The following is a 144179-nucleotide window of genomic DNA, read 5'->3' on the forward strand; positions in this document are numbered from 1 at the left end:
CTGTGCTCCGTCTCTTAAAGCTGTTGTCCCTGATGAAATATTGCCATCTGAGGACCAACTATTTAACACATGAGCTTGCTGTGGTACCCGAGCCTGCGGGTGTGTGTGTGTGTGTGTGTGTGTGTGTGTGTGTGTGTGTGTGTGTGTGTCAGGGGGAGCAGCAGGGGAAAGGGGGATGGGAGGGGACGACATTCCCATTGAAACCATAACTGGAAGTTAATTTCTTGACCTCTCCTGCCTGTATTTTTTGCATTGCTCCCTCTTTTGCTCTAACTCTTGGGGGCTGTTTTTAAGTTAAAGAAGTAGTTTTTTAGATTTATTTTATCTTAATGTGTAGAGCATTTTCCAGCACGTATGTATGTGCACCACATGCATGCAGTGCCCATAGACACCAGGAGAGGGCGTCAGAACACCTGGACATAGATTTATAGGTGGCAGCAAGCCACCATGTGCATGCTGGGAACCCAACTCAGGTCCTCTGCGAGAACAGTAAGTGCTTTTAACTCCTGAGCCATCTCCCCACTCCTATTTTAAAAGAATGTCTCCCATTATTCTTCATAGGACACGCATATTCATACACACTTAGTGAAACTTGCCTGTAAAATGCATCCCATGAGGCCAGGAATATCATCTAAATCATCTACCACACAGTCTGTCTCTTATTCCCTCAGCAGTTCTTGCAATATTCCAATGTTTGATGCACAAATGAATAAATAAGCAATAGCTAAGCTTTTTTGAACTTCCTTGTGCTAGAAACTATAAATACACATCTCTCAGACATCCTTTTTTTCACAGGAAGGGGTAAGTAACTCACTCAGTTTCATGCGTAGTAAATGACAAAGTGAAGATTCTAATCCAGGGCTAATGTCCATTTGCTAATTCCAAGCATCATTAGATACACATATCTCCATTGCTCTCTCTTTTTTCTTTTTAAGACTGGGTGTTAGCTATGTAGGCCTGGCTGGCTTGGTATCCACTATGTAGCCCAAGGTAGCCTCAAACTGGCTGCAATCTTCCTGCCTTCTTGTTCTGAGTGCTTAGATTACAGGGATGAGTCACTATGCCTAGCTCCATCCTAACACCACGTGATGATTGTGCCGTTTCCTCTTTTAATAAGTGTGTGATAAAATCCCTGCTGTGTATCATGAGCCAGGGCGCAATGGTGCGGTGGAAGCTGGTGATGGGGCTTCATGGGGCTTGTGTTATTAGCAGTGGGGAAGAAACATTAGCTAACTGTGAGTGTTTTGTCATGAGGCTTGTAGCATCAGAAGGGATGACTTTAGCTAGTTATTGCACTACATAACAAGAGAAGCTGATCTACTTCAGGGACTCACAGACTTTAGGAAATGACATCTTAGTTGAAATCTGAGTCATGAATAAGAATCACTTAACTGAAGACAGGAGCAGAGAGAAGGAAGGGGTTATGGGCATTCCAGACACAGAGTGAGAAAAGAAGAAACAGTGTTGCATTTTGAGTCAGGGTCTTGTGTAGCCCAGACAGGGTTGAAACTCCCTGGGTAGTTAAGAATGACTTCAATTCCGTTATAATCCTGCCTCCACCTCCCAAGTGCTGGGATTACAGACACATGCCATAGTTCCTGACTGGAAGAACTTTTTACCCCTGAAAAGAGCAAAACTCAGAATCTGAAGTATGGTGTCCACTGAATGCGTATAGATTTCTTACTATCACAAAACTGAAGTCTTATGTATTGGGTTTCCAGCATTGGAAAATCTCCAAGGTTTTTTCCATTGCTGTTAATATTATTATGAATTCTGCATTTTTATAAATTTTATGTTTTTCAATTCATTGCAATTATTGACCTTATTTTTATTTCTCCATATATGCACACACACACACACACACACACACAAATAATTTTTCACAATGTAGCCCAGACTGTCCTGGAATTTATGATCCTCCTGCCTCAGCCTCAGAGTACAGCGACTACAGGCGATTACAGGCATGTGCCACTATATCTAACTAGTCATTGCTCATCATCATCCTTCTTCTTCTCCTTCCCCTTCTCCTTCTTCCCCGTCTTCCTCCTCCTCCACCTCCTCTTTCTTCTTGTAGTTTTCTGAGTCAGGGCTTCTCTGTGTAATAGCCCTGGCTGTCCTGGAACTCTGTAGACCAGGCTGACCTCTGCCTCTGCCTCTGAGTGCTGGGGTTAAAGGTGTGTACCGCCACCACCTGGCCATCACTGGTCCTCTTGAGGTTCAGATTACTGCAGTTTTGAACAGAGAGAGCCTGGACTCCCAATATCCTTTGTCATGACCCTGAAGTCTTTGATGAGCCTTCTGGTCCACTTCTATGACCAGCCCCTTCTTTAAGGATGTCTTGTGGTGGTATTGTGTTCCCCAAAATATCGTGTACCTTAATAAACTTATCTGGGGTCAGAGAACAGAAAAGCCACTAGTTAGGCAGTGAGTGATAGCACACACCTTTAATCCTAGCACTCCAGAGATAGAAATCCCTCTGGATCTCTGTGAGTTCAAGGCCACATTGGAAAAAGCCAAGCATGGTGACACACGCCTTTAATCCCAGAGAGTGGTGGTAGAAAGCAGAAAGATATATAAGGCGTGAGGACCAGAAACTAGAAGCATTTGGCTGGTTAAGCATTTGGCTGGTTAAGCATGTGGCTGGTTAAGCTTCAGGCTTTCCAGCAGCAGTTCAGCTGAGAGCCATTGGGATGAGGACACAGAAGCTTCCAGTCGGAGGAAACAAGACCAGCTGAGGATCCGGCGAGGTGAGATAGCTGTGGCTTGTTCTGTCTCTCTGATCTACCAGCATTGACCCCCCCCCCCCAAAAAAAAAGTCTGCTACAATGTCTGGGTTTGTTGGTTGTTGTAGAGAACTAGAAGAATTTATTAGCCCTGTTTTGTCGATGTTTATTCAATATATTGATGATAATTTTATGAATACAGTTAGGACCCACCCCCTTCCCACATGCTAGCTAGGCTGGCCTTTAGTGCCCAAGCTTTAATGTCTCAGCCTCCCCACTGGTGAGATTTGGGTCATACATCACCACCCAAAAATTATTTTTCAAAGTTGAAATAAAGTTGGGTGTAGTGGTTCATGTCTCTAATTTTCATACACAGAAGGCTGGAGCAGGAGACTCTCTGAGAGTGCAAGGCTAGCCTGATCTACAAAGTGAGTTCCAGACCAGCCAGAGAGACTGTCTCAAACAAATGAACTGGAAATAAGCCAGACTTGAGGGACAGGAGAACTAGGACCTGAAAGTCATCCGAACTACACAGTGAGTCCAGACCACTTGGGCTACACGAGGCCTCTGTTAAAACACCAAACATCCAAAACCAAAATAGAGAAAGTAATTATAGAGTTATGCTATTCATGGTTTTAATTTTGGTTCATACATTTTAAAGATTTAATTTTTTTTTTTTTTTTTTGGTTTTTCGAGACAGGGTTTCTCTGTGTAGCTTTGCGCCTTTTCCTGGAACTCACTTGGTAGCCCAGGCTGGCCTCGAACTCACAGAGATCCGCCTGGCTCTGCCTCCCGAGTGCTGGGATTAAAGGCGTGCGCCACCACCGCCCGGCTAAGATTTAATTTTTTATTTGTAATTATGTGTATATGTGTTTAGTCTGTGTGACTTATGAACATGTGTCCAGTGCTTGTGGAGACCAGAAGAGAGTGTCAGACCTCTAGAGCTGGAGCCCCAGGCAGCTCTAAGAGCTGACAAAATGGGTGTTGGGGGCCACACTTGGGTCCTCTGAAAGAACAGTGAGAGCGCTGAACCTCTGAGCCATCTCTCCAGCCCCTGACAGCTTAAATTGCAAGTCACAATAACTGTATTGTAGGTTCCTAACATGTATCTTATTATTATTATTTTTTTTACTCTGAAAATCTTGCTTCTTGATGAACTTGAAGGAAAAGTGGCAGTGGTCTCCTTCTCAGTTACCTTTCTATTGTGAAGAGACACTAGGACCGACCCAGGCATCTTCTTTGTTTGTTTTTTTGAGACAGAATTTCTGTGTAGCCCTGACTGCCCTGGAATTCATTTTGTAGACCAGGCTGGCCTTGAACTCACAGAGATCTGCCACCCTCTATCTCTGCAGTGCTGGGATTAAAGGCTGTGAGTCCATGCTTAGCTAGAGCGCTCACACCTAGATCCACAGGCAGGAGGGAGGGAGGGAGGAAGAAGGGGAGGGAGGGAGGGAGGAGGGAGGGAGGGAGGGAGGGAGGGAGGGAGCGTGAGCTGAAACCTTTGAAACCTCAAAGCCCACCCTCAGTGGCACACCTCCTCCAACAAGGCCACACTCCCTAAGCCTTCCCAAACAGTAGGGACCAAGTAGTCAAGTCTATGAGCCTATGGGAGACATCCTCATTCAAACCACCACAGTCTCTCTAAGTGTGTACACGCACACACATTTATATGTATGTATATATATATATATATGCATTAATACACATATAATTCCAGACATTATATGTACATCAATATCATTACTAGCCACATTGTTATAAAAATAGTTTAAGATTTCTTGGCAGTTACTTTTGTTCTTAGGATATTTTCAGATGGAGACACATAAGTTCTAATGCTATTGAGGAACTTAATTCTTTTCTGTGATTACTTTTCAATCTTTTTACAAATTAGGTTTATTTATTTCACATTGCTTTCAAGTGATATTTTTATGTTAATTTATAATTATCCAAGTCACATGGTTTCAAAGTTGATGCTATAACATATATTCAGATGGGACTGATGCAGAGGACCTGGGTTTGGTTCCCAGCACCCATGTCTGGCGAGTCACACTGCCAGCTCCAGGGGATCTGACACCCTCATTTGGTCTCCACATGTGCCTGCACCCATGTGCACATATCTCCTGCCCCCGACACATGCACAAAATTCAAAAGGAAAATCTTAAGAAATGTTCAGAAATGTTTCCTTTCACTCCTAACTTATCACTCCTAACAGTATCCTAACAGTGATACTGCCCATTTTATTTCTCTAATATGTAAATGTTTTTTATTAGTTTTGCATAGCCCTCAGTTAAAATAATATATCTGTGCATACTTTTAAAAAATGTTGCTTCCATTTCTTAGAAGAAGGTCATGTGGAGCTGGAGGATTGGCTCAAGGGTGAGGAGTGAGGATTGCTTTTGTAAGGTAACATGTGGAGCTTCTCCCCTTAGGGGGAAGCCTCACATCCTCCAGGGAGTTTAGAAAACCACCTGCAGGGCCGGGCGGTGGTGGCGCACGCCTTTAATCCCAGCACTCGGGAGGCAGAGCCAGGCGGATCTCTGTGAGTTCGAGGCCAGCCTGGACTACCAAGTGAGTCCCAGGAAAGGCACAAAGCTACACAGAGAAACCCTGTCTCAAAAAGTCAAAAAAAAAAAAAAAAAGAAAGAAAACCACCTGCAGCTGTCTAGAGTGGGCTGACTGGGCCCATCTCCTGTGAGCCGGATAGGGATAACTGATGATGGAACAAACTCACTTTTATTCTTCTATTTTGCAGTAATTTGTACTTGGTGCACCGTCTGTGGTCTTCCATTAACTAGTGCTAGTTCACAGTGAGCTCTGTGCTCATTATAAACTTATCAGATATATATATTATCTACAGCTTTTCTATTCAAGGTCCATTTGATACATTATTAGAGTGTTCCTCTAACAATAAAGAAAGGTAGGAAGTTAGCAAGTGAGTTGGGAAGTAATATGTCATTTTAATTAATCTAATTAATGGCAGTGACCTCTGAAAAGATAATGACCAAAGAGTCTATAAAAAATGTAATTGTTTTATAAAAAATGTGACAGTTGATTGGCAAAGAAAAAAAGACGAGCACAAAAAGGAAATACAGTGCTGGGCTAAAATCTCAAGATGTAAGAGCAACTATAACTTGAGTTTGATGAACTGAGGTCACTTGGGCCCAGTTTAGTTTCTAGAAAATGTTAAGATGAAATGAAACAGTGGGCAGCGAATCAGTGACCCACCGAGAAGCCAACGAGTTTGACTTCAGACAAATCCAAAGAATGAAAAGTGAAAAGAATCTGCTTTTAACTGCTATTTTCCCCCTGAAGTTCTAAACATTTTTTTCCCCAAATTTCTTGTAAAGAAATGGTCACAAAAGAAAAGACAACATTTTCTGATTTTGTAGGGTGGTGGAGTTGAATATTTCTTTTCTTTTAGTTTTTTCTTTTTTGAGAAAAATGTCTCACATATCCCAGGCTGATTTCCAATTCCTTGTGTAAAGAAGATCTTCAACTTTTGATCTTCCTGCCTCTACCTCAAGCATGCTGGGATTACAGGTGTGTGCTAGTGTGCCTGTTTTATGAAGTGCTGGAAGATGGAACCCAGGGTTTCCTGAATGCTGGGCAAGCGCTCTACCACCTGAGCCGCACCGCCTCAGGCATGATGTTTGTTTATTTACTGTGGCTGACCACTGTGGCCGAGGTACCGACAAAACTGTCGGAATTGCCCTGGTGTCATTATCGAACATCAGCAGTGTGCTCCCGGGTGTATTGGTGCGGTGCGTACCTGTAATCTTAGCAGTGAGAGGCTGGGCATCGAGGAAGCAAGCTGAGAGCAGCTTGGGCTAGTCTGGTGAGCTCAGGGTCAGCCAGAGTTACAAAGTCTGGCCCTCTCCAAGATAAAAAGTATGTTTTAAAACAGCAAATTTCTGTCTGTCTGTCTGTCTGTCTCTCTGCAAGGGAGCTGGGAAAGCAACCCATAGTGGTGTGCTTGCACTAGCACTGCATAGGCTGGACGTGGTGGCACACCCCTGTAATCCCCAAACTCTCAAGATAGAGGCAGGAAAAGCAGAAGTTGGAAGTCATCCTTGGCTACATAGGCAATTCAAGAGCATTCTGGGATACATGGGACCTAAAAACAAATCTCTAAGCCAGGCGTTGTAGGGCATGCATATTATCAGGGTACTCTGGAGGCTGGGGTAAGAGGTTTTGAGTTTGAACACAGCCTGAGCTACACAAAGAAACTTTATCTCAACAAATAAATTACTTGGGCTGTTTGCCATGAATGGATTGGAGGACAGAGAAGAGTAGTGGTTGATGTGACAGTTAATGTAGTTGGGCTTTTCTTTGGGCCACCAGCTCAGCTCACAAAAAGGACATGGAGACTTATGCTAATTATGAAAGCTCAGCCTTAGCTTAGGCTTGTTTCTAACTATCTCTTATAACTTAAATTGACCCATTTCTATTAATTTGCTTTTTGCCTCCTGGCTTTATTATCTCATCTCTGTACTGCCCATCCTGCTTGCTCTGTCTCCTGGTGTCTTCTTCCCAGTGTTCTCTCTGCCCAGAAACCCTGCCTAGCTATTGGCTATTCAGTTTTTTATTAAATCAATCAGAGTGACACACATCTTCAGTGTACCAAAAATTTATTCCACAAGTTAATGATAGAAGACACATGTGAGAGGTCTTTAGGAATCACACACAACAGGACTGCCTCCCTCTCTATTGGCTCTGAGACCCTGGATAACCACTGTCACTTTGCAAAACTAGTACTAGCCTGACATTGTGGAACACACCTGTTACCTCAGTATTGGGAGCTGAAGTGGAAGGACTGCTGTGCATTTTAAGTCTGCCTGTGTCAAATAGTAACTTCTAGGCCAGCTTGGACTAGTGTGAAACTCTATCTCAAAAAACATAACAAAAACTGTTTATTTATCCATAACATGCTGGCTCTCGGTTGGCAAGATGGTCCAGTTGGTTGGTAAAAGTGCGTGTGGTCAAGCCTAACGACCCAAATTCTCTCCTGGATCCATATGGTGGCAGAAAAGAATTGACTACCAAAAGTTGGTTTCTGGCCTCCACATGTGGGCTGTGGCATGCACATGTCCACACATATACCTACATAGACACACAAATAAACATAAGAGTAATATTTTTTTTTAATGAAGACTCCATTCCCAACACTACAGAAGAACAAAGTCTGACAATTCTTACAGGATTTTAGTGAAATTAAAAGCTGTCAAGTTCTGAATTTGGTGTCTAACTCACAGGAAACACTCAATACACACTAGACTGTATTTAAAAACTAATCTGCAAGAAGGAGGACAGCTTATGAAGCTGAAGATGCTAATCAGAGGTCATCTCATGATTTATTTGTCAGGAAAGTGAGCACCACTCCCAGCATTAATTAAAACAAACGAGCACAATTACTAGGAACCAGTTAAGCTGAATCCCGGCTTAACTCCTCTTAAAAAACCATCTCCAGGAAGCGTCTTAATTATAATCTCCCGTTGATGGCGCCTCGGGCAGCAGGTACTCACAAGTACTTTATGGTCCACTAATTAGGAAGCTGAGCTGGTAACCTCTAATTGTGCAATTTGCAAATATTTTCTACATCACAACATCTTGGATTCTCCGAATTATGTCCCATTAAAAATTATCACTAAACTTCAGTTTTCTTGGATTTTCCTGTATATCTTTTTGATTTGTTGTTGTTTGTGGTTCTGTGGCTTGAACTCAAAGCCCCTGTGTACTAGGCAAATGCTTGCTCATTGAGCTACATCCCAGTGAGTTGTTTTCTTCTCTTTCTTAGTCTCACTCTGTAGCCCAGGTTGGCCCTGGATACTCAGCAATCCTCCTTTGCTTTTGCATTTTAAAAAAGGAACTGCTAATAAGGCTATATCTTTTCATTAGAAAAGCCATCTCAATCACACCATCCAAACAATAAAAACGCTCTTGTCTTCAGCTACTGTTGCTGGTGGGCAACTGTCAAACTGAAGGACCTTTGTGAATTTTTTCTTGTGGTGAGGGGCTGGAGTGGGGACAGTCTCTCACTGTGTAGTTCTGGCTGGCCTGGGACTCACTAAGAGGGCCAGGCTGGCTTTGAACTCACAGAGATCTGCTTTCCTCTGCCTCCCCAGTGCTGGAATTAAAGGTGTACACCACCACTCTCAGCTCTTCCTAAACGAGCAAGGTAAAAGGGATTTCAGTGTACCTACACCTTCCCCAAAGATCTGAGACAGAGGTTTGATCTCTGTGTGTCCAAAAAGAAAAGTTCAGGTTGCGCGAGGACACTAAAAGGTCAGCTATTTGGCGAAAGAGCCCAGGTTTGCAGGAAATGTCATCCACAATGAACAGGGACAGCAGAAAAGCCAATGGCACACATGTCCATATGGGCATTTACCCCATCAAGGTGTTTACCACCTGACTAAAAGCTGGACAGAGACTACCAAAAGGCTCTGGAGTACAAGGCCAAACCTCACCAAGCTAGAAGGGTAAGCGGCAAACGCGAGGAAGAGCCTGTAACAGAGAAGATTCAGTCAGAGCCATCTTACACGTACATTCAATTAAACACTGGCTAAATGAAGGAAGACAACAATATAAAGAACATCGGTTACGCATGCTGGACCTTTGAATCTGGCGAGGGCATTTTAAGGAAAGTCAGTGTTTAGGAAAAAAAGCCACCAGTGGTTCCCAGGCAATTATGTGAGATCGTGTTCCTTTTTGTTGTAGTCTAAATGGACAGACATTCTCTAGTCCAAAAACTCTGCAACAATTTATCTTTTAGTTTTTTTTTCTCTTTCTTTTGAGCAGGGCATTTTCTTTGGAAGAATTCAGCTTCTCACAGGGGCAAAATTCTTTCCTCAGGAGGGTTTTTTTTTGAAAAGGCATTTCTGGCTTGTTACTGGTTAGAGCAATTTTTTCTATCCTGTTTTAGTATTTTTGAAGCTAAAAAGATCATGCTGATATCTTCATTTAGGAATTTTCCATTCCTAATAAACTCAGTGCTATAATTTTTTTCACTGGCATTTTAAATGTTGATTTTGGTATTTGCTATGAGTATATTGGTGATTCTGGGTTTGCCACATGGTATGGAGTGATCTTGTTACACCCTGTGTGTGTTACTCAACCCCAGTGTTTTTCTGATAGTCTGAAGCTGTATACAAATACTCCACTGTGGCTGGGTCACACAGTACAGAGTGTGGGGTCAGTGCTGTTCGGGCTCATCTCTCACACTGACTACATTTACTGCTGCAGGTTCATTACTTGGAGACTTTTAGCCAGCACTGTAGGCCTTCCCTTTAGGCTTGTAAATGCCTAATAATTAGAGAGCTGGGTGTGCCCGTGCAAGCCCAACATCCCAACACCTGGGACAATGCCACAAGCTCAAAGCCAGCCTGGGCTGCATACCAAGGAAGAGGCCAGCCAGGGTTATACACTACAGGCAAGACCTTGTCTCAAGAAACAAAAGTTCGTACTAGGGAGAGTGTGAAGTGACCTCTGTGACCCAGGACAAAGTACAAATGTCTATGACTGAAACAAGTCTTTCAGAAAAATGCTTATTCACTATTTGAGATGTGTGTGCGTGTTTTTCCCCCCCTTCAAGACAGGGTTTTTCTGTGTAGCCTAGGCTGTCTTGGAGCTCGCTCTGTAGACCAAGCTGGCCTCGACGCCTACAGATCCGCCTGCCTCTGCCTCCTGAGCGCTGGGATTTAAAGGCGTGCCTTTTTTTTTTTTTTTTGGCCAGGGTTTTATAGTCTGTCGCCCAGGCTGGCTAAGAACTCGAGGTAATCCTCCTGTCTCAGCCTTCCAAGCTCTGAGTTGACAGGTGTGCGTCCCCACACCCGGCTCTGACCTGAAGACGCACCCGTACCCCTTCGTGGTGGCCGTCTTAGGAAACACTAACAGTAGATTCCTCTAGCAGGCAGCAGCAGTCTGTCCAGGAGCCTGCAGAGCGCGGCGTGGCTATCACCAACGTCGTGCCCGGAGGAGCGCCGGCACCTGCAAGCCACACTTGCACACGCACCCGAAAAGGCTGGCTGGGTGGATGATGCAGGGCTCGCCCGGCTTCCCTGCTCCCCAGCTCGGCCCCGCCCCTCTCTTCGGGCCCCGGCGAATTCAAATCGGCCCCGCCGAGGCGGCCGAGAGCCGAGTGATCGATCGCTCCCGCCCCACAGGCCGCCATTTTTGGAAGGGTGGGAGGAGAGAGGCGGGGCGGCGCGGCGCGGGCTCCGTGGGATGCTGACTGGACTCGGAGGCTAGAGGTAGTGCGCCGGGGCCAGGGCGGCACGGTGGCCCGGCGCCCCTCCTCCGAGTGCTCCTCCGGAATGAGGCTTCGGCGCCCGCGCGGGACGACCCGGTTCCTCCTCCGCGCGTGAGTGCGGCGAGCGCGCCCTCCGCTGTCAGTTGGCGCGCGCTCCCGCCGCCGTCGTCCCCCCCCCGCGCGGTCCCGCCGCCGCCGCGCGCTCCCGCGGCGCTCCCCCAGCCCCCCCCCCCCGACGCTGGCTCGGCGCAGACTCCGCTTGTTTGTTTCTGCAGGAATCCTAGGAGAGGCCGGAGCCGCCGCGATGCCGGGGAAGCTGAAGGTGAAAATCGTGGCCGGTCGCCATTTGCCGGTGATGGACCGCGCCAGCGACCTGACGGATGCCTTCGTGGAGGTTGGTGCCCGGTCCTGCCCCCTCAGAGCACGGGCCGCCCAGCCCTGCCCGGCCCGCTGCCCGCGGCGGCTCCGCGGAGCGATGCCCGCCGCCCCCAGCCCGGGGGACACGTCCCGCCGCCCGCCAGGTTCGCGGCGTCCCCGGGGTCAGGACGCCGCCCGGCCACCTGCCAGTCCGAGGCGTGGCCGCGGAGACCTGGCTCGCTGGCTCGCACGACCTCGGTTGTGATGAGGCGGCTAAGGGCCCTTGCTGCAGCGTGTCCACGCAGCCAGCTCTCGGGGGACAGCCGCGGTCCCACGGTGCGACGACATGCAGCCCTTTCCCCAACACGCCTGAATCCTCAGTGCAAGTCACACGCCACAGTGGCGCTTTACCCGCTCTTGTGTAGACTGGTAGGGAGATGAGCTGTCTTAGGGTAATTTATTGCCTTGAGGTAGGAAGTCAATTAAGTGCCATGGATCTCAATTGCAAAATTGCTTTTTAAATCTAATGATTACTTTAAAAGTCATGCAAATTAGCGCAGGCCTACAGCCCGGAAATTAATAACTCAGAACCTGAAAGAAGCCAAGGAGAAATTATAATAAAAGTTGACATGATGAGGCAGACCATTAGAGCAATAATCATTTGGGCTATTAATGCCTGGGGTTCAAAGATATATGATGGCATACTTCTGCTTAATATAAAATATTCTTCAGGGTTCTAGAACCGAATTAACTGCAGTTCACCCCATTTTATTTTTTATTTTTTATTTATTTCTTAATGAGAGTTGTTAAGCTTAACTTCATTTTCATTGAAAAAGTCTGTTTTCTCTTGGGTCAGATGTTAACAGAGCTCTACAGATAACTGGAGTTAGTATTAGGCAGAATGACCCATACAGCTTATACTAATAACTGATAGCTAATGTGTATTGAGCTTCATTATTGCCATATTTGTGCCATATACTTTTAAGTTCTTAGTCCTTACCACAGCCCTACTAGGAGTATTATCCCATATTATAGGGTTAGGCAGTGGAGGCCTAGGGGTGGTAATAATGTGCCTAAAATTACTTGGTAAATCTCCACAGCCTGGGGGCAGTCTGCTCTAGTATACTCTTCCTGCCTCAGCAGGCAAGATGATGGGGGTTATATGTGACTGAGGGAACTTAATTCTGTATCATAGTTTAAGAAGACTTCCTAAGGAGCTGACAGTTGAGCTGAGCCTTGAGGAATGCTCAGGATTTTTTTTTTTTCAGGCAAAAGAAAGAGCAAACACACAGAATGTGGTACATGAAATGTCCAGGAAGCCATTTTAGTGTAAGATGCACTTGGAATAAAATGTGGGTCTTGAGGTTTGTGGAGAAGAAGCGGGAAAGATGGGTTGGAGTCAAGCCTCATTTTTTATTCTAGTCTCCTGTTGTAAGCGAGAGTAAACCAGGAGAGGGTTTTCAGCAGAAATGAGATTTTTTTAAAAATTAGGTTATCCATAGGATGGCCTGAATGGGTTTAATATTTATTTAGAGTTTCACTAAATTACCCAGGCTTACCTTGATATTAAAATCCTGTCTCAAGCCAGCCATGATATTGCACACTCCTGATTCTAGTGCTTGGGAGGCAGAGGCAGGTGGATTTCTAAGTTTGAGGTCAGTGTGGTCTACATGGTTCCGAGGCCAGCTAGGGATACATATTGAGACCCTATCTTAAAAATAGATAAAAGAAAAACCATAAAAATGAAATCTTCCTCCCTCAGCCCTCTGAGCAGCTGGGATCACAGACATGTCCCATTAAACCCAGCCCTTCCAGTAACTAGTCACTGATTGCTGTTTGCCAGGCCCTAGGCTGTTTTGGGTCTAGCTGATTATGTATGATTTATGAGAAGGAGTTGGTTTCTGATTTTAATGAACTTTTATCTTGGTGACTAAGACATTTAAAAAGTAAAGAACTTATTAAGTATTTAATTATATTGAAATTAAAATTAGGAAAAGATTGTTATGAGTGCCACAAGAGAATACAATAGAGAATGATAAGGAACATCAATTTTGAATAATCAGGATCGATCAAGCAGACACCTGTTGGAGGGAAGCATCGGCTACTGAGAGACGAGAGTTTGTGTAAAAGGACGAGGAGGCAGAGGAGAAGCTGGAGGAGACTGGTGTGTTATGGGGGGAAGGAGTCTGTAGTAGACGTCTTTTAGGAAAAGGAGGGAGTGTAGATGTAACCAACCATCTTATTAAATAAGAAACACAGAACCAATGTAAAAGAGAAAGCCGAGAGGTTAGAGCTCAGAGCTAAAATCTCACCCTTCCTCCTGCGGTGCTCCTAGCTCTCCCAAAAAAAAAAGCTACGTCCTGTGTGTCTGTCTTTAAATAGTCTTTCTGTTCTGCCTTCTCATTGGTTGTAAACCCAAACACGTGACTGCCTCATCACTGCTTGTATGTACAGCCCCCCCAGGTCTTAAAGGCGTATGTCTCCAATGCTGGCTGTATCCCTGAACACACAGAGATCTACCTAGCTCTTCTACCAAGTGCTGGGATTAAAGGCGTGTGCCACCACCGCCACACTCTTGCTATGGCTCTAATAGCTCTGACCCCCGGGCAACTTTATTAACATACAATCAAAATCACATTTCAGTACAATTAGAATACCACCACAAGGGAGAGCAGTGTGAGGCACAGTGGGGGAATGCTCAAGTGGCTGGTGCTGCAAGGCTGTGGTTAAGGTTTGAATTTTATACATTCAGTGGGGAACTTTTATTAAATGGCACTTGATTTGCAGCGTGTTGTATCCAGTGGAGAGTCTGTTGTAGTTCAGATAGGTCCACATGGTGGATTTGGTAATAGAAAGAAGTGGATAAATTCCAAATCTATTTTGAAAGTAGATGAGAGCATTTGTTGGTAGATTGGAGCCAGGGACCAAGCAAAGGAGAACTAAGGCAATACCTAGCTTTCTGGAGTAGACAAGTCATTTTCTGGAGCTTTGCAGGAGGATATGGATGGACTGAGGAGACAGTTTCCATCTGGGCATGTTAGACTTGAGATGTCTTTTAATAACATTTGTCACATCGGATTTGTGACTGTGATGTTCAAAAGAGCAGTTTGAATTAGAAGTGAGGCCAACATTGCTCAATTCTGTGAGACCAAGCACTTCTTTATTATTTTCTTGGTTGAGTTGTAGATTAAAAGTGCTTCAATTCATGTTATCCACATCCCCTTTAATAAAACATATTTTGCTTTTGTTTGTTTGTTTTTTGAGGATTTCTTTGTGTAGCCTGGTGTCATGGAACTCTGAGATTCACCTACCTCAGCCTCCCAAGTGCTGGGGTTAAAGGTCTTCACCACTACACTTGGGTTTTTAAAAATATTATGGTGTGTGTGTGTGTGTGTGTGTGTGTGTGTGTGTATGTATGAGTGTGCACATGCTACAGCTTGAGAATAGAGGTCAAAGGACAATTTTTGGGAGTTGATTTTCTCCTGTTGATTTCAGGGATCAAATTCAGGTTGTTAGGCTGTGTGGCAAGGTCTTTACCTGCAGAGCTATCTAGCTGGCCCTATATCACATATTTTGAAGTCTTTCTTGAGCCATACTCATAGAAAATATAATTTATCTGTGCTCATGATAAATGAGCACTGGGTTCAAATAGTATGACACAGTTTATGTGTGTGTGTGTGTCTGTGTGTTATTTTAGTATTGAAGTATTTATAAATGTAGTAGAAAATGGGAACTAATCAGATTGGGTCATTGGCTAGTTATTGAGCTCTGGTGTATATCAGACACTGTAGTGGATGCCAGGGATATAGTGATGAATGCAATAAGAATTTCTCCTTTTGGGAGGAGGAGGTAATTTATATGTAATATAATTAAATAGTGTTCTAGATGGTGAGAAAATTGGTCTGGGAATGTCTCTTGTGGATAAATTCATGTGAATAAGAATATCACGTAGAAAGACAGTTGTATGGGCTGGAGAGATAACTCAGTGGTTAAGAGCACCAAATCTTATCTTTCAGAGGATCCTGGTTCAATTAATTCCCAGCACCCATATGGCCATTCACCATGTCTGTAACTCCAGTTCCAGGGAATCTGACTCCCTCTCTGGCCTCCACGGACACTAGACATGCATGTGGTAAACAGACATCCATACAGACAAAGCATCCATACATGTAAATAAAAATTAAAAAAAAAAAAAACCCTTACGTAAAACTCTGATCTGTAAAACTAACTTAAGAGTCTAGGTAGATTTCCTTTGAGACAGTCTTACTATGTAGCCCAGGCTGGCTCTGAAGTCTTCAGATCTCCAAGTGCTAGGATTACAGACTTGTGCAGCCTTGCCTGGCTTTAGATTTTTAGTCATGTGACTGTCGGGCTGTTAAAAACCATGACACAGGAAATCACTGTTGGGAGTCTTGCATTGCAGTATACCCAGTGTTCCGATCTTATGTACTGTCTCACTTTCTCTAAAACAAGGCTAGAAATTTCTCAAACTTGAGGCTAGTGAGATGGTTTAGCAGGCAGTGGTGCTTGTAGCCAAGTCTGGCAACTGAGTTCAGTCTCCAAACCTGCATGTATGATGGAAGGAAAGGACTGACTTCCAGAAGTTGTCCTCTGACCTTCACAGACGCATGTGCACACAAACATACATATACACACAAAGAAATGTCAGTTAATTAGTGTAATAAAAGTTTCTAACACCCACTTAGGGGCTGGCCCTGTCCTCTAACGTGTTAGAGAAGTAGAATGTATCTGTCCTTGAAAAAACTGGACATTGAAGACAGGGTCATTTGAAGATGGGGTGTGGTGGTGCATGTCTTTTTCTCCAGAAGAAAAGTCGGGTGGATCTCTGAGTTTGTGGCCAGCCTGGTCTACATAGAAAGTTCTGTGCCAGCCAGAGCTATATAGTGAGACTGTCCCAAAAAGAACAAGTCATTTGAGTAGGAACATAAAGGGAAGGAAACTATTAATGGGTATGTGAAAAATAAGGAAAATAATGAGTGATGGTTTAGGTTGGAGAAGAAGTTTCTAGAAAGAGGAAGCCCTCAGTTTTAAAAAATGATTTATTTTATGTGTATGAATGTTTTGCCTTCATGTATATGTGTACACCACATGCTTGATTGATGTCCAAGGAGATCAGAAGAGAGCATCAGTCCTGTGGAACTGGAATCGAAGACAGCTGTGAGCTGCCATGTAGTTTTTGGGAATCAAACCCAGGTCCTCTGCAAGAGCACCTCTTAGCCACTGAACCATCTTTCCAGTCCCAACCCTCAAGTATTAAAACCTTGAAGCAATTAAGAAAACGTGGAATTGTCTAGATGGGTCAATATGGAAATTGTTACTAATCTTGTGAAGTCTAAAGACTTGCAGAGAACTGGGATGCTTGGAGTGAGAAAGCAGCATGAATTGGCAACTGTTGCAAGAAATAGGGCTTTGAAGAGAGGAGGGAAATCTGTGGTCCTTAACGTGTATATAGCTTTTAGTAATTAAAGAAATAAGCTTCTTGGGCATATTTGTCTAATAGGAATAATCCAGCAGGAAGGAGAAAATTAGAGCAGGAGGAGGATGATAATAAAGGATTACAGGATGTGGACTGTAAGTATTATAAGCTCCCAGGAGAGGGAGATAACGGAACCTAGGTGTCCAGCTCCTAATGAGAAACCCACCTCCCTCCTTCCTGCCTTGCCAGAGTCAGGCCATAGATGTGCACTGCCACACTTGGCAAGTTACGAGAACTTTTGATGCTGCATCTGGAGGATAGTTAAATGTCATAGGCACATAGAAAAGTGCTTTTTGAGTGACTAGGACAAACCCGGTGAAGGCGAAGCTAGGTATAAAACATGTCATTGGAAGGAGAGTTGGTGTTGAATAGATTGGGAAATAAGTCCCGTTTGGTAAAGGAGGTTCAGATTGCTAAGCAGTCTTGAAGTCAGGGCAAGAAGTCTGTTTAGCAGCCCTCTCAACTAGTTCCTACTGACCACTGTTGTCGCTGAGACTCTGCATGCTGCCATACTATAAACTGCTGTCCAGTGTGCCCGGAGTCTCCTCCCTTGTCTAATATACTGTAGGAGTACTTATGTTTATTCCCAGATAGGGTTTTGTCAACTACATTTATTATTGTAATTTATGTGTAAATTGATAAACTGAGTTTTAAAAGTTAATGCTATATAAAGATTCATAGTAATAGTCACTGATAATTGTCCTTGAATTAGGAGAAAAGATTGAAAATAGAATTCTTTGTTTACATTAAAATGTAAATTAGAATTAAAAATTTAAAAATATTACAACCAATTTTGAGTTGTGCCACCACATACATGTACACCAGATCACATACATGTACACCAGATCACAGGTCCCATCAGTGTAGTTTATGCAGAAACTACAGATGTTAAACTATAAATAATAGACCCATGTTTAAGAGCAGTGCCTTCAAAGACAAGCGCATGTTTTTATATTTCATTGTAAGTCATGCAACTTGTAATTAGAAAGAGAGTGTGTGTGTGTGTGTGTGTGTGTGTGTGTTGTACACATGTCATGGTGCACATGTGGCAGTCAGCGGGCTCTTTTTGCTAACCATGGGTTCTGGGAATGAAGCTCAGGTCGTCAGGCTTGCAATTCATTTTCCCACTGAACTTCAGTTTTTAGTGATTCTGTGATCTAACAAAATTTGCTAGACTAACAGATCAAGTATTGGTCTAAGTTGTGTTGGCTGAGGGAATTTCTCCTCAATGATGTGAGAAGACCAAACAGTGAAGATCGTTGTTCTTGAGCAGGGCATGATGTTTCTCAGTGGTGAAATGTGTAAGACCCTCCGTTTTATCGCCACCATGGACAAAACCCAAAAAGTTCTTTTCGCAGCAGTCCCTAAGATGAATAAGACAAGGTTTTTGTTTTTTGTTTTTTTACAAGGGAAGTTTTAATAAATAGGTATTCATATTAATGTTCATGCTACAAATTGGCTAAATCATGCTGTCATTTTGTGTTCATTCAAGAGTCTGAGAGGAAAATAAATATTTGATCAATATTTCCCATCATACTGGGTGTTTTCATGGATAATATGTAATCATGAAATGTCCCTGCAACTCACCTTTTTAGAGGAAAAAGCTGATTTGAAGAGATTAAATAATGTCAGTAGAAAATGCTCTACTTCACTATAGGACTCTCAGTTAAAATCCCTGCTGCTCTAAAGGAAGTTGTAATGTTCGTTTAGTTGCTGAGTAATAAAATCTCTTTTGAAGTAAACAGGATTGTAGGAACTGGTTCTTTGTGGAAGGGGGAATCACACAATGGCCACGTTTGGTCTAACTTTCCCCTTTTTTGTTTGTCTATTGAAGTGTGGGGATTGTAGATTTTTAAGTTATCTTGAGTGGACAGATGACAAAAAAAAAAAAGAAAAAAGAAAAAAAAAAGAATATTAGTACAGCTACTGTTGTGGAGAAAAGAGGGTTGGCAACTTAGAACTTAAAACATGTGTGCTCTCTTTGCCAGTGAGCCAGAACCCTTAAATATATTTGGCATTTGAGTGGATATATAATTCTAGCAAACCTTTTTCTTCAGTGTTTATAGCAGTTTTAGATAAACTAAACGATGTATCTAAAGTACTCAGAAGTCCAGCTCTTCCTTGAATGCGGTGGTGTTATGATTAGATCAGACCTCTGTAAACCGTGGACAGAAGACAAAAGCTCAAAGTGCATGTGAAGCTGGCAGGGGCTACCACCTCTGGGCTGCATGTTTTCACCTCCTGTTGTAAATGCCCTCCATTAGTGAGAAACATTTGAATGTTTTAACCAGTATTAGAGATTGTCAGATGAACTCTTTATGCTTTTAAAGTGTATTTTAGTACCTATAGTTAAGTAGAAGTTGCATTTTTATAGCTGTAAACAAGAATTAAAAAGTCTTTTAGCTTGGATATATTAATGTTCTTTTAAGCATTTCCTTAGGGATGTATTAAAATGACAGTTCTTAGAACTTGTGCTTTGTTAGGTATTATTAGTCAATCATTTTAGGATATGGTGTAGAAAATGTCAACTTTTAAAATTCGTGTTTGTTTGCTAGGCTTTTTCTTTTTAGAAATATGTTAATTTCATTTGATAGCTTGTTGCACTAACACCAGTTAACTGCCTTTGTGGAAGAAACTGTTTTTTTTTTTTTTTTTTTTTTTTGGTTTTTTTTGTTGTTTGTTTCTTGAGACAGGGTCTCTCTGTGTAGCCATGGCTGCCCTGGAACTCACTTTGTAGACCAGGCTGGCCTTGAACTCATGGAGATCTGCCTGCCTCTGCTTCCCAAGTGCTGGAACTAAAGGTGTGTGCCACCACTGCCCAGCTGAAATTTTAGGTTTTCATTTGGTGTTATGTAAGGTTGTAGGTTGAAAATGTTGCTCTTTGAAGAAATTTATTAGTAATATGTTTGATTTTGTTTAGAATTAATTTTTTTGAAAGTTGCTGATTCTTCACTTAAAGTAGCCTTATCATTGTGTTCTGTGCTGTTGGTAGATGAAAGGCAGACTGCATTCCTATAGGGGAAAAACTTAATACGTGTTGATCGTTACCTCAACAAATTTTATGCTAGGCTGTCATTTTTATTATTTTTATTAATTTACATATTTACATATTTTTATATGTAGAAGAAAATACTTTTTTTAAATGAAGGAAACTGAGGGACTTAGTTCTCTATGATATTCTTTAATTTTTTTTGTCATGGGTTTTTTGTGGACCTTGAATTTACTCTGTAGGGAAGGCTGGATTTATACTCTTGGCAATCCTGCTGCTCAGCCTTGTAAGTACTGTGATTATAGACATGTGCTATCCCTCCAGGCTGACTGGGACAAATTCGGGAACTTAGTTTTTTATGATATATTTGGCAAATGCCTTTTTCAGTTTCTTATTTGTCCTGACTGACTTTATGATATTGTAATAACGTAAAATTTTTTTGTGTTCTTAAATTTGTCTTCAAATTATTTTTTTTACTCTTTAATCAAACTGCCTAGGTACCAAGTACTTAAAACTGTAAAACTAAGTAGAACAATATGTAGAAGAGAAAAGTACAGTTTGTATAGTTTAAATTTCTTAGATTAAGCAATAAGATCAGTAAGTGTAATTCTTAGCTGATTGAATCAGCATTTGTAAGTATCTATATATACATAACTGTGCTATGTAAGTATTGTGATAAAATGGCAGTCTTTAATTTCTCTCAAGGTCAGTCAAAGACCTTGTTGGCAAAGGTGAGGGCCTAGAGGAAGGGCTTAAAGGGTAGCTAGGAGACAGCAAGGTGGCAGTGGGTAAAGGTGTCCTCTGCCAAGCCTGAGGACCTCAGTTTAATGCCTGGGACCTACACAGTAGAATACACATGGTTAAGATTTTTATTAAAAGAGCCTTTAAAAACAGATTGAATTTAGAATCATAGAGGCAGGTTAGGAAGCCGCTTTTGGTATGTTGCTCTCAGGCTTCTTGACCACTTCCAAATCCAGTCTGAGCTTTCACAGTTGCTTTTTTTGGGGGTGGAGGAGCAAATACCAGGGGCTTAACTTGCTCTCTTCCCTCTTTAGTTTTGGGCCTTTGTGATTTAGTGCATGCCAGGATTACTGTGAACTGAAATAGTCTCTCCATACAGCTCCATTGATTGTCCTTGAGGATGTGAACATGAAATACAGTAGTTTATCACTGACCACTGTGTGCACAAGTAAGGGATGTAAAAAATAATAAGTGTGTGGAAGTTAGAAAACAAGGAACTATTACTCCATCATTGTATTAATGGGTGTGTTTCTGGCTTCTCATGCTTAGATGCTAAGAGGATGTCTTCTTTACCTTCTGATTTTGTTGTAGCTATTCTCCCTCAAGTAGACATGCCAGTGCCTTCTTCAGGGCTGATGTCAGGATGCATGTTTTCTGTTTTCTGTGGAGCTGGTCAGGTAGTCCAGTAGGTGATCCTTTGTACCTTGTACCCTACTTGCTTATCTGGGCAGATCAACTTTCTTTTTTTTTTTAGGATGACTGTCTTTTCCCCGTCATTTTGCTAACCCTCACTTTGCGTAGCTGCTACTAACATTTGCTACCCCTCCCTGAAACACCCCCTTCCCAGTTTTGTAGATAACCTCTCTCTATGCAGATGAGACTGGATGTGAACTTAGAGATCAGACTCCTCTGCCTTCTGAGTGCTGGGATTAAAGGTGTGTGCCACCACTCCCAGCCTAGCATTTACTCCTTGTTTTGGTATTTGTATTTGAATAGTTTCTTCTTCTTCTTCTTTTTTTTTTTTTAGGTAAAATTTGGTAATACAACCTTTAAGACAGATGTGTACCTCAAGTCACTCAATCCTCAGTGGAACTCGGAGTGGTTTAAATTTGAGGTAAGCTGTTGAATATCTCTGTTGTTTGGGTGTACCCTTTTCTCCTGGGAATGATAAAGACTTTCTGCTTTAAGTATACTAGTTTTTATACCTGAGAAGTAGTTCCTTTTTTGTTTATTGGGAATATTCAACTTTTTTTTTTTGTTGTTTTGTTTTTTGAGACAGGGTTTCTCTGTGTATCCATCCTGGCTGTCCTGTAGAGCAGACTGGCTTGGAATTCACAGAAATCCATCTGTCTTTGCCTCCCAAGTGCTGGGCTTAAAGGTGTATTCCACCACCACCTGGTTGGAATATTGAGCTTTTGAAGCATTACATCATAGTTAAAATATATGCTAATGCAGGAGAAAAATCGGTTCCTCAGAGGCATTATGGGCTTGTAGTTTTCTTTGGGTCCTAGCATGTATCAAATCTGAAGAACAGTGTACACACTTAGAAACAAAGTCTTCTTCTAACTACTTTATATCTGTAAGTCACTAAGGTTGGCCTTGAACTCCTGATCCTCCTCCCAAGTACTAGGATTATAGGCATCTGACACCATGCCTGATTTTGACCAGTTTTGTATTTTTTGTTTTGAGGCCAAATCTTGCAATATTATCCATGCTGGCCTTGAACTGAGACCGCCTCCCACATAGCTGATGCATTTCACCCTGCTCAGCTTCATTTTCGGTACATCTCAATAGTACTAACTACATTTACAGTGTTTTGCAAACATTACTACTATTTCGTAAACATTTTTATTACCCTAAGCAGAAACTGTACTCTTTGAGCCATAATTTCCATTCCCTTTTTTCTAGACCCTGGTAACTTCTGATCTGCTTTCTGTTTCTTTGAATTTGCTTATGATGGAACTCATCATGTAGTTGAGGATGACCTTGAATTTCTGGTTCTTCTGCTTCTATCTCCAGAGTTCTAAAAAACAAACATTTGTTTTTAAACTTTATTTTATGTGTATAGTTGTTTTGCTTGTCTATATGTTTGAACACCGTGTATGTGCATGGTGCCCAAAGAAGCTTGGAGAGTTAAACTTAGGGCCTCTCGAAGAACAACCAGAGCTCTTAACCACTGAGCCATCTCTCCAGCCCCAAGGGCTTTTTCCCCCACCTCCTTGAGATAGGGTTTCTGTAGCTAGAGTTTTCCTGCCTTGCCCACAGTCAGGACAAATCTTTGTCACCCGCCAGTCCCACAGCTGCTCAAACCCAACCAAGTAAACACAGAGACTTATATTGCTTACAAACTGTATGGCCATGGCAGGCTTCTTGCTAACTGTTCTTATAGCTTAAATTAATCCATTTCTATAAATCTATACCTTGCCACGTGGCTGGTGGCTTACCCGCGTCTTTACATGTTGCTTGTCCTGGCGGTGGCTGCAGGGTCTCTCTGCCTCAGCCTTCTGCTTCCCAGAATTCTCCTTTCTCCTTGTCCCACCTACTTCCTGCCTGGTCACTGGCCAATCAGTGTTTTATTTATTGACCAATCAGAGCAACAGATTTGACATACAGACCATCCCACAGCAGGTTTCTCTGTGTAGCCTTAGCTTGAACTCACAGAGATCCACCTGCCTCTGCCTTCCAAGTACTAGGATTAAAGACGTGCACCACCACCCAGTTTTTTTTTTTTTATTATTGACTTTTTTATTATTGAATTGTAGAAGTTCTTTGTGTGTGTATGTGTGTGTGTATTCATATGTGTATTTGTACTAGGGATTGAGCTTTGGGGTTTTTATGTTTTATATATTTTTAATATCTGTTCCTATCATATACCACTTGTAGATGCTTCTTCTATTCAGTAGGTTTTACTTTTTTAATAATTTTTTTGATGTACAGATTCTTTTTATGCAGTTCAGTACATACAGATTCATATATATATATATAGGTCATTGGTTAATTTTCAGTTAACTTCTTTTCTTTTTTTTTTTTTTTTGGTTTTTCAAGACAGGGTTTCTCTGTGTAGCTTTGCGCCTTTCCTGGAACTCACTTGGTAGCCCAGGCTGGCCTCGAACTCACAGAGATCCGCCTGGCTCTGCCTCCCGAGTGCTGGGATTAAAGGCGTGCGCCACCACCGCCCGGCTTCAGTTAACTTCTTTAGTGGTATGAGGTAAGTGGCTAGCTAATTTCTTTTTTGTATGTATAGAAATTCAGATGTTTAATCCCCATATGTTAAGAGTCTTCTTTCTCCATTAAGAGCCTTAGTACTCTTCACAAGTCAGCCTGGGGCTGGAGAGATGGCTTAGTGGTTAAGAGCACTGGCTGCTTTTCCAGGTGACCTACCAGAGTTGGATACCTGGCATTCATGTGGCAGCTCACAATTGCCTAGAGAGCTCCTGAGGAACTAATGCTGTCTTCTGGCCTCATTGACCACTTGTACTCACATATGCACCTGTGACCTCTCTCTCTCTAAGAAGTCAGCACAGGGCTATATGTGAGCTATATACCAAGACTAGGGATTAATTCTCATTGGCTGTGATTGCTGTGAGTTATTGGAAGCAGTTGTGACTGTATGGGGTTTGTCAGCTCACAGAGGGTCAAGGATGATGAAGGTGGGGCAGAAGTTGAGGTTCTGGTACAGAAGAGCCTGGCTAAGTGGCAGGTTCTGAGATGGAAGGATTGGGTGGAGGGTTGGGGAGTGCTCATGTCCAAGCACACCTGCACCTGGAGATCTTTTCTGAGGTGGAGGTGCTTCCTATCTCCTCATCCAGGTCTGTGTTCTCCTCCTCCTTTCCCCCTGCACTTTGTCTCCTGTGCAGTAGTGATCCTTTCTTGGCGTCATGGGATGTTGATGACTTCTGGAGTATCTCTCCCTATCCTAATCCAGTCTCTCTTGTTCTGCCTAGGATGTGTTAGTCTTTCTAGCTCTGTAGCTTCTTTATGGTTGCTCTCTGAAAAAAAAATCATGTACCTGGCTATCTCCTGGTAGAATCTGCCTTTTCCCTTTGTGTACCTATTCATTTTTAAGTGGATTGTGTCATTTTCTGACATGTCCAACTCCACCGTTTTACATTTTGGGGACAAGGTAATGAAGCATTGAAGAAGCTTTCACTTAAAATATACTAGTGTGCTTTCACTCCTCGATGTCTCCATTATGGTCCTATGCAGTGCAGAGAATGATTCCTGTGTCTTCTTTTCTGAGCCTTGCTTTGCAGTCATTTGCAGTAAGCCTGGGTAAAATGTAGCCTCGTTCCCTTTAAGGAAAGTGAATGAGGGGCATCAGAGTGTTGACTGGTCTGAAGGTTGCTTTGGTTTTTCTACTAGCCTTCTAACCTACCAGAGAAGCAAGAAAATCACACTGCTTTGCTCCTGGTCAATGGCAGGATTGTGATCTCTCCTTTAGTGCCAGAAAGCTTAATCTATAAGAGTCGGGATGCTGGCTAGCTGCCTGTTGTGAAATACTGAGGTCCAAATGGAGAAAATAGAAGTCCTATTCTTGGTACTTGCTAATTTATACATGTCTGCACACATGCTGCCCATTTTGAGTTTCCATTTTCCTCAGTGTGTGTCCTTTCAGACGGTGGCTATAATAATGTGTTCATACAGGAAAGTTATGTGTATGTTAATATGAGCTGGCACCAGTGAAAGTGGATGACATTCTTAAATGAGTTAGGCATAAAGTTGTTTGAATATTGGCATTTTGAGACAGTTGCATCCTTTAAATAATATAGAGGTATAAGTGGTATAGGTATGCTATCTTAGTCACTGTTCTGTTGCTGTGAAGATACACCATGACCAAGGCAACACTTATAAGAGAAAGCATTTTGGGGGCTTGCTTACAGTTTCAGAGGTTTAGTCCATTATCCTCATAGTAGGAGCAGATGTGGTGCTAGAGGAGTAGCTGAAAGCTACATCCTGATCCACAGGCAGAGATAGACTGAACTTGGTGTGGGCTTTTGACACCTCAAAGCCCACCCTCAGTGATACACTTCCTTCAAGAAGGCCACACTTCCTAATCCTTTTAATCCTTTCAAATAGTACCCCTCCCTAGTGACTAAGCATTCAACTAGATAAGCCAGTGGGGGCCATTGTTATTCAAAACACCATATTCTGTTTCCTGGCCCCCATAGGCTTATAGCCATATCATAATGAAAAAAATGCATTCCAAAAGACCCCAGTCTATCAGTCTCAACAGTGTTTAAAAGTCCAAAATTTGAAGTCTCTTCTGAGACTCATGACAATCACTTAACTGTAATCTCTGGTAAAATCAAAATAAAAAAAGCAAATCACATACTTCCAACATATAATGGCACATAATACATATTACCAAGTGGGCTAAGGGAGCATAGTGGAGAAATACTAGACAAAAGCAACACCTAAAATTAACAGGGCAAACTTCAATCTATACATTTTCATGTCTGATATCAAAGCACTTTTCAGATCTCCAACTCCTTTCAGTTTTGTTGACTGCATCATACTTCTCTCTCTTGGGCTAGTTCCACACCTGGTCTGCAGCTCTCCTTGGCAGGTATCCAACAACTCTGGCATCTCCAACATCTTGGGGTCTCCAAGGCAATCCAGGCTTCACCCTCACAGCTTCACACAGTGACCTCTCTGGGCCTTCATGCAGAGACACCTCTGACTCATACTTGGTCTCAGCACTTTCCTTAGCCACGGAGGGAGATTTTACAACTCTTTTTTTGTATCCTTGGCTTATAAGCTAGAACTACATGGCCAAAGCTGCCAAGTTCTTCTACTAATTGGGGCTGGAGCATAGCCCCCTCATTCAAATACATTTTCGTCAGTTTTCTGTTTTTGATGGTTTCCTTCACTGCTTAAGTTTTTCTAAATTACTTTTCACAAGTTGGAAGCTGAACTGAGTGGGGTCTTGCCCTGAGGTCATTACTCCCTTTATTCCATTTAGCATCAGGCTTTTGTTTAAACTTTTTATCTCCTTGCACACTAGACTCAGCTCCATTACACTTCCCGGTGCTCCTTTTCTCCGCAAACTGTACATTTTGTATTTTTCCTTTCTTAGCTTGCTCCTTTTAATTACAGATCTGCATAAGAATGATCACTTAATAAGCACATGACAGAGTCAATACTAGGCTATCTTGAAGTCTCCTCTGCCAGTGCCATTAATCCCAAACTCTTCAATTTAGCAGATTTTTTCGGACAAGGGCAGAAAGCAGTCACATTCTTCTCCAAAATATCTCAAGGACAGTCTCTAGCCCATTTACTAATATCCTCCTTCTCTGACACTTCTCAAGCAAGGCCATCATAATCTGCATCATTCTCAGCACTGCTGTCTTCCATGCGTCTACTACTCTGTCCCATTAATTGCCACTTAAAACATTCAGTTGCTTTCCTAATCCAAAGTCTACATTCTGTCAACAAGCATCATGCTCAGGCCTGTCACAGCAATACCTGACTCCTGGTACTAACTTCTGACTTAGTCACTGTTCTATTGCTGTGAGAAGACACCATAATCAAGGCAACATTAATAAAAGAAAGTATCTAATTGGGGGCTTGCTTACAGTTTCAGAGCTTTAGCCCATTGTCATCATGGACTAAATGGGAGCAGGCATGGTTCTAGAGAAAGTAGCTGAGAGATACATCCTGATTTGCAGAGAAAGAGGGAAGGGGAGGGAGAGAAGAGACACACATAGACACAGACTGACTGAGACTGCACCTGGCATGGGCCTTTGAAACTTCAAAGCCCACCCCCAGTGACACATGTACTCCCAGAAGGCCACACCTCCTAATCCTTTTAATCCTTTTAAATAATGCCACTCTCTGGTGACTAAACATTCAAATATATGAGTCTATGGGGCCATTCTTATTCAAACTACCACATATGCTAAATAAACAAAACTGCAGGTTGAAAAGCTATTTATACTTTAGCTCATAGCCAATAAGATATTTGACTGGGATATTGTCATATTGGACCGTGGTCACCATTCCTAATGATCTCCTTGTGGGGTGTGCCTGTATTTCTCAAAAGAACCACTTCCAAGCAGCTTGGCTGTGTCTGAGCTTTCTACCAAGGGACTCATTTGCAGGAACTGTTCTTCCCTGAAGTAGCTTTTCTTTAAAGAGATGGATCCCTTTAAGAGGTTTCCCACCTTACCATGCTCTGGGTACTAGTTGTGCCTGTAACTTAACCATTTGCAAGACAGGCTGGGAAATGTAGTCTTTCAGTGGGCATATAAGGACAGCCAGAGCTACATAGAAAGACCCTGTCTCCAATGTGTGTGTGTGTATGTGTTTCTTTTTTTCCCCGAGGAAGTGTTTACTTTCTGTAGTTCTGGAATTGCATTCAAGGCCTTGTAGTATATATGCTAGGCAGATACTCTACCACTGGTTTATGGTGTTGGGCCTAGTTAGCACACTTGGGTATGCTAATCTCTTTACCTTTGCCTTACAGATAAATCCCTAACATGCCTTTATGGTTTGGTAGTGTATAGCTTTGTGTATTTCAAAGGTGTAAGATTTAATTTCAGGGTGTACTTTTAGGTGGATGATGAAGATTTACAAGATGAACCTCTGCAGATCACAGTTCTTGACCACGATACTTACAGTGCAAACGATGCTATTGGCAAGGTGTACATTGACATCGATCCTTTGCTCTATAGTGAAGCTGCGACCGTCATCTCAGGGTGGTTCCCAATTTATGACACCATCCATGGTAAGGAGTGGTTTGGGAGAAATGAAACACAGTCTTAATCTTCTCTGTCTACCTTTTCTACTACACTGTGGTTTTTAAAATATTCCTAAAGATACCTTGAGAAATAGACAAGTAGCCAAGTGTCGCTGAGAGAATCTACATTTCTCTGAACACAGTTAGCATGCCTGCTGACTCCGTGTGACAGAGAAAGTACATGTGTTATTTACAAGCTGTATTGAGGGTTGAGTTTGGCTCTGGTGAAGCATTTTCCTAGCCAGCATTATACTCCAGGATGGTGTCTATCAATGACAAAAAAACAAAACAAAACAAAACAAAACAGAATACCATTGTTATTCTATGTTTTTAGGACATGTTTTCAAACTGATTAATATTGATATTTGTCTTCTGAAAGATTCATAAAGCCTTTTGTTGTTTAAAGCTGGGTTCTTAGCCAGAAATGATGGTGCATGCCTTTAATCCCAATACTTGGTAGGCTGACTAGGAGTATTGTGAGGTTGAGGCTAGCCTGTTGGTCTAGGAGCACCTGAAGTCCCTGAAATGGTGCTGTGGGTTTAGTGGTCAGAGCTATTTTCAGCACAGTGATTGTGTCATTCATTGTCTTTATTCAGTCTCTCACAAATGTGCTGTTGTAGAGGAGTTAGGACACACTGTAGAGCAGAAGGAAGACTCATTACCACGACCTTGGAGAGATTTGTAAAGATGCCACAGTGCAGTGCACTCTAGTCACTAATTTTCTTCTGTTTAAGAAAATAACTCTTTGTAAAAGTTCATGCTCATTTATTGTAAGTAAAGATTACTTTTTTAAAATTGGTAGTCTTAATTTTTATTATGGTACATATTGATAGATGATAATCTTTATAAAAATTCCTTGAAATTCTCGCTAATTTTTAGATTGTAAAGGGGTCCTATGACCAAACACTCTGAGACCTGCTTTCTACCTGTATGGTTGCTTTTGAGGGCTGTGCTGCTCAGGGCTGACACAAATGGCCCCGCCTTGCTGCTGCTGCTGCATTACTTTTTCCTGAGCTGGCAATTCCACTGGTAGAGGGATAGCAATAAAGAAGTGAGATGTTTGTAATAAAGCAAGACATTCGTGTATAAATTCATTGTGACTTTATCTGTATCCTATTATTTATTAACATTCAAAATGATAAACAGGTTGAGAAGTGGGATTTTAAAATAGGTTAGATCCTATTATAAGCCCTGTTTTACAGTCAGAAGAAACTGAAGTTTTCAGAAAACAGTGAAACAGGTATACCAATGTGATGTACTATGAGTTGCAAAATGTACATTATAAAATATGCTGGTCCCAATTTTAATATGTAATAACGTTAGAAAATTTGGTAGAATGTATGATATAATGCTTATGCTTGCACAGTTCCACTTGTGAATTATAAATGTTTTCCTTTCTCTGCTCCCCTCACCCTTTGTTTTCTACAGTGTATTATATATTATCTTTATAGTCAGGAAGTAAATACAATCAAATGCTACTGCAGTTAAAAAGATATGCTCCAAAGTCTAGGGAGATGGCTTAGTTATCAAAGTGCTTGCTGTGCAAGAGTGAGGACTTGAGTTTGATCCTCAGAAGCTATGCAAAGCAGGGCATGCCAGTACTGGGAGGAGTGACAGAGGGGTCCTCTGGCTGGAGGTCACCTAGCCTAGGCAGTGAGTTCAGGGTTTAGAGAGAGAAGGGGGTGAGTGGGAGAGTGGCTCAACCATTAAAGTGACTGCTGCATAAGGGACAAGAGGCTGAGTGCAGATCCCCAGGACCCATGTGAAAACATGGCAGGCACCTTCTGTAATCCCAGAACTCGAGAGGCAGGATAGACAAATCCCTGGAGCTCACTGGTCAGTCAGTGATGCTAAAGAGCTAATTATGGGCCTGGATTAAAGCAGTACAAACCTATGTGCATGGAATAGTTTCCCAACGTAGAACATTAAAGATAGTTTCTGATTGGCTTAATATGGGCTCTGTGTTTGAAACATCTCTTCTTGTTTCAGTAAATTAGTAAAGACTTTTCTTAGAAGGCCTTCTTCCATCATCACTGAGTTGACAAGAGATCAAGACAGTCGAGTAAAGCTATTTAATAAATGTTTAGCAGTAAGGGCTAGGTCATTCCTTTTTATTGCAGCATGTTTTGAAAGCCCTAGTATAAAACTTCTCATGTTAAATCAGAGTTGGATTAGGAGTCTATCCTTGCTATTATAAAGAACTGACTTTTAATTCTTGCCCTTACCCTTGCCTTTGTTAGTTACCAACACTATGTGAATTGGTAAACTTTTAATTAAATACTAATTTCTTCTTTAAAATGGGAATGGTACTACTGTAGGAATGACCTCACTGGGTTGATGTGAGCACAGTGAATGTTTAGTGGGTTGTCTCCTAGGACTCAGCAAGTCTTTCCACCACTGCCATCATCATTTAAAATGGGGCTTCTTTCAGGCAGTCTTGGCTCAAGTGGGTGAACCGTTAGGTAGTAGTGGGCATGATGCTTCTCTCAGGCTGTTATACTTAGCTTCAGTGTACCCAGTGACCTACTGGGAGTGAGACTATCCCGGAAGTAAAGCTAACCTTACTGTTAATGACAATACATTACTTGAGGATCAGTAATTGCATCTATTTGCATTATGGGTTATTGTATATTGTTTTCTTAACTTAGAAACTTGATTTTCTTTTAAATCTGTAGGTATCCGTGGAGAAATCAATGTGGTTGTCAAAGTAGACCTCTTCAATGATTTAAACAGATTTAGACAGTCATCATGTGGAGTCAAATTCTTTTGCAGTAAGTAAATGCATTGTCTTGTTTAACAGGAACATTTTTTATTATGAAAAACTGATACTCAGATGGATTAATGGAAAAAGCATTAGGGTTTGTTTTTTTTTTTTTTTTTTTCTCGAGACAGGGTTTCTCTGTGTAGCTTTGCGCCTTTCCTGGAACTCACTTGGTAGCCCAGGCTGGCCTCGAACTCACAGAGATCCGCCTGGCTCTGCCTCCCGAGTGCTGGGATTAAAGGCGTGCGCCACCGCCGCCTGGCGGGTTTGGTTTTTATAACAGAGAAAAAATTGTTAAATTTCTAGAAACAGTCACTGTAACTCTGTGATTGTTTATTTGATTTTTAGAGTAAATAATGTCTAATTTTTACAAGTTCTTGGAAATTTTTGTTTAAAAATCCCAAGGCATTTTGCTGTGGTATAGAATGCTGAATGAGGGGAGAACTGTGGATGGTACTGTGGAGCAGTCTATAGCCTGGACCCATGAGGCCCCAGGACAGTGACCAGTGTGGATCTATTCTGGAAGCTCATGCCAATCTCTGTTAGTGGGTCAAGCATCCCCAAGTAGTCCTCCTCAGTGCATGAATACATTTTCTGAGAGACTAGTTTGATATGGGTGATCCCCCTTTTGAATCTGACTAGATTTTACTTAAACCCAATGATACATTTATTTAAATGAGTTTTATATTCAGTGGATCTATTAATTAGTCCGTGACTACTGCAACAGTTGGTTATATGGCATGGATTCTGTTAGGAACGAGGGACTGTGGGATTTCTCAACATGTTTGGAAAGGGGCTGTAGTGTGAGATGGAAAGAACATTCTGCCTATAATGTTAGCATCGGCTGGCCAACTTTCATTTTGTTTTTATAGACTTAAATTTATTTTTAACAGATTTATGTGGTACTCTGTGATATTTTGATTTTCTTAAACTTTGTATTGAACAGTGATTTAATGTCTATAGCCATACTCTGGATCATAAAAGTACAGTTTATATTTGCTATTCATTTCTTAAAAAATAAGTTATTTAATCTTATTTTATGTGCATTGGTGTGAGGGTGTCATACCCCTTGGAACTGGAGTTATAGCCAGTTGTGAGCTGCCATAGGGTGCTGGGAATTGAACCCCGGTCAGCCAGTGCTCTTAACTGCCGAACCATTTCTCCAGCCCCAATATATTTGCTATTCTTAGGTGAGAAAAGTGAGAGGCTTCATGACAGGAAATCATTTTTAGGATAAACCGACCTTAAAAGGTTGTTTGAGAGCTCTTACAGGTGCGTTGAGGTTAGGGAGTAGATACTCCTGCTTTATATATCTAAAACAAAAACTACACAGATGCCTTTAATTTTTATTTCTCCTTTTGTTTGGATCTCTATATTTTTTTAAATTTAAGTTTGGCTTTGTGGTTAATAGAAGGATAATAAGTGATTTGTTTTAACAGCAACATCTATTCCAAAGTGCTACAGAGCTGTGGTGATCCATGGATTTGTAGAAGAACTTGTGGTCAATGAAGACCCTGAATATCAATGGATTGATCGTATTCGCACACCAAGGGCATCAAATGAGGCCAGACAGAGACTTATTTCTTTAATGTCAGGTATTCTAGTAAAGCAGCTGTTGATTACTTAGTCTTAAAATTTCTGTTGATTAACTTAGTTTTAATGTTTTCACTTTCCTTTCGTATGGTACATGAAATTTCACAACCAAGACTGCATTATAAGTGTTGATTCCTTATCCCAGGTGCCATCCCATTAAACACTTTTAACTAGTGAACATCTGAATCAGATGTGTGAGTTCACTCTGTGTGTGTGTATGTGTATGTGTGGGTCAGAGGTTGACATCTGTTTTTTTTTTTTTCCTTGATCCCTTTCTACCTTGTGTTTTTGAGGCAGGATCTCTGACTGAACCTGGAGCTCACCAATTAGCAGAGTGGCTGGTCAGCAAGTCCCAGGGATTCTCCAGCCAGTAATTCCCCATTGCTGGGATTAGAGGGGCATGCTGTTATACTTGAGATTTTGTTTTTTTGTTTTTTTTCGAACCAGGGTTTCTTTGTGTAGCTTTGGAGCCTGTCCTGGAACTTGCTCTGTAGACCAGGCTGGCCTCAACCGCCTGGCTCTGCCTCCCAAGTGCTGGGATTAAAGGCGTGCACTACTACCGCCCAGCTCATATTTGAGATTTTAAAAAATATTTTCATGTATGTGTGTGTGTGTTTGTGTGTTTGCATGGATGCATGTGCCATAGTGTGAGTGTCAGAAGACAACTTTTAGGAGAGGCATTTCTGTCCTAGCGTATGGTGCTGCAGATCTGAACTCAGGTCCTCATGCACAGCAAATACTTGAGTCATTTAATTTTCTCTCCATCCCCTAGATTTGGAGTGTGTATCTTTCTTGCTCATCCAAATATTTAGCACCTTGGAGATGAGAAGAATGCCAACATACAATGCAGAACCCAAAGCTGTTTCTTCAGTAAGGCACACGAGTGAATGAGTGAACATTGACTTAACACGCCTCAGCTTGCAGCCAGTAGTGTCTTACCTCCTGAGAGTGGAGCGTCGGCCAGATAACTGAGTCCTCCTCAAATTCTAAGAACCTATGACTATTAGACATTTGTTTTGTTTTTGTATGTCTATTATATCTTTCTTTTAAAAGTATATTTTATAGAGATATGAAGTTAAAAATGAATTTATTTCTTTCTGTAGGTGAATTACAGAGAAAGATTGGCTTGAAAGTACTTGAGATGAGAGGAAATGCAGTTGTTGGGTACTTGCAGTGTTTTGATCTGGAAGGCGAGTCTGGATTAGTGGTACGAGCCATAGGAACAGCGTGTACTCTGGATAAATTAAGTAGCCCAGCAGCATTCCTTCCTGCATGTAATTCCCCATCCAAAGAAATGAAGGAGTAAGTATGAATCAATGAAACTGTTCTCATGGAGTTTTTTTATCTTTTACCTGGAAGTTTCATTTGTTCTCACATTTTGGTAGCAGTGTTAACGTACAGTTTTTACTTGTGTGATTTTTCTTAAACTATTCGAGATCCTTAGACATCATCTATCTAAAGCATAAAATGAATGTTCATGTCCTGTGTGGAATTTGCCTTCCTTTCTAGGAGATGCTTAAACGTGGCTCTACTGTTAGCGGTGTGTAAGGAAGACTGCAGATTGTCTTGACAGGGTTCTCAGCCTCCGGTGTCTGCCATGTGCCGACAGTCCATGAAAATAAACATTGGGGGTCATGAAACAGTAATACTGGGGTCTGTGTAAGGCAGGGTAGACACATCTCTCACGGCTCTCCTTCTTTCCTTCCTTCCTTCCCTCCTTCCTCTCACTTTCTCTCTCTCTCATCTTTTCTTTCCCCTTTTTGAGATCAGTTCTCACATTGTTGCCCAGGCTGACCCCAAATTCTTGGGTTCAAGCTATCTTTAGCTTTGTAAGAACTGAGATGGAGGTGCCCAGCACCATGCCTGTTTAAACAAACTTCTTTAAAAGGCCAGTTAGTAAATATTTTAGATATTAGCAATGTAGACTTGTCTTTATTTATAAAATATGACAAAAACAGAAAGTACCCTCCTGCCCAGACCTAGACAGAAAACAAAAACCAAAACCAAACAAAAAACCAACAACCAAAACCATAAAAAATTCCTGCAAAGGAGTTCAGTCTGTGATCTAAGGGTATTTAGACTTAAACATTGCTTGAAAGCTCTGTACCTGGTGCCTAGTCAGGGTAATTATGTCTGTGATGAAACTCCATGACTAAAGCAACGTGGGGAGGAAAGGGTTATTTGACTTACACTTCCACAGCACTGTGCCCCACTGAACAGCATCAAGACAGGAGCACAAACGGCAGGAACCTGGAGGCAGGAGCTGATCCAGAGGCCATGGAGGGTGCTGCTTACTGGCTCACTCCTCATGGCTTTAGCCTGCTTTCGTATAGAACCCAGGACTACCAACCCGGGGTGACCCCCCCCCACAATGGGCTGGGCCCTCCCCCCATCAATCACTAATTAAGAACACGATCTACTGGCTTGCCTACAGCTGGATCTTAGGGAGGCATTTTCTCAGTTGAGGTTCTCTTCTCTCAGATGACCATATCTTGTGTCGACATAAAACTAGCCAGCACACCTTGCAAAGCTCCCATCTGTGATTGACTTGGCTTGTGTGTTTTCACTTGTATCAAAGGAAGATTTTGAGCAAGGGTGGTGGGGGGATAGCTTAGGTATCCTGAATCTGAAAATATGAAATCTGGAATACTCTAATAAAATAGGAAACACTTTGGGTATCAGTCCTCAAGAGCTTTGGGTTTTAGAGCATTTCAATTTTGGGGCTTTTAGGTTAGAAGTGCTTCTGGTAAAGTCTCTTCAAATATTCTAAAGTCTGAGATGCTCATGTTCTCAAGTATTTCAAATACGTGCTATTCTGAATTGCCAGTGGAGAATGTTTGAATGATGATTTCTTTTTCTGTTGTAATGATTATGTTGAAAGTCTTGTTGGGGACCAGAGCTGCTGACCAGTTTATGTAATTGGAACAACTCCATGCAAGTGAAGTAACACGGTTTCCCTGCTGGAGCCTTTAGTAATTCCATAATGACCAGTGATCTAGAGATAGTTCTCAGTTAAGGTTGGGAAACTGTGTGCCCAGGTATGTTGCTGATACTACTGTGTAACTCTGCCATCGTAGCACCAGCAACATAAAAACTTTGAGTGCTACTGTGTGTTCCAGTAAGGCTTCCTTTACAAATCAGATGGCAGGTAGATCGGCTTCAGGTGTAGTCTGCTGACTTTCCTAGTTTAGATTATCAGGGGGTCAAAATTCTGTAGTTGGCTGAAGGCAAATGGAAATAATCTCAATTCTCAAAAAAGTTTTTTCCCCCTCGTGATCTTTGTGAAAAATGTAATTTTTTTTTTAATCTTGAGCATATACTTGTGTAGCCCCTTCCTTTGATGGTCTTTATAGTTATTTGGATTAAATTCTGATCACAAGATTTATCACAGTAGTACCAAATTTTATTTGGAAATGTATTTACAAATGAAATTATTTAAAAAGTTGTAACTTCTGTTTGCTTTAAAAATGTGTCTTAAGGCTGGGGATGTTGCTCAGTGGTATGTAGAGTGTTTGCCTAACAAGCATGAGGTCCTGGATGCGTTCATGATATTGTAGTAAAAAATGCATAAATAAAATGTGTCCTGCAAGAGTGTGGACTTTGAGCTGATACAGGTAGAGTTAGATGCACATAGATTCAGACCCTGTCCCCCTTTCCATACCAAATTTGAAGACTTGCATCTTGAAGCCTGTTACCATGGTATATCCCTGTAATCTCAATGTTTGAGAGGCTGAGGCAGGAGGCTCTCAGGTTGGAGGCCAGCCTGGGCTACTTGGTAAGATTCTGCCTCAAAATAAATAAATAAACGAATAAATGAACGAACACACACACACACACACACACACACACACACACACACACACACACACAAGACCTGAGTCTGTCTGTTGCCACCATGTGGTTTAAAACTCCACCTCATGAGCCCTGGCTTCCGCAGATGCATCTCTGAAGTAATCTGTACGCTCAGGTTTTGAGTGAAAAGTGTTTTTCTTGGTGGAACCTTAGAAGAAGAAACCACAGGGTTGTGTTTTATGTGCACTCATGAAGAGACCCTCAGTAAACCCTAGAGGAATTGTTTCTCCTTTTCTCTCACAGCCATATACTTTAACTTGTGAGACATAGAGTGAAGTGTTCTACCCTGCATTGTTAGGGTCTTTGGAAGGCTTCTTATAACGTAGGCCATGTTTAGAAAGCCCCCTGGGATGTAGGCTGCTGTGTCTCCATGGGCTATACTGTATTTGTCATAAGGAATTAGTTTGGGTGATACTTTAGCATTCGTTATGATTTATCTTATTATAACTAATCTAGTCTTTATTGTATAACACTGTTGGTTTTAAATTGGAATTTGGTAAAAAGAAACAGATTGGATTTAATACATTATCTAAATGAATGAAGGATTAGAATGGATGGAATGGACTTAACACTGGAAATGTGTTATTTTGAGGCAACCTTTCATACAAGGAGACAGATAGAACTCAGAATCTATCATGGTAGTGCTCTAAGATATTTGAACTTTGATTTGATATCATACTTGGAATTTTGCAGTGTTTGTAATATTTTACCTGCATTAATGGCATATATGCCCTCTGTAAAGTTTTGTTTCTCTTAGCTGTTGTATAGCAACACAGAGTCCCTTTGATTTCCCTCACTGAGCTCTCCTTGTGGTAGAGCTGCATTCAGTGTGACTGATCACTACTCTGCACACAGATACTTTCCAAGTGCCTTACATGTGATTTCTTGTGTGCACAGAACTGTGTTGTAGACCTTCCAAGTTGAAGAATTTGAAGGCCCTTTTTGGCTTTAGGGGAGAGAAGAACTCCACTCCCTCAGTTGTGCATATAAAAACAGACCACCTCTAAGAGGTTTAATGTGTCAGTCATACTAAATAGACTTAATGTTAGCCACAGCAAAGCATCAGTGAGTTTGAAAGCCGTGTTGTGTTCCCTTGCTGTCCAGTTGCTAGATTACCCTGTTCTTACTCAGTTTGTGTTGTACGTTAAAAGGATGAACTGTGCCTGTTTGTACCTGGTCACTTCCCTCATATTCTCTCCCTGCTGACAGTTCTTTAAGTACCTCTGTCTTAAAAACATAAATAATTCCTAAGCTTTTTTCATAGAAAGATATAATTAAATAAGCAATTCATGTCTTAGTTTAAAAGAACTGACAGCTCTGTATTTGACTTTCACTTTTTGAGTGCTTTCCTCCCTTAAACATAATAGCAAGTCCTTTTTTGATGAAAACAAAAACCAAGTATGTTAAAAAGAAACTTAAAATTCAAGTAGTCTTTCTTAGTTCCATCAACAATTATACTTGCTATTTTTCTTACAGTTCTTGATTAATCTGATCCTTTAAAATTATATCCTAACTAATTAATTATTGGCTGTTCTTTTTAATTTTAACTTTCTGCATGCTAGGGATTAAAAAAATAAGTTTTCTCCCTTAACAAAAGCGCCTTCAAAATAATTTTAACACAACTTTTGCAACCTGTTGTGTGTATTGTTTTCTTTTCTTCCACTTTGACCACAAACTCCCTCAGGTCTCCGCTGGTTCACCCTCCAAGCCATGGATGCCGCTCGACTCACAACAGCCCAGTTCACACTGCTACTGGCTCACGGCTTTCTCAGAACTTCTCTGTGTCTGTTCCCACTCTCATCTACACTGGTACGAGACTGCTCAGACTCCAGAGCGGGGAGAGGCAGGCCACGGGCAGAGTGGCTGCAGAGGCAGGCAGGCAGGTAGCATAGGCAGGTACCACAAATCTTTGCTTCTTCCCTTGCTTACTTCAAATCCAGCTTCAATAAAGGACTTCTGCTTAGCTGACACAAAGGCTCTGACTATGGAAGCGAAGGTGTTTTTCCGGCTTCCAAAGTCTCTTCCACAGATCCTCCCAGAGCCCTATGATTTTGTGGATTACATTCTGAGAACCCTCCAGTTGTGTTTATGTCACTATTTCTGTATTTGTTTAGAATTGAAATCGATAATGCTTCTAATGAAGCAGACACTGACACTTTGATTTGCTTATTTTCTTTATGTACAAAGTCTGTAGGGTTTTGAAACGATAGGGTCTGTTTCATTCTGTGGAAGAGAGCTATTGGAAAACAGGTAAGCAACGCAGTGTTTCTATGTAGCTCTACCTATTGTCCTCTCTGCTGTGTTTTTAGCTGTGGCACTCTGATGCTGTAGGATAAGGAAACAGTTTTTTCTTTTCGAGATACTTGTGTGTGTGTAAATATGAAGACAGTTACGGATATTTCCACACACCATTTGTGGCCATCATTTTCTTTTGTAACTTACAAAAACATTTATTTAAATAGTTTGTCATTTATTTATTCTTTTTATTTTTTCCTTTTAATATATGTATTTTTAATCCCCATTAGTCTACCATTTCATGCTTCTTTGCTTTTCCACTCGGCTTATTAACTGTTTCAATGCAGAGAATATTTATCTGGAGAATGATGAATGGTTAAACAGCAGTTCGTTGTCTTTGGCCTTATTCCCAGCTCCACACTTAAGAAATGACTGCCGGCCCCACCCCAGTTCTTTCCTGATGTTTGGATCATGTTGCCAACTGTCAAGCCCTTTGGCACATGATTGCTTAATATGTCTCCACCTTCTTCTGGCAGGATTCCCTTCAATGAAGATCCCAATCCCAATCCTCACTCATCAGGACCCTCAACCCCTCTGAAAAACCAAACTTATTCCTTTTCACCTTCCAAGTCCTACAGTCGACAGTCCTCTTCTTCTGACACAGACTTGAGTTTGACACCCAAGACTGGTAAGGCACTTCCACCCACCTTTCGTGTTCTTTTAAAAACTGTTTCTGTTTCTTAGGAGCTTCCCATCCAAGTCTTTCCTCCTATTTCTGCATTTAAGTTAAAAGTGAATGTGAATGCTGATCATTTCAGTTATTAATTTTTTTGTAGAGGCATTGTTTGGAGAGTGACATTTTAACTACTTTAATCATTGCTGATATCAAGTCCAAAGTCGAGACTTTTGGGTGCTGACAGTGTTCATTTCCTGTTCAGGCCCAGAGGAGTGCTGCCTCGAGGCACTTGAACAGCTGCCAGAGTGGGCTGCACTCAGATAACCCTTCTTATTTCAGAACTTAGTTCTGTGTGTTTATTATGGAAATATTGCAGAACTGGAATGGTTGTATAGCTGTACAGATGTCTGTCCATCTGCTTATTGGCTTAAGGTTAGATCAGTGTAAAGTATTGTCCTGAGTTTAACTGGAAAAACAGAAAAAAAGGAAAAGTCAAAAAGAGAAGAGGAAATGACATTGGTCACATCTATTTATTAACTTGTTAACTTAAAAGATAATATAGCCGGGCAGTGGTGGTGCACACCTTTAATCCCAGCACTCAGGAGGCAGTCAGGGGGATCTCTGAGTTCCAGGCCAGCCTGGTCTACAGAGCGAGTTCCAGGACAGCCAGGGCTACACAGAGAAACCCTGTCTCGAAAAACAAAATAACAAACAAAAAAGATAATGTAAACACTGATCATTTCAGTTATTAAAATTCATTTTTATAGGGAAATTATTTTGTTTGATGAGCGACATGTAACTAGTCATTGTTGATACTGACTCCATGGGATCAGGGTGCTTAGCTTTGCTAGGTTTGCTCTCCAAGTTGAAACTACATTTTAAATTTCCTTGGCTTTGAATATTTTTTAATTCATTAAATTTATAATTTTCCCTCTCCTGTTTGTATTATGAATGTTTTCTAGATTTTTGTTAATGTTTTTTGATAAAAAGTTGATAAAAGATTAAATTAGCTTCTTCCTAAAGAATTAAATTATTTAAATAATTTTTAAAGAAAGATTGAAAATTTATAGACTTACTATTTCTAGTATTTTAAGTACTATTTCTAGCAGTTTTCCTATCAGATTGATTAAAACAGTTTTTATTTATATTATTTTGAATTTATCATCTTTAATTACCTTAAATGTTTTATTTTAGTGTTAGGAGAGGAATATAAAATGGATTCATATCTTGTGAAAACAAAACAAAATCTTACTTCCAAAGCAGTGTTATTTATTATAAACTTAATTTCTTTCTTTCTTTTTTATAAATATGGTCACAGAATAGAAATACTATAAGCACCCATTTCTTTCTCTTTGTTTTTATTACCATCTCTGTCACACCTCTCCAACACAGTTACTTTATTTCTAAGTATATGCTTAGTCTTAGCATATTAAACCAAGTGCAGGACAAAAATCCTTGAAGATTGCATCTGTTTCCAGTACAGGTGACTTTTCCTTTTCATTATTGCCCAGACGATGCATCCTTAGAGCTTGTTCTCTAGCTTAGCATGTGCTTATCATAATCAATGTGAAGATGATTAACATAGGCAGGAGGAGGTGCACAGGTTATTTGTAGATAATACCCCACACTGGATAAGAAACTGCAGGAAGGTGGTGATGGTGGCTCCAGCACCAATCCCTACAGATGCTGAAGGCTGACTCTATAGTGTTAATTAGGAGTAACAGTTGAAAATACAGTAGCATTTTATATAGTATTTTATAGTGATGGATGCTTTGGAATGGGTCATTTTAGCTATCTTTGTGCCATAAAAATTGAACCATTCAAATTGTAATGAAATAAAAAAAAAAAGAGAGAGAGAGAGAGACTGGCCTTAATGTTCCTGATGGTCAGAACAAGATAGACTTAGGATAGTACTGTTGTCTCTGCTCTTCTTTTATTGGCACTGGAGATGAAACACATCACATCATGCATCCTGGGCCAGCATTCTACCTCTCAGCTTTACCCCTAGCTCCTGGATGCTTTTGGAGACCAGATCTTGTTAAGTTGCTGAGGCTGATCTCTGCCTTGTGAGCTGAAGCAGTCACCCATTAGCTGCTAGGTGTAGCTGGTACTCTGGGTTTGTGCCCTCATGAACAGTAAGATTTTCTAACAATAGTTTTAAGGCTTTGGCTACTCACTCTGTGTTCTAGGCTACTTTTCAGTACACTTACTGATTATTTTTGTTATACCATAGATAAAGTTTTGAAAGTGTTTTCTTGGCCTTTTGTTTTTTAATTTCCATAAAAGGCCAAACCTAAAGATTTTCAGATAAGTGACCAAACCAGGTCTCTCACGCTTTCTGACTGGCATCATCTGCACTAGCAATGGCCTTTGTAATTTTGGTTCTTAAAATCTCATTTATAGACCACGTGCTATTCTAACATTACTTATAAGCGGACTCTGAGTGCTTGATTCTGTTTACTCACCTCAGGAACTACTTAGTGTATGTTAGCATCCCCGGCTCTGGGCCTGGCTGCCAGTCCTTCATCACCTTTCAGTGGCCCAGAGGGCCTTCACTTATGTTAGGAATTGGCAGGATAATGTTCTCACATTCCTAAAGCTGTGATTCAGTGTGCAACTTTCTCTGCTTTCTAATTCCCTACATTCAAGACTCAGTCTTCCAAGAAATAGTGGAATAAACTGATTATTATTGATTTATTATTTATAAACTGAGAAGTCAAAAATAGAGCAGACATATTAAAGGTAGCCTGAGAAAATTATTTTTCTGTTTATAATTAATGCTGTTTTTCTTTTAGATTTCTTAAATTTTTTCTTATTTATTAGAATCCAATTTATGACATTTTAAAAAATGAGACTTTAAAAATATTTTCCCCAAGTTCTCAATTAATAAGAGTGAAATTTTTGAATGCTGGCGTATGACAAAGATTTACACACTTGATTTGGGGTTAATTTTACTTTCTTAGACAATCTGTTGTATATACTTTTTACTATCCACAGGGTTTTTAATCTTTAAATAAATCTCTGTAAATAGTACTATGGTCAGATTAAAGTATGAAAAATTTTAGAGAAAAGTAAAAGCATTAATTTATACTTCAAAATTGGAGAGAAAAAACGATTTTGAATTCATAAGGCAGTACTCTTTGATTATTTTTTAATGAGTAGTCCATTAACACCACAATATTCAGTATCTTAGCTAGTAACATTTGGAGGTACCAAACTTTACCACTTTAAGTAAGTGTTTATGACTGAAGCAACAGGTTTCTCATCATAATACTAAAGAGGGGTGTTTTTCAACCATACAAGTTTTGAGACACACAACCAACCAACTAACAAAAATTGGTGGGCAATTGAAGTGTTTGAAGAAGTCAGTTAAAAGTGATGTAAATGGCATAAAATCTTGCTAGTTATTTAAAGATTTTTAATGACTGCAGAGTTTGAGAGGGCTTTGTTAATTGAGAAGGTATCTTTGGTTTGCACTGTGTTGGCTAGCGGGTTCTGGCGGGTGGGTGTTCTTAGGCTCAGTGTTGATTTGTCTGCATTTGAAATCCATTTGACTGTTATGTTTTGCTTCATCATTGCTTTCCTTCTCCTGCATTTTCTGATCTTCTGAATCTGCATCTTTGCTACTTTCCTCCACAGCACCTTACCCACAGGGGCCTGGGATCTACCTGTGCCCCAGCTCCACCCCCCTCTCTTGTGGTTCCCTTCACCTTAAGTCCCGCCTCCTCTCGGAATCTAGCCTTACCCCTCATCACTCTAGCCTTGTCAGCCCCGTTCTGAGGAAAAGTGTTTCTTTCAGTGAAGAGCTGTTCCTGGCTGCTTCTGGTAGGATCACATTATGTCAGCTTTTTTAATCCCTTTATTTTAAATCATCTTTGAAACATATTATTTTATACCATAAAGAATGATTGTGTGCTTTATGTGTCTACTAGTTATTTTACTGACAGTTAATCAGAATTACAAAGATGTCATTGGAGGTTATTTGATGGATAATTATGAGTATATAGTAAACTTTATACCTAAAAAGATTATGTCTCAGGACATGGATGTGGATGTTTATTGTAACTATCACTACCTAGGTCCTTACTCAAGTGACTGTGGTAGGTGCCTTGCTCCCTTCTCTCCACACTTGCTCCATCCACATCAGACCTGTGCCATCCTGTTGCTAAACCATAAGGCTACATGAGAAAATTATTCTGTTTGAACCAGTTTAAGTCTCATTTTGGTGATATTCTTTTATTGTATCTTTTTTCTATCCACTACATTAATCAAGTTATTCTGCTATGTTTTCTGGTAATTTATTTATCACTGCAAACTTACCTTTATTTTGTGACTTTTAATACGCTTCATATAAAGATCTTAGTTTTATTTCCGGTTAGCATTGTATAGTCTCTTAAAAATGTTTAGATTACTATAAGAAAAATTTTATTTTTAAAAAACAGAATGGGACTACACACATGCTAACCTTTGTTTCCTTATCCAAGAACAGCTAAAAATGTAAATGTGAATTAGTTCCTTTTTAAGGCACTGCAGTAAATTGGACTGTGTGCATCTTGGTCTCAGGAGGGTGGGCTCACCCCAGTCTGCAGCACTAGCTTCTCACCCATCCCATGTCCATACAAGTCTTGGGTCACATTTGTTCTTGTAGGAGTATCAAAACAAGAGGAACAACAAATGGCAGAGAAAGAAATGTGACATTAAAATACATCTAAGAGGGAGGAAATAGAATTCTTTCATCCCTGACTATGTACATGTGAGATTTATTTACCCATGTGTAATTTTTTTTTCTCCAAAAAATTGTGTTGATTTTTGTGAATGAGCACACTGTTGTAGTGTGACACCATTTTCAGAGGTGGGTGTCAGCAGAGAATAAACTTCATTCTGAATGCTGATTCCATACTCTTTAGCTGTGATATTTTAAATGAGCAGTTAGTATGTTTCTCCTTTATATTTAATTAGATATTTTGGTGTGCCTAAATTGTTAGCATAGTAATAGTCTTTTGATTATTTTTTATCAAAAGTCTCATTTTAAATATAGACTATTATCGAAGATTTGCTACCTTGTTATAATATTCTTATTAGAATAAATTGATTCTAAAACTAGCTTTGACCAGAACTTCGATGTCTTGCTTTAAAGAAAGTCTTAGTATAGTAGAGTAAAATGTATGTGTTAGTTGCCATCTCAAAATATGTGACATGTATGGATCATTTTCTTGTGTTTTGACTCACACTGGCTTGCTGTTTTATAGTTGTCTGGTTGTTATTTGTGTGCTGATGTCCTGTAGGAATGGGCAGTGGTAGTGCTGGAAAAGAAGGGGGGCCCTTTAAAGCGCTTCTGCGACAACAGACGCAGTCGGCGTTGGAACAGCGGGTAAGAGTCACCACTTTACTTTCTGTTCTTGCATTGGCGCCATGGCTTTGTGTTCCCAGGCTGCTGTGGGCTCAAAGACTTCTGAAAGGTATTCTTGATCATATCTGCAATGCTGTAGTTTTAATGATCAAACGTCTTTAAGATATCACAGTAATTTATTTACCAGTATTTACTTTCTGTTGGAAAAATTTTGTAAGTTTTTTGTTTTGTGTTCTAATCTTTAAATTAAAATATTTCTCCTGAAAATATCCACTGAATGATGAAGTCATTTCTTTTTTTCATTAAAATTACAATATAGAAAAGAAAATGGTTAATATTTTTCGGAAAACCATCTTAATAACATTACATTAAAATAATGCCCTAGTATATTAACATATTTATCTGCTGATATAATTTTTCTCACTGGCCTGTTTATTAGAAATAAGACACACTTTCTATATCTCCGTAGATTAAAATTAATAGAGTGGTTCTCTAGTATAATATTTTAATTATGCTTAATGTTTAGTTAATTTGTTGAGTGGGAAACTGAGTCTAGTTTTTGGATGATTTCTCTCTCTCTCTCTCTCTTTATAAACGTCATTGCTAAGGGAGGATCGCCTCATAGGTTCTGTAGAAGGCGGGTATGTTTCTGAACACGTATGAGAGCCTGTGCCTTGTGTTAGAAGCTTTCCTACTTTTCATCTTGTTCATCTAAGTTTTATTTAAGCTTTTAACAAATGTTGCTGGCTTTTTCTGAACTTAGTACTGTGAGGCTCCTGTTCTTTTCTGCTAATGCAGTGCATGGTTCCGTGTGTCCTGTCCTGTGCTTCAATTCAGACAGCGCTCCACAGCTTTCTTTCGGTCTGCTTCGGAAGCTATAAGCACTTATAGACTCTTATTTTGTTTGTTCATTTTATACCAGCACTTGGGAGAGAACAAAGGTGAGGTGGAGTGAACACCGTAAAAGGCACACCTTCTTTCTGCAGTCTGCCTCCGAGAACAGTTTGTTTCTGATTCTCTGACTGCAGACGATAAGTTTATTCTCTAGGCAGTTTTTTTCTTATGCTGCAAGTAGCTATTTACATCCTGTTTACCTTTTAGACAAGGGTGAAGTGAGCAGAGCTGAAGTGTGGTAATGAGTTGAGCTCTAGCCAGGTCTCTTGTTTTCGTGCAGTACTTGGGATTGAACCCCAGGGCCTTGTACATGCTGGGCAAGCACCTTCCCACTGAGCTGTGTCCTCAGCCTTCAGTCCTTTGTTTTGTGCCCCATTAAACTGCACTTGCTCTTCACCTACTCCTGTCTTGGCAGCACACCGACCACCACCACCACCACCACCACCACCACCACCACCACCACCACCACCACCACCACCACCACAGTCATGGCCAAAGATTAAAGTATGGAGAACAGGATCAGAGTGGAGGCGTGCGTGTCTGTTCATCATGTTTTAGGCCAGAATGGTTTTATCTTTGCCTTCTCCCATTCTTTTTTTAAATCTAATTGCTGTTTTAGAATTCACATAAAGAGAAAATCTTGGTTGATGAGATAGTGGACTGGAAATGTGGCTGTGTGACATGCTGGTTGGTGACTTTACTGTCTGTGCCACAGACCTTTACAACCATTTCATGGGAGACATTCAAATAATTTTGGATTTGGTTTAGATAAAATTTGTGGACTTTTTTGTTTTGTTTTTATTTTTTGAGGTGGTGTCTAATCTGTAGCCCAGGCTAACAGGGATCTCACTATGTAGCTCAGGCTAGCTCTGAACTCATAATCGTACTGCTTTAACCTTGCAAATGCTGGGATTACAATGCCTAAGTAAAAGTTGTGTGTGTTTCTTTAAAATATGTTTTAAATTGAAATAGAATTTCATCACTTTCCTCCCTCCCATTTCTCTGTCCAGCTCCTCCCATATCCACCCACTCTCAAGTTAATAGCCTATTTTTAAAAATTATTTTTGGTTGTGAGCCTAGCCGGGCGGTGGTGGCGCACGCCTTTAATCCCAGCACTCGGGAGGCAGATCCAAGCGGATCTCTGTGAGTTCGAGGTCAGCCTGGGCTACCAAGTGAGTTCCAGGAAAGGCGCAAAGCTACACAGAGAAACCCTGTCTCGAAAAACCAAAATAAATAAATAAATAAATAAAAATTATTATTACATACATACATACATATCTATTTATTTGCAAAAATATGTAAGTACAACCTGCTAAGTCTGTTTTTGTTTGTATGCATATGGTTTCAGCGCTGACCACTCTGCATTAGACAACCAATAAGTTGACTCATCCCCGAGAGAAGCTAATCCTTCTCTGAATAGTCATTAGTAGCTTGTAGTTCTTTGTCTAGGGGTGGCACTCCATGAGATTACCCCTTCTGCATTGGCATGTCCATTGATACTGCCATTGTTCTTTCTGGCTTGTTTATGTAGCCATTTCTAGGAGAGAATGTTTTACAGCAGACTTCTTGGGATTCTGGCTCTTACAGTCTTTCTGCTCCCTTTTCTGAGAGCTTCTCTGAGCCATAGATGCAGGAGCTGTGATGTAGATGTTTCTGTTGGGGCTGGGATCCTCAGATCCATTAATCCCTTCCTTGTGTCCACCTGTAGTTTTCTGTGATAGTTTTCATTTGCTGTAAAGAGAGGCTTCATTGCTGAAGAGTGGTGGTGTGTCCTTATACACTTACCTGTGTGTCTAAGAATAAGATTTATAATGTAGTGAGGAATTATGCTGGGTTAGTAATGTGGCAGAGTCTTTTCTAATGTCCATGACCTCACTAGCTAGGAAGCTATGAGTCAGCAATGATATCCCTCCTATTGAGTGGGCTTTAAGTCCACTCAGCAGCTGTGATCACCACCAACGTGTGAGTGTTCCTGTTGAACCTTTAGGATATCTTGCATGTTGTTCATCGTCATGTTCACAGGTGTTGCAGCTGGGTAGGGCTGTTCAATCCTATCTCTCTTTTGATAGCTTGCATACTATTCTCTGGTACCATGGAGGTTTGATTGCAGGAAAAAGAAACTTTCAGGTCAGGTGCAGCTTAAATTATAAGTAAATTATAGTTACTTATGAGTCTTGTGTCCTTAATCTGTGGTATCTTCAGCACTAGGGGCCCACCCTTGATCTCTGAAAGACAGCAAAAGTTTACATTTACAGTTTGTTGTTTTAGGAGTCCCTTGGACTACCTTGACCAACCATTTGAAAGGAGGTTTTTCATGTCTGGTACTGGGATTTTTGTTAGTCTATAGTTCTATAAGGGAGTGTTGTTAGCCCAAGTGGCTTAACTTCCTTTAAGCTAGTGTGTGTGTGTGTGTGTACCCATATATACACATATGTATTGCTTATAATTTTAAGTAACTATAAAATGATTCATTGAAGGTTTATCAAACAACCTTCAAGGAATCATAGCCCTGGTATTATTTGCCTCCCTTCTTCACCATATGTTTGAGCTCCATTCTTTTGTAGTTGGAGTCCACTCCCCATTTTTTAATGTTTCTTACTTTGTGTTACCTGCAAACTGCCCCTCGCTGTCCCACATCTATGGCCCCTTTACATTTTCTTGGTTTCTCTGGTTAGTCCAGGTTGTGTACGCCCATCAGAGCATCTGAGGGTTTGGAGATAGGAATGTCAGTTGAGTGAAAACATGTAGAGGATTTTGTTTCGTTTTTTTAAGACAGGGTCTCATGTAGTCTAGGTTGGCCTGAGCCAACTGTGTACCCAAGGATCACCTTTAACTCCTGCCTCTGCCTCTTTTTTGTTTTTGTTGCTATTTTACTTACTATTTATTTAGGTTTTTTGAGACCAGGTCTTTCCATAGAGTCCTGACTGTCCTGGGATTCACTCTGTAGACCAGGCTGACCTTGGACTCACAGACATCTGCCTGACTCTGCCTCCCAAGTGCTAGGATTAAAGGCATGCGCCACCATGCCTAGCCCATGCCTTTACCGATTAAATGCTGGTATTATTGATGTGTGCCACAGAATTTGGCCAGATTTATGTTCGTTCGTTCGTTCGTTCGTTCGTTCGTTCGTTCGTTCGTTCGTCCCTTCCTTCCTTCCTTCCTTCCTTCCTTCCTTCCTTTTTCTTCTTACTTATTTGCTTATTTATTTACTTATTTATTTGTTCGTTCATTCATTTATTCATTCGTTCGTTCGTTCATTCATTCATTCATTCATTCATTTATTTATTTATTTATTTATTTATTTATTTATTTATTGAGACAGAGTTTCTCTGTGTAGCCTTGGCTGTTCTGGAACTTGCTTTGTAGACCAGCCTGGCCTCGAACTCATAGAGATCATCTGCCTCCTGAGTGCTGGTTGTAAAGGTGTGTGCCTGGCTCAGATTTGTATTTTCTAATATGTTTTTTTTTTTTTTTGAGATACAGTGTCATGTAGCAGAGCATGGCTTCAAACGTACTATGTAGTTAAGAATGATGTCTACCTCTCAAACTGGGATTATAGGCATCACAAACACATTAGGCTTCTACTTGTACTTTTCAAACTGTATTTTATTACATTTTAAAATTTATTTTGTATGGGCGGAGGTAGGTTTGTGGGTGCATGAATGCTGTGGTGCACATATGGAGGCCCGAGAATAACTCATGGGAGTGGCTTCTCTACTTCCATGTGGTCAGTTGAACTCAGGTTGTCAGGCTTGGCAGCAAGTGTCTTTACCCACTAGGCCATCTTGATGGCCTCTGATGTGCTTTTAAAGAGTATAAAATCTTGGACACATCAGCACACTGGGCATATACTATAACTTTTTTTTTATTTTAAACAAAAAAAGGGGAAATGTGGTTGATATATTATGTGCCCCAATAAACTTATCTGGGGGTCAGAGAACAGAATAGCCACTATATTAAATGTAGAGGTTAGGGAGTGGTAGCACATGCCTTTAATCCTAGCCTTCTGGAGGCAGAGATCCATCTGGATCTCGGAGTTCAAAGCCACACTGGAAACCACCAGGCATAGTGACACACACCTTTAATCTCAGGAAGTGATGGCAGGAAGCAGAAAGGTATATAAGGCGTGAGGACCAGGAACTAAGTTTGTTAAGCTTTTAGGCTTTAGCAGCAGTTCAGCTGAGATCCATTCGGGTGAGGACACAGAGGCTTCCATTCTGAGGAAATAAGATCAGCTGAGGAATTGGCGAGGTGAGGTTGTCTGTGGCTTGTTCTGTTTCTCAGATCTTTCAGTGTTCACCCCAATACCTGGCTCCAGGTTTTATTTCATATAAGATTGTTTAGCAATTCGTCTTACAGGTATATGTTAGTAGACAGTCTTCATAGGATTAAAAGCAAAGGTATTAAGAACTACGGTTTTGTGTAAGACCTTGTAAAACCTGACATTGTTATGGTATTGCATCTGTACCATTCCCATATGCAGTAGTAGTCCCTTGCATTCCCCCAAGTTTAGAAGAAGCAGCAAAAGCAGCAGTGTCTTTGGCTTTTCCAGTCACCTCTGGCTGCTGTTGATGTCACTTTTGTTTGGGGAAAAGGCATGTAGCAGTACAGTAAGTTCTCTGCAGAAGTGTGCAGGTATGTATGAAAACATCTGTGCGAGGATATACTAAGAGCATTAAAAATAATTGGTTTTAAAAGTATTCACATAGGTTTTTAGTTGTGTATTTTTCCTCAGTAAAGAAAGCTGGAGCTGGATGCCGAGGCATATACCTACAGTCCTAGCACTTAGAATCTGGGGCTTGTGGGTTCTGAGTTCAAGACCAGCCTGGACTACATGGGGAAAAAGGAAAGGAAAGAAGCCTAGTTATTTACCTATTCCCAAGGAACATACTTTGGGGAAACATGGATAAAAAGTGGATTTATAGTGAATTAAGATCTCCTTATTAATAAGTAGGGTAAAATTGTATGATAAACCATTGCAGGGATCTAGCATGGTGCTGGGTTGTTTTTAAGATGTATTTCTATGTTTAATGATTTGCATGTGTCTGTATGTGTATGCTCAGGTGTGTTTGAATGCATGCAGAGGCCAGCAGAAGGCATGATCCCCTGGAGTTATAGGTGGTGTGAGCTAACAACTGACATGGGTGCTGGGAACCAAGTCTGGATCCTCTGGAGCAGTGGCTGCTCTTTACTCCTGAGCCATCTCTCCAGCTTTAGAAATTCACTCTGTGCTCTGGGGATGACAAAAGAGTTGATATAAAAATTGAGCCATTTATATATCGTAAAGAAAAACTCCATGTAAATCTATTGAAAATAATACTTCTGCTATGTTTTATTGATTTTTCAACTACCTTTCTTTAAAGACACACTATCAGATATTCTTATAATTCATGCTCTTAGCTTATATCAAAGGTCAACAAGTAAAATGTCTGGGGACAACAGGAAAGGATACTTTAAACATTAATGGACTTTCTAGAGAATGTGTCTTTTTTTAGTTTCTCAAACTGACATTCAGACATTGAAAGCATAGCATGCTTGGACTGATCTTGGGGAAGCTGCCTTTGTCAGAGGGGAGAAGAAAAGAGCAGCTCTATAAATTCAGCAGGTGTAATGCGTAGACTGTATAACTTAAACCAAGTTCTGAATGATATTTACTGAGAAATAAGAACTAATGTAGGTTTTAAGGTTTACTGCTAAGGAGGACAGGAATAGAGGGCCCTGCCATGCTCTGCTTTCTAAAATGTGGAGTTATAATAGCACCTCTCTTTTGGTTGGGGCATTTTTGAAAGTCATTTTCTGCACTTAACATAGGCCCTGGCATAGGTCAGCATGGGCCCGCAGTCTCGTGCGACGTGGAGATGGCCATGTTTTACTTGCTGTCAGTAATGGCAATAACTTCTTTAGTTGGAGGATACTTTGCAGAAGGACTTGGCCCGAATAATTCTGATAGTTTTTGCCTATTGTTGATTAAATCTTGTATTTTAAAGTGAATCAGTGTGCTGGCTGGATGGACTGGGGTTGTGTAAGAGAGACTCCATCAGCAGAGCAAGCTGGCCCCTCTTGAAGCACCATTGTGTTTTTCTGCTCTGACTGGTTTTAGTATGAAACTTCATAGCTCATCCTTTACAAGTCCCCTGATCTGCTTCCCCTCCTTCCCCCTCTTCCCTCCCTCCTACTTGTCTCTCCATCCCTTGTAGAGGTGATCACACCTTGGACCCTGCACACAGCCAGGCAGACTCTATATTGCGTTGCTGTCCCCAGGGCTGGAAGTCGTGTCTTCCATTTAGTTTACAAACCTTTTTTTTTTTTTTAACAGTGGTTCTTGTCTTAATATTTAAAAGATGGATGTATAACGAATAAGTATAAAGTACATTTTATTCTTTGAGACCATCATATAACTTAGATATTTTAAGAATTGTTCCTAAAATTGAAAAAAAAAAAAAAAGCCTGGAAAATTCTATGGACCTAATTTACTACATTTAAATAACATTAGCCACTTATACATGTCTGATTTAAAATTTAACGTATAAAAGTTCAGATGAAAATAATACATTTTTGACAAAAAGTATTATATACCTTTCGCCATATATTTTCTAATATTCACTTCCATGTTTCAGTCTAGGTCAAACATAAACAATTCTATGGATTTGGCTTTTTACCCTTCTTATACAGTGTAGCAGTTCTGGTCCTTGTTAAAGTAAAGATCACTTCTGAGTTTTGACTGGATTTTAATGTGTTTATGTATATGCACACCCATGTGCACTTTTTATGTTTATGCAGGTGTGCAGGACGGTTCCTTTGTGCTGAAAATTGCAAGTTGCTCTGCCGTATGCATTGTGCTTCAGCAGTCTTGTAATTCCATGCTTCAAGCAGCTTCAAGGTCGTCTTGCTGCTTTTATACGTGCCTGTTTTTAGTAGTTGCTCTTTTTTTTTATTTGTTGCATTTAGTCTGCTGTGGCCTAGAAAATTTGATAATGATGAATTTTAGACTGACAAGTATTTTTAGCATCTGTAACTACTTTCTACCAGTGTGAGCATCCCCTGCGGAGATGCCTTGGGAATGCAGTGCATGAACCTTAATACTTGCAGTCCTCTGAGGGTTTGTTGGGCTGTTTTCCAGCTCTTATTATGTTGAAAGTGGTCAGGGCTGTTGGTTAATGACTTCTGGTTAAGAGAGCTGCATTCATCTCACAGCCAGGCAGGTCAGGTAGCCATCACCTCTTCCTTGCATCCACTTTTTCCATGGCACATGGCCCGTGTTTGGGCACACACAGACATTCCCCTTTCCTGCTGGTGCTCGTTGAGTGAGTTCCCTATTGTTTCCTTTTTCTTTTGAGTTCTTCTTGTCATCCTTATGGCAGAAGGGGAGCCACAGCTTGGAGAGCCTGTAGGATTGTGTGTTCCCTGACTCTACTGTGTGCTTCTTTCCTCTGCTTAACATACAGTATGTGGCTCTTTTTGCTCCTGGTCACACAGAGATTGGCTCTCACTTCACCTAGCTGTTTACTTTCTCTTTCTCACTCTCTAGACTGCCTGTCTTTTCACTCCATGTCCTACACTTCCTTTATCTAGGCCTCTTGTTGCATGCAGGCCTTGGGAATAAATACTTTCCAATAGCCTGTGTACCTGCATGTCGAGACATCATTACTGAGAAAGGCATATGGGTTGCCAGGCTGTCCTGCCCTGTGCCATTGGGAAATGGTGTTGGAGTAGAGTTTGAGAAGAGAGAAGAGTATGTTTTGAGTAGCTCAGCTGGGGACTATTGAACATTTTCCCCAACTCAGAACTGATAAGGCTGCTGGATTCTGAATGCTACCTCGGATGTAGGGGAACAGATTTGGAGCTGTGAGCATCTGGGGAATTTAAGGAAAAAGCAGGTGTAGTGTATTTTTTTTCAGGCCATGCATTTCCTGGGTTAGGATCTGCATGAGCAGAGCCTTCTACTATCCATTTGGTCTCATCTGTTCTGCCCTTGTCTTCACCAGGAATTCCCCTTCCTCACCTTGACGGCCTTTCCTCCTGGACTCCTCGTGCATGTCGGTGGTGTGGTTAGTGCACGCTCTGTGAAGCTTTTAGATCGGATCCACAATCCTGGTATGTTTTCTGATAAGTTTGATTTTACTGCTTTTACTTGAGGTGTGGTTGTAAAAATTGATTTTGATGAATATTGAAAGCAAATTTAACCTGAAGAGAGATGAAAACAGATTATAAACTGGCACATGTTATTTTGAAATATTTTCAGTAATTGCACTTAAAGGTAAACTAAGAAGTATATATTAGTTATTTTTAATGAATAACAAATGAGTACATTTTGATTTACTTCTGGCTAGGTTATCATTTTGAGGGGCTCATTAATGAATGTTTGGGTTAGCTTTATATTTGCTTTAAGGAGTTAAAGGTTTTTACTGTTTGGCCTTCATGGCCATTACATGAAGTTGTTTATGTTTTTCACTTGCCCGTATGGCCAAACAAGGAGGAGCAGTAGCTCATGTCTTTAAAGAACAGCATGTGAATGACACAGAAGGCAGGCAAGCCTGGTCCTGGCACTTTAGGGCCTTGGGTTAGAACCCCCAGGTGAATTTTCTCACTCTACATCAAGCATCATCAATAATGGTAGCTCCCTAGGTAGTTGTATTTCATGCCCAGACATTTGCTCAAGCACCGTAAACCTGAAGTAATGTTGGCATCTGTACTTTTGCGTATTTTAGAAGCCATTAATTCCTCACTTACAGCAACTTCTTTGTGACATGTAGGAAAAGAAGAAAAGAATGCTCTGAAAACGATTGGGATGGAAAATATTATGGATAGTGCTTTTGAGTATAACAGAGCATTAACTATTCTTTACAATTAAATTTAAATGGTGCTCTGTGGTTTGATTTTACCTGAGAAGAATAGAATTCTTCTAACTTGCAAATGTGACTTCAGAAAGGCAGTGCTACTCATGTTTATTTAGCTCTAAAGTGAGCAAATACATCCTCTCTGCTCCAGTATTTTGTTTTGGTTTGGTTTATTTTCCCCCTTTCTTACTTTTATGGTCAGTGTAAGATCTCATTTTTCTTACTGTATTGTCCACCCTGTAGCACTTAGTGGGCAGTCAGACTGCTACCATGTAGCACATGATATTCTAACTTTCTGTAGCAAATTCAATTCCAGGAAGTGTAAGGAAAGACCAGGCTGTGAAACCTGACAGTCACTGTGCTTTCCATGGATGACTGATATTTTGATGGCACTCATTGACACGATACTGTCCAAAACAGTTTAGAAGTATATTCAATTGATTTCTTCTTTCATTTTGTTGCTTCCAAATAAGTTATTTAAATTAGCTTTAAATGGAGATAATTATCTCAAAATGTTACGTACATTTACAAAATCTTCTTGAGAGTTTATCATACCCACCAATTCCTTCCAGCCGTACTAGAAACCTGAGAACCCAGGAGAGAGAGAGTGTCTTTTTAGAATGAGTTTTGTATGCTGTAACTAGCTGCTCACCAGTTTTCTCCTCCTCTCTCTCAGAATAGCTGTCCATCATGCATGGGAAGCCTCAGTTATTATTAGTGGATTATTCTCAGAAGTTCAAGTGCATATATCTGTATGCAAATACTATGAAATAGTACAGAGTTACATTTTTAGTTTGCCTTGTTTTTAGTCTAATACTTACCAAGTGTAATTCTAATGGTCCCAATATCTTATTTTGATTTAAAATAAACTCTCTTTGGATTCTTTTATGTACATATTATGCACTAAGATGGAACATTTACCTAACAGCTTCTCTAAGGCCCTCAAGTAATTTTCTGTTACAATGATAGAGTTTGTTGAGAAGAGGTGATGGTGACACTCGGTGAAGCCCTGGATTAGACGTATCACCGCGGTGCTGTAGTGGAATGGGCACTGCTGCTGTGCTGGGAGAGATGCTTGTGCAGTGTGTTTCCTTGCAGTTAGTTTTTAACTAGTGACTATGAAACATTTTAATTTCATTTTTAGTGGAAAAGGGAAACAATCTTATTTTAAAACCATTGCCCCAGCCGGGTGGTGGTGGCACACGCCTTTAATTCCAGCACTCGGGAGGCAGAGACAGGCAGATCTCTGTGAGTTTGAGGCCAGCCTGGTCTGCAGAGTGAGTTCCAGGACAGCCAGAGCTGTTACACAGAGAAACTCTGCCTCGTAAAAAACAAAAACAAACAAAACAACAAACCAAACCAAACACATTGCCATTAGTTCTCTTGGTGATGACTTCTGAGTTCTTAGCGCTCCTTCCTTTGTTAAATACCAGGCAAGTAGAAGCATAAACAGAAAGACGGGTGGTTTCCGGCACCCAGGGGACCAAATGACAGTTAATTGTAGGTGACTGTAGCTTGCTTCTCCTGCCTTTCCTGTCTCTATTTCTTATTAACTCTGCTGTCTGTCTTCCAGTTCCTGTCAAGTGCTGTTGTCAATTGTGTTCTTGTTTGTAGTTTTTTTTTCCTTTTATTCCTACTATTCTGCACCTAAAACTGATCAACTAATTTGCTGTTTTGAACTCAGCCTTTGTCGGAATTATGGGTAACACAAGATCTTACAAACTGCTAGACTGGAATAGTTTCAATTCAGGTATTTTACTGGTCATTCAGTATTACATATGCTGACAGAAATTATGGCAGCTCAGTGAGGTTTTAGAGATGTTCTAGATTAAATAGATCAATTCAGTTACATGGATGCATTCTGTAATAGTTATGTCACAACTTGTAATTTGCATAGAAATGCAAGTATAAAAATACATGAGCTAAAGCACATCAAAACCATACCATAAATTATGAATGACTTTGCTTATGAGACTAACTTTCGGAATATAATTAAATTCTATTTATGAATTTTGGTTAGTATTTTCATATCTGGTAAGTGATACAGGCATTAGCTTTACCATCAAGCAGCATTTGTTAAATACATTAAACAACCAGCCAGATAAACCTTAAAGCATGTTTAAACTGCATGATCAGATTTAATAGAGAATTTTTACTGTTTTATAAATTACCAGGAAATGTGACTCTTAGCATTTTCATATATAATGCTAGAAGTATTCTAAAATTTCATAGCAGGACAGATTTTCCAGGGAGATTAACATCTCTAAGCTTTCCTCCTTCCACATGACGTTCCAATTTCTCTTTATAAGTAATTGGTATATAGTCTGTAGCAATTAAAAAACAAGAAAACTTTACAGCTGATGATGTGTTTTAGTAATGCCAACTAGTTTCTTTTTGATAAAAACATATTTTCTTACTAATATAAATATCTAAAATTATTTTTGAGATTAAATTTGGAACTATTTTAATTAAACGCTAAAGCTGGTATTTAAAGAATGTTTTCAGTTCTTTGTGTCAGTGTATTTTATAGTGAAGCAAAAGTATCAAAGGGCTCAGCATTTCAGGTAACGCTTTCCTTTCAGTATTCTTTGTATGCAAGAGTCAAAGATGAAAACTCTGCTGTGTATTGTTTGACGAGGAGTGAGTCATGTTCGTGATCTGGCTTGTCAGCCTGTGCAAATGTAGAGGGATCCTAATTTCTGACTCTTTAAGGAAGTTACCTCTGTTTCTAGACAAGCTTTTCCATTGTGCTGACATTCACTAAAATGAAAATGGTAGTTTTGTTGATTGCTTTTTAGTGAGAAAATGAAATATACCATATTAGATTTGTTTTATAAAGTAAGAATATATTCCAATACACACTTAGCTTAGAACAATTAAAAAAATAGGTTGTATAAAAATGATATCGACTACTAACAACTTAAGGAAGTGAAGTCTTGTCAGATTAGCCACTTTTAGAGTGTGATAGTTGTTGGTCAGATGACAGAAGTTTTATAAAAGGAAAGGGCAGAAATTAAATCCTTGGGACACAAGGGTACTGTCTCAGGCAAGCAGAGCAACAGTTTGGCAAGGACAGACATGGTTGAGGAAGCAGTATATCTTGCCATCACTGAATGTAATGTCATATGGGAAGTGTGCAGAAGAGAAGTGGCTGTGGAGCCACATGGAGGGCTTGCAGGGGTGGAGGAGAGGGCCAGACTGGGCTGTGTAGGTAGTTCCAGGACCAGCCTAAGCTGTGATGTGAGACTGTTCTCAGAAGAATGAGCCAAACAAATAACAGAACAGCAAGAGTATAAAGATAATGCTTTTAGTTTAATATGTCCATAGTACCATCCTATGATCCAGGCCTTAGAATAGTTACATTTAGAAATAAGGCTGATTTTGATATTAATTTAGAAAAAACAATTTGATAATTCTGAATAAAATGTGTTATGTTTGGTAAATATATTCAAATAATTTTTATATATCCTCTGTAATTTGGATATATTTTGCTATTGCTATCCCATAATGTCAAAATGTCACAATTGACCACACTGTCTGTTCATCCACAGGACTCATGTTTAATTCCCAGCACTCACATGGCAGCTCACAGCTGTCTCTAACTCTAATTCCAGGGGAACCAGTACCCTCTTCTGGCCTCCATGGGGGGTACTTGCATGTACATGGTGCAACCATAAATGCAGGCAAACACCCATATATAAAAGTTCAAAAAACAACAAACATCAAAAAATCCAAACAAAGAATTGACTCCCATTAGTAGGAATAATAATTGTCAATACTGTTTTAATTTCAAAATTATTCATACTTTATTTCTTGAGTTCTTTGACACCGTAAACAATGTGAGGCCTCAGTCAGTTTGATAATAGTCATCGAAGAGCAAGAGAAAAGAGAATTCTGAATGAGAAACTAAACACTTGTTAGTTACTAGACTTTCTTAGTTCAGAAATCTTACAGGATGAAAAATACGCCACATAGCATTTACAGTGGGATGCTGCATAATGACTTTTTGGTCATGGATCATGCATCATGGTTCTCCCATAAGATCATATTGCCTTGGGATTGGCTGCCTTAGGTGTGCCATTGCATACCATGAAGTGGTGAATACTGGCCAGTGTGGCATTTCTCAGAACACGTGTCTTTATCATTGAGTGATACATGACTGAATTGGTATTTATTTTGTACTATATAGTTAGGCACTAGAGGACAAAGATTGCCAGTCACTCTATCTTTATGAAACTTATGTTCTTAGATGATAGAAAAGTATTAAGTGTGTTACTGTGTTGTGTGATATACAGAGTGGAAACAGGTATGGCTAACTGTGTTGGGGGCTGTGCTAATTCTTAAGCTCATGTTTGAAGGTTATATATCAGGTTTTCATAAGTTTCTGATTCTTTCAGTAAGATACTTAACCCCGTACAAATGCATATTCTGCTGTTCTAAATCTCCAGCATTTAAGTCAGTCTTAGCCAGTGCTCCTCTGATGGTCTGATAGTTGCTTCACAGAGTACAAAGGGTCTGCCTTAGCCTCCTGTCCTTTGCTTTTGTCTTAGCCATCTTGTCCACAGTGATGGGGCATTTTTATGCACTAGGAAGAAGTGAACCCTTCTCATGAACCTGAAAACTTACTATGATGTTACCTTTTGTTTCCTGATTTTTCTGTTCTGTAAACAGAATTTGAGAAAGATGGGACGTGGGGTAGGGGTAGGGGGTAGAGTGGATATTAGCAGCTGCAAAGGGGGCTGAGATGTTACTGCTCTTCCTTGACACTCTGGGCTGCCATGAGATATCATGGTAATGAGATAATGATAACATGCCTTTTGGTCATCCTGGCAGACACTGCCTCTCCACAGACCTAGAGACAAGCCAGAGAGTCTTGAAGATTTTGCTACATGCTAGATCCCATCTGAGTGCTTTACAATAGCAAGTTATTTGAGTTTCAAGAGATCTTTGAGGGATGATACTCTAATCCTATTCTGTGGGTGAGCAAAGCAAAACAGTAGTTTCCTTAAGGGATCAGTAGAAGGCAGCAGAGCCACAATCGCAGCCTAAGTGACCTGGCTTTGGGACCTACATCTTAACCATGGATGGAGCATACTTGGAGCATGAAGTCATCAGGGTTTGCTTGTACATGTGGCATGCAGAACAGGTGCCTGTCAGCTCTCAGGCAAGGGGAGGGGAGGGTGTTATCTTCACACAGTATTTTTGATTGGATGTCTTATGTCCAGAATTAGGAAAAACAAATTGTTTAAAAGGAGATTGCTGGTTTTGAGAATTTTTTTGAAGTTTTAAGAATATTTTTAGATGAATCATGAATTTTAGGACATATATTTATTTTTTTTCTTCAATCATAATAGACTTGAATTATAAGGTAAGCTTTAGTGGTTTGAATTAGAAAATGCTGCTTCTTTCTTAATCACAATCATATTGTTTTAGAAAGCTCATTTTGGGAGTAAAAATTCAGTTAAAAACTTGAAAAATAAATTTACTACTTTACAAAATATTTAATTGTAAAAAATGTGACCAACTGGGTGTAGTGGTACACACCTTTAATTCTAGCACTTGGGAGGTAGAGGCAGGTAGGTCTTTGAGTTCAAGGCCAGCCTGGTCTACGGAGTGAGTTCTACAATAGCCATGGCTATGTAGAGAGACCCAGTCTAAAAAAAAAACAAAACAAAACAAATGTGAGTCAGCTGATGTGTAAGGAAATAACATCTGAATTTGTTCATCATTTTGTTGGTTTGTTTTAACAAACTTTAAACACTCTGGAAAACGTCAGTGAATGCTTGTGGCACGCTCATGTGAGTTGAGCACTGCATTGGCACCCAGGGACATCATTAAGCCAGGTTGGCATCCTGTTCATGAATGGTTTTGTTAGTTTTAGAATGCTAAGTCATTAGTTAGAAGTCATGCAGGCTCCGTGGGAGTGTGAATTCTGCTGAAGGCCTCAGCTGTTCTTTTCTGGGGTACCGAGGCTCAGGTGAGAAGGTGGATGTAGACAGCTTTTGATTTTCAATTGTAGTCAGTTTTTAGGAAGTGGTAAGGCCAAGAAGTCCTAGCAGCAGCATGTGTGGCAATCTTGCTGTATGCACCTGTTACATGAAGTATAGTCAGTGAGGTTTCGGTAACAGTGAATTATGTCTAGCTTTGAAAAGTAGCAGTGTTCAGTTAGATGCAGTATGGCTTATATGCCAGCCACCACACTGACATCTAGGCTTTGATGTTCTCTCTTTCCCTACATACCATTTCCAGTGCAGTGAGGATCTTTTTCTCAGTCTGGTTCTAATCCCTACCCAGTTTGAGGCTGTGTACTCTGTTGAAGCTGAACTCTTTAATTTCTGTTACTCCAGTGGAGGTCACTTTCCAGTGTTTGAGAATGCAGCTTCTCTGTATACCTCAGCAGCTAGAGATGGTCATAGTCAGCCTTTGCTTGATCCAGCCCAACACCTTTATCTCCTGGTCATTTTTAAGTTAGGTTAAGCTGGATGTGGTGGCTCATACTCATAATCATGGTACATTTGAAGCTGAGTCAGGGTTGTGAGTTTGAGGCTAGTTTGGGCTACATGTTGAGCCTTGTTTCAGCAAAAGACAAACAAACAAAAACTATGTTGAATAACTCTAAACAGAACTGATTTTTAATGCTTTGGGTAGGCAGGTATGTCTTGGTTATGAATGTGTAATTGCCTAAAGTCACTAAAGGGTTGAGTTTAGTAAAGGCCTTTTCTGTTGAGCTGATCATGTCTGTACTTCCAGAGATACACATTGGCATTTAAAAATCTTCAGTAGTTCCACCCACACTTCTGAAACAAAAAGATGGCAAGATATCAAGCTGTGACCATGCTCTAGAAAAGCACCAGTAGAAAAGGGTGGGCTCTGCTGCCAGCCACAGTGGTACCACCCTGAGAACTAGTGGTATGCTGGAATACAGCCTAGTTCATGTCAGCTGTTAAAAGGAGATGTTAAGAGAGTTGTATTATCTGTGTAAGTTTGACCCATAGAAAAGAAGCTTAAAAATAGTGTGAAATATAATTTGTATAATAGTTAAAATTGAAATTTTTCCTAAAAATTTTTTTAATTAAAAATAATTGTATAGATATTAGGAATATGGCATTTTATGTGGAAATCATTTTCTTATTACCTTTGGAATGCTTGTTAAATGAGTTCACATCTCAGCTGTATTTTCTAAAATGACTAATAGTGCCCATGTACTACATGGATAATTTTTAAGCCAGACTCTGTTTTGCTTTTTATAAAAGTATGATAGAATGTCAGATTTATGCTTTGGTACAGTGAATAAAATAAATAGGTTCAATAGTGTGTTTCCTATTAAAATTTAGTTAGTAATTATTAAACCTTAAAAAAGCCCTTTATAGAGATTAAATAGTGTGAAATAGCTGATTTTTTTTATTGATAATAAGATCATACTAATTATAAATACTCCGAGTCTGTGGTTCATTTTTACCATGATTGTAGTGCAGGTTTTAAAGATAAATAGACTCTTTCTGAATACTAAATAAACTGAATAGTCTGAATTTTTCTGCAGTCAAATAACTTTCATCCCTTGCTCTTGCTTACAGTGTAGTGGCCATGGTTGCCAGAGTGACTACTGATGAAGTGCTCCTCCTGTATGCTTGCCTTGCTCTCACCTAGAGTCTAGGGCCATTCCTTTCTGTGACCATTTCAGTGAGCTGCCATAGTTTTCAGTCCATGCTTTCACCTGACCCGAGCATGCGCCAAAACATCACCGTTCCTGGCTCCTGTTTGCCAAATCTGCTTTGCAAACCCTTTGTTCCTTAGCTTTTGCTTTAGCCCAAACCAAATGGAACATTTTCCAGAGTGTGGACACATGCCATTTGCTTCCTCGGTGCCCATGTCATAGAAGTAGCTTTTTACACTCGTCAATACTTTGCTAAGTGTAGTACTGGCATCTCATGCACTTGTGTGGCTGTGTCAAAATGAAGGCTGCTTGTGAGCTTGCCTGAGGGGTATGAATGCTGCACTTGCGCTCAGTCAGCTCGCTCTCTCTCCTGCTCTCTTCAAGGTGTAATCAGCCACTTTTTCTTCCATGGCTTTGATTTAACTATCTGTTGTTTTATGTTATTTATACCCAGGTAAGTGTGATGTGCAATAATGTATTCTACGTGGTTACACATACCTCAAGGGAACTGTTAATATTTCTCCATTTCAACATGCTGGGCATTTCTAAACAAATACATTTCAAGCTTAAAATAACTAGCTCCCTCCATTTCATTATTTTTAAAATGATGTTGTAGATTGCTGCCTATAAAACCCTTTTTTAAAAACAGGGAATCTACCATGTGTTACTCGTGGTACAGATAAGGTGAGTCTACTGTGAGAAAACTTTTTTTTTTAACACGGCATACGATAATTGCCTTAGAAAATAGTTCAAACTTCTATAGTGATTCAAAAAGTAAATAGCAAATTCCATTCATGAGTTTGAGAAAAGCTTGACTTATTTGATACAGTGTTTTAGCAAAACAATTATTTTCTAGACAAAATTATTTCTATTTGTAATACTTATTTTCTTAGAAATATAAATAATTTGATAGATGAGAATACTACATAGGTAATAGTTTGTTCTCTTCTATAATTTCCTTTTGGGAAAGGATAAGGTTACATGGATGTTTAAATTAACATACAAGCACACATGTCCAGCCAGGCATAATCCTAGCACTGGGGCGGCTGAGACAGAGAATTGCAGCAAGTTCCAGCAGTTTGATCTCTATAGTGAGTTTGAGGCAACTTAGGCAAGTCCTATCCCAAACAAAGCAAACACCAAACAGACATGCGTCTCTTGCTTGCTGAAGTGAGTACAGACGCTCAGTGTTTTCATTTCAGCCAGGAGTGTGAGAGCAGGTTTGTAATGGCTGGTGATGCAGATGGCCACCTGAATGTTTCTGTGGCTCTCAGTTCATAGTATGAGACGGAGCCCGTCTGTTCTTTCTTCTTTCCTTTATCTTGCACTTTCATCTTTCCCCAGTTTCCTCAAGTCTGCGCCTCTTCCTTTTCCTCTGAAGGAAAGTTTTAGGGTAGCTCTGTCTCTAACCCCAGACTTAATCAAGAGCTGGCTGACATTTACCTCCTCATCTCTCCCCTTGCTGTCCCTTCCTTGCGGAGGAGACACACTCATCACAGGGATGTGGGTTCTAACACACTTCTTAACCTTTCCTTCTTTTCTCTTTTCTCTATTCTACCAGTGAGTATACTTCCACTTCATTTATTTTAAAAACTCTGCTGAGCATTTGATATAACGGCTTTGTAAAAATAGAAAGTGGTATTTGCTTGGTTTTTTGTACTAGTTGCACCTTTTGTGTACAAATGTACAGTGAGAGCTTAGCTTTATACTCTAGTTAAGCTTTCAGAGTCCTCCCACATGGGCGGTGACCACACCAAGAAACCAGTCAGGATACACTCGTTGTTACAGTCCACTTTTGAGTCTCACACCTTTGCCTTGCACACACGTGGAGACTGGGTTTCACTTGCAGTGCTTACTCACTTGCAAAATGCAGGTGATTAAGAAGCATGTGGCCACTCCTCCATCCATGCTGCCCCATTACAAGGGATGTTAGAGTTCCCTGTGACTGGGGTGAACCCAGTGCCTCTACATGCTGCCCGTACCACTTAGCTGATCCCTAGTCCCTAAGCAGTCTTTGTTATGGTAGAGACAGAAACCCTACTTTGTTGACCAGGCTAGTTTTAAACTCATGGGTCCAGCTTCGCAAGTAGCCACAACTTCAGCCACAGGTCACCATGCCCATCATCTACTTTTGAAGTCACAGGCCATGTATGGAGTTTATAATTATGTGTTTGAAATTTTCCCTTCCCTTATCAACCAAATTATTTGTGTTAACCTTTTAAATGTACTTTCTTTTTCTGACCCCCCTCAATTTTTTTTCTTTTTAGATTAGCTTGTCCTCTTATACCCTTTTACTCTGCCCTAGGACTTACATCTTTATGAAAGAATGGCAAATAAAGCTTTTATACCATTTATAAATATTGGTGAATCTCTACCTTGGGAAGAACTCAGAATGTAGTGAATCATAAAAGTAGATGATAGAATATGAAATCACAATTTAAATCAGATTTATGAGTAAGACATATAAGTTATTCATTCAGTGAAATGAGACACAATGTGCCTCTCAGTTTATTATCTGAGCTGGTGTGATGGCACATGCCTGTGACCCTAGCATTCAGAAGGTGGAGGCAGAAGGATCAGATCAAGGTTATCCTCAGCTACTTAGTGAGTTTGAATCCAGCCTGAGCTATAGGAGATGCTATCCCCAAAATCAGTCAAACAAATAAACCAGATTGGAATCTGGAAAGTTGAGTCCTCCATTTTAAGTTATAGCTCTTAAAATACATGTCGTTATACTGAAATAAATGCCCTGCAAGTGTCCCTTGAAGTGGTAAAGCTAGTAGAGCAGAGTGGGCTGTCCTAGCAGTCAAGTTGCAGAGCTCCATCTTGATTCTTGTGTGCAGTCAGCACTTTCACAAAGGGGAAGTGTAAAGAATGGGGTGGTACTTCCTCTCTAGAGTCAGGCTTACTGCAGACATGTCATGTTAATGTATAATGTGCTGTGAAGTGGTCAATTGACTTAAACTTTATTTTTCAGATGAACCAGAAACTCGAGATGCATGGTGGGCAGAAATCAGACAAGAGATAAAGTCACATGCTAAAGCCTTAGGCTGCCATGCTGTAGTGGGCTACAGCGAGTCAACTAGCATCTGGTAAATGGCTGCTTGGATTTCCTGACACTGTGATGGGCTTGTCTTGTGAGCGGGGAGAGATGTGATGCACATCTGAGAAGAGGAGCACAGTTCGGGGGCCAGCTGGGCCTTGAGTGTATCCAATAAGGTTCTAGGTGCCTCCTGCACACCTGATCTCTGTAAACTCGAGAGTCTCGGCTTACCTGTTAAAATGAGGATACAAACTGTCCTGAGCTTTGAAGGGTCATACGAGTGTATAACTGGCACACCTACTTAGTAGTCCTTGGCCTGTGGTACTTCAGTTGCTGATTCTGCTGACTCCTTCCAGTGGGACATTTGGAGGGAGCTGTAGGTGTCTTGTAAATGAATTGCCAACTGTCTCTAGTTAGTCTTCAGGCAGCCTTAATCCCAGCACTTGGGAGGCAGAGGTCTTTCAGTGAGTTTGAGGCCAGCCTGGGCAACATAGTGAATTCCAGACCAGCCAAGAGCTACCTAGACCTTCTATAAAGAAAAAAGCAAAGCCACTGTGCTTTCATTCATAAGCTGGAATGGGACACTTTCTTGCTAGTGAAACACTCCTACCTAACTGCTAAGTTGGGGAGGGGCTTTCGTATTTTGGGTTCTTTTCTTCGTACCTTTTCACCTGCACCGTCTCTCCGCTGTGCCCAGAGCCATGCTCTCTGCTGATGGCTTCCTGTCTCCAGTTGTCCTTCTGCCCTGGTCAGGTGTCAGCTCTCCCTCCTTGCAGCTAGAATCAGCCTTTCTTGTTGTTAAGTCTTCTATTGCCACTTTTGAGTATGTTTTGGACTTGTTGATGGATCCATTGAAACCATTTTAAAAATTTGAAATTATGAAATTTTACTCTCAGATTAGAACCTAATGTTTTCCCACCATTACCACTTGCTCCTTTATACTCAGTTTTGACCCTGTTATCTTAGGCACATATATTTTTCTTTGGCTTTGGCTATTTTACTATCCTTGAACCCCATCTTCATGCCCCTCTAGAAAGTTGATCATTGTGGTCATTAAGAGCCATTTGACCCTGTGCTGTCTGTCTGTCTGCTCTGCATAGTTCTTTTCTTTTTTTTGTTTTTCGAGACAGGGTTTCTCTCTGTAGCTTTGCGCCTTTTCCTGGAACTCACTTGGTAGCCCAGGCTGGCCTCGAACTCACAGAGATCCGCCTGGCTCTGCCTCCCAAGTGCTGGGATTAAAGGCATGCGCCACCACCGCCCGGCTATCTGCATAATTCTTACTACCAGACTCTCTGCTCGTGTGTTGACCATTACTGTCAGAGAAAAGTCATTAAGCCATGCTATTTATTATTTTGTGTTTTTTTTTTTTTTTTGCTGTTTCCAGCCATAATTCTACCTTTAAACCTTTCTATTACCACAGAATAGATTTTTTTTTCTTTTTTAAGATTTATTTCTTTATGTGTAGGAATGTTTTGCCTGCAAGCATGTATATATACTATGTGTGTGCCTGTTGGATGCCCTGGAACAGGAGTTATAGGTGATTGTGAGCTACCCTTTGGGTAGTGGGGCTCATACCTGGGTCCTCTGCAAGAGCACCAAGTGCTCTTAACTACTGAGTCATCTCTCCAGCCTCTGTAGTAGCTTTTTTGCTCTTGTTAACTGCCGGCTTAGTGTAACTACTCTACCTTGCTCCCTGGTAGGAAGTGCTACCTTGTTTAGTGCCATATGCTTTTATGTCTGAAGGATTTGATGGTTATGACATGATTTTTGCATTGAAATATACATTCTGTTGGAGAAGTAAGTTTTATTGTTGAGATATCCCAGTATGCTTCAGGATCCCCGAGGACCAGAAGTCTGAAATAGGGTAGGAAAGTTAGTGGAAATGGAATATCAGTGTACTGTCATTTAAAAGTGTCAGTGATGACTGACGCTTGCACTAAGCCATGGAGAATGAACATGAATGACACAAATGCAGAGAAGAGGCATGTGTGGATTCTGGAGAGGACACGCACATGTGGAGCGTGCTGGAGGCAAGAGTCGAAGTGGTTGAAGACTAGCCTGATGAAGTTTGCTGTGGGTGATACCACTCAGCAATTACATCTGTTATTGCCTAATTATTTTTGCTTTTAAGACAGGCAATTTGTAATGAAGAATTTAAAAGAATTCCTTTTAAAATAAGTTTTCTGTCATATATATGTATATATGACAGAAACTATATGACACTATCCAATGTGTATGTAAGTAAATATATTTAAATATATTAGAATTATTAGCTTAATATTGGCATCTACTGTGATATACATACATATATACAATATACATACATATATCACACATATGAATGATACACTTTGTTTCATTTAATATATTTTGGTACTGTTTTAGATACTTTTGTGATTCTAATTCAGATGAAACTATAGCACTATAGATAATTTTCATAGTTGTACTTTTAGAATAATTTTAATAGAGGTTCAGAGACTTTTAGAGTAATATAGTTTGGTAGCTTGTTACTAGATTTACAGTATGAACTATTTAATCTTTTAGGAAGCTATTACTGTTAATTTATCTTTTTCAATTTTTAATTTGCAGCAGTTTTTGCCCTCTGCATTTGATATGTGCTTTGCTTATGTTTCTGCCCTAGGTTTAGGGACGTGGTCTTCAGATACTATCTAACATATGGGACTGTCTGACTTGGACTCAATTTGTCACTCTTGATATTTAGTGTTTTCTGAAGGTTTATTGTTGGGAATGTTAACCTGTGTTTTTCTTTCTCTTTTCTAGTGAAGAAGTCTGTATTTTATCGGCATCTGGCACGGCAGCTGTACTGAACCCACGGTTTCTGCAGGAAGGCACTGTGGAGGGCTCTTTGGATCAGAGGTTGTCACAACTTTTTTCCTAAGCAGAAGGGAGAGGTGGACTCCTAAGTCTCAGCTTGGGAGAGTTTTCTGTGTAATTGGCCGGTAGTTGGGGAGTGTCATAGCCAGTACCAGGCACTTAGTAATCGATGTGCAGGATTCTGCCTTTGTAGCTAGCCTGCAGATAACTACACAGAGACTTCTTATTAATTATGAAAGCTCAGACTATAGTTTAGCTTGTTTCTAACTAGCTCTTATAACTTTAATTAACCCATTTAATATTAATCTACATTCTATCATGTGGCATTACCTCTCTTCCATCTTACACCTCCTGTTTCTTCTCCTTGTCTCCTGGTGTCTCTTCCCTTCTTCCCAGAGTCCTCTCTGTCCCTGGAAGTCCCACCTAACTTCTTCCTAGTTTTTGGCCATTCAGCTTTTATTTACACCAATCACAGAAATACATTTTTACACAGTGCACGAGTATCCCACAACATTCTGTCTTACACATCATCTTTGGTGTCTGAATGAAGTCTATGTGGAACTAACAGCAGAAGGATTGCAAGGGTACACTTTTAATTCCTTTTACTTAATTTTTCTCTTTTTGTCTCGACCTCACAAACAGAATTCATTTTCATAAATTCCTCTTTCACAAAACAAGAAAAGCACTTACTGTATTGTGCTGAACTGCTTAAAAGCTTAAAGAAAAATAACTTTAATACATGTGAAATGGAAAATGAAAGTGTTAGGTAAGATTAGCTTACTTTTTTTTTTTTTTTTTTTTTTTTTTGTTTTTGTTTTTCGAGACAGGGTTTCTCTGTGTAGCTTTGCGACTTTCCTGGAACTCACTTGGTAGCCCAGGCTGGCCTCGAACTCACAGAGATCCGCCTGGCTCTGCCTCCCGAGTGCTGGGATTAAAGGCGTGCGCCACCACCGCCCGGCAGATTAGCTTACTTTTAACTTACTGAATTATTGTAACCTTTAAACTGTTAATGTCTATGAATGTAAAAAATGTTTTTATCAACAGATGACACTATCCGATATGTATGTAAGTAAATATATTTAAATATATTAGAATTATTAGCTTAATATTGGCATCTACTGTGATAAAAATAACTTAATTATATAAATTAAGGAAAAAATATGAAAGTCCTCTATGTTCCAATTAAGTATAACTTTGCAAGAGGAAATAATGTAGAATGATATGCTAGCATTGGTAAATAAGAGGACCTTAGTGTCTTTTGAATGGATATCAGCCATTCTATATTCTAGAGCCTTCAAAGTCGGGGACATTGTTCAGAAATTGGACTATACTACTGAGGGACTTGCCTGATGCATAGTGTAGCTCCTGGGCGGAGGAATGAACCAGGGCATATGCTTGCTGGGCAGGCTACAGTCTGCTGTGCCTCAGGGACATCTCCATCTAACTGCATTCTTGAGTAAGGTAGAAGATGACTGGTGGTTAAATTTAGGATTTTGTTATGTTCAGCAAGTGCTTTGCCACTGAGCTACATCCCCAGTGTCTTAGAAACCTAATTTGATAAGTTTTCCAAAACGTCCTTGGTATTTGCTTTGTGGTTTAGAAGGGTATAGCAAATTCTAAAAAATATTTTTAAAACATCTTTTGCATGCGTGCGTGCGTGTGTGTGTGTGTGTGTGTGTGTGTGTGTGTGTGTATTGCACACATGCCATGCCATGTGGGTAGTAGTCAGAAGACAACTTGTATGTGTTGTGAGCTCTTTCCTTCCACCGTGTGGGTCCCAGGGATCGAACTCAAGTGGTCAGACTGGGTGGCAACTCCCTTTACTGCTGGCTACTCTCACCAGATCCCTCCACACTCATGGGATTATTAGTGCATACTAGACATAATTTGACATCAGAATAGAAAGAAAAATGATAAATGATCCCTTAATCTCAGTATTCAGAGAACATTCCTTCTGTACTTCTTGTTTCAAATGTTTTTATAAATATACTGCTCTGATTTTTGTGATTGGTGATTTTGCTGTAGATACTCAAATCTGTGCAGAGTGCTTAAGTAAAAATGGTTCTACTTAAGTTATCCTCCTGAGTTCAAATAAATGGTAATTCAAAGAAGAGGTCAGTTGTGGCTTAGCAGGCTGATGTGGTATCCTAGCTGATTCAGGTTAAATAGTCTTGCATTTACATCTGTCAGGAGGCGATTATGTTTGCAAGGTAGGTATATTTAGTTGTAGCTTTCTTAATTTTACAAGAAAACCCAAAAAAAGTTTCAAAATAGTCACTCCGGTTTTATAGAAGAGGCTGTGATGGGTTAAGTAACTGGTGTGGAGTCACACTGTTTATGAACTGCTTGCAGTGAATGGGATGGTTGTGGGTTTATTTGTTATATGTATGTCATATGAAGTAGGTCTTTTGGCCTTTTAGGAATGTTAAAGTAGTTACTAGAAATAAGAAATCTTAGTGTATACCTTTTTTTAATACTGTTTTTTCATCTCAAACACTTTTTGTTGTTAAAAATTTCCCATAATTCTTACGTTTTGTTCTTTGGTAATTTCACACATGTGTTTAGTGTATTATGGTCATTTTGTCATCCGTTACCATCTCTCATCACCCTTTTGCTCCCACTGGAACACCTCTTGTCCCCAACAGGTCCCCTCTGCTTCATGTCTTTCTCTGTCCCAGTGAATTTAATTAGGGTTGCCTCTAGGAACGTGGGTTGGAAATTACTTCCTGGAGCACGGACAACATACCAGTGACCACTCCACCGAAGACAGTTCTTCCTCCCTCAGCAGCCATTAGCTATCTATATATCAGTAGCCTCAAACAGGAGTGGGTCTCAGGGTCTCCTCCCTCATGCACGATGGGATGTTAGTGGTCCCTGTTTTGTGCAGATCTTGTGTAGGTAACTACAGCGGCTGTGTGTTCATGAGTAAATGGTCATGTCATTTACAGAAGACAGTGTTCCACAGCACTCCTCCCCAGCCTCCTGGGTTCGTAATTCTTTCCGCCCTTGCTTCTGCAGTGCCCCCTGACCACAGCGGGGCTTATACAGATGTTTTGTTTAGGGCTCAGCACTCAACATTGAGACACTTGCTCTCAGCACTTGTACATGTGAGTCTCTGCTTTAACCACTACCCACTGCGATAGAAGCTTCTCTGAAGGAGGCTAAGACCAGTATTCATTTATGGATGTAAATGTAAGTGTTTAGAAGGCAGTTTGACACCATGTCCATTTAGCAAGACAACAGTAGGTTCCTCGATTGGCTCTCTGACCTCTCCAGCCATGGGCTCCTGACTAGTCCTAGGTATGAGTTCTTTCTTATGGAGTGGGCTTCAAATCCAATCAGAAAGCAGTTGGTTACTAACAGTAATCATGCCACAATTGTACCACATTTTGCCTGACATTTTGGTGTTGTAATTCACAGGCTCCACTACTGGGTAATACTTTCCTCCAGAAGGCAGAATATCACTTAGTATTCTGTGAGCTGGTTGGCAGGGTGGGTGAAGGTTTGCAGGTCAGTTCTAGCTTGGTATCTATGTGTCCTGCAACCAAAGCATATGGTGTCTTCAGTAATATCTTACCATTCAGTTCCCGTGGGCAACCCAGAGTTGTTATTCTTTGTTTGCTTGGTATGTGTGTGTGTTTGTATTTGCTAACCATTAGGGAAATGCTACCCTTGCTATCGATCCTTCTGTTTTTATAATATTCACTCGCCTAATTTTTGCATCAGAAGTCATCTCTGTCACATTATGGCAAATGAGCAAACAGGATTAGTATAACATGACTCTTTTTTTCCTTAGAGGACTAGTAATAGCTCTGATTTCATGGTTGCTAGCAATTTATCAGTCACAGCAGTATTCCCACTGCTCTGGTATAAGTTGTATGGGTTTATACACAGATATTATGTATGTAATATATACTGTTTAAATGTCATAGATATTTTAGAAATGCTCTATGACACTTGTTTGCTATTTTTTTTTTTTTTAAGGATGACTAGGTATTGGATCTTGAGTAGAGTGCCTAATTATTTTCTAAATATATTTACATAGGATTGAAGAAAATTTGCCTGTGGGCTGTGGATTCTGCCATATACCGTATGATGAACTAAACATGCCGTTTCCAGCTCATCTCACATATTGTTACAACTGTAGGAAACAAAAAGTCCCTGATGTTCTCTTTACAACAATAGACCTGCCCACTGATGCAGTCGTTGTTGGAAAAGGTTGTCTTATTCAGGCAAGGTATGTTTGTGAAAACTGTATCTGATGTCTCTGAAAAACCATGAGGTACAGAGTCATAAACCCATTGTACAATACCTGTTGTGTCTGACATGTTTGATCCTGGACCAACTGGGCAATTCTATTTGAACTTTGTCTTTAGCCCTTATACAGCTGACAAAAAAAGCACTCTCTATAACACTCAAGAACTTCTTTAATGTTTCAATTCTGTGTTGTTGGTTGTTTTTGCTTTTTACTCTTCTGGCTCTTTAGCTCTTTTGTTGGGGGCCCACCACCCAGCTCCCAAGTAAATATACATGGAGGCTTATTCTTAATTTTAAATGCCCGGCCTTAGCTTGGCTTGTTTTAGCAAGCTTTTAACTTAAATTAACCTATCTACCTTTTGCCTCTGGGCCTTTTCCTTTTCTTACTTCTGTAAGTCTTAACTTTCACCCTTACTCTGTGGCTGGCTGGCTGGCTGGCTGGCTGGGTGGCTGGGTGGCTGGGTGGCTGGCCCCTGATATCCTCCATTTGTTCTCTTATTCTTTCTTCCAGATTTCTCCTCTATTCTCTCTGCCTACCAGCCCTGCCTGTCCTTTTCTCCTGCCTCACTATTGTTCAGCGCTTTACTAGATCACCAGGTGTTTTATCAGGCAAAGATACACAGTGTCATAGAGTTAAACAAGTACAACATAAAAGAATGCAACACATCTTTGCATCACTAAACAAATGTTCCACAGCACAAACAAATATAATACATCTTAAAATAATATTCTACAATTCTGTTGTACAAGCTTTTATTATATGCATGCATTAACTTTTCTACTGGCTTGGAATGTGGCTAAACATCAACTGCTTTAGAGACCTCTGATATTTTTGAACTAGGTGTTTAGTTTTGGTTTTTTTTTTTTTTTTTTTTTTTTTTTTTTTTTTTTTTTTTTTTTTTAGAATTGTGTTTCATACTGTTTCTTTCACATGGCACTCAGCTGTTCAGCATTAGAATAGGACATCCTACAGTGTGGCACTTAAAGCAAAGAGCTTTAAGTGTTGTTGGAGCCTAGTGGCTGTATCCAGCAGGACTGCATGGGAGGTTGATTGGACCATGGGCCCAGGTACCAGGTGTTTGTAAGGGTCTAACTAGCAAGGGGGAGATCTTTTGCTCCACCCCTTGGCATTTTTATAAATAGACCTTTGGAATAAAGTTCTGGGCTGGTAGATAAAGATCCAGGCTCACCCAAGTCTATCCTGTGTTTTCTCTTTGTTTCTCCCTCTCTATTTCTGACTAAGTCTCTTATCCCTCATTCCTCAAGAGTTCCTGGTAAATAAGTGTGAGGGCTGTTCCCCCACAAAGTGTCTAGGTCACCAACAGCTGCCAGGTTCCCTGGTCCCTTGGGTATTTCTGTCCTCACTTTGAAACTTCAGTGGTAGTGAAACACTTGGTCCTTTTCTCTTTGAGACTCCTTTGATTTTACAGTGTCACACTGAGTCTTTATCTGAATATAGTGAATGCTCTTCAGTCAGTTGACTCATCCTAATGGGAGCCATGGGTTTGGATCCTCTGTCAACTTATAGGTATGTATGCTATGTTTATGCCTGTGAGCACATATAAGACATATATGTCTCACATTGTTCCAGTTGAACTGATGGTCCCCTACTTCCTGCTCATCTCTGTGAGTAAACAGCACCCCATACATGTTCAGGGAATTGTTGGTATTGTTCTCTTAACTTTCACACTCAGCTTAATTCCAAAGTTACGTTGAGTTTTGTTCTAAGATGTTCCTGGCTCTGCAGCTGGGGTCTTGCTGTTTCTGCTCCCTAGGATGGTGGGGTAGGGTGGGGTTGGGGGGTGGGTAGACGCAGAGTCAGTGACACAGACTCTGGGAGGTTGTAAGCAAACTTTCATTTATTTAAACAAAGGGCTGGAGTTTATATATGTGGATTTTTGGTGAGCTCTTCACCTAGCTACTGTGGTGTTTCTTGTTTGGCTCTGGGCCTGCATATCATCACCTTCCAGTTTGGAGTTTAAGGGTCAGGTTTCCTCTGGCCAGAGTGCTCTCTGTGCATATCACAGCTCTTTCTTTGCTTAAGACATGGCCCAGTGCTTTCAGCCTTATCCATCTCACAAAGATATGTTTCTATTCTATTTGGTGTTTTTCCTCTTCTATCTTCTGCTTCCCTCAGGGATTATCTCCCTTTCTCTCTAAGTATATATCCTTTAGTATATTTTGATGATCTGTTGGTGATGAATGTTTGTTTTTGTTTGTCTGAAAATGTGTTTACTTTAATGTTGCAAGTGTTTTCTTAGCACAGTGCCTTTATCAATGTCTTCTGACTGTCATTATTGTTTATGAGTATGTGTTGATCTAAGTATGGTCCTTTTAAAGGCTTTTTGTTACATAATAGATACTCAGATAACTTGTGTGCATAACCTACTGTTCCTCTCAGCTATTCATCTATTCCCTATCACACACAGTTATGGAACCTAAGATTTTTAAAAATTTTATGTGTGTGGGTGCTTTGCCTGCCTGCATAGATATATGCATGCACACCATGTGCATATCTGGTGCCTGCAGAGACCAGAAGAGGGCATCAGATCCCTTAGAACTGGAGTTTGAGATGGTTGTGAGCTGCTATGTGGGTGCGCGGACTTGAAATCTGGTTTTCTGGAATAGCAGCCAGTGTTCTTAACTGCTGAGCCATCTTTCCAGCCCTGGAACCTAAGATTTTTAATTATATAGTGGTTCTGCTCATTAATTATTTTATTTCTTGAGACACTGGGGTTTTAAATTTCTGTGTAATTGAACTACAACTTTCAGTAAAAACACACCTAGTGACAAAAATGGCAAAGCAACAGATTACAGTAGAGCAAATATGTTTGAGACTAGTGTTTTACTAAGCATCCTTTTAGGGAGTCTTTTCGGTTTCTCATTGGTGCTGGAGATTGGACCCAAGACATCAAAAATCTAAAGAAGTCTTCCACTGAACCAGATCCCCATCTGGACATTTCTTAGGATGGTACCAGGAATACTGTACGCTGACAGAATTATTCTCCTTTGTAGGTTGTGTCGCTTAAAAAAGAAAGCCCAGGCAGAAGCCAATGCTACAGCTATCAGTAATCTCCTGCCATTTATGGAGTATGAAGTCCACACTCAGTTGATGAACAAGCTTAAACTCAAAGGAATGAATGCTTTGTTTGGACTAAGAATTCAGATCACAGTGGGTGAAAACATGTTGATGGGCTTAGCGGTGAGTTGAGAAGCTTTTACATGTCTTTTGTCAGTTCTGTAGCTGTAGAGTGTATTGTGTGGGATTCAGAGGATTATATAAAGATTAGCATAGCCAGATGTGGTCGTGCATCCTTACAGTCCAAGAAACAGCATAGCCAGATGTGGTTGTGTAGCCTTATAGTCCAAGAAACAGCATAGCCAGATGTGGTCGTGCATCCTTATAGTCCAAGAAACAGCATAGCCAGATGTGGTCATTCATCCTTACAGTCCAAGAAACAGCATAGCCAGATGTGGTGATGCACTCTTATAGTCATGTAGGCATCTGAGGCAGGGATCAGAAGATCAAGGCCTGCCTGGGCCACACAGCAAGGACCTTTCTCAGAAGAATAAGCAAACAAAAGTAGACTTAGCTAAAGAAGCAGACATCCAGCCTTTAATGGTTGGAGACACTTTAGGAAGTGAGTCTGGTGACTGACTTTTACATGGTTTTAAGGGATTGTGATCAGTCTAAAAGTTATTATTCTTAGTTTATTGAGTTGAAACCAATGATCTGAACTCTGTTATTGTATTTTCATATTTTGGGCTGTTGACATTTACAGGATTTTCACCTGTGTGTTGGCAGCTTTCAAATTTTAATTCTTTTTTTTTTTTTTTTTTTTTTTTTTTTTTTTTTTTTTTTTTTTTGGTTTTTCGAGACAGGGTTTCTCTGTGTAGCTTTGCGCCTTTCCTGGAACTCACTTGATAGTCCAGGCTGGCCTCAAACTCACAGAGATCCACCGGGCTCTGCCTCCTGAGTGCTGGGATTAAAGTCGTGTGCCACTCCCCCCCTCCCCCCCGGCCTTAATGCCATATTTTAAAGACATGTAGAAGTATTTAACTTATAAAATCTATGGATATTCTAGTCTTTTCTCTATAAAATTTTATAGTTAAGATGCAAAATTATTTCCTATTTCATTTCCTATTTTTATTAGTACAAGTATGAAAATTTTATTTAATTTTTTAAATTTTGAGGAGGGTTCTTGCTAATACATGCTGGCCTCAAAATCATGATCCTTCTGCTTCACCCTCCTGAGTGCTGTATCTGCAGGAACACACCATCATTCTCAGCTGTACATTTTCGTATGTAGGAAATCATTATGTGATTGTGGTGAATTGATTAGTTTTTGGCATTGATGTAACCTAAGGCCTGCTCCAGGTAGTGCTTTTGTGTTTCCTAGTGATGCCATTTACAGCCACCTGCCATTTCCTGTGCTGCTGCACTATGTGCACCCAAGTCTTATGATCCAAAAGCTAGCTTCCGTGATGGCTGACATAGGAGCCCCTGCTGGGTGTCACTTAAGAGGAGAAGACAGTGCTGCCACAGGCTGGCATTCCAGAGTGACAGGGTTGTATGTGCTGTTAGTGGTTTCAAACCCAGGCCCATCTGGTTCTGCAATTCAAGGCTGTTGTGTGTCATCAGTCAGCGAATGGAGCAGAAGTATTTAGGTGATATTAAGGCTTGGCAGGGCTCCTTAGTGGTGGATATGAGGAGCTAAGTTATGGCTATGCTGATTACATTCTGGAAGACTACTGTCTAGAACCAGTTTCAGATGATGTGTAGACATCATTATAGAATGTCGAAAAGTTGACAGTTGATGGATTAAATATACAAATATCCGAAGTTGAAAGAACTGCCTCTCCTGTTTCCCATGCCTTCACTTTAATGCTTCTTTTTTTGCTCTTGTTGCCGTTTCATATTTATTTGTGTGTATGTGCACCCCATGATGCACAGACCACGGTGCACATGTAGGGACCAAAGGACAACCTGTGGAAGTGACTTCTCCCTTTCTACCATGTGGGTTGCATGGATGGAACTCAGGTCATCACGCTTGGCAGAGGATGCCTTTCCTTGACATTTTTCCAGCCCTCTTTTTGCTCTTTTTGAGATACAGTTTTATAGAGCCCAGGTTGATCTTGGACTTATTATGTAGCTGAGGCTGGTCTTGAATTTCCAATTCTCTTGGCTCTACCTCTCAAGATCTGGGATTCCAGGCATGTGCCTCTACACTACCTTAATGCTTAGATTTCTTTACCTTTTGCTCTGCTTGTGATAGCTTAAACACACATGCACGTGCAGATTTTATCTTGCTTTATAGTTCCCATCGTTTCCCAATACTCATAATGTAGAGTGACTGCTGTAGAATGAGAAATTGTCACTGTTAAATAGTAAAATAAATGTGTCAGATAAATTGTTTCTGTTGGTGACTATGGAGTAAGTGGGAGAATAAGACGCAGGGATGAGGCTGCTCGCATTTCGTACCTCATCCTTTCTATATGTGATTGCAGCGCTTCTCCTTTGTTGTTGCCCTTCTAAAGGCAGACTGTCTACTCATTGGTGGTAAAACTGTTTTAGTAACTTTTTTCTTTTTGCTAAGGTATATATAGCCCAGACTGGCCTGGAACTCACAAAGAAAGCACAGACTTACCTAGAACATCATATTCTCTTACCCAAATAGCTCAGATTTCAGCTTTTTTTTTTTTTTTTAAATATAATGAGGCAAAAGCTTTAAAAGCTATAGTTGGTTACTTACAGGTCCCCTTTCACAGTTGTTTTCCATATACTTAGGAACCTCCCTGGGTAGACCAACACCTGTTAGCAGAGTGTTTTTGTGTGTTCTTACAGACATGCCCTGGCCATGTGTCTTTTGTACAGAGTGAAGTGCGCATTCCTAGGTAGGGAACTTGAAGCCATTGTCATTTGATGTTCCGTCTGATTATATCCCTGTTACTTTCACAAGTCGGCCACAGGGGTCTACTTAGCAGCTTTACCAACACCCGGTGGTATCCAGATTGCTGGGAAGACCCCTAATGACGGCTCCTATGAGCAGCACATCTCCCACATGCAGAAGAAAATAAATGACACGATTGCCAGAAACAAAGAACTGTATGAAATCAATCCTCCGGTAAGTGAATAGAGCCTGCATGGTGAGTGTAGCAGTTAGGTGGATGCAGCGTGTTTGGAGGGGATCTTATTTTGGACATAAACGTTCTCCACCTTCCCTACTATCTTTGATTAAGCATCTGCATTTGGATGTGACTCCTCTGACATCGATGGACAAGGTGCAACTCTCCTTTCAAGTGTTGCTTCTTGTCGCTTCCTCTGTTTGTTTCCTGAGATACCCATGTGGGTGTGCTCTAAGTTTATGTGTGTGTGCATGTTCACATGCTTGACTTTTGTACATACCCAAAGGGTTTAAACATTTTTCTCTTGCCTATTGTGACCTGTAGAGTAAAACTCCATTACAGCTGTGTTTCTTGGCATAGAAAGGTCTCTTTAAAATACTAGCCTCTCAGTAAATATTTGTTAAATGGTTGTTATGTAAGTGGTTTAAAATGCTCTTTTTTGGCTGGCATATTGATTGACATCTGTAATCCCAGCCCTTGGGAAGCTGAAGCAGAACAATTGCTGTGTGTTTGAGGCCAGCCTGGGCTGCAGAGTGAGACCCTTCATGAGAAAAAAAGGAAACAGATCCCTTTTGGTAAAAAAGATTGCTTAGTGTGAAAGTGCAGTAGCAGGGATGTCTCAGCGACTGCTCCTTCTTTCAGGGTGCTTGCCATTCTTGCCATAGTCAAGCTCGCCAAGCTTGTAGCTGCATCACACTGTCACACACTACAGATGCCTTCAGTCATAGTCTGAATTGTAGCTTAGTTTTCTCTGGTCCTGGCCAGCCCCACAGACCATATAGCTGCTTATAAAATAATCACTCAGAAGCTTATATTAATTAAAACTGCTCGGCCATTAGCTCAAGGCTACCACTGACTAGCTCTTACACTTAAACTCAGCTCATTTCTGTTAATCTATATGTCACCACGTGTTCCATGGCTTTACCTATGTGCCATTACATGCTGCTCCCTGGACAGTAGGCTGGCGTTTTCTTCTCAGTTCTGTTTTTCCTTCCCAGAATTCTCTGCCTATACTTCCAGCCTGGCTACTGGCCAATCAGTGTTTTATTTATCAAGCAAATCAGAGCAATACATTCATAGCATACAAAATGACATTCCCATCATTTCCTCTTTTCTTTCTATTTAAAAGGAAGGTTTTAACTTCAACATGGTAAAATTATGTATAACAAAATAGTTATCAAGCAAGAATTACAGTTACAATATTTAGTCTATTTGTATTTTGTAAAATTAAAGGAAAAATTTTTATCTATCCTATATTTGTGAGTCTAAGGTTAAGGAAAATTATAACTATCTAGTCTTCAACTGCATCGAATACCTCAGAAGGATATAATATTACCTAAGTAAACAGGAAGAACATTGTAAGCAACTTCCAAAAATCTAGAATGACAGAGACAGGTGCCTTCCTGGACAGTTACCCAAAGTTCCTCTGTAACGTTGGGGCATCCATCTTCAGCCCACAGTCCTAGAGTCTCTCAGTCACTTCTCTCTGTGTCCTGTAGAATGTCTGGCAGTTTCCTCTACGAAACAGGAACCTGAAGGACCATTTTGCCTTGCAAAGTTCAGTGGTCACCTTTCTTTGGGTCCTGCATGTCCAGTCAATACAGCATTTTGTTAAGCATTCCAGGCAAGAACAGTTTCTTGTCCAAATGGCTATTTTTGTCAAGAAGATAAATTCCATATGGAGTGTCTTTGATGCCCATTCTCCTCTCTGAAGCAAATAGGTCCTGCCAGGGGCAGACATGTCTCACTGTCCAGAATGTCTAAGTTTTTAAAACATTTTAAATGCCATATTCTGTAGGTCTTTGAAGTGTTTGAAGATTACCTACCTAACTGAATTTTATATATATATATATATATATATATGTATATGTATATCTAGAAAACTAACATGACTATAAGTTTGACTATCATAGAAGACTAATTATTAATCTGTATTTCTTAATTACCCATTAGAATTTAAATGAGCTGCACAAACATAATACCTTAAACAAGAGTAGAAATATAATACAGTATAACAAAATTAACTTTAAATTTGTATCAATAAACTAAAATCCATAGCATTGAAAACATTTTAAACAAGCTGTTATTCTTTATCCTATCATATCTATAATATCCCCTTTTCTTCTTTAGAAAGAGGTTGCATTCATAATCAACCTGCTTTAAATAAAAATAAACATTTATAAACAATATTTAGAAATTTGGGCATCACTTCTCATACTACTTCTTGCTAGATGAAGGTACTGACAATCTAATGAGGATCCTGAGAAAATTAAGAATTATGATCAAGTCTTGACTGGAGTGTTCTGTGATGCTGTATTCTCTGAGCCAGTTGCCTTGAAGTTGATTTTGGATGTTGGATGATCTGGGCCATGGTGTCATTGAAACCTTTCAAGGGGTCTTGGCTGATCAAACCATATTAGCCTAGAAGCAATCCACAGGTTCTCATCTTCTGTGGAAACAAAAGCAGAACCTCTTTTCCAAAGCAACATATCCTTAGACATTAATTTTGAAATCAAGATAACTTTAAAATATACACATTGATTTAACTCAGCCCACATGTTGTGGCCACCTATATGAGACATGAAGCAGGAACCTGTTTTTGGCTCCATTTAGAATTGCTTATTGAGTATTCTCAGTTTGTAAGTGAAAACTCGAGCTGTTGGGGGCCATTTGTAGCTGAAGTTTTCTCTGGTCCTGCCCAGCCCCACAGACCATATAGCCACTTATAAAATAATCACTCAGAAGCTTATATTAATTAAAACTGCTTGGCCATTAGCTTAGGCTTACTACTGACCAGCTTTTACACTTAAACTCAGCCCATTTCTGTTAATCTATATGTTGCCATGTTTTCTGTGGCTTTACCTGTGTGCCATTACATGCTGCTCCCTCGATGGTAGGTTGGCGTTTCCTTCTCAGTTCTGTTTTTCCTTCCCAGAATTCTCCTTGTCTGCTTATTCCGCCTATACTTCCTGCCTGGCTACTGGCCAATCAGCATTTTATGTATCAACCAAATCAGAGCAATACATATTCACAGAATACAGAACAACATTCCCATCACTGAATGAAAAGAAATGTACTGCAGTTACAATGAAACTATCTTTTTATAAGTTTCAGATAATAACAACTTCCAAAAAGGAATACTGTTTGAGTAATGTTTTAGTCATTTTATACATAATTCTAGTTGGGCTGGTCTTCTAAAATACTGCTCCAGAATTCTCACTCACTTCATTTATATCTTTTGTCATGTTCTTGGAGAAAAGTGGTGAAGATAACTGAGAGCTCAGGGATTTGATGAGCTCTTTATTATCTAGTGTCACTTGCTTTGTTTCTGTTGGACAGTGACTTGAAACTTAAAAGCAATGAAATGCTGATATGTTACTATATTAATATCTGAAAAATAGTCTTAAAAAGCTATCATAACCCTTGCTGAATAATGTTTGCAGTACATTGTTTTCCTTTTGTAATTATGTTTTGGTATTTGAACATGCACTTACTGTGTTTATGCCTTTTGGGTTCAGTGAAGCTACGCTGGAGCTCCATGTCGTTTCTGTTTGTTGGTTCCAGTGGTGCCAGCTGCTCTTTCACTGTTGACTGCCTATGTGACTCCATCCCGATCGCCCACTGGAGAGACTTTCCTTCATGTGCTCTGCAGCCACACTGCCTGCCAAGTGTCAATGTAGAACATTGGCCTAGCATGTGATAGGCCCTAGATTTGACCTCCATTTCTACAAAATAATTAAAGCACACACAGCAAGTTGTGTGTAAGTTATGTGCAGATTCTATGTCATCTTGTGAAGCTTACTTAAGCACCCACATATTTTAATATCCATGGGGTCCATGAATACTGAGGGATGGCTGTAAGAGCCCCTTGGAGATGTACTTAATAAGAATACAAATTAAGTTACTTTACCCAGTGAGCATTGAGTTGCTCTTTCTTTCACACAACTTGGGTTTTTGAGGAAGAAGAAAATCTCTTATGATTTTTAAAATTTCAGCAGGTGTGGATTTTATTCCAGTATGTCTTTCCTTACTTCAGACACTAAGTATTTTATTGTCTTTATTTTTAAAAGTTGATACCCAGGGTTCATTACCATGCCACTGTTCACATTTTAAATTTTGTATAGCAATCATTCTGTACCCATCTTTTAATATGTTAATATTAAACTATAGATTTTATTTTTGTTATGTATATATGGGGGGGCAGCAGTATATGCATGTGAGTGCATGTGCTTGCAGAGGCTAGAGAGAGTGTTAGATTTCCTGGAGCTGGAGTTACAGGTGGTTATTAGCTACCTGACAAAGGTGACTGAAGCGTGATCCCAAGTAGTCTTATCAAATAAAACCAGGAATCAGATATTGGGATAAAAGCTGAAAGATCAGAGAAGCAAAGGAACAGCCACGGTCACTTCTTAGCTTTCTGAATCCTCAGACTTTGAGATCCTGTCTTGACCCACTTTATTTTCCTGTCTCCTTCTTCTGATTGTGCTAGGATTAAAGGTGTGAGCCACCATTGCCTGACCTCTATGGTTAACTAGTGGCTAGCAAGTTCTGCCTTCTCATCTCCAGGCAAGCTTTATTTGTCAGAACACAAACAAAATATCACACATTTTTCAATTTGTGTCTAAAGAAAAAGTGAAGGTTTTAACTAACATAGAAAAACTATATACAATAAGTACAATAACTATATACAAATATATATAGGCAATAATTACATTAACAATGTCTAGTCCATTAGCATTTGACAAATTCAGAAAAAAAATACTCCATTATCTGTCCTATCTTGGTGATTCCAGAGTGTTGTACCTAATTCACTTTCTATCCTATTATTACCAAACCGAAACTATCTTTTTTTGTCTCCTAACCTCATACACTTTACACCTCTTTAGTGAGTTTCTTTTCTGAGTCTGGTAACAAGGAAAACTATAACTATCTAGTCTTCAACTCCATCAGAGACCTGAGAAGGATATAATATTACCTGAGTAAACAGGAAGTGTAGAGCAGCCTGATGTCCCTGTCATTAGGTAACATTTTATCCTTCTGGGTCTTTGATGGAGTTGAAGACTAAATAGTTATAATTATAGCTTTTCTTAGTTATAATAGAAAGTAAATTAGACACAAAACTTTAGACTCACCAAGGTAAGATAGATAATTATTTTCTCTAATTTTGCCAAATGCAAATGGATTAGATAGTGTTACTGTAATTCTTACTTAATAAATGTTTTTGTTGTATATAATTTTACTATGTTAAAGTTAAAACCTTCCTTTTTAATTAGACAAAAAGGAGGAAATACTATGGAATAATCCTCTTGTACACTGTAAAGATTCATCACTTGAGTTGGTTTAATAAAATGCTGATTGGCCAGTAGCCAGGCAGGAAGTGTAGGCAGAGAGACCAAACTAAGAATGCTGGGAAGAGGAAGGGCGGAGTCAGGAGTCACCAGCCAGATGCAGAGGAAACAAGATGAGAATGCCATACTGAGAAAAGGTACCAGGCCATGTGACTAAACATAGATAAGAATTATGGGTTAATTTAAGCATGAGAGCTAGTTAGTAATAAGCCTCAGCTACCAGCTGAGCATTGGTAATTAATATAAGCCTTTATGTGACAATTTGGAAAACAGCTGCCTAGCATTTGGGAGTTGCTGGTGGGACATAAACTTCTATTTACAGGTGATGGGATCCTCTGCAAGAGAACTGTGTGCTCTTAATCTCTTAATCCAGAATATCTCTTTAGACATTATCTAGACAATATCTCTTAATATTAAAATAGAAATGTGGACCAGTGTTCCTTCACTTAGGAAGATAGCCCTAACTGACTGTTCTTACTGGATTTTCCTCAGTAAATTGAAAATATTTGATGTTCAAATTTTATTAAGATATGTGGTATCAAAGTAAGAGAAACTTTTAAAATAATAATACTAGTGGTAAAAACCTAACATATGAGACTTAAATATACCAAATACCAAAGTGTTACCATTTAGTAGCAAACAGAGGCAGTCACAGAATTCAAAACACACAATCCCAAGAAGAAGTGTCTTGTATTTAGTGAAAAAAACAAAACAAAACAAAACAAAAAAACCGAAAAACCACCAGAACTGCTGCCTTACATGCATTCCTCATTTAGTTTGTAGTTAGATGCTTAAGAGTTGCATCCTTTTTTCATCTTTCGTGCTTTATAATGACATCCTCTTAGATGTGTGCAAGGCAGGTTCTATGCATAATGTGAGCGTGTGTGACGGTACTCCACAGGTAGCTTTGAACTGCACTGCTTGCCTTTTTCCTTAGGCACACACCAGCAGTGAACATTTAACATGCCATTTTGGAAAACCTCTGTTATAACCCTCATTTTTGTAAAGGAAGTTTCTGATACATCAGTAGCAGGCTTTGCCTTTTGTCACACTGCAGCCCAGGTCATTGGCTGTTACCATGCAGGATGATACCATCAGACACTGATTGTAGAAGACCAGTTTTGTTGCCACTGAAGGTTTTTTAGCATTATAAATTGTATATCTTGTACATGCATTTGTATATGTATGTATTGTCTTGTCATATACACATACATTTCCTATTCTTCACATTTAACTGTGTTAGAGCTTTAAAAATTGCTACTGGATAAGAAAGGCTGTGAAAAAGTAGTGCTCTTTCCTGGAAAATTGTTAAATCTTTATACAGCCAATCGTACTTTGAGATTCTTCATAGAAAAGACATACAGTATATAGAGATACTTGTAGCCTGGAGTAGTTCCCTGTCTGTGCACTAGATGTCAGCTTTTATAGATAAAAGAAAATATCTGTGTCTTCTATAATCCGAAAGGTTAAACTTAAATATAGAGTTCCCTGAATGTACTGTGTGGGTTTTTTTTTTTCTCCCCAGGAAGCTGCCTATTAATATAAAACTTGAAAACCAAACAAAACTTTAGCCTCCATAATTGCATGTCTTTCAGGAGGTACCTGAAGAGATTCTAGGGTCACCCATCCCAGAACCTAGACAGCGCTCAAGACTTTTAAGATCGCAGTCAGAAAGTTCTGATGAAGTTACAGAATTAGACCTTTCACATGGGAAAAAAGATGCATTTGTTTTAGAGGTAAGACTGCATTGGAATAATGTCCTAAGAGTTTGAGAAGATAAATAGTTTATGATTTATAATTTATACCATAAGTCTTACAAGTCTCAGGGAAATTGTAGAAGTTACAGGCATGAAGATAACACTGGTTACCTGATGTAATGCTGGCAGCTCTGAAGCCACTTGGTTTGGAATAATAGTAACAGGCAAGTTGAGCAACCTCATCAAAGACCTAAGATCTGAATTGCCCAGAAATTCCAAATTTGGGGGCTGGGGATACAGCTTATTTGGCAAAGTGCTTGCCTAGCATTCCTGAGGCCTTGCGCATGATCCTCAGCACCATGTGAACTGGACCTGGTGCTTAAGTTTGTAATCTCGGGACTCCAGCCTGGATGGTGAGTTTAAGGCCAGCTAGGACTATATGAGGCCTGTCTCCCTACCCCCTGCCCCACTAAAAAGAAAAAAAATAGAAAGTTCATGTTAAAAGTTTTAGATTTTGGAGCATTTTAGTCTCTGAGTTTAGGAGTCGGAATGTTCAACTCTTTAAATCTGTGTAGATGTCAGAGTCTGGAACACTGGAATCTGGAGGGTTTTGGTCCCAGCATTCTGGGGAAAGGACATTTACCTGTAATAGTAAACATTTGGAGTTACCTTTGAAACTTGAATGACTTTAAATCAGAAAATGTACCATTTTAAACACAGTATAATTTTCACTTTTTATGATTGTATTTGATAAGTATTGCAATATGCAATATGTAATAATTTCATTGAATACTGAATAATGTGTGTTCTTATTGAGTGCAGGAGATACTTTGACAGTCTTTATTAAAAGACACTTAGATCAAGTAAACTCCCTTCCCAGAGAGTAGCCATGGACTGGTGCTTAGAAGTTCACTGCTTTCAGATCAGTGCCCCTTTCCCTGCCCTGAGACTAGCTTTTGGAGAGACAGGAGATCTCTTTAATATGGAATGGAAGGAAATGAATGACATATGCATGTTGTGAGAACAATATTACCAAGTATGTATGCGAGCTCTGGTCGCTATGCAAATGGTTACGCAAGTGGATGTCGTGGCGAGAGCTATGTCAGTGACTGAATATCAGGTGGAGGACTAAGAGAGGAGTCTCAAATACAGTGCTCAGTAAAGCTTGGATAACCTTTCGCTAGAACGAGATGAGTCTACACATGAGACGTTACGTGAGCGAATAACAGCTGCCTAGCATATAAAGCGCGTCCGTCTTTCTATATAGCGTGAGTATGTGGTGTGCTACCCATTCTATGTGGCTACGTAATTTCGAATTTGTGACCCCTGATATAATCAGCAGAATCTGATTCACACCACCGATCTACGAACCAAGTTTCCAAGTAAACCTAACCTTCTCACTAAACATCGTCAATGGCGCTCGCTGAACATATCAGTAAGAGCTATCTCCAAAAAACTACTTCATTAAGCTCTTAACAAGAGACCATAGACCTCTTGAGCCCCTGAAGAGTGTTGCGACGTTGAACAGAAAGTACTAGTACATGATCCATCACACTATAAGTTCAATAACGTCTCTAGAAAATGCGACAGAACGAGGGACTACATCGGACGGAGAAGCGGTCTAGTGTGGAACTCCAAAAGAAGTAAGTCACTAGGCTCCCAGGCTGTATCAAAATAATACAGATATGCCCAACGCGTGAAGACCCAGCAGTACTGCGCTGGTGAGATCCGACAAGAGTATTATCGGCCACTCCGTTAGGACTCTACTGGTCCATGATAAAGGAAAAGTGTAGAAAATTTCTAAAGTGTAGAAGCGCCCTTACAATGTGGTTTAACCAAGAGCTTCTCTAGATGGCGTAAGCAGCACTCTAAATTCTCTGTGTGTCAAGAGTCTCGTTGTCCTGGTTGGGCACGAGGCAATCAAGTAGAAAAAGATCGCTGTCTCAGTGTGTGCGTACCAAATAGAATGATGGTGGTCAAGAGTTACAGATTACAGAACATTGGAGGAGAGAGAGAGGGGAGACCTCCTCTGTAAGACCTCTATAGCGTGTGAGTATGTTAATTTAAGGAAGAATCGTGTCATCTGAACAGATGAATTAAGCCATGCACTGGCAGCATAGCGAAGTAAGACATGGCTGTGGCTTGGTTGTTGATCGTAAGACAACACTAATATGAGGTATATATTAGGCGCTTGTTACGTAGAGTACATTAAATAATCAGTCGAGTGTCTAATTCATAAGCATTCTAAAGATCTTAGCATTAGACGCAATACTTTCAGTCTATTATAACTAACATAGTTATTAAGAAATGTCACTTAGAAGTATGAAGTCTGTTACGTTCGACAAAAATTGGCTGATGCCTAGAGATGTCTTTGTTTTATGCTCTAACATCTTTCTATCTTGTGGTATTAGTGCGCCTGAATGATCTCCGGGTGGTCTTGCCAGCATATTAGTGTGATGGCTGCGAAGGCTACAGCCAAAGGTATCTTAATCTGCGTATTACCTCGTTACTAAGTGAAGAGAAATACCATGACCAACAGGCAACATTACTCGAGAGATATGAACGTTTTATTTGAAGGCGCTATAAAGTTCAGAGGTTAAGAGGCCCTTGTACGTAAGCACTACACGGGAAGTAATTGCAGCAGCCTCTAAGAGTGTCGGCATAGATGCCAGTAGTAGCTTGGAAGTGCTCTCCTATTTCCTTTATCGTCGAGTATGGTAGGGCAGAAGAGAGCTAAAATCTGCAGTTATAGGTGTCATGAGCTCTTTGAAAACTCAGGAGGATAATGTAGCCCACAAAATGGGACACACCATCTCCAACCGTTTACACGGACGTTACAGTTCCACTCCTTACATCCTTCCCAAGACAGGGGCAAGATCTCCACTACCCAAATCCATAGACATAAAAGCAGGGTAATATCATGATATGCAAGCGCTTGTTAGTAGACATACGAGCTCGTCATCCAATCAAACCATCCATACAGGGCTATATCGTGCTAGAGCATGACCAACTCTCAGAGCTGTTGAAGTAGTTCTACGAACTAATCCTGCGAGGTTCCTGTGAGAAGCCGCAAGACGAGAGGTACACCTCTTTAGACTCTCTACTGCAACGAACGATCCTCAGAACCACGACTTGAGTGTAAATGCTTGTGTTGCAAGAAGAAGTGAAAGCTCGGCACCTCTGCGTTCTCCTGCGTAGTAGGTCTTACAATGCCCTGTTTCATGAAATTATTATGAAAGTATATGGATGTAAGGGAATGTTACAGACAGACGGTGATCACCGCGTGGTCATTAGAGTGGGAGCTTATATGGTAGTTTCTTCTTTCACTGTGTGTAGCATCCTAGACGACAGCGTGTGGAATGCGGCATGTGCCACTATTAGTAAGTGCAGCGGTGTAATACTTATATATATATCTGCTATTTCATGACTTCGAGTAACAGCCTAGTGTGCTCATTGGTAGAAGTGCCAGCTTTACACGCGTCCTGTAACTGAGTTGTTGCGCATGCCAGTCCTAGTTACAGGTACCGCGACAAGCTCCCTAACTGAAGATAAAGACCTGTGAGTCGTACTCAAGCTGCAGTCTGCCGTATATAACATGACTATCTGTAAAGAGCTTTCTCTCTCTAACTCTACAGTAATCAATCTATCTAATAGCGTTTTGACTGGGCTACTTCTCAATTCGCTATACTTGCAGGCCTTGCGACTCTGAATCTTTCCAAGTCATTACGTCAAACCATGTACTCCAAAGTTTCGATATTTATTTTATTATTCTTGTTGAGACATTATTTCTAAAACACATCCATCAATGTAAGAGATAATCAATTAATTATAATTTCTTTCGGCAGGTTTTTTCCATCAAGGAATCGCTTAATTAGTACATGACATGTAATGCCTAGGCGGCATAAATAGAGATTGGCGACATCGAGAGACAATACGAAGTGTAATCATCTTTCTTATATAATTGAAACGAGAATACCAATTATAACACTATTATAAGTTAAGTAATTTCACCTTAAGAATACCTGAGTTACTCCCTCAATTATTGAGCACCAAGTATCACATATAACCTAACGCTACTATCCCTTTATACTCAAGGAACCTGTCGCAGTGTATTCTTCAGTTTACTATTGCTCACCGCTAATGATCAATAACTAAACTTAGGCGAACAAGAACTAAGATATTGTTGTGTTGTTGTGTCTCCCCCTAGATGTTTCACATCAGTAAGTTATTTGCGTCAGACTAAGTGTGTAGGACAGTAACTGCAAGAATCCTGAAACTTTAATCGCAGCTACATCGATAATAAGAAATATTCTATAACGGAGTCCATGTGATTAAGCATGAACTCTTGCTCAATGTGTAGTGGTAGTGGTCTCGCACACTCAGAAGCCATTCCGCTAGTGTGTAACTTTATGTCCTTTAGGTCACTAGTATCCCTCACATGGACCCAAGTGATGTGCTGTTCTGTGACCTGTAGTCCCCACCTGTGCCTCACTCTCCTGAAGAGACGCACTATTATGAAAAAATGCGTGACTATAAATATACTAGTAGTTTGTGAAAATTGACATTAAAGTCTAGATAAACATTATATTGGAGAAAATAGGTTTTACAGAGCCATGAGTTTGTTGAACAAACATTAAAAGCGTGGATTATTATATTGCTCGTATCCTAGAATATCCAACTAAAAGTGATGTGGTGAGTTCGTTTTAAAGTGATGTATTACATTGATGTTGCGTCATGCACATGTACTTGTCCCTCCCTCAGTCCTCCTCTTCAGATAGTCTGCCTGTGATACATGCTGCCTCTGTGCCTTTATTACTCACATGATCCTATCTAAGCAACAGCCACTTCATAGTGATCACATCCCGACCAGCTCAAGTCATACAACATGTGTACTGCTATCCTCTTCTCATCAGAAAATGGCGCGGCCAGTTTTGGTTCTGTACACTTTGTACTTGGTTTTCTCGTTGCTTATATGCTGACTGGTAGATAGTATAATGCCTATCTATGGCACAAAGAATCGTAACTTTATGAATATTGATCCTTTAGTGCATTGAAAGTGAACAAGAATTAACTACAGCACGAAGTTCGCTCTCTTGTATTCATTGCCAGACAGCCTTCTACATACAGTTTTGTCATTAAATAGTAGTCGATGCCCGCTCCTATTTCAACTGACCCCCGTTCACGCGTCCATAGTAACAGCACTTCCGATGATGCGCACGCAATCGGGCGTCTAACATTCATGCGTAATGTTTTAACAACGATGTCTCGTGCCTCCGGCTGAAGATCGGATGATGTTGAAATTATCCTACGGCTTAAATGACGAGAAGTCTGGCGGCAATTGCCACCTGCTGAGGATTAAGGACGAGGTCCTCTACAGCCCTGTTGTGATCTGTTTTAGTTTTAATTTACAACATGAAATCTATTGGCGTAGACATTACAGCACAGGGTGCCATGGTGTTGCTTTAGGAACTCAGGAGCTGTCCTTGAAGTATGAGGTCAATGATCTAAGACCATCATCTCGCGTTCAAATGCTTTCGTGGCTCCTCTAAACTGATTCTATACTTACTTGCTAGGTTTATCTAGCACCGTAAACTGGGTGACGGACTTCACCCCTGTTTGATGCTCTTGGCCCTAGTGAGGCAACAGGTAACGACAGAGAAATCCGGGTGAAGCGTGCAATGATCTTCGCAGGAACATTTAACAGCCCCTGTCTGAAAATATCAGAGGAACAAGGGCTTCATGGTGAGAGATGATCTTAGGTCTTAGAGCTGAAAGAGAACGTGGTGCACGGATCAGGCGTGAGTTTCCATAGAATTTTGAAGAGCGCCTCTGAACTGAGGAAGGGTCGTAAAACTATTCAAGAAATGTCGCATAATACAGAGTCTCTGATACCAAATATTGAAAGTGCAACCTTCCGCTGCGTTGCATAAGCAAAAATTTTTGTGTAGAGGAGTATTCATGCCTGATATGTTATTGCCATTTTATATATAATATTGGTCTTATAAAGCATGGAGAGTTCTATCGATATGGTGGTCTCGCCTGTGTTATAGGTATTGCTAGGTTAAGCGCTTACTAGTCTCCTATCAAGCGACAGCCTCAGTCTATGTAACTAATCAAACTTTCGATTGCAAGGTATAATGTAAGAGCCAAAAGGATATCTCATGCATTATTCTATCACAGCACATCATAAAGAACAAGGCCCATTAGTTACGAAGATGAGAGACAGTCGGTGATTGCAGAGAGGTAATGTATTTGACACAAACCACAACCATACCAACGGGACAATGTCTGTCCGCAGCTGTGGTGCTAGATTCGTGCAGGGTCTATAGAGAGCAGGCAGGGGTTCGATGGCTGTCCTCGAATAGAGACTTGGCGTCTTTGTGCGTCTCTATTCCTATCACTCAGCACTCCACAGAAAATAACCAAAGAAGAGCGTGCTGTCACGTGTGCGGACCCTCGCTAGGTAAGGCCCTCTGTCATGCATACTGCCTTCTCATTGGCACTATTCCCGAGACTGTCACGACTAGCTAAAAGGTTCCAGGTCGCCGTTGATGGCTCACTTTCGTGCATGAGGAGTCACTTCGCTCCCTACTTGCTCCCCTCACTTCCAAAGTATAAAGTACCAGACATGCCCGAGATGTCTCGCCCTTCAGATCTGAGTCAGATGATGTGGTAGTGCTCCATAGTAGACTGATAAGATGAGGGGAGGAGATATAGGTGAGTCTCTTTTCGTGTATGTGACTTGTAGGAGTAAAACTGGAGTGAAGGTCAGTTTTATGCTCAGAGGTGTAGGGTCCAGCATGTCTTATAACCCTGGCCATATTCTGAGCATGAAAAAGTGGAATGTATAGCTTTTGAAGAATTTTGAAGTTTCCCAGTGTAAAAATACAGTATATATGAAGTGAGGTTGGTATTTTTTATCTGTTAGTTTTCTTCTAGGAAAGGTTGAGAACAATTTTGGAGTTTTTGCAAATGAGGATTCTCTGGGGCATGCTCAAGTTATCTACCTAAATTAGGTATATAAACATTCTTTACACCATGGCTGTAATTTCGTATATGCATTATGCTCTTTATATGAAGAACAGAGTACGATTTTCAAATGACAAAATAATTTCCCCATGTAAGATATATTGGAAGCACTAAACTCTATATGAGAGTCTATCTTAAGATACTACCACTCAAAATAGAATATTCCGCCCGTAGCTTAATCTAATAGAATCCAGTGACTCAGGAGTGGAATCCTGTGCGTTATGTTATTTCCTCTCTCGTGTTCTGCATTTTCATTTTGAGTATAATCTCCGTATTTTAACTTATTCAAAACTTTGATAGCCTATAACCGCTTGAACTGTCGTCAGATCTCAAGAAGAATATAATCACAAATCTAGCCATGCGTATAACCCCACGAAAGGCTAATATGAGATGTAACTTTGATAATATTCTGCCTAAATTTTCTTTTGAATATTTTTGGATGACAAATGATCTCAATTTAGTACTCACTATTAAACTAGAGAGTGAAGCAATCAAGTGTAATTCTATATCTTGAGTTACACATGGTAACAACATTGAGATAATGTTCCAATACTATGGAAGGAGAGGAGCGTGTTAGCATGATTTGGAATAAACACTACCTCAGCTACTATAATTGTGTGATAACGAAATCAGTCTAGCGACATAATAGTATTGCGATCTGCGTTTGCAAGATCGCCTATGTCTCGCGCAAAAAACAACGCCTCAAGACCTAGAATGCTGTGCGTGATGTGTTCGTGCCGTGAGCCAATCAGGCGGCACATATAAACTCTAAGCGAGTGCTACAAAGTCGTTCTTTGTCTTTCCGGATAGAAGGCAGGATTAAATACAAGAGATAACGAGTAGTAGGATCTTTTTCCAACCATGAAAATGACTATGTATGAGTGTTGATTCTTAAACCGTGGCAGTAGCTACACCTATTCTCCACTGAATCTGAGTTAGTCACCTTAGCCCGCCTCTCTCATAACCAATTGATTCCCCGCGGTTTGCGGTTACTAGTATTCTATGAGTAAGTTTCCCGAGAATCACGTTCTCAGACCTCGCCACGTCATGGGCTCTCACCACCGAGTCCTAGGATGTGGCTATCTCTTCATGTAACATCCTTGAAGAGTGAAGGCGGAAATCAACAACATTCTAGAGTCATGTGCTCTATCGATACTTCATCCTAGATACATGCACTAGTGATGATAAAAACACTCCGGAGCTGTCTCCAAGTGCCTGAGAGGTTAAGGAAAACACCGCAAGAATAAACAATACCTTAATAGATTCGTTGCTTGAAGGGGCCTGGATGGCGACCATGCGCTGCAGAACCAGTTAAGGTGGGTCACCTTATAACCTCTTGCCTGGCGCTTACACCACTACACCCGACCAATCGGCGAGTGCATACAACAGACAACTCATGACTATCATTCTGAGCTTCATGGGGATCTCCTTTCTCATACGCGCTCTATCTTGGCCTGTCTCGTCACCCTCCTGCCGATGCTAAATAACAGCGTGTCTATCCCAAACCTGGATAATATGCACACCTCGTAACAAGACATCTATGCAAGCGAGTTGCGATGGGCAGAACTACTTTGCAACTACATAAACAAAGTCTTAAACCAACTAGGTATTTAATCATACTCTAACTTTAACTCGAAGAATACATCCACTAATACTAGAGTGATTAGAGCAACCTACTGCCCATCTTGTTTCGTCATGGTTGATTAAATGACAAGTGAACCGAATAAAGCCTCCTGCACAACGTGAAAAGAGAAAATCCACCCTCTAAACCATTAATCTATAGTCTCATATAAAAGTATTTCCATGAACTCTGATAGCTAATACCTAACGTAGCGTATAGGGTGTAATGTCCTATGAGACCCTCAGCGATTGCATGATATAGTCTGACTCACGATTGTTTGGTAGCAATGCATTTGAAGCTGATAAACTTCATCTATATCTGACAAAGTGAGAACTTCGCGATCCAAAAGTATTAGCGATCCACATGAGCGCACCCACACGTGTACTATGAGCTAGACATGGAACATTAACCTTTACGGTTAGTATTTTATATTACCAAGACAACACTGGATTTGTCCTGACACTATCTTAAAACGAGCAACAAGGAATATGGAAGTCATGATGTGGAGAGTGTCGTTATTTTGCAACTGCATCCTCCAAACGATGGTACCAGGCTCCATTATTCTCTATACAATAGCTATTTCAGGGGCACTGCGACAGCGGCATGCACTCTGATACCCGTTGCAACTCTGGAAGGCTGGGAAGACCGGGGAAGAATGGGCAGTAGAAAACATTGCAACGTGGTTTGCAGATCCACACAGAACGTACCTGTTGGCCTAGAGACAGGGCAACCCTTCCCTTACTGAACTACAGTATGACCACACTTCGGTGACCACTTACTCGGACCTTCTCTGTCAACTGCCTTTAAAATAGCTTCATCCCACTGCCTCCCCATGCGACGTGGGTATCGAATGAGAGCGTGTGATGCATCCTTATTACCCCAGATACTATCAGTTCGTGTGATAAGCTTCTTATGATCCCTGTCTTGATAGCTGTATATCTTACAGACAAAGTCCTTTTTAGGAGAGACATTATCACCTGTTACTAGGTTTTCATACATATTTTGTGTAGTGCTCATATGATTAGTTAAATTCAACTGTTTGTATTGGTGCGTAAAAGTGTGCCGACACTGAGCGCTCACTTAACATCTGACACACTGGGTAGCAGCGCCAACGAACGCGATATTAGAAAAACGTAGAAACTCATTGCAAAGACATGCGTCTTATGTGAAGTTTTGAGTCAGAGTTAACGCGAGTCTAGTAGACATCAGAGACAACAGCCAGGGACAACACAGAGAAGAACCAATTGTGGATGCGGGAGGGGGGCCGAGGGGGGAATGACAATCATAAAAGACTGCCTATTCTCTGATGCCTGGAATCACGAGAACTCTGAATTCTTCACGTAACCTTATTCACCAAATATGTTAATTCACACACTGAACATAACTACGTCAGCGTCTCGTCGAGCACCAATTAACCAGTCGGAGGAAGCGACCAGATATCCTCATACAGTTGAGCGGTTCTACAGGCGCGAGCCTATGAGTCGGATGTAGGGCGAGGATACAGAATGAAGAGTGAAATGAGCAAAGTGAAAAGATGCTCAACCTCACGCTACTAGCCGGGACGTTCAACTAGGATAGTACAGTCTGCCACCATGGCCGCTCCCTTGCCTAGCCCCTGGCCCTACCAACTACCACCATATAGTGAATGCCACGAACATTTCCACTCCAACAATATTCCCTACCCTCACTATCCATCCTAATTTATACATCGAGAACATTTCTTGCTACGCTAACTTTGACCATAGATCAAATGAATTATAAGCCCACCAGTGTCGGATCCATCGCAGAACCAACCGTGCTTTCTGGATACAATGAAGATCCCGCGATGCTTCAAGGGAAGTGCCTTTCACGGTGTATCTTCTCCCTTCACAGCTAACCTTAGTTTGTGGATTGTCAATGTGTTTGCTTGTTGCAGGTTTATAGATCTCGGCTTCTACCTCCTCTCATCTTTCATGGAAGCACGAGAGGTCAAGATTAATGTACAGCCCGTTGTTATATAGAAGTGTCACTTCTACAGGACCGGAGGCTCTATTTCCACTGAAGCGAATTGGAATGCGGCGCTCCAGAAAGCCATTATACCGCACTGAAGCTGTCAATTCCAGAGGGTTTTCTCTGAACGTTCAATTCTTCAGGTCACACCATCATGTGTTGGCGGACTCACTAACACCGAATCTGTAATTGAAGGAATCCAATGATAGTCCCTCTTCTGGGCGCCTCCGCAGTAAACGTACATCTGTAGTATACCAGTAGATGACAATCACACTATAATCATCTTTTCCACAAAAAAAGTTAAGAGCCAGTATAATTGATATGCTATCGAACCGGTAACTTTCGTGCAGCGCAGATCTTGAGCGAAGGTGAAGCCGTTGGGTGAAAATAATAACACTACATGTCCTTAAGTCAACTACGTGCATGGTCTTAACAAGCGTGAAATCGGGAAAGTGATAGGTATGTACATGTAACATACAAAAGTGTTGAAACAACAAGTAGAAATACGAAAGTATGTGAAAACTAATAGCCTGTGTAGCTATAGTTTTCCTGCTTGCCACAGTCAGGACAAAATCTTTGTCACCGGCAGTCACACAGCCGCTCAGACACCAACCAAGTTAAACAAGAGACTTATAATTGCTTTATCAAACTGTATGGCCATTGCAGGCTTCTTCTAACGTTACTTATAGCTTAAATTAATCCATTTCCATAATCTATACCTTTGACTCGTGAGTCGTGGATTTACTGCAATGTCTTCACATGCAGCTTTGTCAGGCGGCGGCTGCAGTTGTCCTCCACATCCGACCTCACCTTCTATTCTTCTCTTCTCATGTTAGTCCCAACGACGAAGTAATGACGAACGATACATAATTTACCTTAGAACATAGACCGAATACAAATGGGGATTTGGGATTCGACAAGTAAATTGACCAAATTATCAAAGGCGTTTTTGGATTTAATTAAAAACTTCTAATAGCAGGACGATTCAAAAGATTTGAATCATAAAGACCATCCCACAGCAGAGCCGTATAGCTAGACTATCAGATTTGAATTTAGTTAAGGAAAGAGGAAACACTGAACCCAAGGTAAGACAGGACATGGATAAGCCTGACCCCTGCAGAGATATCATTTCTTAAAAATCGGGAAGAGCGGATTTGTTCCAAACTATCGTTTATTACATACAATTGTTTATGATTGACAAACACAAGTACCGTACTACTGCCTTTCTGAGAGAAGCCGAAGAATAATTTAATGAGATTCTTTGCACCACATCTCATCTGCTTTCTATGGACCTGAACCTCCTATTTCATCTATTTTTCTTTGCCTTTAGTCAAACAAGTGGGGAAATTGATGTCACTTGTGGCGTTATCCGCTTTGTTATCTATCTATCTATCCCTATGCCTATATTCACTCATGACCTAGAGTGTAAACTCAGAGTGCCGTGACACTGTCCTAGCTCCCATTTGTCCAGAACCAGGTTTTTTCCATTTCCATGATGTAAGAATTGATGTGTCTTTTTGCCTCTCCTGGCTCTTTTCGTCTTTCTTCTTCATACTTCTTTACTTCTCTTTTTGTTCTTTCTCTCTTTTAGTTGCTTCCTATAGTGTTGGGAGTAAAGAGGGCATTAATCTCTCTGCTGCCTGCCACTATGTAATCATACCTCGCGAGTCGGATCTCACCATCCTTGTCTAGGACCTATGTGTCTAGCGCGCACCTATCGATTCTACCTCACAGTTAGGGATCCAGCTATTTGGCTCTGACCTACCCGCAGTGCTGTGGAATTAAAGGTGTTGGCACTGCCGCTCCAGGTCCTGTGTGCTTCTTTTGTTTCTAATTGTTCCAATTCTTATTAGTATTACAGAGAATTGATGTTTATGGTACGTACAGAATTGGTCTGGTTACTCTTACGTGTGTTACACTTGTATCTTCCTCTAGATCTTGTATTCTCGCTGAGATGAGAGTATTAGAACCATGACCTCGAACTTCTCAAGGGCATTCTTAAAGAACTCTTCCATCTCCAGGATAGCTTTCATGTGTACAAAACTTTCATTGAGGAACGGTGAGTGTAGGCTATCTTGTATCCTATCCTTGCAGCGTTTTCTCATCGAGATAAGACTTTGCTCGTACAATTATCAATGACATTCTCGGGCAGTGCACAAAATAGTCTTTTTCTTCCTACCGCCACTGCCCACTCGCTAATGGTCAGTCTCTCGCCAATCCAACTTATAGATTAATAGCCAGTTATTTCCACAAGACACTTTTGTTATTAGTATTGCCTGTTTTTCACCTTCTGTCATTTTTTTAATAAATAGGTTGCGACTTTGAAATGGATACTTTAATTAGAAATTTAAGTATAAGGCATGAGAACCGTATGAACATATATAATATGTCGGTAAATAATAAGAATACGTCACTCAAGGAACATATAAGTAAAGTATACTCAGTTGCCAATAATAAGAGAAATATTATGGAACTAGGAGAAGTTTTCTGTTTTTCGTCATACGAATGTTCCGGCTAAATGAGTACTTCTAATGAGTATATTTTGTCCTATTAGAGGTTGTTTGTAAAAGGTTAATGCCTACTTTTAACCCATAAACTCTGTACTCAGTAGCGCTTAATAATGCATAAAAAATTTCCCACAAGAACAAAATCAAACAAATCAAACTTATAACTTAGAAAACCTGCGAAGCACACAATGTAATACTTCATTCAATAAAATCAAAACAAAAACATAATCTAAATGTTTCAACAGATGTTAAATCATTGACTGTCAATTACAAAGAGCAGCAGCGGTGTGCTGGTCCTTCTCTTAACCCTGGAAACTTGTGGAGTGCAGAAGCAGCTGAATAAATCTCTGAGCGAAGTTCACAGGACAGCCAAGGCGCCCTACTACAGCGGACACAACTCGGTCCTGACCCTGTCTCACAAGAAAAACAGACTGACCCCGAAAAAACCCCAAAAAACAAATACGAAAAAATCCTGATTAAGACATGACTCTAATGCGACCAGATACTAAGTTCACAGGGTAAGGAGAGACTGACTGGACTTAAGACAAAACTACCAAGCCATATACTACTTTAACTTCTATCCATCTCAATGATGGATCTAATCTTACTTCATACCATAAGAATGATATGATCACTTTCGTGACATATTGATAGAGAGAATTTAAATAACTCTTTTTTACTTCAAAAATATCCATAGATAGTCATGAATTAAATTTAAGTGTACTCTTTCGAGATAATAGATGCTGATACGAAATCGACACCCCGAAGAAACCTAATAATTGCAATACTATCAATATAACACTCTTGGGAGTGTTAATCCTGTTTCTCTGCCTGCTTGGTGCTTGCTTAGTCCTTTTTGCTCAGTGGCAGGTGCTGTAGTCTGCAGGGCAGGGGGCTCTGTTTAATCAGTCACTGACTACAGTAGCCAGCAGGAACATCTGTGAACATTAGCTTTTATTTTTCTTACAAATAAATATTTCTGAATTCTTAACTGTATATAGTAGCTCCCTATACTACTACAAATACCTTTATATAGGAATCTTCTCATATACCTGCTGAATCTGCTTTTTAAAAACTGTATACTTTGACATTATGATCAAAATAGTGACAGCAATAAAAAGAATCTGTAAATAGTCTTCATATAGTTGGATGGCCAAAGCAGTGGCAGGCGAGAGAAGCTATCAGGATAGAAAATGAGGAATATGAAAACTAAAGAAAGGCAAACCAGGTGTAACCCCAGAACTTGGGAGGCTGAGATAGGTTAGCCTGAGATGTTAGAGTATGAGACCCTTTCTCAAAAACAAACAAATAAAGGAATGAAACAAAACATAGAGATAGGTACAAGTGTCATTCAAGAGATGGGGTGGAAGGAAGGGAGTTAATGAAAGCGGGCATAGAGTAGCTTTCCCTGTCTTCAGGCAGCTTGAGGACAGTGAGGTAATGTGCAGAAGAGGCCGAGGAGGGCAAAGCAAAGAAAAAGACCTAGACTGTGAAGGAGAGAGCTAACAGTATTCGGAAGAGAAGCCACAAAGCATCATCCTAAGAAGAATAGATGCCCAGAAGTGGTGCAAGACTATGACAGGGAGCTCAAAAAGGAGAAAGTAGTGGAGGATGTTTGTCTTTAGTTGGAGAATGTGACCCATGTGGAAGTTCATTATGTGTTATACATTCAATAATGTAGACATTACTGATGTCTTACTTTTGGGTTTCCATGATAAACTATTCAAATTGAAGCTGTTATTTCTATCTTCATGCCTTAATTTACAACTCTTATATGGCAATTACTTTATCAATCCATCCACATCTAAGTAGCATTATGGATAGGTTTATTTCTATCTTTAGATTCATCATTAACTTAGTTATTAAGCTACCTTTTTACATATAAAGTATATCCAATCATTTATTATATTGATAAAAATTCCTGAAAGAATGTAAAAACTCAATTGTGATCATTGTAACTTAAAACTGAATGTTTAAATGAGAAAATAATAAAAATTAAAGACTCTGGGCTACAATATAATATTATTTTTTACTTTTACTCTACAAGAGAGTAATTTTTGTAGGAATTTTTAAGATAGTAGTTTTTAAGAAGATGTTTACTCTAAAAAAATTTATAGTAAAGATTGATTTATTGTAATAATGAGATGTAAAAAGTCACTAGAGTTAGTAATTTGTGTTATAGTGGTCTTTGTCTAGTGTGTGTTGCTCACCAGAAAACAAGGTGATTAGAAAGCCTAGAAACTTAGTCTCAGGCTTCCAGAGGCTGAGAAGGCCTGCATCATATTCTGGCAACTTGGAAGGGCCGCCTTCTTGCTGCATTGTAATGTGGAGGAAAGACCAACCTGACCCTTTGCAGTGGTCCCCATGTCACTGGAGAATAGAGCTGTCTGGCCTAACCCGCTGTAATACTGTTCTCATGGTAACAGAATGTCAGCATGTACCTCAAGGAGCTACGGTTGACAGATGCTTTTGTCACTGGTTGTGACAGACAACTGAGAAGAACTTTAGAAGCGTATGAAAGGAGGGAGGAGGAAGCCTTGCCACTTCTGCTGCTGCTGTTATTTTGGTCATTAATATGCTCCTTTCTGCTGGCCCATTCTTAACCTGAGTTTGTTTTCTTCTCCATATTTGTGGCCATAGGGTTTGTAAGTGTTGTTAGAGTAAGCTAAGAGAGTCATTTGTAACTGTATTTGCTTTGCCTGGTTAGAGTTATTTCTCTGGCAGTGACAGAGTTATCACTTAATGATACCTTTTTGTTTTACTTTTAGTTTGCTAACATGATCATGCTGTGCTATGTAGATCTGGCTGATCTGGTACTTGTTATGTAGCCCCAGACTGGCTGTAAATATTCAGTCAACCTCCTGACCCAGACTCCTGGGGTAAAGGCATGCACCACATGCCCACTGATGAGGATGACTTAAAGATGAGAAGCAGGGCCAGTGTGATGACTCAGTAGGGAAGGGTGCTTGCCACCAGCTCTGTGACTGACCTGAGTTCCATCCCCAGGTCTCATATGATTGAAGAAGGAAGCATGCCCTCTGCAGAGTGCCCCTTAACTGCTCACATGGCATGTGTGCAACCACACACACACACACAGAAATTGTGAAAGCGTGGACAGCTGTGTGTCTTGATAACAGTTCTTTGCAGGAAACGTGGGGCTCTCACATGAGAATGAGAACTGTTTGTCTCCTCCTTGTAGATGTTCTGATGACACAGAATTCAGTGCTAGCTCCCCAGCAGAGCTTGAATGATACTTAATGAGAATAATGAAATCTGTGTCCTCCATTTAAAAATGACCTGGAGATTGCTTATTGTTTTATTGTTAATTAGTTACCAGTGTGTTGATGAACCACACTGCAAACAGTTGTAGTGCCTTCAGTTTGAGAGCCTTTTGCCTGGGAAGCGAGACTATACTGAGAAGGACCCAAGAGTCTGAGTGCTTCGGTGTCTAAGGTGTGCAGATTGGACTGAGGTGCCAAAGTTTTCTTGTCCCCAAACCAGCTGACCTTGAGTGTTTCTCTAAGAATTAAGATCATAGCAAGTATGTTAGTGATAACTGTTCTCCCAGGTGTACTAAAAAGGCTCCTTGAACATTGAAGAATGTCTGTGAAAACTATTGAAATTAGGGAATAAAGACCCCCCTTTATAAGTATTTAGGGGGAGAGGTAATTTCAGAGAGAAATGTATGCACTATAAAATCATGTAATCTGAAAGTCTCCTTTTCCTTTTATTTCCCTTCTCAAAAACATGTACTCTTATTAGCTTATTCTCTGTAGAAAATAACATAATTTTATTTATTTGTGTTTTTTGAGATAGGATCTTACATAGCCTAGACTGATCAGACTCACTACATAGCTGAGGATGACTTAAACTTCTGATCCTCCTCACACCTCTTCCCAAATGCCGGTTTACAAGTGTGTACCCAAATGCTTGGCTCATCATTGTGTGTTTACAAACACAAACATTTTTCATATTGCTTTGTACTGTGTTGTTTCTACTTGGCACAGTTCAGGGTTGCTATTAAATCATACACAGGAATACTGAGTTATGGGAGAGAATTTCATTTTAGTGGTTTCTAAGATGATTTTAGTCATTCCTTCTTGCTTCTGAGAAAACAGTTCCTAGGATACCCAATCCAAACTACCCTCCTTTTCTCCTTCTCCCTCCCTCCCTCCCTCCCTCCCTCCCTCCCTCCTCCCTCCCTCCCTCTCTCTCTCTCTCTCTCTCTCTGTCTCTGTCTCTCTCTTGATGGAGATCAAGTTCCAGAGCCTGTGCATGCTAGTCAGTCTATTACGAGGCTATAGTACCCGACCTCTTGTTTTTTGTTTTGGAGAAAGCCTGGAACTCCTGCCTCTGTCTTCCAAGTTGGTAGGTGAGTGTTTGTCATCACACCCAGCTCAACTATACTTCCTGTAAATATATGCTCACAGAGTCTATCCTGCTCAGCAGTAGCCCCAGAGAACCCTGGAAACCTCTAAGCCTGGAGTAGGCTGGCTGTTCTCCATGTATGCATGGAGTCCCTTTCTGTCCTGTGTGGTCTCTAGAGACTGTTAAGCCTCTGAATACATGTCAGGGCCTCCCTGTCTTCTTCCTGTATTCCCATCTCCTTCTGGACTTGCTAAGTTCCTTAGTCTCCTGAATCACAAGGACTGTACCAGTTAGGTATGTAGTCTGTGGACATGATGGTTGATGTTCAGGCATGTCTGCAGCATGGCACCTTCCCAGTCATCTGTGGCCTGCACCCGGTGGTCCCATTTATTAATCAACTCCACATTCGGAGGACTGTTAACTCCTGCATGCTCTCCAGTGTTAGCTACCAGTTGAAAGGGCTACTCCATTAGGAGAATGTTCTGTACAAATCATATCTTGCATAGTTAAATTTTATTAATTTGAAAATATTACCTAAAGATCAATACATTAGAGATGGAAAATGTATTTACTTAGTTGATACTTTTAAAAAAATTGGATGTCTCAAATAATTTTTAGTGTTTCTAATGAGCTATTCCTTTTTTTTTTTTTTTTTCAGTTTTACAATTCCTTGAAACAAAAATTCAGATAGGCTAGTACAGAGAAAACATAAACAACAAAAATATATTGACTTTAATAGTACTTCTACATTTTCACAATATCTTACATATGCACAATAAATGCCTGTCTGGATGCTACTCTCCAGCCTGTTAGGAGGAGTGTGATTCTATTTGGGTGGTCCTGGGATTCTTAGTTATCTCTCTGGAGATCTGTCAGTCACCCTTAAGTACTACAAAGTCTTGTTACCAGCAGAGGGAGTTGCTGATAAAATCAGATGGAGAGGTTGGAGGTGAGAAGAGCCAAGGCTAGGAAGTGGGATTGATAAGTGTGGAGCATGGGTGGTTACCTGGTGTGTGGTTTTTGTGGTACTAGCTCTCATTCCTCTCCTAAAACACTGCCTTCAATTTTCCTCTTCTGAGCCCTCCCCCGCACACTGACCCTTTCTTCAGTCCAATCTGCGTACCCTGTACCATCATTCTATTAACATGCTACTGTTTGTATTTTCTCCAGAAACTCACTTTGTGTCGTAGTAAGCAAATATCTTGGCATGGTATTTATTAATGGGGTTAGTTTTCACATAATGGAACTGCGTTTTAAATCCTAATACTTGTATTTGGTTTGCCTTTGTAATGAAGCTGTAAAGGTTTATTTACTCTATTCTTGGGGCTCACAGAAGATATTAACAATCAGCAGGAAGAGGTGCTGGCTTGGCTTCGCATCTGAGCTAATGCTGTTCGTATTGTCTTACTAGAACACCTGGAGAGTGCGAGTTCTAACTCAGGTACACCAGCTGCACAGAGAGGTGAGTTTGCCCGGCTGAGCACACAGTCACCATACAGTTATAGACATAGACATGTACTGGACAGTGGAGTAAACCTCAGATATGGCTTTATTGTATTTAGAATGTTTTACAAATTCATTGACTATTTACTTCGTTATTATTTTTTAATATTGTAATAGTCTTTATAGTTTCTAAGGTTTTAGCTCTTTAATCTTTTATAAATGGTAGCAATGTAAAAGTTACTGTTCGTAGAAGGGGTGCTAGCTGCACCCCCCCACAAATCTTGCCAGAGGCCTTGCAGCCAGAAATCAGACCTGGAAGCAGAACATATGATGACAACGACCCCTTGTTTTCCCCACCGGTTTAATAGCTGGGTTACTGACGGTGAAAGAAGATACTTTAGTAAGAAACAGGTCAGCTAGTGAGGTGGTGGGGTTTTTGTTGTTGTTGTTTTTTGTTTTCCCCTTCAAGTATTTTTTAGCACTTGATTCTTTTTTAGTTTTGATTTTTGGCTAAAGTGGGGGAGGGGTTGCTCATAATGGGTTGATTATAAGTTGGATTATAAGTTAAAATCAAATAGAAGCAATGAAACTCTTAGAAGGAGGAGAGCGGAAACAACTAAGCAGTCTGTCCTCTGCTCAGGCCTCAGCTGGACTGCACTTGTCCTCCTGAGACCACACGGTCATGCGCCCAGCCCTCCGCCATGCTGGGTGTGGACATTGAATGTCTAAGCTCCACCCCCCACTGGTTCTCCCTCTCCTGTCTGACCGGAAAAGGTCGGTCTTTCCCTAAGCTACAGCCAAGTTAAGTTACATCATCAAGGAGGATTATGGCGAGTAAGACACATCATCCATATTTTTCTTTGTGTTTTCTTTTGTTTTCTGTCTGTGTTTTCAGCAACGTCAGTTGATTACAGTTCCTTTGCAGACAGATGCAGCAGCTGGATAGAGCTCATTAAACTGAAAGCTCAGACCATAAGGCGCGGATCAATTAAGACAAGTAGGCGGATGTTTCTACCACATTCTGATGACCTGAGAAGCATATCCCTGATTTCCCAGTGGTGAAGGCTAGACCTTACTGCCTAGTAACAACATTGCCAGTCAGTCATGTATTTGAGTGTGAAAGCTGCAGGTGCTTGGTCCTTGTGAGAAGTTATTATAGAGGCTCTCAGTGGTTTTCTAGCTGTAGAACTGTCTTTTACATTTTATATTTGTGAAACTTTCTGAAAGTACATGGGTGCATATTACATCCCTGTTTAGGAGGCCGTGGCCAGCTTTCTTGTTGAAGAGACACTCTTCAGGACCCAGTGAACTACTGACTGCATGGCTGTCGGCTTCCGCAGCCTGAGAGACAGGGCACTGAAAGGGCAAGTGTGCCTACCAAGTTGACAGCTTGTCTCACCGCGAGACTCGAGAGGCATGTCTTAGAGCCTGTGTTTTGGCAGATTCTAAGAAAACAATATTTGAGTGAATTTACAAGGGAAAGAGCTACATTTTAAAGGGGGTGATACAGAAGATAGAACAGAATCGTATTTTTAACCCTAGAGGTGCTAAATTAACAACTAGACAACCTTAGTTTCCTCTTGTGGAAACAGGCATGATGGTGACCCTGTGGCTGGTTGTGACGTTAGGAAAACACAGGGATGTGTGTTTATTGCAGTTACTTAGTAAGTGGTGGTAACTATTTTACCTGTTACTTCCCAAAACATCCTTTAGACAGCCAAGATTGCTTGTTAAGGGCTAAAGTTATGTGGCTGTTTAATCAAAAAAGTTTGGGAAGGAAATATGTATTACACCTAGTGTTACGTAGGCTGCCTACTCTCAACAGTGATGGAGTGTCGGAAACAGGTGGAAAATGTCCTGGGAATGTAACAACTTTCACACTCTCCTTGGATAATTTGTTTCTACAGCAGCTACCTTACCGCTCTGGCGCTTTCCTTTCTCCACTGTGTAACCGATCATTGTGTGTCTAGCTACACTGCATCAACATTTTCCTTTGCAGGAATGCCATTTTCCTTCCCAAAGAATTCCATTCCAGCATCTCCTCATGTTTCTCTCTCTCTCTCTCTCTGAATTGCATGTGGTGCATGATAATTTCTTTTCTCTCATGACATGGCTTAGTCTCACAGACAGCTGAATGTTGTCACCACTTGTTTGGAAACCTTAGGGGATTATCTAGTTCCCAGTGTCTCTTCTTAATGTTTTCGTTATTTCTCCCATTTTAGCTGTGACGGTTGAGAAAGCAAGTCCCATGGGTGATGGAAATTTCCGGAATCGCTCTGCTCCACCTTGTGCAAGTTCCACAGTCGGGGTTGTTAAGATGACACCTCTTTCTTTCATTCCTGGAGCAAAGATAACAAAATATCTCGGCATCATTAACATGTTTTTTATTAGAGAAACTACTTCTCTCCGTGAGGTAACTTTACAAAACTTAAAATTTTTTTTCTTGAAAGAATGAGTAATAAAACCAAGTTTTAAATTGTTTTCTTCTAAATAACATGGACTCTTATATTTTACTTACCTATTTGTGACCTGTCCAGATGGATTTTTGTATAAGACTTGCATTTCATACAGTCACCCATTTTACAAGAGTTGTATCTGATTCAAGTTCATTTGTTTGTAGACGTTCTAGATCCTTATTGTAAAACAAATAACTTCCTTTTATATTTGATCCAAGATTTAAAACTGCCCTGACAGGACATCCTAAGTTTTCTAAGTAGCTATTTTTTGAGGTATATTTAAACAGCAGTTTTTAAGGAACCACATTTAGAAGTAGTGGGTTTTTATAGTAGCTGTGTGATGCAGAGATACTTTATTTACCTCTGCTCTCTTCCCGCTGGCTCTCAGTCTTGACAGTGCACAGAGCGCTGTTTCTCCCCATTCTCAGTGCACACGGGGAACTGTTACATAGTGGTTGTGAAATTTTATGTGATAAGATTCGGTTTCAAAACCATGGCCACTCTATTGTGTCATTTGTAACATGGGAATTTAACCTAATAGAAAAGGAAATTATATTGTATCTTATGAGTCAGGGCTGCTGAACAAATTAGTGTTATGAATAGGGAACCTTTGAAATTACTGAGGTGTGAAACCCCGTCATCTCTGTCTGTTTTACTGCCGCGCAGTTTGTGTTGTGGAAAGTGCCTTTCTTACAAGATGACTCAGCTGTGCTTTGCTTTGTGTCACAGGAAGTTCTTGTGTGCTTGTGCTCTTGGAACAGCTGTCTCCACGCCACACTTCCTTCTCCCAGCATGGAGCCTGCCTGGCACAGAGCAAGCACAATATGTCTTTCTGTAAATAAATGAATAATGTCTGACAGGTTAATTAATTAGGTGTATGCTTGCTTTAAGATAATCTATCTTAATTGTACTCTAATTATGTTTATGTGGAGAATAAACCATGTAGTCTCAGAACCTCTCAATAGAGAATTAAAGTCCACTTAAGTTCGACAAAATAGGTTTGTTTCAAAATTGGCATGTTTTTTTTTCTGTTGTTTTCTTTTCTAGTTGCTCCTAGTAGTGTATGGTAGTAGTGGTGTATGGTAGTAGTGTATGGTAGTGGTGTATGGTAGTAGTGTATGGCAGTAGTGTATGGTAGTAGTGGTGTATGGTGGTAGTGGTGTATGGTAGTGGTGTATGGTAGTGGTGTATGGTGGTAGTGGTGTATGGTAGTGGTGTATGGTAGTAGTAGTGTATGGTAGTGGTGTATGGTAGTGGTGTATGGTAGTAGTGTATGGCAGTAGTGTATGGTAGTAGTAGTGTATGGTAATAGTGGTGTATGGTAGTAGTGGTGTATGGTAGTGGTGTATGGTAGTAGTAGTGTATGGTAGTGGTGTATGGTAGTGGTGTATGGTAGTAGTGTATGGCAGTAGTGTATGGTAGTAGTGGTGCATGGTAGTGGTGTATGGTAGTGGTGTATGGTAGTGGTGTATGGTAGTAGTGTATGGCAGTAGTGTATGGCAGTAGTGTATGGCAGTAGTGTATGGCAGTAGTGTATGGCAGTAGTGTATGGCAGTAGTGTATGGCAGTAGTGTATGGCAGTGGTGTATGGCAGTGGTGTATGGCAGTGGTGTATGGTAGTGGTGTATGGTAGTGGTGTATGGCAGTAGTGTATGGCAGTAGTGTATGGCAGTAGTGTTTGGCAGTAGTGTATGGTAGTAGTGTATGGCAGTAGTGTATGGCAGTAGTGTATGGCAGTAGTGTATGGTAGTAGTGTATGGCAGTAGTGTATGGCAGTAGTGTATGGCAGTGGTGTATGGTAGTGGTGTATGGTAGTGGTGTATGGCAGTAGTGTATGGCAGTAGTGTATGGCAGTAGTGTATGGCAGTGGTGTATGGCAGTGGTGTATGGTAGTGGTGTATGGTAGTGGTGTATGGTGGTAGTGGTGTATGGTAGTGGTGTATGGTAGTAGTAGTGTATGGTAGTGGTGTATGGTAGTGGTGTATGGTAGTAGTGTATGGCAGTAGTGTATGGTAGTAGTAGTGTATGGTAATAGTGGTGTATGGTAGTAGTGGTGTATGGTAGTGGTGTATGGTAGTAGTAGTGTATGGTAGTGGTGTATGGTAGTGGTGTATGGTAGTAGTGTATGGCAGTAGTGTATGGTAGTAGTGGTGCATGGTAGTGGTGTATGGTAGTGGTGTATGGTAGTGGTGTATGGTAGTAGTGTATGGCAGTAGTGTATGGCAGTAGTGTATGGCAGTAGTGTATGGCAGTAGTGTATGGCAGTAGTGTATGGCAGTAGTGTATGGCAGTAGTGTATGGCAGTGGTGTATGGCAGTGGTGTATGGCAGTGGTGTATGGTAGTGGTGTATGGTAGTGGTGTATGGCAGTAGTGTATGGCAGTAGTGTATGGCAGTAGTGTATGGCAGTAGTGTTTGGCAGTAGTGTATGGTAGTAGTGTATGGCAGTAGTGTATGGCAGTAGTGTATGGCAGTAGTGTATGGTAGTAGTGTATGGCAGTAGTGTATGGCAGTGGTGTATGGCAGTGGTGTATGGTAGTGGTGTATGGTAGTGGTGTATGGCAGTAGTGTATGGCAGTAGTGTATGGCAGTAGTGTATGGCAGTGGTGTATGGCAGTGGTGTATGGTAGTGGTGTATGGTAGTGGTGTATGGCAGTGGTGTATGGCAGTGGTGTATGGCAGTAGTGTATGGCAGTAGTGTATGGCAGTAGTTTATGGTAGTGGTGTATGGCAGTAGTGTATGGCAGTAGTGTATGGTAGTAGTGTATGGCAGTGGTATATGGCAGTGGTGTATGGTAGTGGTGTATGGTAGTGGTGTATGGCAGTAGTGTATGGCAGTAGTGTATGGCACACATGATCCTGTTGTCTCAGCCTGATAGATAGTGGGGTTCATGCACAAGCTGCTGGCCACACTGGAGTCCACGGTTTCATTTCCTTACTCCTTGCTGCTGGGGAAGCTCTCCCTGCTGCGGTGGTACTGCCTGGTCAATCTCACTGTAGCAGAGACCTGCACCATTGGCCTAGGGCGCAACATCCCACATGTGTCGTTGCCTGGTGAGATCCTTCTCACAGTCGTTTGTGCTTCTAGAACTGACCTGCACGTATTCTGTCCTCTCTGGACACCAGGCACATATGTGGTGCACAGACATGTATGCAGGCAAAGCACTCACGCATGTCAACTTTTTTTTAAAGATGTACTTAAGAAAATAACTTAGGTCCTAGTAGTAGACTCTGCTGTTCCTTGACTCCAGTTTAATTCAGAAATGTCCTTGATTGTCCTTAACCTCACCTCCAGTAGAGTTGATAGAAAACTTAAGTAGAAAAGCATTTAAGCTATTGACTGACTTTTAATTTCTGTTTTGTTTGGTTTTGTAACAGAAAAAGTTCCCCATGCTGCTCTTTTTATCCTCTGGCAATGCGTATGGATGCTGCTTGTGTAGTGCTGAATTGTGCATTAGTATATGATGTGGAAAACAGGCGCAGCAAGGACCACCTGTGAGCTGCCTCGTGTGCACAGGTGTAGGCCCAGCCAGCCTGAGGCCAGAAGGTCATGATTCTGACCCTGTGTACCAAATGATGATGACGATGGCGATGAGGCTAGGTGTAGATGAGTAGAGTAGAGCAATTGCTGGGCGGCACAAAGCCCTGGGGTTGTTCTCCAGCATCCCATATTCATAAATCATACATTGTGTATAATAAAAGCTAGTCATGGACAAATTACAGTTTATCTGAGCTTTAATGAGAGTACTTTAAAATCCTTACTCAGAGGTGTGTTTATTAAAAGTATGTTTATTGCCGGGCGGTGGTGGCTCACGCCTTTAATCCCAGCACTCGGGAGGCAGAGCTAGGTGGATCTCTGTGAGTTCGAGGCCAGCCTGGGCTACAGAGTGAATTCCAGGAAAGGCGCCAAAGCTACACAGAGAAACCCTGTCTCGAAAAGAACAAAACACAATAAAACAAAAAAAGTATGTTTATTAATGCAAAAAAATCCTCACTATGAGAAAAATGTAAATGATTGTCTTGTACACTAAGGCAATTTAGAATGTGTATGTGCTTTTGACATTTTATGTGTGTTCCTAGCCTGTATGTGATATGATGGTCTCATCAATTCTTTGCAGGAAGGAGGAGTCAGTGGTTTCCTCCATGCTTTCATTGCTGAAGTGTTTGCCATGGTAAGAGCTCACGTTGCTGCACTGGGAGGGAATGCTGTTGTTTCCTACATTATGAAGCAGTGTGTCTTCATGGAGAATCCCAGTAAGAACCAGGTGAGGCGACTAAACATCTCGAATGTAAGGCAGTCTGAGAATGACCCTCTGGCCTGCTCACATCCATGCCCTTCTAGAAGAATTGGTTTTTAGAATTTGATTCTAGATGCTTAAAGCATACCTAAGTGACTTTATTAATCATGCGGTCATCATTGCTCAGGCTCTGTTCCACATCTCCCATGACTAGCTGTCACCCTTAATGAAGCATTGCTGGAATTCCTGCACTGAGTTACTGCTCCTGCCACTTCGGTGGTGAACTTTGGGAATATAGATGTGGCTATATCCTCTCTCAGAAGATCTGAGGCACCCCTCACTCTTGTGTGCTGGGATGCCTAGGTTTACCTGCCTTGATGGTGAGGAGCATACAGTGGGGACAGATTGCTTATTTATTTCTATTAAATGTTACTCCGTAAATGGGGTATAGAAGAAGAAGAGGTCTTATTAGATTAAACCTTAGAATATCGTCCTTTTATTAATTTTAATTAAACAGCTCAAATATTTTAAAGATTTCTTCTAAAATTAAATAATTATATAAGTAACAAAATATCCTGAAGGCAGCATGCCCCATCCTACTCCACTTGGTACATACAGAAGTCATATTTTGTATGACACACGTGATAAATGGACAGAAGTACTTGCACCCTGAGCACGGGATATGCAGGCAGACACTGCGTTCAGGAGACTGTAATGCAGGTTTCACAGGATTGAGAAGAGGAGATGTATGTGTCTGTGTGGGTATGGACTTTGCTGCCAGCTCTATACTTAGATATTATAATTAAGGACAAATTATTTACATTCTCAGTACTCCTGGCTTTTTTTGGATAAAGTTAGCTTCACAGCGAGTTTCTGTCATAAATGTGCAAGCAGTGTAAGAGGAGAGTCAAACACAGCTTTAGCCTTATTTCAGAGCCATTAATTTAATCCATTTCTTGAAAAAGGTAAACCATTTAACAGTCTTTTCAGTTCTTCTTGTTAGTTTGTTCTATTAACGTTAATAGATGTTAAAGAATAGTCCTATTCTGAAAGCCAGAAGACAGCTTTCTGGTATGTTGGTGAAGCAGGTTACAAGGAGAGAATCTTGTCACACACCCTGAAGGGACCTGGCACTCAGCTGGACATTTGAGGAAGATACCACATTGACGTCTGGTCTCCACACATGCAGACTAGAGTGTCTGCAGCCTCTTAACCCCACCCCACACACTTCATGGGCCTGTGTGTTCTTCCCACTGAGGAAACCATCCTGACCTTGTTTTTTTTTTTTTTTTATTTTATATATATATTATTTTACAATACCATTCAGTTCTACATATCAGCCATGGGTTCCCCTATTCTCCCCCCTCCCACCCCCTCCCCTTACCCCCAGCCTACCCTCCATTCCCACCTCCTCCAGGACAAGTCCTCCCCCGAGGACTGCGATCAACCTGGTAGACTCAGTCCAGGGAGGTCCAGTCCCTTCCTCCCAGACTGAGCCAAGTGTCCCTGCATAAGCTCCAGGTTTCAAACAGCCAACTCATGCAATGAGCACAGGACTTGGTTGACCTTGTTGTTCTTATATTTTCAAGATACATATGGACATATATGTAGTCTTTTTTATATTATGATATTCTAGTGTATGTTTTGGAGGAGTTGTACCCTATTCAAACTTCAAAAATTCAATTAAAAAATAAGTGTAGGAGGTAGGAGAAGCAGGCAGAGCTGGATGACTTTGAGGCCAGCCGGGTCCCCATAGCTTTGGGCTACCCAGGTGTCTTAGTTAGGGTTTCTATTGCTGTGAAGAGACACCATGACCATGACAACTCTTATGCAGGAAAACATTTAACTGGGGTGGCTTACAGTTCAGAGGTTTGTCCATTATCATCATGATGCAGTGTGGTGGTGTGCAGGCAGACATGGTGCTGGAGAAGTAGCCGAGTGTTCTATATCTTGACTTGAAAGCAGCAGAAAGTGGTCTGGACTCACTGGACATGGCTTGAGCATATATAAGATCTCAAAACCTGCCTTCACAGTGACACACTTCCTCCAACAAGATCACACCTACTCCAGCAAGGCCACGCTTCCTAATAGAGCCACTTCCTTTGAGAGCCATTTTCTTTCAAATCACCACACCAGGGTTACATAGGGAGACCCTGTCTCAAAAACATTAAAAATAGATAAGTTTCTCCCTGTTCTGTGTTCCAGCCAATCAGTTTCTTTACTCCATACAGCCCAAGTCATTAGTGCCTTTCTTTTCTTCTTGTCTATGTTCATGTCACTTCTGTTCCTGAGGATACAGAGAGTATCTTAGCTGCACACAAGCAAGTACACATTTCACATCACTTCTGCACACAGGTAGTACTGCTATGCACATGATTTTGTAGCTTGTTTTTTCACTTCTTTTTTTTGGGGGGGGGGGGGGTATGACTTTCTCAGCTCGAGGCCAAAAGATTGTCTTCATTGTTCCTTCATCCACTCAGCACTCCATAGTGTTAGTCACTCAGAATCCTTAGCTGTTCCCTACTGATGTAGGAGGTAGCTGTTGACTGCTTCTTTGATGTATACAGTGCTCTAAGAACTAACATGGACATAAGGGGGGGCTAGCACAGTGAGTGTATCCATAGGGAAGGCCTCTCATTTTTGTAGTTTTCATACAGGGACAGAATTTGCCCCCATTGAAACTATTTTTCACATTCTAATTAGTTTCACTAATTTATCACATTTATGACACTCAGCCATATTGATAGAGTTTTATGTAATTTTCACTTCTCTTCAGTATTTCAGGTATACCTATTCTGTGTTTTCACTTTCTTCTTGATAATATTTACATTAATTTTAGTATTTTCCTCTTATAAACATGCTGCCATAAAAAGTCCCATCCAGGATTTTTCCCTAGAGGAAAATACAAAATACAGGCCGGAATGGCGATTGCAGAGTACATACTTTCTTCTGCTCTGTGAGAGACTGACAGGTTGCTTTTCAGAGTGGTTGCTCTTCTCCAGTACTGTTTGTTGCCCTGTGCCTTTGTCAGCACCTCGTAAGAGCCAGCTTTCACCGCTCCCCAATATATACGACACTTTGGACTCTTATTGCCAGTGTATAGATCTCTGGTTTATGGCAGGCTTGAATATTTTGTCATTTGTCCCCAGACTTTCTGGATTTCTTTTCTTGTGAACATTTCCTTTTCTGAGCTTCTGCTGCATTCTTTTATCTCGTGGCTGATTGGTCTGTGCTGGATTTGGTTTTCTCCAGACCCCTTGCACAGCAGCCATCTGACCGCTGTGGCTGCATGCACCTGGGCTTCTGTCTGCTGTTTTCACAGGCGCAGTGTCTCATCAACGTCAGTGGTGATGCGGTGGTTTTTGTTCGTGAATCTGACTTAGAGGTCATGTCAACTCAGCAGCCAGCTGTCAACTGCCAGCCGTCCTGTACTGGAGAAGTTACAACCTGAAGACAAAAGGAGCTCAGCTGACTGAAATTCATCTGTCTCCATTGTTTGTCGTCATCTTCACAGACCAAAAACCTCAGCCTGGGGTAGATGACTAAGGAGGAATGAGTATGAGTTGGTTTGGTTTGTGTGGACGTCATGGAGACTTAAGAATTTCTGATCTTGACACTTCATTTGCCCTGTTTACACAGATAGACCCCATGGAATCTAGCACCTTCAGTTATGGGAGTTATTTGTAATTTATGTTGATTTTAATAAATTATAATTAAAAATGAAATGAGAAGATTGTTAAGAGGCTGCGATAAGTAGCTTCTGTAACTTAGAAAACTAAGCAGGAATCCAGATTGCTAATGAGTCCATAGTTGATTTGAGAAATGGAGGAAACTACTGTGTATTTTCAGAAAATTGCTCTGTGGGTTTCTCAGTACCTTTTGCTTGAAATGAGGAATTTGTTAGCTGGACAGGTAATGTACTTCAGCCATATTTTAAAAGGAAACTTCTACAGAGTGCATCTGCAGTCTTGTCTGATGCTCGAAGGAGCTTCCTGGGGAAGCTTCCATATCAAGGAGTGGGGAGACACCTCTCATGACTGGGTGTCCACATCAAGGAGTAGGGAGACACCTCATGACTGGGTGTCCACATCAAGGAGTGGGGAGATGCCTCAGGACTGGATGTGTCCACATTGAGGAAGGAGGGGGATGCCTCAAAACCGTCTGTTGCTTTGTATTTAATTGTCTAGAAGAGGCTTGGCTTTAACTGGGGAGACACCATTGTGAAATGTATTCAAGTAGTGAAAATACAGTCAACCTAGGAAAACCAGGATTGTTTTCTAATAATATTAAATTGCACTCTTACTAATCTAGGGACTTTGGAGAGGTACACTGTTTGGTATAGACTTGGAAATGAGACTTGAATATGCTGTGAAGTGTTGGATGTGTGTATTAAGTCTTACCTATGCCAGGTACCCACTGCTAATGAAATATCAAAGTCCTCCTTTGCCCAACAAAATTTCCTTATAAAACTTAGGATTTTATTCTCTCAGAACAACAAATTACCCTAAAGATGAAAAGTCATCTTATTGTTATACAGGTGTCAATATTTTTCTGTATTTTGTTTATAATTTTATTTTTTAAATAAAAAGTTTATAAACAGAGTATTCCTATTTCTTTGCCTTTTTGATGTGATACATGTCATTACCATTGTTTCATCTCCACACTCATTCCTGAAGTCAGTAAATATCCTGAGCACCTACTGTATGGTGGATCCTCATCTTCATTTTGTGTGGGTGTGTGTTTATGGCACTCCTGCTGTCCTTGGGCAGTTAGCTATTCAATACCTGCTACTGAATGTCTTTTAGATCACAGGGCATAGTTGTAGGTCAGGAGCAAATGTATGCAAGTTCTCGCATGCATCTTCCAGTTCAGTGACCTGCATGCTGAAGCATTTCTGAAGTATGTATGTAGTGCCTAATACTCTGTGTCAGGGAGTCTGATAAACAGTTTGGTTTAACCTTTTCTTAGCCTACCACAGCTTTGCTGAAATCGAATTCTCATAAGTTTACTCCTATTATGCACTTCTTGCTGATCAGCGTGGCATAGAGCTGCCTGGCTACCACCATGTGTTATCTCAGATCATTCTCTTCACACAGAACAGCAGGAGACCTAGTAGCAGTTTCTATTTTCCAACCCCAAACCCTTACAGGTCTTTGCTGACACTAACCTTTCTGTTGCTATGACTTTTCATTTTGGACCTTTTGTATAAATGGAGTCATAATATGCTTCTGGGTCCAGAATATGTGCTTTCAAAGGTTTGGTCTTTTTTCCCTTGTCACTCGGCATCGAAGGGATACTAGTGAGAGCAGTGTCACCATCCCCACAGAGGCTGAACAAGCCAGATGCCTTGATTTCATTATCTACAGTCCACGGAGGAAATTCTTTCATTTCCAGGTGAGGAAGCAACTGCCTGTCTCAGGAACCTGGTGTTTGAGTGCAGACCCTGTACAGGCACACAGCTGGGTCCCAGCAGTTTTGTGCGGCACCATGTCAGGCATGATAGATGGGAAGGAGCTGTACTAGATATTTCTTAGATAACAAAACCCCTCTAACTCTAAGTGTTTCCTTCCCAGTGTGCCCTGACTGCTACATTTTGTCCTCAGCCCCTCATAGGACCTTCTGGTGTGTCAGGTTCTCATCTCTCTCATACTGAAGTAACCCTGGACATGGCCAGGGTTTCATAAATGATCAGCAGAGGAAGGAAGAGTTGGTGGACATAGGTAATTAGAGCCTTTGAGGACTCAGCAGGCAAGACCTTTTCTGGTCACTCAGATGTCCTTTTCACAGTGCTGTACTCAGTCTTCCTTCTTCCAGCTAGTCTGCCAGCCTGAGGCACCTCTTCCTTAAGGTCCCAGGCTTGTCAGTGGTGATGAGACAGCTAGCTCCATGCTGCCACCCTCTCCAGCCTGAGGCTTTCCTGTAGCCTTGGGGACCTTGACTCAGGCAGGCCAACAGGGGTTCACAACTTTGACGCTAAAATGAGTGAGTACTAGCCAGTTTAGTCAAGCAGGGTTAGTGATTTTATTAAAGATATTTTAATATAGGCCTAAGAAAATGAAGCATTTGTTCAAAGGGAAGTAAGGCACACCCAACTGTGTGTGTGTGTGTGTGTGTGTGTGTGTGTGTGTGTGTGTGGTGCTCCCAAGAAAGTAGGGAAAAGTAAGAGGGACCCACACTTGTGGATGGGCTTCTTTAAGGTTAAGCTATTGTCCTAGTGTTAGCCATCTATACCCTTTTGGAGATTCACAAGTTACATCTCTGAAGGTTGTTAAGAAACCTTTCCACTCTGGATAAAACCAGACAATAGGTGTCTCCAGAGATGCCTGGATAGAGTTAGAGTCTGATAAAGTGAAACCATGAACCAACAGTTTTGCACAGGGCTTGGGGTGTGAGGATATGTCCCTTCCCTTCTGATGGGGTTCGCTGAGATTCCTGGTGATTGGGCTCATGGCTGCAAAGGGAGAAGGGCCTAAGTGGTTGTTCAATTGTTATGAAATTCTAGCTTCTCCACTGCAAGAAGCTTCCACCTGATTGCAGTGCTAAGAAGTAGTTCTCATGTCCCCAGATTTCCCCTGCCTTTCTATGCTGTCCCAGGCCCACATCTCTCTCTCTCTCCAGCCCATTCCTCATTCCCTCTTGTCATCTTTAGGGTTTGAGATGTAGCATTATGGAGGCCAGCTTCCACCTTTTCCAGGGTTCCTATGAGGAGGAGAGAAGGATAAGAAAATATTAGATAGAAAGATAGTGAAGAGGAGAAAGACAGACATGGGATAGCTTTAGGAGGACCTGAGTCAATACTCAATGGCCCCTTCTGCTTCTTCAAAAGGGCTTTTTATAACAATGCCAAGGGTTGGGACAAAAGACCTCCCCCTTGCTAGATCAAAGCACACCGGACAGCCCAAGTGTAGACCCTTCTAAACACCTGGTAACCATGCCTGTGGTCAAATCATCACCTTAGCAGCCCTGCTGGGTAAAGCAAGGTCAGATTCTCACACCCTAAGTAAGTTCACTAGGAAACCTGTGGGTCTCTACAGCTCCCCCTTCTTAATATATTAAAGGGCCCCTCAGATAGAATGTGCCTGCCTTGCTGGGTGGCAGTGGCACACACCTTTAATCCCAGCACTCGGGAGGCAGAGCCAGGTGGATCAAGGCCAGCCTGATCTACAGAGTGAGCTCCAGGACAGGCACCAAAAACTACACAGAGAAACCCTGTCTCAAAAAACAAAAACAAAAACAACAAAAAAGAATGTGCCTGCCTTAGGTTGTCCTTCCAAATTGGTCTTACCTATCATGGAGATGGACTTTCCATCAAGCATACTCTGTCTTAGGTTGACAGCTAGCAAGAAGGACTTACCTGTCTCTGACTACCAGCCTCTGGCAGGGGAAAGTACAGAGCTTAACTCAGCTCTGACTCAGGTCCCTACTAAGAGCTTGCAAGTAGCTGGAATCTTGGCAAGTAGTAATCTCTATGGCCGCCTCCCCTCTGCCCCCCAGTAAAGGAATAGAGGATGACCAAGATGGAATATCCTTTTGGAATGGGTCTAAGATGTCTATAACACCCTTAGCTTCACCAAGCCCTTTTTTAAAATCAATGAACTCTTGATGCCAACACACCAAATAAATCAATACACTCCTGATGCAATTGCATCAAACCTAAAGACTCCCTTAGCTTCACCAAATCATAGTTCATTACTATCAATAGGTTAACATAATTCTAGCATGAATATTACTATACATATTTACAATTTTTACAAACTTACATCCAAAAGCAAACTCTCTATAGGACTATTTACACTTTACAAACTTTAGCAAGCATTCTAAAGAAATCTCTTAACAGAACTATTTACATTTTCTTCTAGCAAGACTGAGGGTATATGAATTGTGAGTCAGCACAGTTAAAATTGTAGGTGAACTCAAAACTGTTTCATTTCTGAAGTTTGCAAAAGCTCAAAAAATCAGTTCTAATAACAGTCTTAAAATTCCATTTACAGCCCAAAATCAAGACCTGGCTCATCAGCCACCCTGAAATCCCTTTTAGTAGTCCAAGTCCTAATGACTTTTACTTCCAAATGTGAGGTCCCAAATTTGTTGCAGCTCCCTGAATGCAACAATTCAACTTAGTTCACACAGGCATCTATCTCTGAAGCTTCACTCTTAGCCACAGAGGCACTTTCAGTTAGCTTTCCCTAGGAGAGCTGCCCTAGAGTGAAGGTGGAATTACTGTACTGGGCTGCTGTAACTCTTAGAAAAGCTTTCTGCTCAGCTAGTAGGAATTGAGAACCCATCTCATGAAGGAGTTGGACATTAGTTTGCCACTAGCAACAATAAGCTGTGTGGCTCCAGGCTCCATTTCTTTCCAGCTTTTACAGCTTCAGTCATTGAATATCAAATAGTGACAAAACCTTTGTCCCAACTCAGCAGTCTGGGGGGCCCCTTAGTCTCCTGCTTTCGCCAGACTACTGGAGAACATCAGTGGATCAGGAACACTGGTTCAACTGCTCTCCATCTCCTCTAGGGGAGCGTCAACAGCTATGGTATCATCACAGCTGACATTTCTCAGTTCCATGCACTGCACCAAGTGCTCAGGCAGCCATTGAGCTTCATTTTCATCTTGTGAAAAAGCACAAACATGCCCTTGACCCCATATTAAAACAGGGTTAGGACCCTTCCATAATCCGGAGCAAGGATCTTTCCATTTCACCTGAGCAAAAGTCATTTGGGTGCCATCATGCCAAAATCTATCCAGGGTAGATTGCTCACAGACATCTACATTCAAAAAATTCAGAACAAAAAGAACATGATTCATTGCATTGTGTGGTGACTGAGGGTACAATTCCCCCCTCTTAATTTTTTGAAGGACAATGCCTTGTCCTTGAGGATTATAAGGAATGCCTATTTTATGCTCAATTTGCCATTGGGAGCAAAATTGCTGAAATGCTTTACTACTATGTCCAGAACCATTATCAGTTTTAATAATTTTTGGTATCTCCATACAGAGAAACATTTCAGGCAATGAGAAATTACATGCTTTGTAGTCTCTCCAGATTGCACACTAGCTATTAAAAAACCTTGAATAAGTGTCAAAGGTTACATGTACATATTTTAACTTATCAAATTCTACAATATGAATGACATCCATTTGCCATAAATAATTAGGAAGAAGGCCTCGAGGGTTTACCCCCAAGTGAGGTACAGAAAAATACTTCGGACAAACCCCACATTGTTTAACTATCTGTTGAGCAACTTCCCTGGTAAGATTGAATTGCTTTCTTAGACTTTTGCTGTTTTGATAATGAAAAGTCTCTGACTGTTAAGCTAATTGTACTTGGGATAAGGTAAGTATCCATATTAATTTATCAGCTGTTGTATTACCATTGGCTAAAAGACCAGGAAGATTGGAATGAGCTCCATTGTGACCCACAATTCTTTGGAATAGCATCTTGAGTTTATTCAAACAGCATTTTAACTTGACTGTTACTACTCCCAATGCATGGAACAGTTTCTATAACTTGAAGAGCTCTATAAATATATTGACTCTCTGTATATAAATTAAATGAACTGTCTATAAGAAACTAAAAAACCATATTCACCACCTGTAATTCCACTATCTGTGCTGAAGCTGGGGTTGTTTGTACTACATAGCTTTTTCCATTGATAACATAAGCAACCCTCCCATCGGAAGAACTATCAGTAAAAACTAGCATAGCATCTCTTGCGGGATCTTTCATCACAACCTTAGGAAATATAAACGAATGCTATTGGTAAAATTATTAAGGCCATTCCACATAGTTAAAAAGATATTTATTTAATGGCATAACTTACAAATTAAGGGATAGGTAGGTCATGGGGTCTGGGGAAGGTGTATCACAATCCAGCAGTGTTCTCTGGAGCTCTGCTCAGTCCACCTCCACCGTTCAGGGTCCCAGAACAGAGAGAGCACTGGCCCATCCAGATCTTGGGTCTCCAGGAGCCTTCCCTGGCCCCACCTCATAGGTGTGACAGTTGCCAAAGTCTCAGTGGGGGTTGGAACTTCCAGATCAAAGCTGGAATGGCTACCCACTACAGAATGCATTTGAGCAAACTGTAACAATTGATCAGCTGGAAACTGATTATCCATTTTACCTAAAAACTGAGAAAAGGCGATTGCCTGAGAATCATTATTTTGAAAAAGCCAATCAGTTTGCTCTTTTGTAAAAGAAACACTGATCACACTTGGTTCTTTACCAAAATAAAGTCTAGATTCAATCCTGCTTTTTTGTGTACCGAACAAGCTTCATAATATGGATTTCATGCCTTAGCTGGGGAAACAGGAAAATATAACCATAAAAGAGGACCATTTTGCCATTATACTGCTGTAGGAGTATGACTAGTGGGCAAGATATATGCATGCCAAGGTAGGTCATAGTTAATATAACATACTTGTTGATATTGAATAACATTCTCAACCTGCAAAAAAACCTGTCTACATTTTTCAGTTAACTGTCTGTGTAAATTATGATCACTATCTTGTAGCCGGAAATTTCTCCAGTCACACCCAGCCCTGTGGTCCCATAGCTACTTATAAAATCACTTAGAGGCTTATATTAATTACAAACTGTATGGCCAATGGCTTAAATTTCTTGCTAGCTAGCTCTATCATCTTAAATTAACTCATGTCTGTTAATTTATGTTTTGCCACATGGCTATGGCATTACCAGTCTGCTGGCATGTTGCTCCTTGGGTGGTGGGCTGGCATCTCTTCTGCCTCTGCCTTTCTTCTTCCTGTCTCTCTCCTGGATTTCCTGCCTGGCTATAACCTGACTCACCATAGGCCAGAGCAGCTTCTTTATTTTTTTATTAAGAATGTTTTGATTCATTCTATATACCAGTCACAGATCCCTTTTCCCTCCTCCCACCCTCCAGCCCTCACCCTCCAACCCCCATTCCCTCCTACAAGCAAGGCCTCCCATGTGGAGTCAGCAGAGCTTGGTACACTCAGCAGAGGCAGGTACAACCTCCCCCACTCTCTGCTTCAAGGCTGTACGAAGTGTCCCACCATAGGCAGTGGGCTCCAAAAGGCCAGCTCATGCACCAGAGATGGATCCCGATCTTACTGCCAGCCCTCCCCCCCCCAAGCAGATCAAGCTACACAACTGTCTTGATTAGGCGGAGGGCCTAGTCCAATCCCATGGAAGCTCCAAGGGTGCTGGTCTAAATTTCATGAGTTCCCACTAGTCTGGTCTAGTCATCTCTGCAGGTTTCCCCATCATAATCCTGATGCCCCCACTCACAGAATCCCTCTTCTCTCTCCTCAACTGGACCCCCGGAGCTCAGCCTGGCGTTTGGCTGTGGATCTCTGCATCTGCTTCCATCAGTTACTGGAGAAACTCTCTATGATGATAGTTAGGGTACTCACTGATCTGATTACCTGGGTAGGCCAATTCAGGCACTATTGCTAGTAGTCTAAGCTGGGGTCATCCTTGTGGATTCCTGGGAACTTCCCTAGCACCCGGTTTCTCTCTATCCCCAAGGTGTCTCCCTCTGTCATGATATCTCTTTCATTGCTCTCCCACTCCATCCCTGTTCCAGCTTGACCATTCCATTCCCCTGTGTTCTCATCCCCCACCCCCTACCCTCCATTGTTCCCCCTCATCCCCAGTTTACTCATGGAGATCTCATCTATTTCCCAGGGTGATCCATGCATCCCTCTTTGGGTCTTCCTTATTAGCTAGCTTCTCTGGAGCTGTGGCTTGCAGTCTGATTATCCTTTGCTTTATATCTAGTGCCCACTTATGAGTGAGTACATAAAATGTCCTTCTGAGTCTGGGTTACCTTACTCAGGATGAAATTTGCCTGCAAATTTCATGATGCCATTATTTTTTACTGCTGAGTAGTACTCCGATGTGTATATGTACCACATTTCCTTAATCTAGTCTTTGGTTGAGGGGCATCTAGATTGTTTCCAGGAGCAGGCTATTATGAACAATGCAGCTTCTTTATTAACCAATCATAGCAACACATAGTCACAGCATACAGAAAGACCATACCACAGCATTTACCCTTTTCCATCTAATCAAAGAGAAAGGTTTTAACTTTAACATAGTAAAATTATATATAATAACAGTTATCAAGCAAAAATTATGGTTATAATATCTAGTGTATCATCTGTATCTGGCAAAATTAAAGAAAATACTCTATCATCTATCTTATTCCCATGAGTCTAAATGTTCATATCTAATTTAACTTTCATCATAACCAAAGAAGACTATAATTATAACTATCTAGTCTTCAACTCCATCAAAGACTCCAAAAAGATATAATATTACCTAAATAATCTTCTGCAACATCAAGGCATCCATCTTCAGCCTATAGGCCTAGAGTCTCTCAGTCACTTCCCCCTTTGTCCTGCAGAATGTCTGGCAGTCTCTGTGAAGCAGGAACCTGAAGGACCATGTTGTCTTCTTTTGGCAAATTCAGTGGTCATTTTCCTATGGGTTCTGTATGTCCAGTTCATACAACATATTATCAAGCAGTCCAGGCAAGAGCAGCTTCTTGCCCAAATGGCTAATTTTGCCATAAATAAAGCAAACTCCATATTGTGGTATTGTGTTCCCCAAAATATTGTGTACCCTAATAAACTTATCTGGGGTCAGAGAACAGAACAGCCACTAGACAGACATAGAGTCCAGAAAATGGTGGCACTCACACCTTTAATCCTAGCCTTCTGGAGGCACAGATCCATCCGGATTTCTGTGAGTTTAAAGACACACTGGAAACAGCCAGGCATGGTGACTCATGCCTTTAATCCCAGGAAGTGAGCCTTTAATCCCAGGAAGTGATGGCAGAAGGCAGAAAGGTATATAAGGCATGAGGACCAGGAACTAGGCTGGTTAAACTTCAGGCTTTCAAGAAGCAGTTCAGCTGAGATCCATTCAGATGAGGACTCAGAGGCTGCCAGTCTGAGGAAACAGGATCAGCTGAGGAATTGGCAAGGTGAGGAAGCTGTGGCTTGTTCTGCTTCTCTGATTTTCCAGCGTTCACCCCAATACCTGGCTCCGGGTTTGATTTTATTAACAAGACTCCTTAAGATTCGTGCTATACCGTATGGTGTTTCTTTGATACCCATCATCTTTTTTGAAGTCATTGATGCTGTCAGGAGAAGACATGTCTCACTGTCCAGAAAAGTCTAACTTCTTAAAAACATTTGAAATGCCATATTCTGTAGGTCTTTGAAGTGTTTGAAGATTACCTACTACATGATGTGGTGATATTTGTGCAACCCAATAAAGCTTATCTGGGGATCAGAAGAAAAAGCTAGCCACTATATTAAAAATAGAGGTCAGGCAGTGGTAGCACATGCCTTTAATCCTAGCATTCAGGAGGCAGAGATTTATCCAGATCTCTGTGAGTTCAAGGTCACATCAGAAACATCCAGTCATGGTGGCACATGCCTTTAATCCTAGCAGTTAACCATGGAGGTCTGGAGGTTTGGACAGACAGACAGGAAGTGATAGCTGAGCAGAAAGAGGAAGTGATGTAGCTGGGTGGAGAGAGGAAGTAAGATGGCAGAGTCCAGAATGGTATATAGGTGTGAGTGTATAGGAAGTAGCTCTCACGGGAGGCTGAGAAGTTGGTAAGGTGACATTGGCTGTGGCTTGTTCTATTCTTTCTCAGCTTTTACCCCAATACCTGGCTCCAGGCCTTTTTTATTAATAAGACCATTTATCAATTTGTCTTATAATATGAAATACATCTCTGCATATCTAGAAAACCTAATTAACATGACTATAAGTTTGACTATTATGGGTGACTGTTACTTTGTATTTTTAATTATATATTACATTTTTAAATGAGCTGCATAAGCATAATACCCTAAACATGAATAGAAATACACATATAGTATAACAAAATTAACTTTAAATTTTTATCACTAAACTAAAATCCATAGCAATATAAAATATTTCAAATAATTTGTTGCTCTTTAAAAGTAGATTCAATAATCAATCCTTTCATCCTATCACATCTATATCCCCGTTTCTTCTATAGAAAGGGATTACATTTATAATCAACCCCATTTAAATAAAAATAAACATTTATGAACAATATTTTGGGAATTTGGGTGTAGCTTCTCATACTACTTCCTGCTGGTTGGGGGCAGTGGCATTCTTATGGGGATCCTGAGAAAATTAAGAATTATAGTTAAATCTTGGCTATAGTAGTCTGTGAGGCTATATCAGCTTTTCAGGGGGTCTTGGTTGATAAAACCATATTAGCCTGGAAGCAATCCATTGGTTCTCATCTTCTATGGAAACAAAAGTAGAACCTCTTTTCCAAAGCAACGTATCTTCAGACACAAATTTTGAAGTCAAGATACCTTTAAAATATACATATTGGTTTAACTGAGTAGCCTTTACAATCAAATGCTGCTGCAGTCTTTCCCCTCCAAAAGAGACATACTTCCTGTGTGTCTGTCTTTTTATTGACTTTCTGTTCTGCCTTCTTATTGGTTGTAAACACAACCACATGTCCTCCTTATCATTGCTTGTCTATACAGACCTCTAGGTCTCTATGGTTGATATTGATTTTAAAGGCATGTGTCTCCATGCTGGTGGTGTCCTTGAACACACAGAGATCTGCCTGTCATGTGATTGGGATTAAAGTTGTGTGCCACCACCGCCTGGCTTCTGCTATGGCTTGCTATTAGCTCTGACCCCCAGGCAACTTTATTTATTAACATACAAATAAAATTACATTTCAGCACAAATATTACCATATTTCCCCTTTCTATTTTAATAAAATTAAAAAAGGAAAAAAGTTATAACTAATATAAGAAAAACTATATACAAAACTATATACAAAAACTATATACAAAACTATATACAATAACTACATACCATATATACAAGCAATAAATACCTAAACAATGTCTAGTCCATTTGCATTTGACAAATTCAGAGAAAATAATTTCATTATCTATCCTATTTTGTTAAGTCCAAAATGTACCTGATTCACTTTCTATCTTAACTTATATTACTAATAGAACTATCTTATAATGTCTTTCAAATTTATACACTTACTCTTTAGTGAGTTTCTTTTCTAAAATTCTTAACAAGGAAAACTATAACTAGCTAAACTTTAACTATAACTATCTAATCTTCAACTCTCTCAGAGACCCAAGAAGGAAATATTACCTAACAAAAATAAAAATAGGAAGTGCATGCAAGCAGCTTCCAAAACAAATGTGAATTGACAGAAACAGCCAGCTGCCTGGACAGTCACCTGAGGTTTCTCCACAGTGTTGGGGCATCATCCTCAGCCTATAGGCTTAGTGTATCTGACAGACTCATTTATGAAGTAGGATGTACACAAGGTTAACAGTTCGACCTCACATTTGGTGAGAGCAGTCCATGTACCAGAAACACCTGAATTCCACTAGTGTCCTGTCATGATTCAGGATTTTAAATTCTGGAAATTGTTGATGGTTTTTGAATTCAGCTGTCCATTCTTCTTGGCTGTGTGTGTGTGTGGCTTCATCTTGGCATCCCATTCTTCTCCACATCCCTCTATTAAATGCCAGTCTACTATTGAGAGGTGTGAGCTTAGTTACTCTGCAAGAATAACTGTTCCAGCTGCTGTTCCACTGCACATCAGAAGCCATTGGCCCACTGCCTATTCAGTTGCCTTCAAAGAAAAAAAGCACTGTACCTTTTCCAGATTGCAAAGGCCACTTCAGGGATGGTGCCATATTGTCCTGGCCTCAGAAGATGCCTTTTGTTAAAGCCACAACCACACTTGTTTTGGCAAGAATCAGTAGTCCTTTGTTTCATGTCCTGTCTGTCCTGTTTGTCAGCAGTCGATTTGAGGATACTTTGTTGTTGAATGGCTAACTTGTGCCACAATGAAGGTTAACTCCATATGCAATTTCTTCAATGCCCATATTTTCTCTGAAGTAGATTGGTACTGCCAGGAGCTGACATGACTCATAATCATAACAAAAAAAGAAAAATTTTCTAAGTTATTTAAACATTTTAAATGCCATGATCTGTAGATCTCTGAAGGGTTTCAAGATGACCTGTCTATCATCTGCTCAATCTTGAAAACACACCTAATATGACTACAAGTTCTATTGTAATGTCTAACTACTAACTTTCATTTCTTTTTATCCTAATAGTTGGCAATGATAGCATTCAAGGATCAGCAAATTGCATTACATTGTTAAGTGAACAGTATAAGTACAATATCTTGAACAAAATTAGAAATACAATACATTTATAGCATTTTCTAACAATATCAATTTCAATATATATAATTTGTATACAATATACAAAAATCCAATCCAATGTAAAGTATTTAAAACTAGTAATTGTTTTTAAAAGTATATTCAATAATCTATCTTTTTATCTATATCATATCTATATCTTCTCTTTATTTTTCCAAGTAGATTCAATAATCTACCCTCTATTCTATCATTTCTATGTATCTTTTTAAAATTTTTTTAATTCTTTTAAAACAGGAACCTTAAATCTAATCTCCTTTGCTTAGCCCTTTTCCTAACCCTTAACAACAACTTGTAACCAACCTTCCTAAACAATAAAAATTATCCCAGACCCCAAACCCATTAAAAGACCAAAAAACCACCCGCCCCACACCACCTCTTTGGGAATGTTGGCATCGTATTCTTAAAATTGCTTCTTGCTAGATATAGGCAAAGGTATCCTTATTCTGAAAAGAAAAATTTTGGGTTAACTGTCAAATTCTAGGAAAGGTAGCTATTTCCTTTATTGTCCAGTCTGTGTATAATGCCAAAGTTCAGGGTTTATCTTAAGTCCTTATTCAAGTAGTCTTTGAAACTGGATTATCTCAGCTAGCCCACTCAAAATTTCGATGAGCACTTTGTAGTTCAAAGGTGATCTGTAGATGATGTTTGTCAGCTTAGTGGTATCATTATTATCCATGTGGAATTATTGTTGTTGTGGGGCCCCATCTTCTTCCTGGAGACTTCAGTTGACGTTAGGCCTGGCCATGATTTCCAGCAGAATACTGATAAGAGACTCAAACACAAAGACATGTATAGGAGCTAATTGAAGCCTTTTTTCTAGAGTTAGTTAGTACTCTATATGACCATTAATATCTTAAAATGTATATATATATAAATCTTGTAAAATTTGATATAAAATTCGTACTTTAAGAAAAGTTTAAAGAATCAGAATAGAATCAAAGAATTGAATAGTAGTAATAGAATAGTCCCCTAATTAATTTGTTTTTTCTCCTGTCCCATATCAGAAGATGGCTCTTTCTTCTGGCATGATACAGGGAGTTTGCATTTTTCTTTTAACAACATGCTTGAGTTTAAAGAAGGAGAGAGCCATTCTCCAACTCTAAAGCCAGCTTTAAATTTTAATTGAACTGGGACTACAAGAAGACCAATAGTGTTAAATTTCTTTAGAGAAGAGCAGAAACAAACATTTAGTAAGACTTATGAAATTTTGTAGATGATATACCAATAGGCCATTTTACTCTTTTTCTTGGGACAGATGATTTGTCCTTTTTCTTCAGATGTCTCATTTGTCCAGTGTTCTTCGGATTCTGTAGTCTTCATTCTCCTAAAAGACAAAAACAAAAACATTTCCCCAAGACTAATTTTGGGGAGGTTCCCTTTTGGCAAGTTATATCTTATTAAATTAAAAGGTATGTGTTAATGGTCTAAGTTAGTTTAAATTGGATGGTCATGCTAGTTGATGAACTATCACCTCTTCTAATTAAGAGGTCTCTCGTTCAAATCAAACCTTTATCAATTTTGATGGTATCCACAGCTTATTTTCTCTGGTAGAAACAAAAGCAAAACCTTGTCCCCAACATAACACATATCCTGATTTCCATTCTGAGGTCAGCACATCCTTAAAGTATATAGGCTGACTTAATTCTGTAGTTTTTTTCTATTATCCAATGTCTCTCTGCAGCTGTTGTTCCTTTCTCATTGGCATTGAAAAAATTTAAAGTTAATAGAACATTATGCAGTCTATTTCTGGGGGTTTTTGTTACCCTTTTTGGTTTATTTAGCATATTCTTTAGAGTTCTGTTTGATCTTTCTATAACTGCTTGGCCTGTAGGATTATGTGGTATACCTGTAATATGCTTTATATTGTAATAAGCAAAAAAAAAAAAACTGTTTCATTTTAACAGAGACATATGCTGGAGCATTGTCAGTTTTAATTTGTGCAGGTATACCCATGATGGCCATAACTTCTAGCAAATGAGTAATTACAGAATCAGCTTTTTCAGAACTCAAAGCAGTTACCCATTGAAATCCTGAATAAGTATCAATGGTATGGTGTGTATTTCAGTTTTCCAAATTCTGCAAAGTGAAACACATCCATCTGCCAGATTTCATTCCTCTGAGTATCCTTTGGATTATATCCTGCTGGTAAGGGTGTCTGATTTTAAAAGGAGCAAGTTGGACATTTCTTTACAATTTCCTTGGCTTGTTGCCAGGTTATAGAAAAATCCCTTTTTAAACCTTTACTATTGACATGATGTTTTTAATGAAATTCTGAGGGCTCCAGCAAATTTCCTATAAATAATTTATCAATCTCATTATTACCTTGTGCTAGAGGGCCTGGCAGACCTGTATGGGATCGGATGTGAGTTATATATAAAGGATGACTCCTTTGTATCTTGTAACTGAATAAATAGTAAAGTTAATTCTGATGCATCAGGGATAAATTCTGCAGTCTCAATATGTAATACCACTTTTTCAGCATACTGAGAGTCAGTAACTATGTTAAGAGGTTCTGAAAAATCCATTAATACCAACAGAATAGCATACAATTCCAATTTTTGAACTGAATTATAAGGACTTTGAACCACTTTAACTTAAATTTTCTGATTAGTAACCTGCCTTTCCTTGTTTGTTTACATCTGTATAAAATGTATGAACTCCAGATATGGGTTTTTCCCACACAATTTGAGGCAAAATCCAATCAGCTCTCTTTATAAGATCAATTCTATCGCTTTTGGGATATTTGCTGGTAATTTCTCCCAAAAAATTACTGCAAGCTCTTTGCCAAGGTTCACTTTCTGTCCATAATTTTTCAATGTCCTCCTTATTTAAAGGTACAACAATTTCTGCTGGGTCTATTCCTGCTAATTGACGAAGTCTCAATTTTCCTTTGCAAATCAAGTCAGAGATTTTTTTCACATAAGTTTTTAATTTTTTATTTGGTTTATTTGGTAGAAATATCCATTCCAATATAATATCTTCCCTCTGCATTAATATTCCTGTAGGAGAATGCCTAGAGGGTAAAATAACCAAAATTCAATCCAGCTTTGGATCGATACGATCCACATGTCCTTCATGTACTCTCTTTTCTACCAAGGCCAATTCTTTCTCAGCTTCAGGTGATAATTCTCTTGGACTATTTAAGTCCTTGCCACCTTCTAAGGTTTTGAACAAATTAGTCAGTTCATCATTTTTTACCCTAACAATAGTTAGTAGATGAGAAATATCTCCAAATAATCTTTGAAAGTCATTAAGAGTCTATAGTTGATCTCTTCTAATTTCCACCTTGGGGTCTGATTTTTTGTAGACCTATTTTATATCCTAAATAATTAATAGAATCTCCTCTTTGTATCTTTTCAGGAGCAATTTGTAATCCCCAGCAAGGCAAAATTTTCTTTACTTCTTCAAACATTCTTTCTAAAGTATCTGCATTTGAGTCAGCTAGTAAAATATTATCCATATACTGATAAATTATAGATTTAGGAATTTTTTTACATATTACTTCCAATGGCTGTTGTACAAAATATTGGCACAGACTTGGGCTATTCAACATTCCCTGTTGGAGGACCTTCCATTGATATCTCTTAATCAGTTGAGAATTATTATAAGTAGGTGCCATGAAGGCAAATCTTTCTCTGTATTTTTCTTATAAGGTATTGAAAAGAAATAGTCTTTTAAATCAATAACTATAAGAGGCCATCCTTTTGGTAACAGAGTAGGCAAAGGAATTCCAGATTGTAGAGAAACCATTGGCTGAATTACTTTGTTAATTGCTCTAAGGTCTGCTACCATTCTCCATTTACCAGATTTCTTTTTAATAACAAATACAGGAGAATTCCAAGAGCTGGTCGATTCTTCAATATGCTGAGCATTTAACTGTTCCTCTACCAGCTCTTCTAAAGCCTGGAGTTTCTCTGTTAAAGGCCATTGCTGAACCCATACAGGTTTGTCTGTTAACCATTTTAAAGGTAGAGCTGTTGGTGTCTTTGGAAGATCATTAGTTGTTGTGCCCTGTTCTTGTATAATATGGATGGCTAGTGACCACTCATTCTAATATTTCTCTCAGAAACGTGCTAGTTTATGATTTGTTTCTGAGGTTGGAGGGATGTTACTCTGAGTATTCCATTGTTGCAACAGGTCTCGACCCCACAGGTTCATAGCCTTGTTAGCCACATATGGTTTTAATTTCCCTCTCTGTGCTTCTGGACCTATACATTCAAGCCATCTTTCACATCTGTTTCACTTGAAATAATGTTCCAATTCCTAACAGCTGAACGTTTACCTCCTGAAGAGGCCAAGTTGGATGCCGAAATTCTGGTGCAATTATGGTAACATCAGCACCTGTGTCTACCAGACCAGACAACAAAACACCATTTATTCTTATTATTAATTTTGGTCTTTGTTCATTTATAGAAGTTTGCCAAAAAAATTTCTTTATGTTTTCTCTTGAATTTTCTGTTCTCTCTGTCTCAGCTGTTTCACCACCTCGAGCAGCCTGGTTTATTCCAATATGCATTTGGTTAATTAATTGCTCCAAGTAGGGGTTTCCTCTATGACTGCAGGAAAGGTCTAAACTGGATTTGCTATGGGGGCCTGCCTAAGGCTCCTCTGGGAGTTTCCCAAAGACCAAGGCAAAGTATTACCTTGCCTGTCCCTTGTTGATCTACATTTGTTGGTCCAGTGTTTTCCGTTACCACACCTTCTGCATACTCCAGAAGGAAGGGGCATTCTGTTGCCATTGTCCCTTAAAGAAACATTGTTTCTAGGAATGCCCTGTTTACAGTCCCTTTTTCAAATGTCCTTGCTTTCTACATCCAAAACATCTGACATTCCTCAAACCTCTTGAAATTGCTTCTCCTATCCACATATCATCATGGTCATGAGACTCAACATTAAACGTGTCTCTAATCCAATCTTCCAAGGGTGCAGATCTTGCCTTTAACAGCCTGATTATTCTCTTTCATGCTCTATTTGCATTCTCAAAAGTCAAAGATTCGATTATTATCTTGCTAGCTTCTGAATTCGGGACCATTATCTTTACTGCTGAAGTCAGTCTTTATAAGAAATCTATGAAGGATTCTTTTGGGTCCTGTAGCTAGAGTTTTCCTGCCTTGCCCACAGTCAGGACAAATCTCTGTCACCCACCAGTCCCACAGCCGCTCAGACCCAACCAAGTAAACACAGAGACTTATATTGCTTACAAACTGTATGGCCATGGCAGGCTTCTTGCTAACTGTTCTTATAGCTTAAATTAATCCATTTCCATAAATCTATACCTTGCCACGTGGCTGGTGGCTTACCAGCATCTTCACATGCTGCTGGTCATGGTGGCGGCTGGCAGTGTCTCTCTGCCTCAGCCTTCAGCTTCCCAGAATTCTCCTCCCTCCTTGTCCCACCTACTTCCTGCCTGGCCACTGGCCAATCAGTGTTTTGTTTATTGACCAATCAGAGCAATTTGACATACAGACCATCCCACAGCAGGGCCCTGTATAACCTTTGTAAATGACTCAGTTTTCTTTTCTGGTTGCTCAACTCTGTCCCATGCATTCAAGGCTGCCATTTGACATAGAATTAGGGTTTGGATATCATATAAACATTTTGTTTGTACTGCAGCATATTGGCCTTTTCCAACAAGTTGATCCTGGGAGATTTGTGTTCCTTTATCCCTCCATTGATTTTCTATGTTTTTAGCTTCCTCTTTGAACCACATTTGCCACTGCAGCTGTGCCCTGGGTTCCAGAACAGCATTTACCAGCTCTCGCCAGTCCTGTGGTATAGTCCTATTATAAATTGACCAGGAGTTTAATATTTGCTTTACAAATGGGGAATGCATGCCATAAGATACTATTGCTTCCTTAAACTTTTGTAAATCTAACATTTCAGTTGGAGTCCAAATATTTTGTGCATTCACTTGACCAGGTAGCTGCTGTATGCTTACTGGATAAATTAAGGGTAATTGTGTGAAAACAGGGTTTCTTTCTGTAACCTTATAATCCAATCCTGAAACATTGGATAACAATTTCACTGTTAATTTATTCTGTCTGAATCTGAATTTCTCTATAATTCATTTTAACAGGTTTTTTTCTAAAGCGTTTATCTTGGCACTTAAATTGGCTATCTTTTTAAATAGTAAAATAAGGATAAGGAAAGTAATAATGTGCATAATTCCATCAACATTAATCTTCTCATATAGTTGTTCCATTTTCAGACTGCCTAAAATTTTATCAAACAAAGCCCAATTTTCTTCCAATGTACACATAATACCCATTTTTTAATGTGGAAAAAAATTTTTTCTCTTTTAAATAGTTTTTTTCCTTTAAAATGTCTGATATCTTAATTGACTTACCAAGTCTGCATAGAACAGTAGAAATCCAAGGGAATTTCAAGACAGCTACCTAGCATCCAAGGTGGGAATCCATAGAGAGAGAGAGAGAGAGAGAGAGAGAGAGAGAGAGAGAGAGAGAGAGAGAGAAAGGAAGAAAGAAAGAGAAAGAAAGAAAAAAAGAGTAGCCTCGAGTTCTGGCTAAAAGCTTAAATCCAGCTATGTGTTCCTGCTTGAGTCGAGTTGAGCCTGGGTTCTGGCTTCCTTAAGCTCTGACCACATGTGCTAAAGTTTCGGCTGAAAGCAGCTCTATCTGCAGTTGCGTGTAGCTGTTCCAATTACAGTCGAGTGCAACCGACTGTTAGCTCTGGCTGGCCTGAGTTGTTTGTAGCACCAGCTGCGGCTAACAGCTTGTAGCTATGGTCAGTTGGGCCTGGGGCTTAGGCGGAGCTAGGCCCAGGCAGGGAGCTGGGCTGGGCTGCCCAGCCAAGTGGTTTTTAATGAATTCTTGCCATGTTGGGTGCCAAGTGTAGATGTAACAGTCTTATTAAAAAAGAAACACAGAGCCAAATGCAGAGTTAAAAGCCCAAGAGGTCAGAGCAGTAGCTGAGAGCTGAGACTAAAAACCCTTTCTTACTCTTTGATGCTGCTGCAGTCCTTCCCCTCCAAAAGAGACATACTTCCTGTGTGTCTGTCTTTTTATTGAATTTCTCTTCTGCCTTCTTATTGGTTGTAAACACAACCACATGACCTCCTTATCATTGCCTGTCTATACAGACCTCTAGGTCTCTATGGTTGGTGTTGAGATTAATGGCGTGTGTCTCCATGCTGGCTGTATCCTTAAACACACAGAGATCTGCCTGTCATGTGATTGGGATTAAAGGTGTGTGTCACCACCGCCTGGCTTCTGCTGTGGCTTGCTATTAGCTCTGACCCCCAGGCAACTTTATTTATTAACATACAAATAAAATCACATTTCAGCACAAATATCACCATAAGAGCATCAAGTGTCCTCTTCCATTTCTCTTACCTTACTTTTTGAGACAGGATTTCTAACTGATCCTGGGAGTTCACTGATTTGACTACACTATCTGGACAGTACACCCCAGGACCCTCCTGTCTCTTCCCCAGTACCAGGATTATAGGTGGATGTCACCATGCCTGCTTCATTTATAAGTTCTAAGGTTCTGCATCAAGGTCCTCATGCTTTCACAGCAAACACACACGGAGCTATCTCTGGAACCCCTGTCTTAGGAGTTCTGTTGCTGAGACAAAACACCACGATCAATAACAAGTTGGGGATGAGATTTATTTCATCCAGGGAAGTCAGGGAAGAACTCAAGGCAGGAACCTGGAGGCAGGAACTTACACAGAGGCTATGGGGACTGCTGCTTACTGGCTTGCTCTTCATGTCCTTCTCAGCCTGCTTTCTTAGAGAACCCAGGACCACCAGCCCAGAGGTGGCACCACACACAGCGGGTTGAATTCTCCCACATCATCAATTGAGGGAATGCACCACAGGTCTGTCTACAGAGCAGGCTGGTGGGGCATTCATTTTTAAAACTGAGATGCCTTCTAAAAGGACTCTAGCTTGTGCCAGTTTGACATAAAACTTGAGGACACAACCTCTAATTAGCCTAATTTTAGTTTTGTTGGGACTCAAGGTATACAGAAGCCTGAAGAGGAGCGTGGCAGAATGGCTAGCTTGCGGGGTAGTCAGAACCTATACGTTTATCACAGAGATCTGCCTGCCTCTATTTCCTGAATACTGCAATTAAAGCATATGCCATCACACCTAGCTCTAGTCCTGTTCTATGCGGTGCTGGGGATTGGAGTCAGGGCATTGTGCATGCTAGACAAGCATTCTACCAACTGAGCTGTATCCCTACCCTCTCCATTTACTCCATTAAGTGTATCTCTGTCCTCTCCAATAAGCAAGGATTTAGTAATATTGCCTATGATTTATAATTCTAACATTTATATTCATGTGCAAGCTGTGATTGTTTTTACTTTATAAATGCATATTTGGATAACCACTATTATCTTTTCTGATGCTAGGTTTTTTAACCTGGCATTTTTTAACCCACCATTTCTTTCTCCTGGGGTCATTTTTATCTTGCATCTCATATACACTTATTAGGATTTAGTATCTAACTAGGTTCTATGTGCACCTAAATGATTGTGTTGAAAAGTCTTTATTTCACCTTCATCAGGAATGTGGCTGAATTCATTATACACCTCTGGGTTCACAATACTTCTTCCAGAAAACCATACCATGGTTCCTGGCAGAATACCAGACACTTAGGGCTGTGGTTTGAAGGTTGAAATCCACCGCCTAGGCTCAGGTGTCCCCACTGGGAGGCACTGTTTAGGAAGATTGTGAAGCCTTTAAAAGGTGGAACCTCATTGGAGGCAGTAGATTACTGGCGGCCTGCCTTGACGTTTTCTAACCTGGCCCTACTTCCTGTTCTCTCTGCTTCCTGACTGCTGAATGCAGTGTGACTGGCTGCCCCATGTTTTTGCTGCCAAGCCGTTGTCGCCATGATGGAGTCTATCCCTCCAGAACTGTGTGCCACAGCACCTTCTCCCTTAAGTCGTTTTTGTTAGGTGTTTGATTACAGCAACAGAAAAGTAACCAAGACACTTGGGAATGAGTGGGTGAGTGAGTGAATGAATGAACTTTATAGACACCTAGGAATGAGTGGGTGAGTGAATGAATGAACTTTATAGACACCTGGGAATGAATGAATGGACTTTATAGACACCTGGGAATGAGTGGGTGAGTGAATGAATGAATGAGCTTTATAGACACCTGGGAATGAGTGAGTGAATGAATGAACTTTATAGATACCTGGGAATGAGTGGGTAAGTGAGTGAATGAATGAACTTTATAGTCATTGAGGGTCAGAATATTAACTGGGATGCTAGAATCAGAACTTTAATGCAAGATCATCTATGGACTGCAGACAGCTTGGCAAAATACCATTTAAATGTCAGTTTTCTTATTTGAACATGAGAAAAAGTATCTGTGTCCCAAATTCCAATTGTGGTTGGGTCCCAAAGTAAAAAAGACACAATTTATTTCAAAATGCTGCATTAATTCTGAAATTATATAATTTCTGGGAAATTAGTTGAGTACTATAAAACAGTTAATATGAATTGAGAAACACTTCTGAAGTATAAATTTAAATCTACAATCAAATTCTTGAGTCTGGTGAATGATTCAGAATATTTGTTAATGTCAGTGAATGTTTTCCTTCTTAAACAATAGAATCATCTTATTATACTTCACAGATTTAACTCTTACCTGGAGAATTCAATTACATCTATGAGTAAAAACTGCAAAGTAGGTTTTTCTCTTGTATATCAATATAGTGCTTTTATTTTGATAGCTTTTGAAATAAGTTCACATGGGAATGATTATTTGGAAGAGTTCATATTCTGAACAGCCATGTTTCCTTGACAGAGAATTATATATCTGAGATTGTTTGGGGAATTGATTAGATCTCTAGAGAAGACAGCTGAAGCCTGGGATGTGAAGGACCAGTATTGTGTACCCTAATAAACTTTGCCTGAAGATCAGAGGACAGAGCCAGTCATTAGATTAAATGTAGAGGTCAGGCAGTGGTGGCATACACCTTTAATCCTAGCAGTTGGGAGGTAGAGATCCATCTGGATCTCCATGAGTTCAAAGCCACCCTAGACTTCGTGAGATTGACTCAGTCTAGGAGAGAAACAGAGCCAGCCAGTGGTGGCACACACCTTTAATCCCACACTTGGGAGTCACACGCTTTTAATTCCAGCACTAGGAAAGTTGAGACAGGAAATGATATGGGTGGGCAGAGAAAGGTATATAAGGTGTAAGGAGACAGGAACTAAAGGCTTTCAGCTGAGGAAAGCTTTTCAGGCTGAGGAGTCCTAGAGGTCAGAGGTGGCTTGTTCCTTGTCTCTCTGATCTTTCAGCATTCACCCCAATATCTGGCTCCAGGTTTTTATAAAAAGACCATTTAGCAGTTTGAGTTACAGACCAGCACCTTCGATGTAGAGAGGAGCCTTTCTCTGTCTGTACTACAGTCAGTCATCCAGAGGAGTTTCCCCTCTGGGATAGGCATTTCAGAGAATCTGCTAGAAGTCAGGTTGAGGAAACAGGATACACTCTAAGCACCGCAGGGCACAGAACCTCACACATTTCCATGACACACAACCTGTTCAATCGTTCTCACCTGCCTTGGGAGGTATTTGTTGAGCTTTTGTAGATAAAGTAGCTTATGTCAGATAGCATTTTGACCTCTTCCTTACATGTGAAATTGAGGACAAGTATGTCTTTTATTGCTTGGCCACACTTAACTTATGTCTGATGGACCTCCATGGAATTTAAATCAGTCAGCACCCTGATCCTCCTCTTTGAAGTCAAGCACTCAGCCAGGATGGACTCCCAGTATAGACTTTAGAAATGCTCATGAGTTTATAAAGTTTCTGCCCTGGCACAAGCACCTCATTTACTGGAGTGGCTGCACTGATGGGAACAAGAGCTGAAGCATCAATTTATAATGGGTGGCAGGAGGTGAGAGAAAGTGGGCTCAATGTATTGATTGCTATTTGTTCCGTCGGGCGTTTTCCAGAAAGCTCTTTATATTTATCCATTCCTTGTTCCGAAGGCATGTATTGAAGCAATCTCCAGGTCATGGGCCCCCAAAAGTCTGGTGTTTTTTGACAGTTAATGGGATAGATGAAGGCACTCCTTTATGCCTCAGGTTTTAGGTACTAGCCTATTAATCATCCATTTGTAAGTGGTTTCCTACATTGTTTCATTTGATCTTGGTGCATTAAGGAGAGGTCTCCCACTAACAGCATAGGAACAATGCACAGTATTGATGTGGACAATCTTTATTGCATATACAATGAAAGAGAATTTAGTTTTTGGAGTGAAAAACCTATTATTAGGGCTGGAGAGATGGCCCGGGGTTACATGCGCTTGCTTCTTTTCCAGAGGACTTTTCCCAGCATGAGTTCAATTCCAAGCTCCCATGCTGGATCGCTCATAGCCATCTGTAACTCCAACTTCAGGGGGATCCAACACCTCTGGCCTCAGCCTCTGAGAACATCTGAACTCATGTGCTTTTACCTGAATACAGGTACACACACACACACACACACACACACACACACACACACAGACACACACACAGACACACACACACACACACTTAAAAATAGTAAAAGTAAAGGGCTAGAGAGGTGGTTCAGTGGTTAAGAACACTTGTTGCTCCTACAGAAGATGTGGGTTCAGTTTTAGGACCCACATGGTGGTTCACAACTGTCCCTAACTCCAGTTCCAGGTGATCCAATTCCATTTTCTGACCTCTGTTGTATGATATTTTGTTTGTGTTCTGACAAATAAAGCTTACCTGGAGATCACAGGGCAGAGTTAGCCCCTAGTTAACCATAGAGGCCAGGCAGTGGTGGCATATGCCTTTAGTCCCAGCCTTGGGAGAAGAAAGGAGGAAGATCATGAGTTCAAGGCCACCCTGGGCTACAGGAGATTGATCCAGTCTAAACCGAGCCAAGTGGTGGTGGTGGTGGTGGTGGTGGTGGTGGTGGTGGTGGTGGTGGTGGTGGTGCATGCCTTTAATCCTGCACTAGGGAAGTGGAGAGAGGAATACAAGGCAGGTGGAGACAGGATCTCTCTCCCACTGGATCTAAGGGCCCATAGGGGTAAGAAGTCTCTAGTGGCTGCTGCTCTACTTTTCTGATCTTTCAGCTTCTAACCTAATATCTGACTCCAGGTTTTTATTTAATAAGGGTAATTAAGAATCGCGACTCACTCTGGGAATGCCAGGGTTGTATTACATATACATACACACTGTCAAAAAGATAAAAATAGATCTAAAAATCATGGTATTACTTATAATATAGACACACTTTAAAGCATAAAGCTGGTCTCTCAATTTTTTTTTTTATAAAAAGTTAATTCTAATGTTTATGCATCTCTAATAGTGTGTTGCTGTCTAAAACCATGGTGTTGGGGTTGGAGATTGCTAGTGGTTAAGCATGCTTACTTGCTGTGGATGATTGATTGATAAATAAAACACTGATTGGCCAGTAGCCAGGCAAGAAGTATAGGCGGGACTAGCAGAGAGAATTGTGGGAAGTGGGAGGTGGAGGCAGAGAGCTGCTGCCAGCCACTGTCATAAAAAGTGAGATATAAGGTACCGGTAAGCCACGAGCCATGAGGCAACTTATAGATTAATAGAAATGGGTTAATTTAAGATATAAGAACAGTTAGCAAGAAGCCTACAATGGCCATACAGTTTGTAAATAATATAAGTCTCTATGTTTACTTGGTTGGGTCTGAGCGGCTGTGGGACTGGCAGGTGAGAGAGATTTGTCCTGACTGTGGGCCAGGCAGGAAAACTCTAGCTACACTTGCTGCTCTTGCAGAGGACTTGGCTCTACTGTGTGGGTGCTGAGAACCAGATCAGGGTTTATTTAAACAGCAATCAATTAGAAAAAGAATAAAAAAAATGAGGGCAATTATTTCTTGTTCTAAATTCTAAATTGACATAACCTTTGATTTTAACATTGATTTTTATCTATTTAGAACTTTGGCAGAATTTTTGAAGAGTAGGAAGATTGATATTAAGTATCATGTTTCTATTTCTTTGTTTTTTCTTTAAATCTTTGTATGAATGTTTATGATTGATTCTCATTGTCTTATTGCATCATAAGTTGGATATGTGTTTAAAATTCTACCCATCAATGAGAATGTATTTGTTACTTTTCTCATTATGTGACCCAAATATCTGACATTGTGTCATGTTCTATGCACTGGTGTTGACTATGCCATAGAGAGTATTGGGAACACACTCCTGTGACCCCAGCACTCTGGAGGCAGAGTCAAGAGGGTTGCCTTAAGTTCTGGACCAGATTGATCTACACAGTGAATTCCTAGACAGACAGAGATACAGAGTGAGAGCTTGTCTTAGAAACAAAACAAATCAAAACTGTTGGGAAAGCCTCACTCCTTTCCATGAGGTTCTTACCTTGTTGGGGATGTCCATTCCTTATACTGCTGGAGACCTAGCAGATGGCAGCTGGAGAGATTCACTGATTTCAGACATGTCAAACTCAGAAAACTGTACATCTTGAAGTTGCAAAAAAAGGGGGGGGTTATGGCTAGACAACAAATACATAATCATTGAAAACTTAATTGAATGTTGTTAAATCTTTGTGTCCTTAAGAAAGCCGGCTCTTGTCTTGATCTTGTTTTTCTGAGAATTATGATATTTGAATGAGAGTGGCTCCCACAGGCTCATATGTTTGGATGCCTAGTCCCAGTTGGTGGAACTGCTTGTGTAGGCGTAGGAGGCGTGGTCTTGTTAGAGGAGGTGTGCCACTGGACGTAGGCTTTGAGGTTTTGTTTCCAGTGCGTCTCTCTCTGCCCTGTGGTTGTTGTCTCGACAGAAAAGCTCTCAGCTACTGCCATGCCTGCCTGCTGCCATGTTTTCTACCATGTTGTCATGGACTCACCTCTGAAACTGTAAGTAAGGCCTCAGTAAGAAACCGGATAGAGGGGCTGGAGAAATGGCCCAGTGGTCAAGAGCACCCACATGGCAGCTCACAACTGTCTGTAACTCCAGTTCCAGGGGCCCTGACACCCTCACACAGACACACACTCAGCAAAACACCAATGCACCTGAAATAAAAATAAATAAGTTATTGAAAAAAAGAAACCTGATGAAGACAGAAGTGAAGGTGTTGGTTAGACACTCACAAAGCTTCCCCTGTGCTTAAGGAAGAAAATGCTTTGTAAATGGCTAGAGCTGTAAAAAGTAAAGTAGCAGAATTCTTAATGAACTGTTAAAACATGCTCTTCAGCTGCTCGCGGAAGCCGCCGTCGACATGGTGCAGGCCTGGTACATGGACAAGTCCGCCGCCGACCCGCGGCTGCCCCACCGCACGCAGCCCGACCGCCTGGTGGGCCTGGAGCAGCTGCGCACGCTCGGAGTGCTCTATTGGAAGCTGGATGCTGACAAGTATGAGAATGATCCAGAACTGGAAAAGATCCGGAAAGAGAGAAACTACTCCTGGATGGACATCATCACCATATGCAAAGAGAAACTTCCCAATTATGAGGAGAAAATCAAGATGTTCTTCGAGGAGCATCTGCACCTGGATGAGGAGATCCGCTACATCCTGGAGGGCAGTGGGTACTTCGATGTCAGGGACAAGGAGGACAAGTGGATCCGGATTTCCATGGAGAAGGGGGACATGATCACGCTTCCCGCTGGCATCTACCACCGGTTCACGCTGGATGAGAAGAACTATGTGAAGGCCATGCGGCTGTTTGTGGGAGAGCCTGTGTGGACACCGTACAACCGTCCAGCCGACCATTTTGAAGCCCGGGTACAGTATGTGAAGTTTTTGGAAGGAAGAGCATAGCGGTGCTCCCGGAAGAGTAACCGCACTGTGTGAGGCTCTTGCTGCAGTCACCGATGGGAAGGTTGCTCACCTCTCTGCGTTTGTATGTGGACTTGACACTAGACCAGCTCTCCTTAGCAAGATTGCCAGATCAGATTCTTTTTAATGAAAGCATCTATAAAGGTGATTTTTTTTTTTTTTTTTTTTTTTTTTTTTTTTTTTTGGTTTTCCGAGACAGGGTTTCTCTGTGTAGCTTTGCGCCTTTCCTGGAGCTCACTTGGTAGCCCAGGCTGGCCTCGAACTCACAGAGATCCGCCTGGCTCTGCCTCCCGAGTGCTGGGATTAAAGGCGTGCGCCACCACCGCCCGGCTTATAAAGGTGATTTTTATATGAATGCCTCAAAAATGTGAACAAGTGATCTTAATTTTCCCTAATTCTGTCAAGCCTTAGAGGTATGGGAGCTATGGGTTGGTGTATGCATCATGCATGACAGATGGTTATGTCCCAGAAGGTCCTTCCGTAGGTGTGTATTGGAATGTGACAATGTGCCCTTTGGAAGGGGGCAGTTATACCCAGCACAAGTAACCAGAAGGAAGATGTTTTTCTCCCTCGCTGATCTCTGGGTGGGGAAGTGGGATTGTTTGTTTTTCTTCCTTCAGATTAAAGCAGCTACCTTAATTATATGCTCATGGTAAGCTGTATTATGCTCATGTTTATTAAAGCCTCTCACTAGAGTCCTTATATGATTTTATGTGTGCATGGCTAATTTCTACATCAGGGTAGAATCTTTTCAGAGTGATTTCAGGTCCTTTTGCAATCAAGAGTCAAAAGAAGTAACATGATTTTCCTCCTCAAGTGCCTTGGGGCTAGACTGATATAGCTTAGATGTAGACCTCGAACCTAACATATGCAAGGCCCTGGGCATGGGCCCCAGCACCACAATAAAGAATAATAATGCTGAAACATGTTTATGTGTAGTGTGTTATGATTTCAGAAAACCCCAATAATCTGTGCTGTAGAAGGGCAGGCTATTCTCTAAGTGACAGCTCTCAATGTGAGGTTGTCTGTTACCTGCATCACCATGTTAGATTTGGGGGCTTGCTTCTGCCATACAGGGGAGCTTGAGCCATGGGGTGGGTGACTGAAGCTGCCCCAGCTTCAGAACTCAGATGTGTACAAGCAGCACATCCAAGGCTCTCTGCCTCTAGAGCTACTGTCTGTAAGTAAGGACTGATCTGCTAGCTCTGGTCTACCGATTATTGTTGTTGTTTGTTTTTAAAGATTGTATTACTCTGTAGCAGCAGCTGGCCTGGACCTGGATATGTAGACCAGGCTGGCCTCAAATTCACAGAGAGCCTCCTGTCTCTGTCTTCTGAGTGCTGGGATTAAAGGTGTGTGCCACTGTGCTTGGCTTTAATTAAAAAAAAAAAAGTTAAAAAAAAAAAAACCAAAAAAAAAAAAAAAACAAAAAAAACCATGCTCTTCAATTGCCCAGGTCACAAAAGAATCCTACTCTGTTGTTGTGTGCTATGGGGGTCTTCCCCCTCCTCCTCTAGCTCCTCCCTCTTCCTCTCCTCCTTCCCTTTCTTCCTTTTGAGGTAATTGGTAAGTGGTACAGTAACCCGGCTGAGAAGACACGGTGCTGGGATTCTGCATCCTTAGCTGGCCTCTTTCTCTGTTCCTGGCTGTAGTTGTTGATGACACACTGCACAGAGCATTGCCAGGTGAAGAATGAGAGGTTTATAAACAGGAACAAAATGCACGGGTCACCTTCACGGGGGCTCAGTCCAGGAAGTGGAGAAGGGTGACCTCTGAACTCTTACCAAGTTAGGAAACACTTGGGTGCTGAGCAGAGACGAGGCAGAAGGTCCAGAAGGTCTTCTGCCTGAGACAGAAATTTCTTATATCTGGATGAAAGGACTGAAAACAGAATCAGAACAATTATTATGTTTCAACTCTAGTTCTCTGTTTTCTTGTCAGCTCTGTATTTGGCTGTTTTGTAACCAGGTCTCTTATGTACCTGAGCCTCGGTGAGAACCGAGTGCAAACATTCTCCCACACAGCACACTGCTTGCTTTGC

The 144179-nt window shown here is 40.6% G+C and overlaps 2 protein-coding genes across 2 annotated transcripts; both read left to right on the plus strand.

Moving 5' to 3' along the window:
* Nucleotides 1-10949: 10949 nt before the first annotated feature.
* On the plus strand, nucleotides 10950-115194 carry C2cd5 (C2 calcium dependent domain containing 5). The gene is made up of 30 exons (XM_037204318.1): nucleotides 10950-11079; nucleotides 11244-11362; nucleotides 21580-21666; nucleotides 28107-28278; nucleotides 30966-31061; nucleotides 32491-32646; nucleotides 33748-33946; nucleotides 39268-39419; nucleotides 43047-43232; nucleotides 44693-44778; nucleotides 45366-45398; nucleotides 53637-53745; nucleotides 56173-56238; nucleotides 65120-65234; nucleotides 67967-68062; nucleotides 72066-72257; nucleotides 75293-75479; nucleotides 78238-78402; nucleotides 85347-85520; nucleotides 87027-87091; nucleotides 91084-91190; nucleotides 95492-95585; nucleotides 96014-96077; nucleotides 98870-98995; nucleotides 101363-101407; nucleotides 104346-104424; nucleotides 105301-105402; nucleotides 106628-106818; nucleotides 110979-111125; nucleotides 114421-115194. Exons 2-30 carry the CDS (start codon nucleotides 11273-11275, stop codon nucleotides 114547-114549), a joined length of 3510 nt encoding a protein of 1169 aa, XP_037060213.1. The 5' UTR covers nucleotides 10950-11079; nucleotides 11244-11272; the 3' UTR covers nucleotides 114550-115194.
* Nucleotides 115195-141562: 26368 nt separating this feature from the next.
* Nucleotides 141563-143065, plus strand: LOC114700277 (1,2-dihydroxy-3-keto-5-methylthiopentene dioxygenase-like). Its single transcript, XM_037204001.1, has 2 exons — nucleotides 141563-142282; nucleotides 142478-143065. Exon 1 carries the CDS (start codon nucleotides 141581-141583, stop codon nucleotides 142118-142120), a length of 540 nt encoding a protein of 179 aa, XP_037059896.1. The 5' UTR covers nucleotides 141563-141580; the 3' UTR covers nucleotides 142121-142282; nucleotides 142478-143065.
* Nucleotides 143066-144179: the final 1114 nt, after the last annotated feature.

The sequence above is a fragment of the Peromyscus leucopus genome, chromosome 3 (assembly GCF_004664715.2).
Source record: "Peromyscus leucopus breed LL Stock chromosome 3, UCI_PerLeu_2.1, whole genome shotgun sequence".
NCBI lineage: Eukaryota > Metazoa > Chordata > Mammalia > Rodentia > Cricetidae > Peromyscus > Peromyscus leucopus.

Coding starts and splice junctions, on each gene's coding strand:
- C2cd5 (XM_037204318.1), top strand. CDS start 11,273: ATGCCGGGGAAGCTGAAGGTGAAAATCGTGGCCGGTCGCCATTTGCCG. Junction 39,420..43,046: donor GAGTTTGACACCCAAGACTG/GTAAGGCACTTC, acceptor TTTCCTCCACAG/CACCTTACCCACAGGGGCCT. Junction 53,746..56,172: donor AGATCGGATCCACAATCCTG/GTATGTTTTCTG, acceptor TTTTGAACTCAG/CCTTTGTCGGAATTATGGGT.
- LOC114700277 (XM_037204001.1), top strand. CDS start 141,581: ATGGTGCAGGCCTGGTACATGGACAAGTCCGCCGCCGACCCGCGGCTG.